This window comes from Ranitomeya variabilis, chromosome 4 (genome assembly GCF_051348905.1).
Source record: "Ranitomeya variabilis isolate aRanVar5 chromosome 4, aRanVar5.hap1, whole genome shotgun sequence".
NCBI classification, from domain to species: Eukaryota; Metazoa; Chordata; class Amphibia; order Anura; family Dendrobatidae; genus Ranitomeya; species Ranitomeya variabilis.
Genome location: NC_135235.1, coordinates 626,557,094 through 626,701,272, shown reverse-complemented (window position 1 = coordinate 626,701,272; position 144,179 = coordinate 626,557,094).

Below are 144,179 nucleotides of genomic sequence, written 5' to 3'. Positions count from 1 at the left end.
CAACTCGATTAGATGATGTTCTGCGAATCCGTCCCTCCCGGTGTTATGGTTGGGACGCACCCGTATGACGGGTAGGCTCGGAGCTCTTCCGGGACCCTAGAGTCGCCCCTCTCCACAGGTTGACCCCTATGTCTGCGTAGGTGATTTAGGTGAGACAGCCCGCCTGTGACTGACTGTCCTGCCGTTGGTTTGAAGTATTGCTTGGAGCTAAATATATAAATACTTCCTCGGCGTTCCGGCCGCCGGCTGTGCGCCTCAGTAGGATGTTGCCTCGGTCTTACAGCACGACTCCTACTGGTATTCTCCTTGTTGCTTTGATCTCGTTTCTCACTTAGCACAATATATCTCGCTTCTGATCCTTTCTTTGGGCACCGCCGCTATGCTGAGCAGGCACGGTCCCGTGACGTTCTTTCTGGTAGCCAGGCCACTGTCAGGGTCCCAAACCTGACAGGGACCCTACCGAATCTTCCCCCACAACACCCTCTGCCACAAGGTGTTGCCTGGTTCCAACCCAGTCAGCTTTCTCTCTAACTTCCTGCCTGACCCCCAGTTTTACCAGTATGTGAGGAGTGGCCTAATGAATAGTACCCTTAGCTCCCCCTGGAGGCCCGACTGTGAAATGTATTGGTGTCTGTGATACCTGGTCAGATGAACTCCTTCAGTGCCTGACGTACCATAGCCCCCCTTAGCGGCGGAGCCACAGTACTGCAACGACCAGGACTCTGGGGCGCTGCACTCCCCCCCGGTTAAATCCAGTACTCCTGGACTGGGAAGAAAACAACAATACATGTCAGCAAAAAGACATACAATTTTGGAAATGCAAGTACAAGTAAACTTTTTAACAGAGCTTCCCTTTATGGGAGGTGAGGACTCTTGAACGTTACAAACATGGTTAAATACTTTCAATAACAGACTATAAATAACTTCTCTTACCCAACCGGGTATTCTACTGAGTGCAAAATTTGTGAACAATAATTTAACTTTGCCTTTAAGGACGTACTCGCTAAATCCACTAAAGACCTTCTTATAATCACATTATAAGGCTAATCAACTCTTATACATTCTCCTTCTTTACATCGGCAGGACCGCCTGTCCTAACTGCTCCAGACCTACTGCCTCTCCTTTCTGTTACAGGACCGCCCCTTTCTGCCCGGGCCTACTGTCTTTCCACTACTATACACGGTATAGAACATATCATTTTTCTTTCAGTTCAAGATCACTGAGCCATCTCTGTGCGGCTCCAAGAGGACTCACTAACTAACCCCGTACGGGCTCACTCTCTGTCCTCATTCTTCTATCAACATCATTAAACATTCCTTACAATCAACCAATTAGCTATATATAACTTTCACATGTCAACATTATCAATACTTTCTTTCAAAACATCATCATTCTTTAAGGGCTTTTGATGAACATCCCCTTTAAGAGGGGACCAAGTCTCTATGAGGTAGTGCAACTTCTCAAGCTGCAAGTCTGTTTGCAGTAAGGACTCCGATGCTGGTTCTGCGACCAGTGTCTTCGCAAAGAGTCCTTTCGCTTATCAAACCAGTAGAGAGCACCTTTAAGAAGGTGCAAACTATATACAAGGAGTTTGTATCATGCATTGTTCATGATTCAGCAGTTCTTTGATAACTTGTGCAAATGTAGAAAACAAACAAAAACAATAGGGATCCCGGGTCAACAAAGGGATCCCTTTAAGAGTTAACCCTGAATGGGTTTTAGCAGCAACATAGCAGAGAAAAACAATGAACTATTTACATTGGCAAAGTGCTCAGCAGATTAGAGCATTTGGAGCTTCATAGTGAGTTGCAAGACACCAGCCGATAGTGGGCACCTCTGGACGGTTCAGGTGTCGGCCCCTGGTCTGCGACTGATGTAGTGTCAGTGTCAATGTGTTGGTCTCTCGGGTGCAGTCAGATCACCCGGTGTCTGGACTCGAAGGCTAACCCTGGCTGCAAGCTCAGTAGCCGCAACAAGGTGTACAGTGGCGATATTAACAAGCTCCGTCAAGTCCGGATCGGTCATGATCGGGGCGACAGGTGACACTCGGGCCCGCATCGTTGGACGTTCCGAGCGCACCATCCTTGCGCACTCCGGTGGAGGGTGTAGGTCACCTGATCCCCCCTTTGCAATGGGTCACCATATCTGTTGCAGCAGGGAGTTTTCACGTTGTAACTAGTAACGAAGACGTCAGTCGGTAGCCCCGGTTCCTGTATAGAGCCCCAGCCCCGCTTTGGGTGAAAGGCCAGCACAGTACCCCGCTTTACCACGTCTTTCCTGCCGTATGCAGGTTTTGGGCGTCGTACTATTAGCGGATCAGTCTGCCCAGTCCCTTTTCGGTTTTTCCAATGTAGGATCAGGCATTGTCTATATTGTTCCCAAGTGAGCACAGCAAGGGTGAGGCCGTCCCTCCGAGCTCCATCCGGCTCGATCCAGGGGGTGTCCCACCGGAGGATCACCCCGTCTGGGCCCACGTCTACGGGTTCTCCCATCTTGGTCGGTAGCGGGGGCACCAGCTTCCCCATCATGTCGGGGGTAAGCACCGCCAACCCCGCCGAGAGGAAACAGTTATTGTTGGGGTGAGGCGCGGTCGCGGGAGCGGGATCTGTCAGGGGAGCAGGATCGGTCAGGGGAGCAGGGGCGTCTTCCATACCTGCGCCTGATGTGGTTCCACCGATGTCGATCCGTCCCGCTGACAAGGACGCTGGAATCGGCTGCAGCCCGGACTGCGGTTCCTCCGAGGTGGTCTCTTGATGTGGTTCCGCCCTCCATGGCTCCGTGGTCGGGATAGGTAGGCTCAGCTCCTCCGTCGGCGGCTCCAGGGAGTTCAGATCCTTCACCAGCGGTGGACGCGAGTCCGCTTCTGATGGATGAGGGCAAGCCGGGATCGCCTCGCCGCTGCTTGGGCACTTGCTGTTCATCATCGTTGTCCGGCATTCGACGGCAACGCATGCACCTGGCTCCGCCATTTCTCCAGGGTCGAGCTCCTTCTTCGCCTCGTTCCTGCCGTTGCAAATCAGGGGGTGACTCTCCTCTGCTGCTCGGCAAGTCGTCATCTCGCAGCCGAAGCCAGAGGGGGCGGTCGCTACTTCTGGCGCCGCTCTGGTAGTCTCCTCCCATGGCACGCCCTCCTTCCCCCTCTGCGCTCCCTGTGGCGCTGCAATGGCGGCGGGTTTTGGCGGGAACTTTTGGCGGCAAGTAGCAATACACAGTCTTTGTGATAAGTCACAGTCCAAGTATAATAAATCACAGTTCCAAGGCACACATGACCCGATTCTTCAGGCTTAAGTAGATCCTGTTCGTGATGCCAAGTTGTAGCGCCCCCACTGCCGCAGGGCCGAGGGGTACCCGGTACCGGGCCTCTGAGTCTCTGCTCTGGGGTTGTCATGGTGGCTAGACCCGGTCCATGACCCTGCTGAGGGGCGTACAGTAATAGATGTGGATAGTGGTGGTGGTGCGGTGCAGTAAATAACGAGGACACCAGGTTGCAGTCTCTTTACCTCTTTACTGAAGGTCTCTGGGTCCTCAGTCCGGAATACGGTTCACCAGCCTGCGCAAGTCCGGCCGGTCCGGTGGCACCTCCAGAGTTCTCTTTGCAGGTGGAAATCTGTGCCTTCCTGCTAGCGGTATGTGTTGTGGTCCTCCCCTGCTGTGCTTACGGAAAGTCCCCACAACTGTTGTGTCTGTTTCTCGTGTTCCCTCACAACTCGATTAGATGATGTTCTGCTAATCCGTCCCTCCCGGTGTTATGGTTGGGACGCACCCGTATGACGGGTAGGCTCGGAGCTCTTCCGGGACCCTAGAGTCGCCCCTCTCCACAGGTTGACCCCTATGTCTGCGTAGGTGATTTAGGTGAGACAGCCCACCTGTGACTGACTGTCCTGCCGTTGGTTTGAAGTATTGCTTGGAGCTAGATATATAAATACTTCCTCGGCGTTCCGGCCGCCGGCTGTGCGCCTCAGTAGGATGTTGCCTCGGTCTTACAGCACGACTCCTACTGGTATTATCCTTGTTGCTTTGATCTCGTTTCTCACTCCGCACAATATATCTCGCTTCCGATCCTTTCTTTGGGCACCGCCGCTATGCTGAGCAGGCACGGTCCCGTGACGTTCTTTCTGGTAGCCAGGCCACTGTCAGGGTCCCAAACCTGACAGGGACCCTACCGAATCTTCCCCCACAACACCCTCTGCCACAAGGTGTTGCCTGGTTCCAACCCAGTCAGCTTTCTCTCTAACTTCCTGCCTGACCCCCAGTTTTACCAGTATGTGAGGAGTGGCCTAATGAATAGTACCCTTAGCTCCCCCTGGAGGCCCGACTGTGAAATGTATTGGTGTCTGTGATACCTGGTCAGATGAACTCCTTCAGTGCCATCAGACATACCATAGCCCCCCTTAGCGGCGGAGCCACAGTACTGCAACGACCAGGACTCTGGGGCGCTGCACTTACAGCAGATGAAAGGTTAGCTGCAGGTCTGAGCCAGGAGGTAAATGCAGATTTCTAGAAACAAACAGGAGTTTGCTTGGATGACTGTCAACTGAGTGAACTGGTTGATGGGGCAATCTCCAAGACACAAGGTTACTGAATACACAGCTTACTGAGACATGGGTGTCTGAGTCAGCTTTAAAGGGAACCTGTCACCCCCAAAATCGAATGTTAGCTAAGCCCACCAGCATCAGGGGCTTATCTACAGCATTCTGTAATGCTGTAGATAAGCCCCCGATGTATCCTGAAAGATGAGAAAAAGAGGTTAGATTATACTCACCCAGGGGCGGTCCCGGTGCGGTCCTGTCCGATGGGCGTCGCAGTCCGGAGCCTCCCAACTTCTTACGATGACGTCCTCTTCTTGTCTTCATGCTGCGGCTCCGGCGCAGACGTACTTTGTCTGTCCTGTTGAGGGCAGAGCAAAGTACTGCAGTGTGTAGGCGCTGGGCCTCTCTGACCTTTCCCGGCGCCTGCGCACTGCAGTACTTTGCTCTGCCCTCAACAGGGCAGACAAAGTACGCCTGCGCCGGAGCCGCAGCGTGAAGACAAGAAGAGGACGTCATCCTATGAAGATGGGAGGCCCCGGACCGGACCGCGACACCCATTGGATCGGACCGCCCCTGGGTGAGTATAATCTAACCTCTTTTTCTCATCTTTCAGAATACATCGGGGGCTTATCTACAGCATTACAGAATGATGTAGATAAGCCCCTGATGCCGGTGGGCTAAGCTCACCTTTGATTTTAGGGGTGACAGGTTCTCTTTAAGTGGCCTTGGTTGATGATGTCACTGAAGATCACAGGTCAACTTGTGAAACCCGATATGGACCATAGCAATGAGGAAGGGATCAGGTCCCGGCCCTGGAACTGAGATAGATAAGTAACAAAAATGGTCTATTAAAGTCAGAAATTTATAGCTAGTCCTTCAATTATATGTCCATAGGCCAACAGACATTATGAGACACACAAACAAACTGGACAGGCTACCTCAATTAACCCTATATGGGGTACAAAAAGTGAGCATGTCCAAGAAGAATCAACTTATAAGACACAGAAATGCGGTGTGGTCCATTGGGTTCAGTGGAGGACAATGCCACTTACACATGTTCTGGACATCTGATGGGTGAGTCTTCAAGGCCACAGGCTTCAGTTGGACCACTGTATCACTGCTTGACATTGGGAAGTGGCAATCTGCTATGATAAAAATGCCAACAATTCTATACAAAGACTGATGAAAAATATGACCATTATAATGTTTAAATTATGGTGAACCAATAGGATAATAGAAGACCTGGCTTTGAGGTAGATCTTTAATACAGAGCTGCGAGGTGGCCCAGCTGCAAGACAGCCATCCGCAGATAACAGAACATGAGACGTTTATTTTCATAACAGATTTACTTACTCAGAAAATAAACCGTCCCATCCAAGAATAACCAGTATCCCGCGAGTAAATCTACAGAAAGTCCAACGTTAAGGGTTTTCTTATCTCTCCAGGGAGGCCTTCCTGAAAGTGGCAGTAGATTCATAAAAAGACATCCCCGCTGAGAAAGTAGAAAATAACCATGTCAAGTGCAATACAAACACTAGCCTAATGCAAACAAACCAAGCGGAATATGTGAAGTGCCGTCCTCAGTCTGCTCCTCATAACATGTTTATTATCATTTACGTCTCTAACTCGCAAAAGATAAAACATAATGAAAATTTATAAACTCGGAATCTTCCTCAAGGAAGGCCAAAAAGAATGCTCACTTTTTAGATATATATAGGCTGAAATTTTATTGAACGCATGTAGAGATTCAGCACTGCACAGTAGTATGATAGCAGTTATATTCTTGCACATTAGTGGCAGTATTATAGTAGTTATATTCTTGTATATAGAAGCAGTATTATAATAGTTATATTCTTGTACATAGGGGGCAGTATTATAGTAGTTATATTCTTGTACATAGGGGGCAGTATTATAGTAGTTATATTCTTGTATATAGGGGGCAGTATTATAGTAGTTATATTCTTGTACATAGAGGCAGTATTATAGTAGTTATATTCTTGTACATAGGGAGCAGTATTATAGTAGTTATATTCTTGTACATAGGGAGCAGTATTTTAGTAGTTATAGTATTGTACATAGAGGCAGTATTATAGTAGTTATATTCTTGTACATAGAAGCAGTATTATAATAGTTATATTCTTGTACATAGGGGGCAGTATTATAGTAGTTATATTCTTGTACATAGGGGGCAGTATTATAGTAGTTATATTCTTGTATATAGGGGGCAGTATTATAGTAGTTATATTCTTGTACATAGAGGCAGTATTATAGTAGTTATATTCTTGTACATAGGGAGCAGTATTATAGTAGTTATATTCTTGTACATAGGGAGCAGTATTTTAGTAGTTATAGTATTGTACATAGAGGCAGTATTATAGTAGTTATATTCTTGTACATAGGAGCAGTATTATAGTAGTTATATTCTTGTATATAGGGGGCAGTATTATAGTAGTTATATTCTTGTACATAGAGGCAGTATTATAGTAGTTATATTCTTGTACATAGGGAGCAGTATTATAGTAGTTATATTCTTGTACATAGGGAGAAGTATTTTAGTAGTTATATTATTGTACATAGGAGCAGTATTATAGTAGTTATATTCTTGTATATAGGGGGCAGTATTATAGTAGTTATATTCTTGTATATAGGGGGCAGTATTATAGTAGTTATATTCTTGTACATAGAGGCAGTATTATAGTAGTTATATTCTTGTACATAGGGAGCAGTATTATAGTAGTTATATTCTTGTACATAGGGAGCAGTATTTTAGTAGTTATATTATTGTACATAGGGGCAGTATTATAGTAGTTACAGTTAGGTCCATATATATTTGGACAGAGACATCATTTTTCTAATTTTGGTCATAGACATTACCACAATGAATTTTAAACAAAACAATTCAGATGCAGTTGAAGTTCAGACTTTCAGCTTTCATTTGAGGGTATCCACATTAAAATTGGATGAAGGGTTTAGGAGTTTCAGCTCCTTAACATGTGCCACCCTGTTTTTAAAGGGACCAGAAGTAATTGGACAGATTCAATAATTTTAAATAAAATGTTCATTTCTAGTACTTAGTTGAAAACCCTTTGTTGGCATTGACTGCCTCATGTCTAGAACTCATGGACATCACCAGACGCTGTGTTTCCTCCTTTTTGATGCTCTGCCAGGCCTTCACTGCGGTGGTTTTCAGTTGCTGTTTGTTTGTGGGCCTTTCTGTCTGAAGTTTAGTCTTTAACAAGTGAAATGCTGCTCAATTGGGTTGAGATCGGGTGACTGACTTGGCCATTCAAGAATATTCCACTTCTTTGCTTTAATAGACTCCTGGGTTGCTTTGGCTTCATGTTTTGGGTCATTGTCCATCTGTAGTATGAAACAACGACCAATCAGTTTGGCTGCATTTGGCTGGATCTGAGCACACAGTATGTCTCTGAATACTTCAGAATTAATTTGGCTGCTTCTGTCCTGTGTCACATCATCAATAAACACTAGTGACCCAGTGCCATTGGCAGCCATGCATGCCCAAGCCATCACACCGCCTCCGCCGTGTTTTACAGATGATGTGGTATGCTTTGGATCATGAGTTGTACCAAGCCTTCGCCATACTTTTCTCTTTCCATCATTCTGGTAGAGGTTGATCTTGGTTTCATCTGTCCAAAGAATGTTCTTCCAGAACTGTTCTGGCTTTTTTAGATGTTTTTTAGCAAAGTCCAGTCTAGCCATTTTATTCTTGATGCTTATGAGTGGCTTGCACCGTGCAGTGAACCCTCTGTATTTACTTTCATGCAGTCTTCTCTTTATGATAGATTTGGATATTGATACGCCGACCTCCTGGAGAGTGTTGGTCACTTGGTTGGCTGTTGTGAAGGGGTTTATCTTCACCATGGAGATTATTCTGCGATCATCCACCACTGTTGTCTTCCGTGGGCACCCAGGTCTTTTTGCATTGATGAGTTCACCAGTGCTTTCTTTCTTTCTCAGGATGTACCAAACTGTAGGTTTTGCCACTCCTAATATTGTAGCAATTTCTCGGATGGGTTTTTTCTGTTTTCGCAGCTTAAGGATGGCTTGTTTCACCTGCATGGAGAGTGCCTTTGACCGCATGTTTACTTCACAGCAAAACCTTCCAAATGCAAGCACCACACCTCACATCAACTCCAGGCCTTTTATCTGCTTAATTGAGAATGACATAACAAAGGGATTGCCCACACCTGTCCATGAAATAGCCTTGGAGTCAATTGTCCAATTACTTTTGGTCCCTTTAAAAACAGGGTGGCATATGTTAAGGAGCTGAAACTCCTAAACCCTTCATCCAATTTTAATGCGGATACCCTCAAATGAAAGCTGAAAGTCTGAACTTCAACTGCATCTGAATGGTTTTGGATAAAATTCATTGTGGTAATGTCTATAACCAAAATTAGAAAAATGTTGTGTCTGTCCAAATATATATGGACCTAACTGTATATTCTTGTACATAGGAGCAGTACTATAGTAGTTATATTCTTGTACATGGGGCAGTATTATAGTAGTTATATTCTTGTACATAGGGGCAGTATTATAGTAGTTATATTCTTGTACATAGGGGGCAGTATTATAGTAGTTATATTCTTGCACACAGAGGCAGTATTATAGTAGTTATATTCTTGTACATAGGGGACAGTATTATAGTAGTTATAATCTAGTACATAGGGGGCAGTATTATAGTAGTTATATTCTTGTACACAGAGGCAGTATTATAGTAGTTATATTCTTGGACATAGGGGGCAGTATTATAGTAGTTATATTTTTGTACATTGGGGACAGTATTATAGTAGTTATATTCTTGTACATAGTGGCAGTATTATAGTAGTTATATTCTTGTACATAGGGGATAGTATTATAGTAGTTATATTCTTGTATATAGGAGCAGTATTATAGCAGTTATATTCTTGTACATAGGAGCAGTATTATTGCAGTTATATTTATGTACACAGGAGCAGTATCATAGGTATAAAAATCAGTTAGTTACATACAACACCAAGTAGCCTTAAAGGGAACCTATAAATCAGCTCCTATACAGACACTTGTATTGTCTAAATTTCCATGGGTAGAGTACGAAGCTTATTACATACAAATCATCAATGTCTCATGTCACCAATTGAATTTCACTTTTGATTTTCTTTTTTTACTTTTCCACAATGCGCTCCACAACCGTTGTAAAATATTTACGAAGCTGGGTGCGTGACATCTGTTAGCTATTTTGCTGTCGATGTCCTTTATTGGTTTTCTGTCACACCGCCAGGAGAGCTTGGCAGGATACGATACAATAAGCCTAGAGATGGTACAATATGCCCGACCTGCTCACATTACTTAATCATGGTGATAGCCAGCACATTCTGAAAGCTAATCAGTGGCACGCTTCATGGGTACCTTGAAATATGAGCTTTCAATTACTCTGCACCAGGAATTGTGGAAAAATAGAGTCTGAGTGCGCCAATAAACTCTTGTGCCCCGTTTTTTCAGGAGCACTACCCAACACCGGATCAATGGGACTCAGCATATGCCACCTTCCCTCTGACATCACCTCCAAACTCTCAGCCACCCCACATAGGATATAACCTAGCTAAGCAGAACAGGCTACCAGAAATCTTCAATCACGGCATATTTTAGGCTAGCTCTGCCAATAGGTAATCCATTTGATCTATGCCAACTAGTAATAGGGTTGGGCAAGTGCTAGGAGGCTACTTGTGCTCCACATGGGGCATCAACAGGCTGGGCTCGCCCACCAAAGACCAAGAGGACAATCTGGTCAGTCCTGGCCTTGATAAAGGCTTCAGACACGACAGGGCCTATGAGACCTGTGAGGTTAGAAGGCTCAATAAAGTTTTGAAATGCAATTAAAGGGAGCTTACACCTCTCCTATGGAGCTGAATTTTAGGTCTGATCTTGGGCTTAACCAGTACTCATGTAGATTATGTTGTTAAGGTGTTTTGCACAGTGATTGCGCATGCACAGCTTTCTCTTTTTGTTTGTTTAGAAAATTGTAATGTTATAACTCCAATTCTAATTAATGGAAAGAACCACACATGCACCGCCACCTCTCCAGTAGACAAAATGCTCAACGGGGTCTCTTAGTCAAGCACGGTCCTGCATCTCTCAGATGTTTAATGCATATCCAGTGCTCCAGATGGGACAGCCCCTTTAAGGCTCCCATAGGGATAAGATAAAAGTTGACCATTATGTAAGAAAGTCTCTTGACTTCTAAATCTTTTCGCTCTCCAAGGAGATTACGCCACCGTAAAAGGCATCTAACAGCAGCTCACGCCACTTTTCATGCTGAAAACACATGCACGCTTATCAGATCTGAGTGTACATATTTATGTGGTGGGGCCGGGGAGATAGCTGTCAGCAGACAGTTGCAGTATGTAAAGTGTATAAGCATCTCCGGTTGCAAGGTTGGTTAGGGGTTTAGCCGTTAACTTATCAGCTAACGTCAACAGGTGATGAAAACAAGATAGTTTTCCTTCCTTCCTAATTTGTATTGTACTTTTCTTTTACATGGGTTGTCCCATGAGCAAAGTACATTTTAATCAATAGATCTTGGAATACTAATAAGTTCCACTATTGGATGTATTAAAAAAATGTTCCTGAGTTGAGATAATCTTTTAAATGTGCCCCTGCCATATATTGTTACCTGCTGTGTCCAACCATGCATAGTTGCTCCAGTTTATATTCGGCACATACTACAGCTGCTGGGGAGAGGAAGAAGCACAGGTAACATAAGGTAAGTAAATACACTCACCGGCCACTTTATTAGGTACACCTGTCCAACTTCTTGTTAACACTTAATTTCTAATCAGCCAATCACATGGCGGCAACTCAGTGCATTTAGGCATGTAGACATGGTCAAGACAATCTCCTGCAGTTCAAACCGAGCATCAGTATGGGGAAGAAAGGTGATTTGAGTGCCTTTGAACGTGGCATGGTTGTTGGTGCCAGAAGGGCTGGTCTGAGTATTTCAGAAACTGCTGATCTACTGGGATTTTCACGCACAACCATCTCTAGGGTTTACAGAGAATGGTCCGAAAAAGAAAAAAAATCCAGTGAGTGGCAGTTCTGTGGGCGGAAATGCCTTGTTGATGCCAGAGGTCAGAGGAGAATGGGCAGACTGGTTCGAGCTGATAGAAAGGCAACAGTGACTCAAATCGCCACCCGTTACAACCAAGGTAGGCCTAAGAGCATCTCTGAACGCACAGTGCGTCGAACTTTGAGGCAGATGGGCTACAGCAGCAGAAGACCACACTGGGTACCACTCCTTTCAGCTAAGAACAGGAAACTGAGGCTACAATTTGTACAAGCTCATCGAAATTGGACAGTAGAAGATTGGAAAAACGTTGCTTGGTCTGATGAGTCTCGATTTCTGCTGCGACATTCGGATGGTAGGGTCAGAATTTGGCGTAAACAACATGAAAGCATGGATCCATCCTGCCTTGTATGGAGCATCTTTGGGATGTGCAGCCGACAAATCTGTGGCAACTGTGTGATGCCATCATGTCAATATGGACCAAAATCTCTGAGGAATGCTTCCAGCACCTTGTTGAATCTATGCCACGAAGAATTGAGGCAGTTCTGAAGGCAAAAGGGGGTCCAACCCATTACTAGCGTGGTGTACCTAATAAAGTGGCCGGTGAGTGTATATTGATGTCACAGCAGAGACTTGCAGCAGCTGCTTTCTGAGGTAACACATTTCACTGCCTGTTTTATCACAGGAGTGAGTGTTTCTGCAGCACCTCCAGCCCTCTGAGCTCATCATAAATCAAGTCAGTGAAGTAGTAGCTCCAGTGACCACTGAGCTTATAAGTCACTGACTTGATTTATGATGAGCTCAGAGTGGTGGAGAGTGGAGACGTGTCAGAAACACTCACTCCTGTGATAAAATAGGTAGGGAAATATGTTACTTTAGAAAGTAGCAGCTGCAAGCCCCTGCTTTTTCATCTGCATACTCACCATAAGTGATTCATGATCACTCCCTTGGCAAGGAGTTGCGGTATGCACTGGGTGTGAACTGGAGCAGCTCTGCAGGGTCGGACACAGCCATTACACAGTACATTGCTGGGGCACATTTAGAAGATTAGCTCAGCACAGGAACATTTTTTTATAACACATCAAATTGTGGAACTTATTATTATTCCAAGATCTATTAATTAAAATATGATTTGCTCGTGATATAACCCCTTTAAGGCCATATATGTGTGCCAGAAATCCACATGAAAAAGCACTAAAAAAAGGCAAAAGGAATACGACTTGCTGTGCACATGTTCCTTCACTTCAAACTTCTGTTAACGACTAAGCTGGAAATCAGTTAAAAGAAGTGACCCGACCATTCTTGGGGTTTGCAAGCCGTTCGCTATCAATACAAAATTAAAACAGCCGGCGACAAGACTGCTGCAAAAGATGTCATAAAAACTTAAAAAAAGATGCTGTATGCACATACCCTAAGAATGTTTTCTGGAATTCTCCATGAAACCACAGATTTATCTTTTTAACCCTAACATAGTTGATGTGAAATAGATCAAGCCGTGAGATTACACAACGTATTTACTAATCACGGTTATTGAACATCTGCCAAAAGCTCTGGACACAATGAGACAGTAATTTACTAACCTGTGGAGGGAAGGTCTCCTGGGAACCATTGATGATCATTGATTGGGGCTGTTCCTCCCTGGATTTCTGTTTAAAGGGCAACCGTCACTAGGAATTAATAGATCTGGGGACAATATGGTGGCAAAATCATATATCTGCTTGGTCCTGTGATGAGGGCAGTCAATGCCATCTGGGGTTGGACAGGGGACACACTATATTTAGCTTTCACAAGAGTTTTCCTCCTACTCAAGGCAATAAATCTCTCAGCCGATGTTTGGCCTCATCATGAAAGAGATGGGTTGGATAGATGTGTAGGTGGGAATCTAGACAGTGGTAACATGGAGGAATGTTTCAGGTGGCTGTGATGGGTACTGAAGGCTGGCATCAATTTCTGTTGTGGGTACAAACCTTGGGAGGGAAAGCCAAGACCATATCCTTCTCCCGGTGTGTGGTCATGTGGTGGGAGGAGGAATTCCTGGAGAAACTCCGCAGTCAGCTCACTGTGGTTTAGATCCCACCACGAGCTCCGTATGGTCCAAACTTCTTATTATAATATTATAGAATATAATATACAGTACAAGTAGCAATCATATTCCCACACACAGGTAAAGCACGGCCGGGTGATACTGTATATTAAGCTGTGTATCTAAGCCTTTCATGTGTGATAGGGTCTGCTGAACTGTGTATCTAATCCTCTCATGAGTGATACTATACACTGAGCAGCGTATCTAAAGTCCATCATGGTAGATATTGATCACATAGTTGTGTATTACTGTCTGTCGGTATGGTGTATCTATGCATATCATGAGTGATACCATCAGCATCGCAAGTGTACCTAAGCCTATCTCATGTGCAACAGTTTTGAAGAAATTGTTAGGTGCCCAAGCAGGGTTCCAATCCGGACCAGTAAGTAAGTAACAGCTGAAAACTTGGCATTCAGGTAGATGAAATGAAAAAGGAATGCTTATTTATGCAATCCAGTCAATCCAAACTAATATTAACGTTTCGGTCCTACGTCTGGGCCTTCATCAGAAGTGGGGTGGAATGGATGAAGGATGTTGGCAACGCTGTGGAGAGCGCAATGTATGTTGCTGGCTGTGCGGCGCCGTGCAGCGTGTACTGTCACAAGTCACGAGCATACATCACACTCTCCATAGCTCTGCCAACATCCTTCCTCCATTCCACCCCACGCAGTCTGCATCATTCTGATGAAGGCCCAGACGTAAGGCTGAAACATTAATATTTTCTATTTATTGGATCAAATATATAAATATCCTATCTTCATTTCATCTACCCGAGTGCAGAATTTTCATCTACTATCATGTGATATACCATTTACTGAGCCGGTGTATCTAATCTCATCATTTGTTATACTTTCTCCTGAGCTTTGTTATCTAAGCTTATCATGTGTGATACAGTGAGTAGAACCAGAGTGTCTAAGCCTATCATGTGTAATATCATCTTCTGATATATTCTAAGTCTAACCTTAGTGATACTTTCCACAAAGCTTTGTATCTAAGCTTACTGTGTATGTTTCCCTCAACTTAGCCGAGCTTGTGTATCTAAGCTTATCCTGTGAGATGTCTGCGGAGTTGGTGTATCTAAGCTTATCATGTGAGATGTCTGCTGAGTTGGTGTACCTTAGCCTGACATGTGTGATGCCATCAGCTGAGCCAAGCTTATCACACCATCTAATGAACAGGTTTTATCTAATCCTGTCATGTGTGACACTGCCAGCTGAGCGGCGTATCTAAGCCTACCATGTGTGATGCCATATATTAAAGGGAAGCTGTCACCAGATTTTTGCCAACTAATCTGAGAGCAGCATAATGTTGAGACCGGGGCCATGATCCCAGCAATGTATCACTTACTGGACTGCTTGCTGTAGTTTTGATAAAATCACAGTTTTATCAGCAGGAGATTATCATTAGAGGACTAGTAATGCTGCCAGGTAGTCCTCCTTATTTATGAGCTTAGTATAGCCGCGCCCCCACCACTGATTGGCAGCTTTCTATCTATACACAGTACACACAGAAGGCTGCCAATCAGTGTCATGGGTGGGATTATACAGAGCTCAGCTTTCTGAGCTTTGCTAGATCTGCCATAGAGAAAACAGCGATTTTATCAAAACTGCAGCAAACAGCCCAGTAAGTGACACATCACTGGAATCAGAGTCCCTGGCCCTACATCATGCTGCTTTCAGGTAGGATATCAAAAAAATGTTGACAGATTTCCTTTAAGCCTACGTTCTTGAAATGAAATGCTACTAAATGACTGATGTATCTGAATCCCGTACACGACACCAGGATAAAAGACACATATCTGAGCTGGCGATTACTTTGCGACACAGTTTTATTTTCTTGTTATCCTAGTAAATAATACATGATGGTTTCTGTGTTCTGTCCTAGAGATTCTGCCTCCGGACATGAAGAGAAAATCCATTTTCCTGCTATCGCTCGTACAGCCTGTGATGTTCTGTAATTGAGCGAACAAGATGCAAAGTGAAATATCAGTCACTTATCACAGACGTTTTGTACCCGTTCATCTGACAACAAAGATATTTTGATGTATAAAACTTCTAAATGACTAATCCCGAGAAAGAACCGTATACGTCTCACATATTGGCCTTCATGCAGAGCAAAGTATTTGAGGCTTTGTTAATATCTGCATCCCATCCGCTGTGGATTCGATCATTTCTCATAGGAAAAGAGTGTTATACAATATCTCTATGTACTGACAAACACTGAGGAGCATCAGGGTCTCTGCCCCTACATTTAGGCTGCTCTCAGATTAAATAGCAAAACCTTGCTGACAGATTCCCTTTCATATTAAGCAGAATTAAATATCCCATCTTGCTGCTACTGCTCATACATGTGCAGCGCCCCAGAGTCCTGGTCGTTGCAGTACTGATGCTCCGCCGCTAAGGGGAGTGTTGGTACGTCTGATGGCACTGAAGGAGTTCACCTGACCAGGTATCACAGACACCAATACACTTCACAATCTGGCCTCCAGGGGGAGCTAAGGTTGCTATGTATTAAGCCACTCCTCACAATCTGGTAAAACTGGGGGTTAGATAGGAAGTTAGGAAGAAGCTGACTGGGTTGGAACCAGGCAACATCCTGTGGCAGAGGGTATTGCAGGGGAAGATTCAGGGGTGGGATCCTGACAGAGGCCTAACGAACAGAAAGAACGTTACGGGACCGCGCCTGCACTTCATCGCGGCGGTACCCCAAGAAAGGACAAGAAGCGAGGTTTATTGTGAAGAGTGAGAAATGAGATCAACGCAACAAGGAGAAACACCAGTAGGAGTCGTGCTGTAAGATCGAGGCAACATCCTACTGAGGCGCGTAGCCGGTGGCCGGAACGCCGAGGAAGTACTGGCTCCAAGCCTTACTTCAAACCTACGGCAGGACAGTCAGTTATAGGCGGGCTGTCTCACCTAAATCACCTAAGCAGACATAGGGGGCAACAGTGGGAGAGGGGCGACTCTAGGGTCCCGGAAGAACTCCAGGCCTACCAGTCATACGGGTGCGTCCTAGCCATATCATCTGGGGGACGGAGAAGAACATCAGAATCAGTTGTGAGGGACCATCAGAAACAGACACAACAGTTGTGAGGACTATCCCGTGGTGCTCAGCAGGGAGGTACTACAACACACAAGCGCTAGAAGGAAGGCACAGATTTCCACCTGCAAAGGGAACTCTGGAGGTGCCATCGGACCGGCCGGTCTCAGACAGCCCTGTTAACCATACTCTGGATTGAGGATCCTGAAGCCTTCAGTAAAGAGGTAAAGAGACTGCAACCCTGTGTCCTCGTTATTCATCGCACCCTGCACCACACATCATCACTCTCAACTTTTACTGGACGCAGTATGATGTCCCCACAGTCCTCCCATACACAGTATGATGTGCCCACAGTCCTCCCATACACAGTATGATGTCCCCACAGGCCTCCCACCTGCATTATACTTTAAGGTAGCTGCTTTATACTATGGGAACTGCATTATACTGTGTGTGTGAGGGTTACATTATACTGTGTGTGTGAAGGGGGCTGCATTATACTGTGTGTGGGGGCTGCAGTATACTGTGTGTGTTTGTGGGGGGCTGAATTATACTGTATGGGGTGGGGCCTGCATTATACTGTGTGTGGGGGCTGCATTATACTCTGGGGGCTGCATTATACTGTGTGTCGGGGGCTGCATTACATTGTGTGTGAAGGGGGCTGCAGTATACTATGTGTGTTTGTCGGGGTGGGGCCTGCATTATACTGTGTGTGTGGGGCTCCATTATAATCTGAGGGGGCTGCATTATACTGTGTGGGGGCTGCATTAAACTGTGGGGGCTGCATTATACTCTGAGGGGGTTGCAGTATACTCTATGAGGGGGCTGAAGTATACTCTATGATGGGGGCTGAAGTATACGCTATGATGGGCACTGCAGTATACTCTGAGGGGGGCTGCAGTATACTCTATGAGGGGGGCTGCAGTATACTCTATGATGGGGGCTGAAGTATACTCTGAGGGGGCCTGCAGTATACTCTGTGAGGGGGCTGCAGTATACTCTGTGAGGGGGGCTGTAGTATACTCTATGAGGGGGCTGCAGTATACTCTGAGGGGGGCTGCAGTATACTCTGAGGGGGCTGCATTATCCTCTACGAAGGACCATGGGGAGTGCATTTTACTATATGTACTATATGGGACCTGCATTATGTTGTATCAAGGACTATCTGTACCAATCATTCTTCCTCAGCCAGAGTAAGAATAGGTGCACATGGTCAGTAAACAATGTGGAATTGGACATTGTGTACTTGTGCAGATGACCAGATGTTACAGCATAGTGGATGGGATTTCAAGAATCCCATGCCCACTATGTGTGCACAGACACCCGCAGCTCACCCGCAGAGATAGACATGTGGCGCGTCTTTCCAGACTGCAGCATGTCACTTTATTTGTCTCCATAAAATAAATTTCACTCGTACAATGTATTGGATGCAGTGAATCTGCACGGTTTAATGAACACATGCGGATTCACTTGCTTTCAATAGCCGGCAGCAGACGTGTGCTGCGTCCAAAGCGCTGCCATTTACTGAACGCGTACACCTACCCTAAAGTGGCCGGGAAACAAGCGTCGAACGAATTCAATATTGTCGATCACGGTCGTTTAGCGTCCTGAACTTAGCGCTTGTAAATACAACAGAAATGTTTGTGTGATGCCGCGATATGTTAGCATTTGGGGCCCCACTTTAAACTTTTGCCCAGGGCCCCACTTTGTCTAAAACTGGCCCTGCCTCCACCAAATAGTATGATTCCCCACACAGCCCCCTTATGTACAATATTATCCAACACAGAGCACCCATATACATTATACATTCATTCATACAGTGGGGGAAATAAGTATTTGATCCCTTGCTGATTTTGTAAGTTTGCCCACTGAAAAAGACATGAACAGTCTATAATGTTAAGGGTAGGTTAATTTTAACAAGGAGAGATAGAATATCAAAAATAAAATCCAGAAAATCACATTGTATAAATTATATAAATTTATTTGCATTTTGCAGTGAGAAATAAGTATTTGATCCCTTACCAACCATTAACCCCTTCACCCCAAAGCCTGTTTTCACCTAAGTGACACGGCCAATTTTTACAATTCTGACCACTGTCACTTTATGAGGTCATAACTCTGAAACGCTTCAACGGATCCTGGTGATTCTGAGATTGTTTTCTCGTGACATATTGTACTTTATGATAGTGGTAAAACTTCTTCGATATGACTTGCATTTATTTGTGAAAAAAACAGAAATTTGTCGAAAATTATGAAAATTTAGCAATTTTCAAATTTTTCGTTTTTATGCCCTTAAATTAGAGAGTTATATCACATAATATAGTTAATAAACAACATTTTCCACATGTCTGCTTTACATCAGCACAATTTTGGAAACATAATTTTTTTTTGTTAGGGAGTTATAAGGGTTAAAAGTTGACCAGCGATTTCTCATTTTTGCAACAAAATTTGCAAAACCATTTTTTTTACGGACCCCCTCACACTTGAAGTGACTTTGAGGGGTCTATATGACAGAAAATGTCCAAAAGTGACACCATTCTAATAACTGCACCCCTCAAGGTACTCTAAACCACATTCAAAAAGTTTATTAACCCTTCAGGTGCTTCACAGGAATTTTTGGAATGTTTAAAAAAAATTGAACATTTAACTTTTTTTTCACAAAATTTTTACTTCAGATCCAATTTGTTTTATTTTACCAAGGGTAACAGGAGAAATTGGACCAAAAAAGTTGTTGTACAATTTGTCCTGAGTACGCCGATACCCCACATGTTGGGGTAAACCATTGATTGGGCACATGGCAGAGCTCGGAAGGGAAGGAGCGCCATTTGACTTTTCAATGCAAAATTGGCTGGAATTGAGATCGGAACCCATGTCGTGTTTGGAGAGCCCCTGACGTGCCTAAACAGTGGAAACCCCCACAAGTGACACCATTTTGGAAAGTAGACCCTCTAAGGAACTAATCTAGATGTGTGGTGAGCACTTTGAACCTCCAAGTGCTTCACAGAAGTTTATAATGTGGAGCCGTAAAAAAAATTAATATTAATTTTCACAAAAAATGATCTTTTTGCCCCAAATTTTTTATTTTCCCAAGGGTTGCAGGATAAATTGGACCCCAAAAGTTGTTGTGCAATTTGTCCTGAGTACGCTGATACTTCATATATGGGGATAAACCACTGTTTGGGCGCATGGCAGAGCTCGGAAGGGAAGGAGTGCCATTTGACTTTTCAATGCAAAATTGGCTGGAATTGAGATCGGAACCCATGTCGTGTTTGGAGAGCCCCTGACGTGCCTAAACAGTGGAAACCCCCACAAGTGACACCATTTTGGAAAGTAGACCCTCTAAGGAACTAATCTAGATGTGTGGTGAGCACTTTGAACCTCCAAGTGCTTCACAGAAGTTTATAATGTGGAGCCGTAAAAAAAATTAATATTAATTTTCACAAAAAATGATCTTTTTGCCCCAAATTTTTTATTTTCCCAAGGGTAGCAGGATAAATTGGACCCCAAAAGTTGTTGTGCAATTTGTCCTGAGTACGCTGATACTTCATATATGGGGATAAACCACTGTTTGGGCGCATGGCAGAGCTCGGAAGGGAAGGAGCGCCATTTGACTTTTCAATGCAAAATTGGCTGGAATTGAGATCGGAACCCATGTCGTGTTTGGAGAGCCCCTGACGTGCCTAAACAGTGGAAACCCCCACAAGTGACACCATTTTGGAAAGTAGACCCTCTAAGGAACTAATCTAGATGTGTGGTGAGCACTTTGAACCTCCAAGTGCTTCACAGAAGTTTATAATGTGGAGCCGTAAAAAAAATTAATATTAATTTTCACAAAAAATGATCTTTTTGCCCCAAATTTTTTATTTTCCCAAGGGTAGCAGGATAAATTGGACCCCAAATGTTGTTGTGCAATTTGTCCTGAGTACGCTGATACTTCATATATGGGGATAAACCACTGTTTGGGCGCATGGCAGAGCTCGGAAGGGAAGGAGCGCCATTTGACTTTTCAATGCAAAATTGGCTGGAATTGAGATCGGAACCCATGTCGTGTTTGGAGAGCCCCTGACGTGCCTAAACAGTGGAAACCCCCACAAGTGACACCATTTTAGAAAGAAGACCCCCTAAGGAACTTATTTAGATGTGTGGTGAGCACTTTTAACCCCCAGTTGTTTCACTAAAGTTTAGAATGTAGCGCTGTGAAAATCAAAAAATCATTTTTTCTTTCCACAAAATGATGTTTTAGCCCGCAATTTTTTTCCCCCCAAGGGTAACAGGAGAAATTGGACCACAAAAGTTATTGTCCAATTTGTCCTGAGTACGCTGATACCCCATACATTGGGGGGAACCACTGTTTGGGCGCACGGCAGAGCTCGGAAGGGAAGGAGCGCCGTTTGAAATGCAGACTTAGATGGATTGGTCTGCAGGTGTCATGTTGCATTTGCAGAGCCCCTGACAGGGGCGTAACTACCGCGGTCGCAGCGGTCGCCATTGCGACCGGGCCCCGCAGGTCAGGGGCCCCGGGCCGGCAGGTCTGAGCAGGGCCAGGCTGGCCATCGGGCACTTCTGGCAAATGCCAGAAGAGCCGATGCCAGTAGTGGGCCGCTGCACTGTTCCTCCCCCGGAACCCCCCCCAGTGCCGCCGCCGCATTTAACTATACCGGCGTCTATGACACCGGTATAGTTCAATGCAATGATGGGAGGAGAGAGCGTCACCTGACGCTTCCTCTCCCATCATTCCCCGCTCTGCCTCTGACAGTACACTGCGGGTGCGCGATGACGTCATATCATCGCGCACCTGCAGTGTCCTGGGCAGACTTCAGCCGCCAGGAGCAGCGCGGGCAAAAGGAAAGGTGAGGAGAGTTTTTTTTTTTTTTTTCTTTTTAACCGGACTGTGGGGCCATTATCGGGGGGGGGGGATGAGATGAGATGTGGGCTGTGCTCTATATATCCCTGTGCGGGCTCTGCTGTATATACCCCTGTGGGGACTCTGCTGTATATATCCCTGTGCGGGCTCTGCTGTATATATCCCTGTGCGGGCTCTGCTGTATATACCACTGTGCGGGCTCTGCTGTATATACCACTGTGCGGGCTCTGCTGTATATACCACTGTGCGGGCTCTGCTGTATATAACACTGTGCGGGCTCTGCTGTATATATCCCTGTGCGGGCTGTGCTCTATATACCACTGTGCGGGCTCTGCTGTATATACCACTGTGCGGGCTCTGCTCTATATACCACTGTGCAGGCTCTGCTGTATATATCCCTGTGCGGGCTCTGCTGTATATACCACTGTGCGGGCTGTGCTCTATATACCACTGTGCGGGCTGTGCTCTATATACCACTGTGCGGGCTGTGCTCTATATACCACTGTGCGGGCTGTGCTCTATATACCACTGCGGGCTGTGCTCTATATACCACTGTGCGGTCTGTGCTGTATATACCACTGTGCGGGCTCTGCTGTATATACCACTGTGCGGGCTGTGCTGTATATACCACTGTGCGGGCTGTGCTGTATATACCACTGTGCGGGCTGTGCTGTATATACCACTGTGCGGGCTCTGCTGGATATACCACTGTGCGGGCTGTGCTCTATATATCCCTGTGCGGGCTCTGCTGTATATACCACTGTGCGGGCTGTGCTCTATATACCACTGTGCAGGCTCTGCTGTATATATCCCTGTGCGGGCTCTGCTGTATATACCACTGTGCGGGCTGTGCTCTATATACCACTGTGCGGGCTGTGCTCTATATACCACTGCGGGCTGTGCTCTATATACCACTGTGCGGGCTCTGCTGTATATACCACTGTGCGGGCTCTGCTGTATATACCACTGTGCGGGCTCTGCTGTATATACCACTGTGCGGGCTGTGCTGTATATACCACTGTGCGGGCTGTGCTGTATATACCACTGTGCGGGCTGTGCTGGATATACCACTGTGAGGGCTGTGCTGTATATACCCCCTGTGCTGGCTGTGCTGTATATACCCCTGTGCGGGCTGTGCTGTATATACCCCTGTGCGGGCTGTGCTGTATATACCCCTGTGCGGGCTGTGCTGTATATACCACTGTGCGGGCTGTGCTGGATATACCACTGTGCGGTCTGTGCTGGATATACCACTGTGCGGTCTGTGCTGGATATACCACTGTGAGGGCTGTGCTGGATATACCACTGTGCGGTCTGTGCTGGATATACCACTGTGCGGTCTGTGCTGGATATACCACTGTGCGGTCTGTGCTGGATATACCACTGTGAGGGCTGTGCTCTATATACCCCCTGTGCTGGCTGTGCTGTATATACCCCTGTGCGGGCTGTGCTGTATATACCCCTGTGCGGGCTGTGCTGTATATACCCCTGTGCGGGCTGTGCTGGATATACCACTGTGAGGGCTGTGCTGGATATACCACTGTGCGGTCTGTGCTGGATATACCACTGTGCGGTCTGTGCTGGATATACCACTGTGCGGTCTGTGCTGGATATACCACTGTGCGGTCTGTGCTGGATATACCACTGTGCGGGCTGTGCTGGATATACCACTGTGCGGGCTGTGCTGGATATACCACTGTGTGGGCTGTGCTGGCACCCAACACCATGTTGCAGTGCAGGAGATTCCTGCAACAGTCCGAGGCGTATCTAGGTGAAGCGGGGCGGGGGAAGGTGGGGGGGTTGTGGGGGCGGGGGAAGGTGGGGGGGTAGGGGGGGGGTAGGGGGTGGGGTAGGGGGGGCCCCATTTGGAAGTTCGCACCGGGGCCCATAACTTTGTAGTTACGCCACTGGCCCCTGATGTACCTAAACAGTAGAAACCCCCCACAAGTGACCCCATATTGGAAACTAGACCCCCCACGGAACTTATCTAGATGTGTTGTGAGAACTTTGAACCCCCAAGTGCTTCAGTACAGTTTATAACGCAGAGCCGCGAAAATAAAAAATATATTTTTTTCCACGAAAATTATATTTTAGCCCCCATGTTTTTATTTTCCCAAGGGTAAGGCTGGTTTCACACTTGCGTTTTTTAAAAAAACGCATGTGTGAAAAAACGCATGTAATCGCGGTAAAACGCATGCGTTTTTTTAGACGCATGCGTTTTTATAGACAAACACAAGAAAACAAGAAAAACCCAAAAAACCCTAACCCTACCCCTAACCCTACCCCTACCCCTAACCTGAAATACGTGGCACTGAAATACGTGGCACTGAAATACGTTTATATACGTATATAAGTGCCACGATATTTCAGTGGCCACGTATATAAGTGCCACGTATATAAGTGCCACGTATATAAGTGCCACGTATATAAGTGCCACGTATATAAGTGCCACGTATATAAGTGCCACGTATTTCATGTACATGCCACGATATTTAAGTGCCACGTATTTAAGTGCCACGTATTTAAGTGCCACGTATTTAAGTGCCACGTATTTAAGTGCCACGTATTTCACGTAAATGCCACGATATTTCAGTGCCACGTATTTCACTGAAATACCGTGGCACTTAAATACGTGGCACTGAAATATCGTGGCACTGAAATATCGTGGCACTGAAATATCGTGGCACTGAAATACGTGGCACTGAAATACGTGGCACTGAAATACGTGGCACTGAAATACGTGGCACTATGACTGTCAGAAAATGTTCATTAAACGGTTAGGGATGAGTTTAGGGGTAGGGTTAGGGTTAGGGTTTGGATCCCTTTATCACCTTGATGGTGGTGGGTGACTTTTCAGTGTGTGTTCTGTTTTTTTTCTATAAAAACGCATGCGTTTTTAACGCAAACAAACGCGTTGAGATCGGACGCCATGTCGCGTTTGGAGAGCCCCTGATGTGCCTAAACAGTGAAAACTCCCCAATTCTAACTGAAACCCTAACCCCAACCCTAACCCTAGTCCTAACCCTAGCGCTACTTTCACACTAGCGTTTTTTTGCATACGTCGCAATGCGTCGTTTTGGCGAAAAAACGCATCCTGCAAAGTCATCTGCAGGATGCGTTTTTTCCCCATAGACTAACATTAGCGACGTATTGACACACGTCGCAAGCGTCGTGCGACGGTTGCGTCATGTTGTGGCGGACCGCCGGCAGCAAAAAACGTTACATGTAACTTTTTTTGTGCTGACGGTCCACCATTTCCGACCGCGCATGCGCGGCTGGAACTCCGCCCCCACCTCCCCGCACCTCACAATGGGGCAGCGGATGCGTGGAAAAACAGCATCCGCTGCCCCCGTTGTGCGGCGCTTGCACAGTATGCGTCGGTATGTCGGGCCGACGCAGCGCGACGGCCCCGTACCGACGCTAGTGTGAAAGTAGCCTAACGGGAAAATGGAAATAAATATATTTTTTAAAATTTCATTATTTTTCCTAACTAAGGGGGTGATGAAGGGGGATTTGATTTACTTATATAGCGTTTTTTGGGTGGATTTTTATGGTTGGCAGCCGTCACACACTAAAAGACGCTTTTTATTGCAAACAATAGTTTTTGCATCACCACATTTTGAGAGCTATAATTTTTCCATATTTTGGTCCACAGAGTCATGTGAGATCTTGTTTTTTGCGGGACGAGTTGACGTTTTTGCTGGTACCATTTTTGGGTACATGACATTTTTTGATCGCTTTTTATTCCGATTTTTGGGAGGCGGAATGAACAAAAACCAGCAATTCCTGAAATTCTTTTAGGGGGTGCGTTTATACCGTTCCGCGTTTGGTAAAAAGGATAAAGCAGTGTTATTCTTCGGGTCAGTACGATTACAGCGATAACTCATTTATATAATTTTTTTATGTTTTGGCGCTTTTACACAATAAAAACTATTTTATATAAAAAATAATTGTTTTTGCATCGCTTTATTCTGAGAGCTATAACTTTTTTATTTTTCTGCTGATGATGCTGTATGGCGGCTTTTTTTTTGCGGGACAAGATGACGTTTTCAGCGGTACCATGGTTATTTATATCCGTCTTTTTGATCGCGTGTTATTCCACTTTTTGTTTGGCGGTATGAGAATAAAGCGTTGTCTTTTGCCTCGTTTTTTTTTTTTTTTTTTTTACGGTGTTCACTGAAGGGGTTAACTAGTGATATAGTTTTATAGGTCGGGTTGTTACGGACGCGGCGATACTAAATATGTGTACTTTTATTGTGTGGTGTTTTTTTTATTTAGATAAAGAAATGTATTTATGGGAATATATATATTTTTTTTTTCTTTATTTAGGAATTTTTTTTTTTTTTTTTTTTACACATGTGGAAAATTTTTTTTTAAACTTTTTTACTTTGTCCCAGGAGGGGACATCACAGATCGGTGATCAGACCGTGTGCATAGCACTCGGTCTGATCACCGATGTGACAGGCACGTAACAGAGGCTTGCCGGCGCCTGCTATGAGGATTCTCAGCAGACGCCGGCAAGCAGGGTCATCTTATGACCCGGAAGGAGTCCCGCGGCCATCTTGGATCCGGGGACTCCTTCCAGGTCACCGGAGCAGCGCGATCTCATCGCGCTGCTCCGGTGGGAGAGCGCAGGGAGCCCCCGTCCCTGCGCGATCCCCCTCTATGCCGCTGTCACTATTGACAGCGGCATCAGAGGGGTTAAATGCCCGCGATCGGCGACAGCGCCGATCGTGGGCATTGCTGCGGGGTGTCAGCACCCGATCACCGCGGCGCTCAGCGTGAGACCGCGGTGATCGGGGCGCCGTACTAGTACTGCGGCTGTCAGTAATGCAGTGCCGGCAGCGCAGTACTAGTACGGCGCATGTCGGGAAGGGGTTAAGAGTTCTGGCTTCTACAGACCAGTTAGACGCTCCTAATCAACTCGTTACCTGCATTAAAGCCAGCTGTATTACATAGTCACTTTTATAAAGACTCCTGTCCACAGACTCAATTAATCAGTCAGACTCTAACCTCTACAACATGGGCAAGACCAAAGAGCTTTATAAGGACGTCAGGGACAAGATCATACACCTGCACAAAGCTGGAAAGGGCTACAAAACCATAAGTAAGACGCTGGGTGAGAAGGAGACAACTGTTGGTGCAATAGTAAGAAAATGGAAGAAATACAAAATGACTGTCAATCAACTTCGATCTGGGGCACCATGCAAAATCTCACCTCGTGGGGTATCCTTGATCATGAGAGATCAGCTTAAAACTACATGGGGGGAACTGTTGTGAACTCTGTGTTCAGGCTCCCTCTTGTGGTCACTGGTGGTATGGTGTGACTTTTGCTTTGGGCTCCCCCTGGTGGCTTTGCCTGTTATCCTGCTGGTCTCTGGCTATCAGCTGGTTCGTTATCCTCTGGGAGGTTCCTATATAGCTCTGTTTTACTTCCACTTGTTGCCGGCTGTCGATGTAATCAGTGCTACTCAGATTCCTTCTGACTACCTTGCTCCCAGTCCATCCAGGATAAGCTAAGTTTTGTTTGCTCATTTTTTGATCAGCAGTGTTTATTATGTTTTCTGTTCCAGCTTGCTAAAATGTAATTCCCTCGCTTGCTGGTTGCTCTAGTGGGCTGAGTTTCTCCCCACACACCGTTAGTTGGTGTGTGGGTTCTTGAAATCTCAGGATGGATATTTTGTAAGGGTTTTTTATTGATCGCATAGACCCCTGCTCTATTTTCTGCTTTCTAGTACTAGTGGGCCTCTTTTGCTGAATCTGATTTCATCCCTATGTATGTGCCTTCTTCTTACTTCACCGTTAATATTTGTTGGGGGCTTCTATATCTTTGGGGATTATTTCTCTGGAGGCAAGCGAGGTCTTTCTTTCTCTTTAGGGGTAGCTAGTTCCTCAGGCTGGCTCGAGACGTCTAGGAATTTTTTAGGCATGTTCACCGGCTACCTCTAGTTGTTTTGGATAGGTTCAGATTTGCGATCAGTCCAGTTACCATCTCCCTAGAGCTTGTCCTTAGTTTAATCACTTGCTGATCTATTTGTGATCCTCAGCCACTAGGGATCATAACAGTACAGCCGGCCTGCAAAGTGTTAATTGCATGGCAGAAGCAGGAGAAAAGAAGCCTTGAGAATTTTTTTTTTTTTTCTTGTTGTTGCCGTGTGTCTAGCTGCTGTGCTAGCTTCTCTCCTCCTCTTAATCTTGATGTGGCTCTGAGTTCAGCTGCTGACATGGATGTCCAGAGCTTGGCTTCCAGTCTGGATCATCTTGCTGCTAGAGTTCAGAGTATTCAGGATTTTGTTGTTCACAGTCCTATGTCTGAGCCTAGGATACCTATTCCGGAGTTGTTTTCTGGAGATAGATCTAGGTTCCTAAATTTTAAGAACAATTGTAAGTTGTTTCTTTCTTTGAAACCTCGTTCCTCTGGTGATGCCGTTCAGCAAGTTAGGATTATTATTTCCTTTTTGCCTGGTGACTAGTGTTGAGCATTCCGATACCGCAAGTATCGGGTATCGGCCGATACTTGCGGGTATCGGAATTCCGATACCGAGATCCGATACTTTTGTGGTATCGGGTATCGGTATCAAAACAACATTAATGTAAAAATGTGTAAAAGAGAGAATTAAAATAAAAAAATATTGCTATACTCACCTCTCCGACGCAGCCTGGACCTCAGCGAGGGAACCGGCAGCGTTGTTTGCTTAAAATTCGCGCTTTTCCTTCCTTACGTGAAGTCCCGGCTTATGATTGGTCGCGTGCCGCCCATGTGGCCGCGACGCTACCAATCACAGCAAGCCGTGACGTAATTTTAGGTCCTTCAGGATTTTAAAATTACGTTCTGGCTTGTGATTGGTCGTGTCGCGGTCACATGGGCGACGCGACCAATCACAAGCCGTGACGTCACGGGAGGCTGGACACGCGCGCATTTTAAAATGCGCGCTTGTCCTGCCTCCCGTGACGTCACGGCTTATGATTGGTAGCGCGTCGCCCATGTGGCCGCGACGCGACCAATCACAGCAAGCCGTGACGTAATTTTAGGTCCTTCAGGATTTTAAAATTACGTTCCGGCTTTGTGATTGGTCGCGTCGCGGTCACATGGGCGACGCGACCAATCACAAGCCGTGACGTCACGGGAGGCAGGACAAGTGCGCATTTTAAAATGCGCGCGTGTCCAGCCTCCCGTGACGTCACGGCTTGTGATTGGTCGCGTCGCCCATGTGACCGCGACGCGACCAATCACAAAGCCGGAACGTAATTTTAAAATCCTGAAGGACCTGAAATTACGTCACGGCTTGCTGTGATTGGTCGCGTCGCGGCCACATGGGCGGCACGCGACCAATCACAAGCCGGGACTTCACGTAAGGAAGGAAACGCGGGAATTTTAAGCAAACAACACTGCCGGTTCCCTCGGTAAGCTCCAGGCTGCGTCAGAGAGGTGAGTATAGCAATATTTTTTATTTTAATTCTTTCTTTTACACATTAATATGGTTCCCAGGGCCTGAAGGAGAGTTTCCTCTCCTTCAGACCCTGGGAACCATCAAGGATACCGTCCGATACTTGAGTCCCATTGACTTGTATTGGTATCGGGTATCGGTATCGGATTGGATCCGATACTTTGCCGGTATCGGCCGATACTTTCCGATACCGATACTTTCAAGTATCGGACGGTATCGCTCAACACTAGTGGTGACCCTCAAGATTGGGCCTTCGCATTGGCGCCAGGGGATCCTGCATTGCTCAGTGTGGATGCGTTTTTTCTGGCCCTTGGATTGCTCTATGAGGAACCTAATCTATAGAACCAGGCTGAAAAAGCGTTATTGGCCCTCTCGCAGGGGCAAGATGAAGCAGAGGTGTACTGCCAGAAATTTCGGAAATAGTCGGTGCTTACTCAGTGGAATGAGTGTGCCCTGGCTGCAAATTTCAGAGAAGGTCTTTCTGAAGCCATTAAGAATGTCATGGTGGGGTTCCCTACGCCTGCAGGTCTGAATGAGTCAATGACTCTGGCCATTCAGATTGATCGGCGGTTGTGGGAGCGCAAACCTGTGCACCATTTGGCGGTGTCTTCTGAACAGACACCTGAATCTATGCAATGTGACAGAATTCTGACCAGAAGTGAACGGCAAAATTATAGACGGCAAAATGGGTTGTGCTTTTACTGTGGTGACTCAGCTCATGTTATCTCAGCATGCTCTAAGCGCAAAAAAAAGGTTGATAAATCTGTCACCATTGGTACTTTATAGCCTAAGTTCATTTTGTCTGTTACCCTGATTTGTTCCCTGTCATCTTACCCGGTTAATGCCTTTGTAGATTCAGGTGCTGCCCTGAGTCTGATGGATTGGTCATTTGCCAGGCGCTGTGGTTTTGATTTGGAGCCTTTAAAATTCCCTATTCCACTAAGGGGAATTGATTCTACACCATTGGCTACGAATAGACCTCAGTACTGGACACAAGTGACCATGTGCATGACTCCTGTTCATCGGGAGGTGATTCGCTTTCTTGTACTGCATAATTTGCATGATGTTGTCGTGTTGGGTCTACCATGGTTGCAGACTCATAATCCAGTCCTGGATTGGAAAGCTATGTCTGTGTCAAGTTGGGGTTGTCAGGGAATTCATGGTGACACTCCTGTGGTGTCAATTGCTTCGTCCACTCCTTCTGAAGTCCCTACGTTTTTGTCAGACTACCAGGATGTATTTGAGGAGCCCAAACTCAATTCTCTACCTCCTCATAGGGACTGTGATTGTGCTATAAATTTGATTCCTGGTAGTAAGTTTCCTAAGGGACGACTTTTCAATTTATCTGTGCCGGAGCATGCTGCCATGCAGAGTTATATAAAGGAGTCTTTGGAGAAGGGACATATTCGCCCGTCCTCTTCCCCTCTTGGTGCGGGATTCTTTTTTGTGGCTAAGAAGGATGGTTCCCTGAGACCTTGTATTGATTATCGCCTTTTGAATAAAATCACGGTCAAATTTCAGTATCCTTTGCTGTTGTTAACTGATTTGTTTGCTCGCATTAGGGGGTCTAGTTGGTTCACCAAGATAGATCTTCGTGGTGCGTATAACCTCGTGCGTATAAAACAGGGTGATGAATGGAAAACTGCATTTAATACGCCTGAAGGCCATTTTGAGTACCTGGTGATGCCTTTTGGACTTTCTAATGCTCCTTCAGTCTTTCAGTCCTTTATGCACGACATCTTCCGTGAATATCTGGATAAGTTTATGATTGTGTATCTGGATGATATTCTGTTTTTTTCGGATGATTGGGAGTCTCATGTTAAGCAGGTCAGGATGGTCTTTCAGGTCCTGCGTGACAATGCTTTATTTGTGAAGGGCTCAAAATGTCTTTTTGGAGTCCAGAAGATTTCTTTTTTGGGTTTCATTTTTTCTCCTTCTACTATTGAGATGGACCCAGTCAAGGTTCAGGCTATTCATGACTGGACGCAGCCTACATCGGTTAAGAGTCTTCAGAAGTTCTTGGGTTTTGCTAATTTTTACCGTCGCTTCATAGCTAATTTTTCTGGTGTTGTTAAGCCTTTGACGGATTTGACCAAGAAAGGTTCTGATGTGACTAATTGGTCTTCTGCGGCTGTGGAGGCCTTTCGGGAGCTGAAGCGCCGGTTTTCTTCGGCTCCGGACTTATGTCAGCCAGATGTCTCACTTCCCTTCCAGGTGGAGGTTGATGCTTCCGAGATTGGAGCGGGGGCTGTTTTGTCGCAGAGAAGCTCCGATGACTCTGTGATGAAGCCATGTGCTTTCTTTTCAAGAAAGTTTTCGCCTGCCGAGCGGAATTATGATGTCGGTAATCGGGAGTTGTTGGCTATGAAGTGGGCATTTGAGGAGTGGCGACATTGGCTCGAGGGAGCTAAGCATCGTGTGGTGGTCTTGACTGATCACAAGAATTTGATTTATCTCGAGTCGGCCAAGCAGCTGAATCCCAGACAGGCTCGTTGGTCGTTGTTTTTCTCTCGTTTTGATTTCGTGGTTTCGTACCTGCCTGGTTCGAAGAATGTGAAGGCTGATGCTCTTTCTAGGAGTTTTGTGCCTGACTCTCCTGGAGATTCAGAGCCGGCTGGTATTCTTAGAGAAGGGGTGATTTTGTCTGCCATCTCCCCAGATTTGCGACGTGTGCTGCAAGAGTTTCAGGCGGATAGACCTGATCGCTGTCCACCGGAGAGACTGTTTGTCCCGGATAGATGGACCAACAGAGTCATCTCCGAGGTTCATTCTTCGGTGTTGGCGGGCCATCCTGGAATATTTGGTACCAGAGACTTGGTGGCTAGGTCTTTTTGGTGGCCTTCCTTGTCGCGGGATGTGCGTTCCTTTGTGCAGTCTTGTGGAATTTGTGCTCGGGCTAAGCCTTGCTGTTCTCGAGCCAGTGGTTTGCTGTTACCTTTGCCTGTCCCGAAGAGGCCTTGGACGCACATTTCCATGGATTTTATTTCAGATCTCCCTGTCTCTCAGAGAATGTCTGTCATCTGGGTGGTGTGTGATCGTTTTTCTAAGATGGTCCATTTGGTGCCCTTGCCTAAGTTGCCTTCCTCCTCCGAGTTGGTTCCACTGTTTTTTCAAAATGTGGTTCGTTTGCACGGGATTCCTGAGAACATTGTTTCTGACAGAGGATCCCAGTTTGTGTCTAGATTTTGGCGGACCTTTTGTGCTAAATTGGGCATTGATTTGTCTTTTTCGTCGGCCTTCCATCCTCAGACGAATGGCCAAACCGAGCAAACTAATCAGACCTTGGAGACTTATTTAAGATGTTTTGTTTCTGCTGATCAGGACGACTGGGTTACTTTTTTGCCGTTGGCCGAGTTTGCCCTTAATAATCGGGCTAGTTCTGCTACTTTGGTTTCTCCTTTCTTTTGTAATTCGGGGTTTCATCCTCGTTTTTCCTCGGGTCAGGTGGAGCCTTCTGACTGTCCTGGAGTGGATGTTGTGGTTGATAGGTTGTATCAGATTTGGAATCATGTGGTGGACAATTTGAAGCTGTCTCAAGAGAAGGCTCAGCTCTTTGCCAACCGCCGTCGCTGTGTGGGTCCCCGACTTTGCGTTGGGGACTTGGTGTGGTTGTCTTCTCGCTTCGTTCCTATGAAGGTCTCCTCTCCTAAGTTCAAGCCTCGGTTTATCGGTCCTTATAAGATTCTGGAAGTCCTTGGCCCTGTGTCATTTCGTCTGGACCTCCCAGCATCATTTGCTATTCATAATGTGTTCCATCGCTCGTTGTTGCGGAGGTATGTGGTGCCTGTGGTTCCTCCGGTTGAGCCTCCTGCCCCGGTGCTGGTTGAGGGAGAATTGGAATACGTCGTGGAGAAGATCTTGGATTCTCGTATTTCTAGACGGAGGCTCCAGTATTTGGTTAAATGGAAGGGCTATGGTCAGGAGGATAATTCTTGGGTTGTCGCCTCTGATGTTCATGCAGCCGATTTGGTTTGTGCCTTCCATGTGGCTCATCCTGATCGCCCTGGTGGTTTTCATGAGGGTTCGGTGACCCCTCCTCAGGGGGGGGTACTGTTGTGAACTCTGTGTTCAGGCTCCCTCTTGTGGTCACTGGTGGTATGGTGTGACTTTTGCTTTGGGCTCCCCCTGGTGGCTTTGCCTGTTATCCTGCTGGTCTCTGGCTATCAGCTGGTTCGTTATCCTCTGGGAGGTTCCTATATAGCTCTGTTTTACTTCCACTTGTTGCCGGCTGTCGATGTAATCAGTGCTACTCAGATTCCTTCTGACTACCTTGCTCCCAGTCCATCCAGGATAAGCTAAGTTTTGTTTGCTCATTTTTTGATCAGCAGTGTTTATTATGTTTTCTGTTCCAGCTTGCTAAAATGTAATTGCCTCGCTTGCTGGTTGCTCTAGTGGGCTGAGTTTCTCCCCACACACCGTTAGTTGGTGTGTGGGTTCTTGAAATCTCAGGATGGATATTTTGTAAGGGTTTTTTATTGATCGCATAGACCCCTGCTCTATTTTCTGCTTTCTAGTACTAGTGGGCCTCTTTTGCTGAATCTGATTTCATCCCTATGTATGTGCCTTCTTCTTACTTCACCGTTAATATTTGTTGGGGGCTTCTATATCTTTGGGGATTATTTCTCTGGAGGCAAGCGAGGTCTTTCTTTCTCTTTAGGGGTAGCTAGTTCCTCAGGCTGGCTTGAGACGTCTAGGAATTTTTTAAGCACGTTCACCGGCTACCTCTAGTTGTTTTGGATAGGTTCAGATTTGCGATCAGTCCAGTTACCATTTCCCTAGAGCTCGTCCTTAGTTTAATCACTTGCTGATCTATTTGTGATCCTCAGCCACTAGGGATCATAACAGGGAACTTGTTAATGATCTCAAGACAGCTGGGCCCACAGTCACCAAGAAAACCATTGGTGACACATTACGCCATAAAGGTTTAAAATCCTGCAGTGCCCGCAAGGTCCCCCTGCTTAAGAAGGCACATGTGCAGGCCAGTCTGAAGTTTGCCAGTGAACACCTGGATGATTCTGTGAGTGATTGGGAGAAGATGTTGTGGTCAGATGAGACAAAAACTGAGGTCTTTGGCCTTAACTCAACTCGCTGTGTTTGGAAGAAGAGAAAGGCTACCTATGACCCAAAAAACACCGTCCCCACTGTCAAGCATGGAGGTGGAAACATGATGTTTTGGGGGTGTTTCTCTGCCAAGGGCCCAGAACTACTTCACCACATCATGGGAGTCATGTACCGCAAAATCAAGAGTGACAACCTCCTTCCCTCCGCCAGGACATTAAAAATGGGTTGTGGCTGGGTCTTTCAGCAAGACAGTGACCCAAAACATACAAACAAGGCAACAAAGGAGTGGCTCAAAAAGAAGCACATTAAGGTCATGGAGTGGCCTAGCCAGTCTCCAGACCTTAATCCCATAGAAAACTTATGGAAAGAGTTGAAGCTCCGAGTTGCCAAGTGACAGCCTCAAAATCTTAATGATTTAAAGATGATCTGCAAAGAGGAGTGGACCAAAATTCCTCCTGACATGTACGCAAACCTCATCATCAACTACAAAAAACGTCTGACTGCTGTGCTTGCCAACAAGGGTTTTGCCACCAAGTATTAAGTCTTGTTCACCCGAGGGATCAAATACTTATTTCTCAAAGCAAAATGCAAATGTATAGAATTTCTACAATGTGATTTTCTGGATTTTATTTTTGATATTCTATCTATCAATGTTAAAATTAACCTACCCTTAAAATTATAGACTGTTCATGCCTTTGTCAGTGGGCAAACTTACAAAATCAGCAAGGGATGAAATACTTATTTCCTTCACTGTCTAAAAAAAAAAAATACTCAACTTGCTCCCATTCCTCCCAGCACTCTAATCTTTGCTGGGTGCACTGAAGCTCTACACAGCAGATGTAACGTAGTGGCGGAAGAAGGAGATGGTGGCTCCCTCCTTCACCATTAAATTCATCCTGAGGATGCAGATAGTGGTAAAATCAAGACGCCGGAATAAGGAGGGCAGCTGCATGGTGTGGCCACTGTTTTCAGCGATTTGGCTGTCTTGGTCCATGGGCCAGACAGGAAAAGCCAGAGGGCCAGACATGGCCAAGGGCTGCACTTTGCCTATGTCTACTCTACACTGATACACAGCTCATGTACCCCTACACTTTTACACCCTCCTCCTTCTAATTGTTCAATACCATACTTTCTTCCCTATCTACAGCAAATATGATCTGCGATTCTTCCAGACCTGGATGTTTTCCTCTTATAGAAATATAACTTCTATAATACTGCCCCTATGTACAAGAATATTACTACTACAATACTTCCCCTATGTAGAAGAATATAAGTGATATAATACTGTAAAAAAGCTAAGAAATCCAGCAAAGGGTCCAATAAAATAATTATTCTTTATTTGAAGTTCATTAAAATCCATTTTCATTAATAATCGCAATATTACCTACTATAATACTGCCCTCATGTACAAACATATAACTATTAGAATACTGCTCCCTGCAAATACTGTGTTTCAAACTCTGCTGTCTATCGTCTATCTAAATTCATAAAGAGCCCATATCACTTCCCTCCTTATGTGTAAACTGCACTATATGCCCTTTCTGAACACTTGGATGCTTTCTCCCTTTCTTCACACTGATCTGCTGTGTACACACTTCTCCACCTAAAACTGAATGATTAAGAAGATATTTATTTAGGTTTAAAAATCTATCAATTTGGAAAAGTTGAACTCAGGACCACAAAAATGGCACAGGCCTTTTCACATAATCAGTCTTAAGGTACCTTCACATTAAGCGACGCTGCAGCGATACAGACAACGATGCCGATCGCTGCAGCGTCGCTGTTTGGTCGCTGGAGAGCTGTCACACAGACCGCTCTCCAGCGACCAACGATGCCGAGGTCCCTGGGTAACCAGGGTAAACATCGGGTTGCTAAGCGCAGGGCCGCGCTTAGTAACCCGATGTTTACCCTGGTTACCAGTGTAAAATGTAAAAAAACAAACAGTACATACTCACCTTCGCATCCCCCGGCGTCTGCTTCCTGCACTGACTGAGTGCCGGCCCTAACAGCAGAGCGGTGACGTCACCGCTGTGCTGTACTTTCACTTTACGCCGGCGCTCAGTCAGTGCAGGAAGCGGACAGCGGGGGACGCGAAGGTGAGTATGTACTGTTTGTTTTTTTATATTTTACACTGGTAACCAGGGTAAACATCAGGTTACTAAGCGCGGCCTTGCGCTTAGTAACCCGATATTTACCCTGGTTACCAGTGTAAAACATCGCTGGTATCGTTGCTTTTGCTGTCAAACACAACGATACACGGCGATCTGACGACCAAATAAAGTTCTGAACTTTAATCAACGACCAGCGATATCACAGCAGGATCCTGATCGCTGCTGCGTGTCAAACACAACGATATCGCTATCCAGGACGCTGCAATGTCACGGATCGCTAGCGATATCATTTAGTGTGACGGTACCTTTACTGAAAGTTATTTTGTCTTTTGGATAAAGTATGGAGATTAGTAGGGATTGATAGCTCCTCAACCTTAACCCCTTAAAGAAGAAATGAATGTTCCTAAGGTGTAAGTCAAGAACGGTAGTTGGAAAAGCATGGTTCAGGGCAAATAAAGTTCCTTTGGAAAAGTAAGGCAAGCAGAGATCAGGCTGGGCAGCAAACAAAAAGACAAGGTCAAACAAATCAACTTGGACTAGCAAACCTATTGTTTAGGGACTGAGTTATGGGGCAAGGTCCTTATAAAGCCTGGGAGACTGAACATTAATGATACCAAGGAGCCATTGCAAACATGAAACCTTCTGGTAGAGCAGTGCAGCTGGGAGCAGAATGGTGGGCACTGGGTCAGGTAAGCCGGTGGATTATTAACCTGTAGATCTATGGTAGGATGGACAAATAGCACTCTCTGCTGCCAATCATGGAGGTCACTTTGTCCTGTTTTGGTATGTGTGTGCTTCAAGCGTCTACCCTTATGGCACTCCTAATGAATCCATGTTGGCTGGAACTGAACCATTTTAATTCATTTTTTGTTTAGAAAACTCAAATTCCAGATGATCGGTTTGTCACAGACTTGAGTAGCCGGCCAAGACAATGCCTTCTTCTTATCCTAGCATGACCCTTCCATGTTCTTCCTGGAGACTTTGGAATACGTTTGTTTGATGGGAACGCACCTCTAACTCTCCGCTCTGTTAGTCATTATCCTACTCTTGGAACATCTGAGAGTGATTTCATGGTTAGAAAAGGCCCAAACAAAGAAGGTACCAATCTCGCAGAGTGCCGGAAAGTGGATGAGAGAGAGCCAGGCTGAGCTGAATCCAATAAGACTTCTACAAATTTGTTTACAAACCCAAGGGACAAGTCCCACGAGTCAATCACTTCCAAGGTTTTCTCTAGAGATGCAGAAAATTCCTGTCAGACTTTACGGTCGTTGCCTTCAACTGCCTTTGGATCTGTCACCGTGTATTAAAATGAACATGCTTCTTATAGAGTAGGGCTGGAATACTCACAGAGAAAATTATGTAGAGTCTATTGTAGAAACGAAAGAATGCCAAATTTGTGCATCACACCTCAAAATGCAGAAAATGTATGTAGAATTCAAATTCTTAATGACCGCCGATACGCCTTTTAACGGTGGCAGTTAAGGATACTTAAGCCTCAGTGCCACTTTTTAACCACTCTGAAAAATAAGGTTATAACATCCCCCAGCGTCGGAACCTCCAGCACCTCCAGCATCCCACGGTCCTGTCCCCTGGCCCTCGGCGTCTTCTCCCGGGAAGAAAATGGCGTGCGCATGTGCACTGCCCCTATGTGCAAGAATATAACTACTATAATACTGCCCCTATGTACAAGAATATAACTACTATAATACTGCTCCTATGTACAAGAATATAACTAGTATAATACTGCCCCTATGTACAAGAATATAACTACTATAATACTGTCCCTATGTACAAGAATATAACTACTATAATACTGCCCCTATGTACAAGAATATAACTACTATAATACTGCCCCTATGTGCAAGAATATAACTACTATAATACTGCCCCTATGTACAAGAATATAACTACTATAATACTGCTTCTATATATAAGAATATAACTACTATAATACTGCTCCTATATATAGGAATATAACTACTATAATACTGCCCCTATGTCATGTCGGACGCTGTTCACACTAGGGCGTCCGACAGACAGCGGTAATTCCTCATTCGTCCACTATATGCTCAGTGGCGCCGGCTAGATTGATCCAGATTGTCCGGGGTTAATCTGGCTGGTACTCGGGTTGGAGGCTTAGTCACGCCCATTGCCTTTAAATAGTTTTGCTGGGCTTTGGGCGTCGCCGATTATAGCTTGTGTCTTGTGCCTGGCTATCTCGGTCTGGAGTGGTGGTCTAGGAGAGGAAATATCGTATCTGGTGGTGTATTATCCTTCGTTATATTTCTCCTTCCTGTATTTGTATTGTTTTGCCCTGTGCACATTATAGTGTTTTCCTGTGTGTCTGCGGCGTGGTGCGTTTTTTAGTTTTCCCTGTCTGTGCTTTCTGTAGGGGTTGGTGTGAGGTCTATTCACTGGGTGGCGGGTGGAGGTTTCAGCTTTGTACTGAAACAGGACTCAGGGTCAGGCCTGGCGGCCCAGACATGCACACCTTCAGTGTAAACTCTGGGAGAGGGACAGACAGGGTTTCCCTAGTTTGAGGGATATTGCAGGGGCCCGGTACCCCCGTGACACCCTATGTACAAGAATATATCTACTATAATACTGCTCCTATATATAAGAATATAACTACTATAATACTGCCCCTATGTACAAGAATATACTATAATACTGCCTCATATGTACAAGAATATAACTACTATGATACTGTTCCAATGTATAAAAACATAACTACCATAATACTGCTCCCTATATCCAAGAATATAACTAGTATAATACTGCTCTTATGTAAAAGAATCTAACTAGTATAATTCTGCCCCATGTACAAGAATATAGCTACTATAATACTGATCCTATGTTAAAGAAAATAACTACTATAATACTGCTCCTACATTTAAGAATATAACTACTATAATACCGCCCCTATGTACAAGAATATATCTACTATAATGCTGTCTCCTTTGTACAAGAATATAACTACTATAATACTGCCCCCTATGTACAAGAATATAACTACTATAATACTGCTCCTATGTACAAGAATATAACTACTATAATACTGCCCCTATGTACAAGAATATAACTACTATAACACAGCTCCTATATATAAGAATATAACTACTATAATACTGCCCCTATGTACAAGAATATAACTACTATAATACTGTCTCCTATGTACAAGAATATATCTACCATAATACTGCCCCCTATGTACAAGAATATAACTACTATAATATCGCTCCAATGTACAAGAATATAATTACTATAATACTGCCCCCTATGTACAAGAATATAACTACTATAACACTGCTCCTATATACAAAAATATAACTACTATAATACTGTCTCCTATGTACAAGAATATAACTACTATAATACATCTCCTATATACAAGAATATAACTACTATAATACTGCCTCTATGTACAAGAATATAACTACTATAATACTGCCCCTATGTACAAGAATATAACTACTATAATACTGCCCCCTATGTACAAGGATATGTGCATTTTATAATCCCTCCTATGTATAAATATATACCTTCTGTATTAGTAAATAACAAGCAGAATTTAGGTCTATACATAGCTGAATCTATAAGCGACATATAGGTCCAGTGGGAGGTCCTAGTAATAATTGACAGCTATGTCTGAATACACATTCATAACGAGAGGATTGTCAATCACTGATAGGACCGTTCAATGAAGAAAATGTATATTAATCTAATTATCTCCTCCTGTTCTGTAACATCCTGCACAGATTTGGTTTTCCTTACACCAGAAAACAAAATCTTTACCGTGTTTGCTACAATTGGTGTCAATTTCAAACAGCGATAATAATGTGTGATAGTCATGGAGGCCATGCCCTCTCCCACCTCCTGCCACTGTAGTGCCACCATCATTGAATGCTTATGTAGCGCCCCCACTGCCGCAGGGCCGAGGGGTACCCGGTACCGGGCCTCTGAGTCTCTGCTCTGGGGTGGTCACGGTGGCTAGACCCGGTCCGTGACCCTGCTGAGGGGCGCACAATGATAGATGCGATGGTAATGTTGCGGTGCAGTGTAGGTCGTAGTAAATAACGAGGACACCAGGTTGCAGTCTCTTTACCTCTTTACTGAAGGTTTTAGAGTCCTCAGTCCAGAGTGCTGTCAACAGGGCTGTCAGAGACCGTCCGGTCCAAAGGCACATCAGGAGTTCCCTTTTCAGGTGGGAATCAGTGTCTACCTTCTAGCGCTGGGTGTTGTAGTTCTTCCCTGCTGAGCTCCCGGGATAGTCCTCACAACTGATTCTGCCTTTCTCTGATGTTCGTTCTCTCCGTCCCCCAGGTGATATGGTAGGACGCACCCGTATGACGGGGTAGGCCTAGAGTTCTTCCGGGACCCTAGAGTCGCCCCTCTCCCACAGCTGCCTCCGTTGTCTGCTTAGGTGATTTGTGTGAGACAGCCAACCTATAATTGGCTGCCCTGCCGTGGTTTGCAGTAGTACTTAGAGTCTCTTACTTGCTCGGCGTTCCGGCCACCGACTGTTTGCGCCTCAGAAGGATGTTGCCTCGGTCTAACAGCACGACTCCTTCTGGTCCTAATTCCTCTTTACTGTATTCCCGTTGTTCACTGGTTAGTTCTGCTCTTAGGAGTCTGCCAGGATCCCATCCCTGACAGGTCCTCTCACTAGCTCTTCCCAGTTACTTCTCTCCCTGTCTTCCTGTCCAACCCCCAGTTTTACCAGAGTGTGAGGAGTGGCCTACTAGATAGAACCACCCCCCCTGGTGGCCGGAGTGTGAAGTGTAGTGTGAGTGTTACCTGGTCAGAGAAACTCCTTTAGTGCAATCAGACGTACCATAGCTCCCCTTAGTGGCGGAGCCACAGTACTGCAACGACCAGGACTCTGGGGCGCTGCACTCCCCCCCGGTTAAATCCAGTACTCCCGGACTGGGAAAACAAGAACAATAATACATGTTAACAGAAAACACACAAAATTTTGAAATAGCATAAACAAGTAAACATAACAGTGCTTCCCTTTATGGGAGGTGAGGACTCTTGAACGTTGCGAAAGTTAGGTCATGCACAGTTTATGACTCTCAGTTCAGTGGTTGAAACGGTGGGGACCCCGGGTAAACAAAGGGGTCCCACCTTTGGAAAGTTTTTGAGCAATTCACCATCCATTACTCTATTGTCCATTTTACAACCTGTAACAAAAGATATGTACACAAACATTTTCAACTAGATAGCAGCCCTTATCAATACCTCCAAGTTTTGTAGCGGAGGGGAGTTTGATTTTGAGTGCTGCGTGTGGAACTTCGCAGCGCAGGGGTTGCTATTGGCCTAACAGGGCCCACTATGCTTGCTACCACTGGTGTAGTGCACTGTCTTTTAGCTACACTTCTAGTGAGTCTGGGTAGCACTGGCAGGCTGGAGTTTTCAGAGCTGCTGCTATCAACAGTGGGTACAGCAGATTCACCGCTAGCAGAGGGAGGATTTGCCGGTTCAACGGTTGGCATGGCATCTTCAGGTAAGGCTTGTTGAGGTTGCGGGGCCGGATTATCTGGTACCACCATTGTTTCTGGTGGGTCCGGCTGTTGAAACATTAGAACGGGTACCACGATGGCCTGATTTATCTGAGTCCAGGACTGGGGAAAGTCACCAAGGACGGTATGGATCATCTTCTCCTTTTCCACCGGCGGGGAGATTCCTGGGGCCGTGTCCCTCTCTCTCAACTTATCGGGGCAGACCTTAAGGTGATCCCTGGATACCGCTGTCGAGGTCTCCCCTCTGTCCTTGCTGATGAGACAGACCTTTGTGTTGTCGAAATCGGATGGCAGGATGGTATACGGTTCCGCTTCCCATTGGTCATCGAGCTTGTGTAGTCTCCTCTTTCGTTTCAGTACTTGCTCACCAGGTGACAGGGGAATCGCAGGAGCGTGCTGGTTGTAGTCCCTTTCTTGTTTTTGCCTAGCCTGAGCGAGACTTCTTTCCACGCACTCCTGTACTTTGCGGTACCTTCGCTGCCTTTCTGCATCCCAATCCGCATCTGGTGAGGTATCTTCGGGGACTAGGACCCCCATGTCCAGATCAACGGGTAACTGGCTAGGCCTTCCCCTCATTAGGTACGCTGGAGTACAGTTGGTGGAATTTACTGGGATGTGATTGTAGATATCCACCAAATCAGGCAACTTCGTCGGCCACAGGTTCCGTTCCTCTAAGGGCAAGGTCTTCAATAAGTCGATCACCACCTGGTTCATCTTTTCGCACATCCCATTGGTTTGAGGATGGTACGGCGTGGTTCGGATCTTCTTACACCCGTACAGTTGGCAGAACTCTTGGAACACTTCGGCTTCGAATGCTGGTCCCTGATCGGTCAGTACCTTCTCCGGGTAGCCATGGGGCCTATAAAAGTACTGCTGGAAGGCCTTGGCGGCAGTCCTGGCCGTTAGATCCTTGACAGGTACAACCACCAAAAATCTGGAGTAGTGATCTACGATGGTAAGAGCGTAGATATAGCCTGACCGGCTAGGTGTCAACTTCACATGATCCAGCGCGACCAGTTCGAGCGGCCGTTTGGTGATGATAGGCTGCAGGGGAGCCCGTTGGCTGCCACGGTCCTTCCTGCGTAGGCTACATGGACCGCACTCCCGGCACCACTTCTCAATGGCTCTCTTCATGCCAATCCAATAGAACCTCCCTCGGAGTAGCCTCTCTAGCTTCCCCCATCCGAAGTGTCCGGCTCCATCATGGTAGGCTCCCAGAACCATGGGCGCATCTCGCCTTGGCACCACTATCTGCCACACCAATTCATGAGTACGTGGGTCGATGCTCCTCCTGCACAGCTTGCCATCATGGATAAACAGTTTGCTTCTCCCCTTCCACAGCTGTTGGGTTTCCTGTGGATCATCTGGGCCGGGATGCAACCCTGCCTGCGTCAAGAGCTCTTTCACCCGACGGACCGCGGGGTCACCATCCTGGGTCTCCGCCCACCCGTGATGGGGCAGGGGATTCAGCGTGGCATCCGGTTGGTTCCTGTGCCTGTTCTTCACATGATGAGAGTTCTGAGTGGCTTTGGGGCGATGGAACGCAGGCAGCTCCACCTCTTCAAGTGCCTCCGGGTCTTCTCCCGTGTCTGGCAAATTGGGCATTCGGGACAAGGCATCGGCATTGGCATTATTGTGTCCTGCCCGGTACTTGATGGTGAAATCGTAGTTGGACAGCCGGGCCATCCACCGCTGTTCCAAGGCCCCGAGTTTGGCAGTATCCAGATGCGTTAGCGGATTGTTATCCGTGAAGACGGTGAATTTCGCGGAGGCCAGGTAGTGTTTGAACCTCTCTGTCACTGCCCAGACGAAGGCAAGGAATTCCAGCTTAAAGGAACTGTAGTTGTCAGGGTTCCTTTCCGTGGGACGGAGTTTCCTGCTGGCGTAAGCGATCACCCTTTCTTTGCCTTTCTGGACCTGGGACAGCACGGCTCCTAATCCCACATTGCTGGCATCTGTGTACAGCACAAACGGTTGGTCGTATTCGGGGTAAGCCAGTACCTCTTCTCCCGTCAGTGCCGACTTCAAACAAGTGAAGGATCCCTCCAGCTCCTCGTTCCAATCAAAGGGGGTGTTCTTCCCCTTGGTCTTCTTTGGTTGGCCTACCAACAGGTTTTGCAAGGGTGCGGCCTTCCTGGTGAAGTCCTTAATGAACCTCCGGTAATAGCCTACCAGCCCGAGGAACTGCCGGACTTCGTGGAGGTCACTGGGCTTTGGCCAGTCCTTGATCACCGTGACCTTGTCGGGGTCTGGGGCCACTCCTTCAGCGCTCACCACATGGCCCAGGTATTGCACTTTAGGTTTCAGCAGATGACACTTGGACGGTTTCACCTTTAAGCCAAAGTTGGACAGGGCTTCAAACACCTCGGCCAGGTGCTTCAGATGGTCTTCGTAGGTCTTAGAGAAGACAATGACATCATCCAAATACAGCAGCACGGTTTCGAAGTTCATGTGCCCCAGGCAGCACTCCATCATCCTCTGGAACGTCCCGGGAGCATTGCACAATCCGAATGGCATGTAATTGAATTCGCAGAGACCCATTGGCGTCGTGAAGGCCGTCTTCTCTTTGTCCGCCTCCACTACAGGAACCTGCCAGTACCCACTGGTGAGATCTAAGGTAGAGAAGTAGTTAGCAGATTTTAAGGCAGCCAGAGACTCCTCTATCCTGGGCAGTGGGTATGCGTCCTTATGTGTAATGCGATTCAACTGCCTGTAATCAACACACATCCTCATTGTACCATCTTTCTTTTTAACAAGGACTAACGGAGCTGCCCAGGGGCTACAGCTGTCTCTCACCACCCCAGCCTCCTTCATTTCCCGCAACATGTCCTTGGCACACTGGTAATGAGCTGGGGGTACAGGGCGATATCTCTCTTTTATGGGTCGGTGATCTCCCGTGGGGATATGATGTTGGATCCCTTTCACCTGCCCAAAATCTAAGGGGTGTTTGCTGAATACCTGCTCGTACTCGTGTACCACCCTGTAGGCCCCCTGTTTTTGATGGGATGGGGTAGAGTCAGTGCCCACATGCAATTCCCGACACCAGTCTTTCGAGTGCTCTGCAGAACCGTTGTCCTCCGCCACGTTTGACGGGACCAAGGGTTCAGGTGTCTGTATCACACTATTATTAACAGTGAACAATTTGGCGAGCGTGGCATACTTGGTGAGGTGAACCTCTTCCTCCCCACAATTGAGGACACGTACGGGCACTCTCCCCTGGCGAACGTCGACCACCCCCCGGACTGTCAGAATAGTAGGCCTATTGTCTGAATATACGGGTTCTACCAAGGCCTGGTAGTCCTTTCCCCTGAGGCCTATGGCTGCCCGACACCATATTAACATTTCACTCCAGGGGGGTATCGCGATGGGGTTTGAATCACTCACAGTGACACGACCAATCTCACCACCAGTCAGCTCTACCTGCTGTCTGCATCAGAGCTCTGATTTCCTTCTGCAGGGCACGTTGCTCACTGTGGCCAGCGGTTTCTGCCACCTGTTGCAACAAAACAATAACTTCTGCAAGACAATTTTCTATAACATTAGTACCAAGAGTCATCATGGGATTACATTCTCGACGATCAATATCAACAATCACAATCCCTTGGGCTTTCAATTCCACCCGCCCCACCTTGATGGTGACCTCCTTATACCCCACTTGTGGCAACGGCTGACCATTACTGGCTATTATGGTGAAATCATCGTCAGGGCCACGAGTAATATCAGTGTCCTCCCAATACCGTTTATAAAGCACGTAAGGTATAGTCGTCACCTGAGAACCGGTGTCCAGCAAAGCGTTCAAGGGGATTCCATCAACCACTACAGGGAGAACTGGTCATCCTCCAATATACTTGGTTCTCCAATGCTGCGGGCCTGACCGTCCTACTCCTGGGGGTAGGCCCTTTGCCCCAGGGGTTGCTCGTTTAAAGGACAGTACCTTGCAAGGTGGCCCACCTGGTGACAGCAGCGGCAGATGGGTCGTCCGTCCTGATGGAAGCGATCGCTGTCCCGGCCTCTGGTCGGTGGGGTCCTCTTCTGTCGCGTCCAGGGGACATCTTCTGGTCTGGAGGCTAGCTGGATCTTTTCCTTGGGGGCCTCCTGTAGGGACTGCACCGTCCGGGCTAGGGCAGCAACGCTCTTGGTCAGCTCCTGCATCTGAAGTCGGAGTCCTGCAGGGGAGTCGTCCTCGAAGCTCTGGGCGTCGGCCTCCGCGGCAACTGGCGTATCCGATGCCACCTCCTGGTGGTATGTGAGAGCGGGGCGCCTGGGTGGTATTGCGCGGCTGGGCTGTCGCTCCTGCAATGCCTGGATAGCTTTATCTTTGAATTGCGCAAAAGTCAAGTCTGGATTTTGCATGGCCAGGAAGTGCAATTGGCCCCGCTGGTGACTGCACAGGAGCCCCTCAATGAACCGCTCCTTCAGGAGTTTATCCTCATCCTGCATGCTGCCGGGGTCACTCTGCTTAATGGCCCGCATCGCCTCCTGGAGATTAAGGGCATAGTCCCGTAAGCTATCCTGCGGTCTCTGTTTGCATCCATAGAAAGTCAGTTTAATTTCTGTAGCAGTGCGAGTATCGAAGGTGGCTTTAAGCTTTGCAAAAATCTGCTGTGCAGTTCCCTTATCCTCGGCGGGCCAGGACTTCAATTCTCTCAGAGCCGCCCCAAAGAGTTGGCCGGTTATCATATGAACCTTCTGAGGCTCTGTCAGGGGATAGAACTCGAGCAGGCTGCAGAGCCCTTCCTTAAAGTCAGTGAATGTATGCGACTCCCCAGAGTATCGTGGGAGCCAGGCCGCTCCGGGCAGGTACGGCATAGAGAAGGGCATTATGGCTTTTGTGTTAGCGGCAGTGTCCGAGTGGCTGAGGGGAACAGCGGGTTCTGCGGCAACCGGTGGTGGTATTAGGGCCGCGGCTTCGCCCGTTGCGGGGACCGGAGCTGCCCCTGCGTCCGCGGCTGCGGCCGCCACCTCCTCTTCTCCCGACTCGGACATGGCTGTCCCTTCCTCCCACTAACCTGCTGGAGGTCGGAGTTCCTCTTCCGGGATTGGCGCCTTACCGCGCTTTCCGTTCCGCGCTTCTTTTGGCCGGTTCCGCCCACGAAGCTAAGGCTCCTCCCTCCGTGCGCGGCAATGGCGAATTTTGGCGGTAAATGGCAATACACAGTCCAAGCACAATAAATCACAGTTCCAAGGCACACATGACCTGATTCTTCAGGCTTAAGTACATCCTGTTCGTGACGCCAAATTGTAGCGCCCCCACTGCCGCAGGGCCGAGGGGTACCCGGTACCGGGCCTCTGAGTCTCTGCTCTGGGGTGGTCACGGTGGCTAGACCCGGTCCGTGACCCTGCTGAGGGGCGCACAATGATAGATGCGATGGTAATGTTGCGGTGCAGTGTAGGTCGTAGTAAATAATGAGGACACCAGGTTGCAGTCTCTTTACCTCTTTACTGAAGGTTTTAGAGTCCTCAGTCCAGAGTGCTGTCAACAGGGCTGTCAGAGACCGGCCGGTCCAAAGGCACATCAGGAGTTCCCTTTTCAGGTGGGAATCAGTGTCTACCTTCTAGCGCTGGGTGTTGTAGTTCTTCCCTGCTGAGCTCCCGGGATAGTCCTCACAACTGATTCTGCCTGTCTCTGATGTTCGTTCTCTCCGTCCCCCAGGTGATATGGTAGGACGCACCCGTATGACGGGGTAGCCTGGAGTTCTTCCGGGACCCTAGAGTCGCCCCTCTCCCGCAGCTGCCTCCGTTGTCTGCTTAGGTGATTTGTGTGAGACAGCCAACCTATAATTGGCTGCCCTGCCGTGGTTTGCAGTAGTACTTAGAGTCTCTTACTTGCTCGGCGTTCCGGCCACCGACTGTTTGCGCCTCAGAAGGATGTTGCCTCGGTCTAACAGCACGACTCCTTCTGGTCCTAATTCCTCTTTACTGTATTCCCGTTGTTCACTGGTTAGTTCTGCTCTTAGGAGTCTGCCAGGATCCCATCCCTGACAGGTCCTCTCACTAGCTCTTCCCAGTTACTTCTCTCCCTGTCTTCCTGTCCAACCCCCAGTTTTACCAGAGTGTGAGGAGTGGCCTACTAGATAGAACCAGCCCCCCTGGTGGCCGGAGTGTGAAGTGTAGTGTGAGTGTTACCTGGTCAGAGAAACTCCTTTAGTGCAATCAGACGTACCATAGCTCCCCTTAGTGGCGGAGCCACAGTACTGCAACGACCAGGACTCTGGGGCGCTGCACTTATCTCCTCAGTCCTCAGCCATTAGGGATGCCGACTCACTCACCGCCTCGGGCCCCGTCCCACACTTCCTCCTCTTACTTCTGTGGATGCTGCCTGAGGTTTGCACATGACACGCAGATCCCAGAGTATTGTGGATAGGGAGCAAGCGCTCCCTCCTTCTTAAAGGGGCCGTGCGCGACTTCAAAAGTGTTCCCAGCCAATGGCTGGGAGGTACATATTATTTAAGGCAACTCCACTAGAATGGAGGTGCCTGAGCAATGTGTATAGCTAATCAATTGAATGCTGGTTTGTTGTCAGGTCCCAAATACCCGACAGTCAGTCTGCCTGTCCAGTACCTGTCGGCCTGTATTTGATGTCACGGGGGTGTCACATCGGGTAATGAATCGCAGTCCTGTTTAGAGATGTTGCGATTCATGTCCTAATTTAAATAGATTTCCCTTTCCTTCAGTGATGAGCGCTACAACTGCTTATCATTTGCTCTCTCTATATGTACAGTGTTGTGGATTCTGTTTTTGGGCTCCCTCTGGTGGTTACAACTGGTACTGGGTGACTTTGGTGGGTGGCGGTCTCTGGTTTCCACCTGTCCATCAGAGGCTGAGTGTTTCCTATTTAACCTGGCTTTCCTGTCATTCCCTTGCCGGCTATCAATGTATCATTGTGTCTCTGTTACCTGCTCCTAAAGCCTTCAAGACAAGCTAAGTTCTGATTTCCCTGTTTCATGTTTGCTTTCATGTTTTTAGTCCAGATTGCAGATATGTAATTCTCTGCTACTGGTTGCTCTGGTGGGCTGAAATTACCACTCATGTACCATGAGTTGGCACATGAGTTCAAGTAATTTCAGGATGGTATTTTGAAGGGTTTTTAAGCTGACCGCGCAGTGCACCTTTTGTATCCTCTGCTATCTAGCTTAAAGCGGGCCTCATTTTGCTGAATCTATTTTCATAACTACGTTTGTGCCTTCCTCTCATTTCACCGTCATTATATGTGGGGGGCTGCTATTTCTGTGGGAATATTTCTCTGGAGGCAAGATAGGTCTGTGATTCTTCTGATAGGGGAAGCTAGATCTCCGGCTGGCGCGAGGCGTCTAGAGTCCCCCCAGGAACGCTCCCCGGCTACTGTTAGTTGAGTGTTGAGGTTCAGGATCGCGGTCAACTCAGGTTCCATCACCCTAGAGCTCGTCCTGTTTTTGCCCATGTTATTTGTTAGATTCCCTGCCATTGGGAACATGACAGTATAGCCGGCCCACAGAGTGTTAATTGTTTGGGCTGAAGCAGGAGGAAAAGAAGTGTTGAAGGGTAATTTTTTTTTTTTTTCCCCTCAGAGTTTTGCTGCCTAGCCCTTAATTGCTGTCTAGCTGCTTCTTACCTCCTCTTAACCCTTGAATGGCTCTGACCTTAGCTGTTTAACATGGATGTCCAGAGTTTGGCTTCCAGCCTGAATAATCTTGCTGCAAAAGTTCAAAACATACAGGATTTTGTTGTTCACACTCCTATGTCTGAACCTAGAATTCCTATTCCAGAGTTTTTTTCTGGAGATAGATCTACCTTCCTGAATTTCAGGAACAATTGCAAATTGTTTCTTTCTTTGAAATCTCGCTCCTCTGGAGACCCTGCTCAGCAGGTCAAGATTGTAATATCTTTCCTGTGGGGCGACCCTCAGAATTGGGCATTTGCATTGGCACCAGGGGATCCTGCATTGCTCAGTGTGGATGCGTTTTTTCTGGCACTGGGATTGCTCTATGAGGAACCTAATCTGGAGATTCAGGCTGAAAAGGCTTTATTAGCCCTCTCTCAGGGGCAAGATGAAGCGGAAGTATATTGTCAAAAATTTCGGAAATGGTCGGTGCTTACTCAGTGGAATGAGTGCGCCCTGGCTGCAAACTTCAGAGATGGTCTTTCTGAGGCCATTAAGGATATTATGGTGGGGTTCCCTGCGCCTACAGGTCTGAATGAGTCTATGGCTATGGCCATTCAGATTGATCGGCGTTTACGGGAGCGCAAACCTGTGCACCAGTTGGCGGTGTCTTCTGAACGGGCACCTGAGACTATGCAATGTGATAGAATTCAGTCCAGAAGTGAACGGCAAAATTATAGGCGGAAAAATGGATTGTGTTTTTATTGTGGTGATTCAGCTCATGTTATATCAGCATGCTCTAAACGCACAAAAAAGGTTGATAAATCTTTTGCCATTAGTACTCTGCAGTCTAAGTTCATTTTGTCTGTAACTCTGATTTGTTCACTGTCATCCATTTCCGTCGATGCCTATGTGGATTCGGGCGCTGCCCTGAGTCTTATGGATTGTTCATTTGCCAAACGCTGCGGTTTTAGTCTGGAGCCTCTGGAAGTTCCTATTCCTTTGAAGGGAATTGACTCTACACCATTGGCTATGAATAAACCGCAGTACTGGACACAAGTGACCATGCGCATGACTCCCGTTCATCAGGAGGTGATTCGCTTCCTTGTACTGTATAATTTACATGATGTACTAGTGCTTGGTCTGCCATGGTTAGAAACTCATAATCCAGTCCTGGATTGGAAAACAATGTCTGTGTTAAGCTGGGGATGTCAGGGGGTTCATGATGATGCACCTCTGATTTCAATCGCTTCATCTACTCCTTCTGAGGTCCCTGCGTTTTTGTCTGACTATCGGGATGTTTTTGAGGAGCCTAAGCTCAATTCGCTCCCTCCTCATAGGGATTGTGACTGTGCTATAGAATTAATTCCTGGCAGTAAGTTCCCTAAGGGTCGTTTATTTAATCTGTCAGTGCCAGAGCATACTGCTATGCGGAATTATATTAAGGAGTCCTTGGAAAAGGGACATATTCGTCCATCTTCGTCCCCTCTGGGAGCAGGTTTTTTTTTCGTGGCTAAAAAAGATGGTTCCCTGAGGCCTTGTATAGATTATCGCCTTCTGAATAAGATTACAGTCAAATATCAGTATCCATTGCCATTATTGACTGATTTGTTTGCTCGCATTAAGGGGGCTAGGTGGTTCACTAAGATAGATCTTCGCGGTGCGTATAATCTTGTGCGGATAAAGCAGGGTGATGAGTGGAAAACCGCATTTAATACGCCTGAGGGCCATTTTGAGTATTTGGTAATGCCTTTTGGACTTTCTAATGCTCCTTCAGTCTTTCAGTCCTTTATGCACAATATTTTCCGTGAATATCTGGATAAGTTTTTGATTGTGTATTTGGATGATATTTTGGTGTTTTCTGATGACTGGGAGTCTCATGTTCTACAGGTCAGGAGGGTGTTTCAAGTCCTGCGGGCCAATTCTCTGTTTGTGAAGGGCTCAAAATGTCTCTTCGGAGTCCAGAAGATTTCTTTTTTGGGGTACATTTTTTCTCCTTCTACTATTGAGATGGATCCCGTCAAGGTTCAGGCTATTTGTGACTGGACACAACCTACATCTGTTAAGAGTCTTCAGAAGTTTTTGGGTTTTGCTAATTTTTATCGTCGGTTCATTACTAATTTTTCCAGTGTTGTTAAACCTTTGACTGATTTGACTAAAAAGGGTGCTGATGTTGCTAATTGGTCTCCTACGGCTGTGGAGGCCTTTCAGGAACTTAAGCGCCGGTTTTCTTCTGCTCCTGTGTTATGTCAACCAGATGTTTCACTTCCCTTTCAGGTTGAGGTTGATGCTTCCGAGATTGGAGTGGGGGCGGTTTTGTCACAGAGAAGTTCTGATGGCTCGGTGATGAAGCCATGTGCGTTCTTTTCTAGAAAATTCTCGCCCGCCGAGCGCAATTATGATGTGGGTAATCGGGAGCTTTTGGCCATGAAGTGGGCATTTGAGGAGTGGCGTCATTGGCTTGAGGGTGCTAGACATCGTGTGGTGGTCTTGACTGACCACAAAAATCTGATTTACCTTGAGTCTGCCAGGCGTCTGAATCCTAGACAGGCTCGTTGGTCGTTATTCTTTTCTCGTTTCAATTTTGTGGTTTCATACCTGCCACGTTCAAAGAATTTGAAGGCGGATGCTCTTTCCAGGAGTTTTGTGCCTGACTCTCCTGGAGACTCTGGGCCTACTGGTATCCTTAGGGATGGGGTAATATTGTCCGCCGTCTCCCCAGACTTGCGACGTGCATTGCAGGAGTTTCAGGCGGATAAACCTGATCGTTGTCCACCAGAAAGACTGTTTGTTCCGGATGATTGGACCAGTAGAGTCATCTCCGAGGTCCATTCTTCTGTGTTAGCTGGTCATCCTGGAATATTTGGTACTAGAGATTTGGTGGCCAGGTCTTTTTGGTGGCCTTCCTTGTCAAGGGATGTGCGCACCTTTGTGCAGTCTTGTGAAGTGTGTGCTCGGGCTAAGCCTTGCTGTTCTCGGGCCAGTGGGTTGTTGTTACCCTTGCCTATCCCGAAGAGGCCTTGGACGCACATTTCCATGGATTTTATTTCAGATCTCCCTGTCTCACAGAAAATGTCCGTTATCTGGGTTGTGTGTGACCGCTTTTCTAAGATGGTTCATTTGGTACCCTTGCCTAAGTTGCCTTCCTCCTCTGAGTTGGTTCCTTTGTTTTTTCAGAACGTGGTTCGTTTGCATGGGATTCCGGAGAATATCGTTTCTGACAGGGGATCCCAGTTTGTGTCTAGATTTTGGCGGACGTTTTGTGCTAAGATGGGCATTAATTTGTCTTTCTCATCTGCATTCCATCCTCAGACGAATGGCCAGACGGAGCGAACTAATCAGACCTTGGAAACTTATTTAAGGTGTTTTGTTTCTGCTGATCAAGATGACTGGGTTGCCTTTTTGCCACTGGCCGAATTTGCCCTTAATAATCGGGCTAGTTCTGCTACTTTGGTTTCTCCTTTCTTTTGTAATTCGGCGTTTCATCCTCGTTTTTCCTCTGGTCAGGTGGAGCCTTCAGATTGTCCTGGAGTGGACGTGGTGGTGGACAGGCTACATCAGATTTGGAATCAGGTGGTGGACAATTTGAAGTTGTCTCAGGAGAAGGCTCAGCAGTTTGCTAATCGCCGTCGCCGCGTGGGTCCCCGACTTCGTGTTGGGGACTTGGTGTGGTTGTCTTCTCGTTTTGTCCCTATGAAGGTCTCTTCTCCTAAGTTCAAGCCTCGGTTCATCGGTCCTTATAAGATCTTGGAGATTCTTAACCCTGTATCTTTTCGTTTGGATCTCCCAGCATCGTTTGCTATTCATAATGTGTTCCATCGGTCGTTATTGCGGAGGTATGAGGTGCCCGTTGTTCCTTCGGTTGAGCCTCCTGCTCCGGTGCTGGTGGAGGGAGAATTGGAGTATGTTGTTGAGAAGATCTTGGATTCTCGTGTTTCCAGACGTAAACTCCAGTATTTGGTTAAGTGGAAGGGTTATGGTCAGGAGGATAATTCCTGGGTGGTCGCCTCTGATGTTCATGCGACTGATTTGGTCCGCGCCTTCCATAGAGCTCATCCTGATCGCCCTGGGGGTTCTCGTGAGGGTTCGGTGACCCCTCCTCAAGGGGGGGGTACTGTTGTGGATTCTGTTTTTGGGCTCCCTCTGGTGGTTACAACTGGTACTGGGTGACTTTGGTGGGTGGCGGTCTCTGGTTTCCACCTGTCTATCAGAGGCTGGGTGTTTCCTATTTAACCTGGCTTTCCTGTCATTCCCTTGCCGGCTATCAATGTATCAGTGTGTCTCTGTTACCTGCTCCTAAAGCCTTCAAGACAAGCTAAGTTCTGATTTCCCTGTTTCATGTTTGCTTTCATGTTTTTAGTCCAGATTGCAGATATGTAATTCTCTGCTACTGGTTGCTCTGGTGGGCTGAAATTATCACTCATGTACCATGAGTTGGCACATGAGTTCAAGTAATTTCAGGATGGTATTTTGAAGGGTTTTTAAGCTGACCGCGCAGTGCACCTTTTGTATCCTCTGCTATCTAGCTTAAAGCGGGCCTCATTTTGCTGAATCTATTTTCATAACTACGTTTGTGCCTTCCTCTCATTTCACCGTCATTATATGTGGGGGGCTGCTATTTCTGTGGGAATATTTCTCTGGAGGCAAGATAGGTCTGTGATTCTTCTGATAGGGGAAGCTAGATCTCCGGCTGGCGCGAGGCGTCTAGAGTCCCCCCAGGAACGCTCCCCGGCTACTGTTAGTTGAGTGTTGAGGTTCAGGATCGCGGTCAGCTCAGGTTCCATCACCCTAGAGCTCGTCCTGTTTTTGCCCATGTTATTTGTTAGATTCCCTGCCATTGGGAACATGACAGTACAGGCTCTGGGCGTTTAGTCCCAGCTAGTGAAAGATTTGTCTTCCTGTGCTGTGTGCTAAAGCTAAGCAGCTGAAGTTTAGAGTTGGAGCTCTAGTGTTCTGTAGTTTGCTGTTGTACATGTGTGTTTCTCCTGGTCCCTTTTCCCATTTAGTTTATTCCTCCCAGTCTCTATCCTCCACCCTATTGTTGGTTAGTGCTTTGGTATGATAGAGGTTTTCTATTATCCCTATTTTGTCTGTGTCTTGGTTACCTTTCTTTTCTTTCCCATGCCTCATGTCGTGGGGGAGGAGACAGATTAGGGTTTTTACAAGGGCATAGTAAGGTCAGAGACTCAGGCCTTCAAGAGCACCCCCTGGACAGGGACAGTTTGAGGTCCCTCTTAATTACTTTAGTCCATCACAACATGACACTTGCCTTGTCTCCCTGTATTTCAGCCGTACCAGCCTGCACCTACTAGTGCTCATCTGTATACCAGCCAGTCCACCCTGCACCTGCCAGTGCTTATCTGTATACCAGCTGGACCAGCCCACACCTGCCACTGCTTATCAGTATACCAGCCGTACCCACCAGAATCTGTGGTTCCTGTGTTTCTGCCGTGCCTGCCAGTATCAGATGTACTCTCCTGCAGGGCTGTTCCAGCTACCAGTCCTTTAGGGGTCAACTGCTCTGCGTCCATGGTCTGTCCTGGAATAGCACCTAGTGTCCATCTGAAACCAAGCCTAACCACAGCGGCTCTTGTGAATAGTCAGGTGCTCATCATTATAGCCGCCATCTACTCTCAGTGTCCACAAGAGTAGAAAGTCTCAAATGTTAGTATAAATATGAGGAGCATTTCCTTTTTTCCATACAGCAGGAGGTTGGTTTCTTTGGCTACAGGTTTTCTTTGTTTCTGCCATAATGTACAACATGTTAAATATTTAAATTAATTTCAAGAATGGGACATTTTATGCAAACCTCATCTTCTCTCCTCTTGGCTGACTCCCATCTTTCACTGGGCAAAAAAAAACCCAAAATGATTAAAACAGAATTACCGGAAATTCCCTTCATGGACGACGCCGACCGGCGGACCTGGTCACTCGGAAAATGACTAATGAATGTCGTTTGTTGTGTCAGTGACAAGTAATGCATTTCTCGTCTCTTCACGGTTGGCACTCTTGGAATATTGGCCTTTTATTTTTTTCCTCTCCCTCTGTCATTGTTTCTGTGTTGTACTCAGATCTGTTAATTTAATTAAATCTTCACCATCGAAAGGTCCATTAAAGCCGGTCATGTGTGAAGATGTCTTGCTTCTCTAATGCATAAATGGCATACACAAGTCTCGCTGTGTCTAAACCTCTGTTTTTTTTAAAAAAAGAAGTCCTTAACAGAGTTTCTCGCACTTGTTTGTCCTTTAAGGAAATGCTTCTTGTCAATTGGGGTCTCGTTCCACTCTCCAATCTCACTAATCAGCAAAAAACAGAGGCAAACCTAAAAATCTATTATTTGACCAACTGGCAAACTTAGGCACCAACATTTATCTTGAGAACAGGACGTCTTCTCCCTCTGCCATGAACGGAGAGGTGGCCGCACATTCACTTCCTCTACATTCACTTCCGAAAATAGCGGTGCGTGCTTGTTCAGCTTTTTTCGCAAACTTCTATAGAATTCTATAGTGGAAGCTGCACATGTGCAACCACTTCATTCACATCAGTGTAAAAGAGGGCATATCCTTGAGTAAAGTGGACCTGCTACAAGTGTCGATATCTCGAAATATCTGAGATGGAAATACCTCTTTTGTTAACTAGTTGGCATTGTTTTTCTCGAAAGTGTTAGCGACCAACTTATTCGGATGGGTTTAGTTTTTGAAGCCCTGATCAATTCGTATTCATTGGCTGGAAAGTGGGGGCAATAGTATTAGATAGCGCCTATGTGTAGATTACCTCTCTCCAGAACGGAAAGAAAATTATTTCTCTAGTGCCACCTTTTGAAGGTAACATCAGTGTAAATCAATGTCCCAAATTGTAACGAGCCTTGCAACATGACTTTCAGCCACATTCCGACTAGACGTGTCCAGCCTCATTCGATTAACTTGCATTGAGGGAGGCCACGTCTAGTCAGCACATGACCTCATGTACGAGGGGCGATCCAAAAGTAATGATAATCAATACTAAACACAATGAATATAGTCAAAAAATTTTTTAATTTTTCTACATAGTCTCCTAACAAGTCTATACATTTAGTTCATCTCTTTTCTAAACTTAGAATTCCCTTCGAAAAAAATTCTTGATCTTGACCCTCAAAAAAATCCCCAACAGCGGTTATCACGTCGCTATTGTCATCAAATTTCTTGCCCCGGAGGTGTTCCTTGAGCCGAGGAAAGAGAAAGAAGTCACTGGGGGCTAGATCTGGCGAATAGGGGGGGTGTTCCACCAGTTCAAAGCCCGCTTCTTGAATGGTAGCCATGGCAACTGCAGCTTTGTGAGCCGGCGCGTTATCTTGGTGAAACAGCACTCCAGCCCGCAGTTTGCCGCGCCTTTTCTCCATGATAGCCTCCCGCAATCTTCTTATTTGTTCTGCGTAGTAGGAGCCCGTAATAGTGGCTCCCTTCTCCAAATAGTCCACCATAATAATTCCTTCAGCGTCCCAAAAAACGGACGCCATAACCTTCCCTGCTGAGCTTGACACTTTGAATTTCTTCGGCGTCGGTTCGTCGGCTCGTTTCCATGTCATCGATTGTAGTTTAGTTTCGGAATCAAAGTGGTGGATCCAGGTCTCGTCCATGGTCAAAAAACGTGACAAAAAATTTTCCTTGTCTGCTTGGAACTTTTCGAGATTTGCTATTGAAATGTCAACTCGTTTCTTCTTTTGCTCGTCGGTTAACATTTTTGGCACCCAACGCGCGGAGACCTTTCTCATATGCAATTCTTTTGCAAGGATTCTTTGAATACTGCCATATGAGATCCCTGTGACCTCAGCTACATGCCTGATAGTCACTCTTCGATCTGCCAATACAACTTCTTCAACTTTTTTCACGTTTTCTTCATTGAGGGACGTGGATGGGCGTCCTTCACGATGTTCATCTTCCGTCGATGTTAATCCCAGCTTAAATTCCTTGGCCCAGCGTGCAACTGTGGAATATGGAGGAAAAGAGTCCCCCAATGTTTCCACCAAGTCGCTGAGTATGTCTTTGGTAGTCATTTTTTTCAAGCAGAGGTATTTGATGACAGCTCTGAGCTCGTTTTTTTCCATTTTGATGTTCACTCCTCAGCAGTTCATATTCAAATGAATGTAGCTCCCGGGAATCGTGGTCTATTTAAGTGATTTTTTTTTCCTGGACTAATGGGTACCTAAGAGAGAATAAAACATTTTATTTTAATTTCTGTGTGCAATAGAAATAACCGATTATCATTACTTTTGGATCGCCCCTCGTACAGTAAGCAAATCTAATACCCTTTCCGAAGAGACTCAGAACTTTATTAAAACTCATATCCGTCATAGCGTATGCTGGGAACCTCGTAGAGTGACCACGAAAGTATTACATGTCTTCTCACGAGGTTAGCTTCAATTTAAGTCTACACATGGGGTAGCTGTGTGACCTGGATAAGTAGTAATCCGTTTCTCTGTTTCTGCTAGGCGCTGAGCTTAGAAAAACACTGTACGTGTCGCTCTACCCTGAGACCTCCCAAATATGTAACTTTCACACCTATCTCACTACCTGGGGTCGAATTGTTCCCTCTTGAATAACTCTCATACACAACAGAAGGCACATGGCTGGAAAAAAGGACTTGTTTTCTGCTAACCCCTGCATTCTTGACAGAGGGGGAACGGAGTCACACACTGGAGCTGGGAGGAAGGGGGGTCAAAAGCCCATAGCGTGTGTCTGTACCCAGACCTAATGGATGTAGCAGAGCTCAGCGTGCGTGATAATAGAGAATCAAATACATCATATTCCTGACAATCTGCATCTACCATAAAAGTCGGCCAATCTCCTGGGTGCTACAGATGCCTCCTCGAACCACGAAGAAAGCAGCGCTTCCTTGAGCTTTTACATTACTATGACACTAAGACGAACATCCAGAATTGTGTTCTAGGGGCAGAAATGTGGCTTCAATGTGTCTTGTCCTGTTTCAAAAGGCTCAGTTGCCTGCAGTCCCAACTTTGCCAGGAACATTTCGGAAAAATCAAGATAGTACTAGCACCTAGCATATAGGGTCTATGCTTGATCAAAAAATGAGGTGCAATGTTGTTCAGATTTGAGTCTTTTGCTGGCCAAGAGTGAGACCTAAATGTTCCCCCATTGCCAACACCAATAATATTAAAAATGAATGGGGTATGGTGATAAGATCTCAGAAAATAATTTTATTGGAAAGTATTTAACATTTTTTTAGACAAACCAACCATGCATTATTGAAGTTTGATGGGTTGGCTTAATCCATTTTTTCACAATATGAAGCCCAACAATAAATATCATCGCTTAAGTCTTTTGTGACATCTGACTATAAAGTGTCTTGAAGATGAACTCTAAGCAGTTAATGGAATGAGAAATAAGATTGCGATCCACAATACATGCAAGAGTATGAACAAAGGATTCTTTATCGAAACTGATTGCATCCAGACAAGCGTTACCTGCCGTCTCCACTGCATAACACGAGACATGTTATCTCTCCTTCCATCATCTTCTCAACTGGAGCTGTTCTGATTTATTCAGTCCCAGATGCCTAGAAAGAAGTAAACATATTGGTCAAGTCCTGGCGCGGAGCCTTTAATTGGCAAAACTATGGCTTACGAGTTACTCAAAGGTGCCCCAAGGCTACTGCATCTGTTTAGGATCATTTCTGAAGCGGTAATCACCATGCAACACACGGCTAAAAATTTAATTTCAATTTGTTGTTTTTTTTCTGAAGTCCCTTCGTATTCCAAGGAGGACAGGGCCAAATTTGTTTGGCTTCACGTCTCTTCTCTTCGGGTTCCTTGAGCGGTGACATTTTAATGATAAGGCAAAAGTTTGATTAGAAGATTTTACCACTGGCCGCGAAACGCGTCCTGGGCAAGGCGAGGAAGATGAAGGTGAATGACCCCTTTCATTTCTAATTAAAACTTTTTAATTGCCTCTGAGGCTGGTTTAACAAACTTAAATATAATCTCTTTTTGCTTATGCTTTATAGAAAAGAAGTGACGTGAGGGGTTTCAGCAATTATAGTTTCCAGGCTTGGAATGCACAATGTGTATTAGTGAGCTAAATAATATATAGTCACTATTATTTTTAGAGGTGGGTGTCCATCTTTTGAAAGTATTTTACAGTAGTGAATTAAAAACTTAGTAAATTTGTAAATATATTATATTATGTATCTTGTAATATTTCTCTATTATTCTCCAGAGCTGTACTCACTATTCAACTGGCAGTGTTATTGTATCTAATACATTAATCTACTTATCCTGTACTGATCCTGAGTTACATCCTGCGTTATACTCCAGAGCTGCACTCACTATCCTGCTGGTGCAGTTACTGTGTACATACATTACATTACTTATCCTGTACTGATCCTGAGTTACATCCTGTATTATACTCCAGAGCTGCACTCACTATTCTGCTGGTGCAATCACTGTGTACATACATTACATTACTTATCCTGTACTGATCCTGTGTTACATCCTGTATTATACTCCAGAGCTGCACTTACTGTTCTGCTGGTGCAGTCACTGTGTACATACATTACATTACTTATCCTGTACTGATCTTGATTTACCTCCTGTATTATACTCCAGAGCTGCACTCACTATCCTGCTGGTGCAGTTACTGTGAACATACATTACATTACTTATCCTGTACTGATCCTGAGTTTCATCCTGTATTATACCTTAGAGCTGCACTCACTATTCTGCTGGTGCAGTCAGTGTGTACATACATTACATTATTTATCCTGTACTGATCCTGAGTTACATCCTGTATTATACTCCAGAGCTACACTCACTATTCTGCTGGTGCAGTCACTGTGTACATACATTACATTACTTATCCTGTACTGATGCGGCGTTACATCCTGTATTATACTCCAGAGCTGCACTCACTATTCTGCTGGTGCAGTCACTGTGTACATACATTACATTACTTATCCTGTACTGCTTCTGAGTTTCATCCAGTATTATACTCCAGAGCTGCACTCACTATTCTGCTGGTGCAGTCACTGTGTACATACATTACATTACTTATCCTGTACTGATCCTGAGTTACCTCCTGTATTATACTCCAGAACTGCACTCACTATTCTGCTGGTGCAGTCACTGTGTACATACATTACATTACTTATCCTGTACTGATCCTGAGTTACATCCTGTATTATACTCCAGAGCTGCACTCACTATTCTGCTGGTGCAGTCACTGTGTACATACATTACATTACTTATCCTGTACTGCTTCTGAGTTTCATCCAGCATTATACTCCAGAGCTGCACTCACTATTCTGCTGGTGCAGTCACTGTGTACATACATTACATTACTTATCCTGTACTGATCCTGAGTTACCTCCTGTATTATACTCCAGAGCTGCACTCACTATTCTGCTGGTGCAGTCACTGTGTACATACATTACATTACTTATCCTGTACTGATCCTGAGTTACATCCTGTATTATACTCCAGAGCTGCACTCACTATTCTGCTGGTGCAGTCACTGTGTACATACATTACATTACTTATCCTGTACTGCTCCTGAGTTTCATCCAGTATTATACTCCAGAGCTGCACTCACTATTCTGCTGGTGCAGTCACTGTGTACATACATTACATTACTTATCCTGTACTGATCCTGAGTTACATCCTGTATTATACCTCAGAGCTACACTCACTATTCTGCTGGCGCAGTCACTGTGTACACACATTACTTATCCTGTACTGATCCTGAGTTGCGTCCTGTATTATACTCCAGAGATGCACTCACTATTCTGTTGGTACAGTCACTGTGTACGTACATTACTTTTCCTGCGCAGATCCCGAGTTACATCCTGTATTATACCTCAGGGCTGCACTCACTATTGCTGGTGCAGTCACTGTGTATATAGATTATACCTTACTTATCCTGAGATACCTCCTGTATTATACTCCAGAGCTGCACTCAGTGTTCTGCTGGTAAAGTCACTGTGTTGTGAGGCATTCACATGCTTAGCTGCTTCTTCAGGTATACACGGAACACTTGGAGTCAGCATACACCAAGGCAGGGTTTCACAAAACCAAAACCGAGCCTTTCTGGCTTAAGGAAAAAAAACACAAAAACAAATCAAGGGTAACAGAGTCCTTTCTTCTGCAGGTCTCAACCTGCAGACACCAGACCATGCCCCTCTGAGATGGTTAAGAGAGAAGGGTAAGAAGAACGCCAGGGTGACTAGGTGGTTCTTAGTCCTTCAAGACTTCACTTTCCATGTAGAGCGTAGTGACTTTGGTCCGTGGGTTCCTTGTTGCTGGGGACAACCCCAAAGGACGGAAAGTGAATGGTGTTTTGGACACAGAACACGAAGATCCCTAATCAGGGATACCCGCCATAGGGGTCGCCAACCTAGGGACAGAGTGTAACCCAGATAGGTTCTCCCTAGAGGTTGTGGCAGGAGAGGTCGAGAAGACCCCACCCAGCTGAAAATATCCTCTGATAAGTTTGGGACAGTTCAGTTCCAGGGTCCCACGCAGAGACGCCCATGTAAAAATAGAGTCTGGAGGAATCGGGAATGTGTGGTCACGGAGGCGACTAGGGTTGTACCCATGACGAATCCTCTGGCACCGGCCAAGGATGTGGCCAGGGGTCAGGGAAAAGTAGATAGAGCTCTCACTAATCAGCAGCCATGGGAGGCTCAGGTTCGGGTGTGAAGTGGTACGGATGGGGGCCCGAAATTTCCAGGACAGACCTCGGTGTTCCAGCGTGACATACAGTAGACACCAAGTCAACGATGGTAAAATGGACTCCTGACACAGAGATGGGGTTTCAAGAGCTCAAGCGGTTTCTGTGCAAGCATCCGGTTCTGGTCGCACCAGACTTTAGCAAGGAATTTGTGATCCAGACCGATGCTTCAGAGGTTGGGTTGGGAGCCGTGTTGTCTCAAGAGATAAATGGAGAAGAGCATCCCATTCTATACCTGAGCCGGAAACTCTCTTCTTGCGAGAAGAATTATGCCATAGTGGAGAAGGAGTTTTTGGCTATAGAATGGGCCATAGACACTCTGAAGTACTACCTGTTAGGCCGCAGGTTTAAGATAGTGTCAGTATCAGAGTGGAATTTGCAGCAAGCAAAGCAGACGGCTCTGCAAAAGCTTAGATCTGTGTGAGAGTAACACAGAGCCCGGCAGAGCGAACTCCTGGCACCCGCAGCGTACACAGCGTTGAAGTCGCCCACGGGAACAGGTCAGAGGTGGACCAGCGTATTTAGGGGCTGTAATCTGGAGGATATGGTTTCTGGCTGCATTCCAGAGGATATTGTTTACTATGTAGAGCTGTGAGTTGGACATTAATGCTGTGTTTTTGTGAGTTGGACATTTAATGCTGTGAAGTAAACACATTAAAGAGACTTTATATTTGGAACTGTGCTGGGTCACTGCCCCATCATTGCATGAGTGTGCTACCCAGGGCCGGCGTCAGCACCCGGCGTACCCGGGCAAGTGCCGGGGCCCTGGCGAGACGGGGGGCCCATTTATGGTAGTACACACTGTCACTGTCTACATCGCTGCTGTGCGTGTACAGTGATCAAATGAAATCCCTCATCATCCCCGGCGCCCGGCGGCGCCTCGGCAGCAAGGGGCAGACAACAGAGCTGTCTGAGCCGTTTCGCTGGCGCCTGGCGCTGCGCAGCTGCAATAGCAGCAATACTCACCTCCGCCGGCCCGTCACCATGGATACACAATACAGAGAGAGTCACTTCCGGGCGGCGCAGGGTCATCTGTCCTGCTACTTCTGGTCGGCTCGTCTTCCTAAGAGCAAGAAGACAGAGCCACCATCCAGGACATGAGGACAGCCTGTTCTAGCAGCGCCAAGCAGGAGAAGTCGGGCAGCAGCTGCAGTGACTGAGGAGGTGCATGGTCGGTGCCCTCTCCTGTGTGTCCACAACGAGGGCGACGGGCCGGTGAAGGCTAGCAGCAGTGACTGTGAGTGAGTGACTCGTCTTCGGTGACGGTCCCCGACTCCAACGCTGCGCATTGCGGGGGCTGGGGGATGAATCGGAATGGGATGCAGGCAGCCTGCTGCTGACTGACTCTGAGCCTGGGTCTGCAGTGCTGCGTGACTGACCCTTTTACCAAATCTGATCTCAGCCAGTGTCACCCATTTTAGGTGTTGCCGCGGTTATATACTACGTCACGGGGCTGTGCTGTGTTGTGTTATATACTGCGTGCGTGGGCTGTGTGTTATTATGACACACAGCCCACGCACGCAGTATATAACACACAGCCCACGCACGCAGTATATAACACACAGCCCACGCACGCAGTATATAACACACAGCCCACACAGTATATAACACACAGCCCACACAGTATATAACACACAGCCCACGCAGTATATAACACACAGCCCACGCAGTATATAACACACAGCCCACGCACGCAGTATATAACACACAGCCCACGCACGCAGTATATAACAGTGTTATAACCTGCATGCGTGGGCTCGCTGTGTGTTATATACTGCTTGCATGGGCTGTGTGTTATATACTGCGTGCGTGGGCTGTGTGTTATATACTGCGTGCGTGGGCTGTGTGTTATATACTGCGTGCGTGGGCTGTGTGTTATATACTGCGTGCGTGGGCTGTGTGTTATATACTGCGTGGGCTGTGTGTTATATACTGCGTGCGTGGGCTGTGTGTTATATACTGCGTGGGCTGTGTGTTATATACTGTGTGGGCTGTGTGTTATATACTGCGTGGGCTGTGTGTTATATACTGTGTGGGCTGTGTGTTATATACTGCGTGGGCTGTGTGTTATATACTGCGTGGGCTGTGTGTTATATACTGCGTGCGTGGGCTGTGTGTTATATACTGCGTGCGTGGCTGTGTGTTATATACTGCGTGCGTGGGCTGTGTGTTATATACTGCGTGGGCTGTGTGTTATATACTGCGTGGGCTGTGGGTTATATACTGCGTGGGCTGTGTGGGTTATATACTGCGTGCGTGGGCTGTGTGGGTTATATACTGCGTGCGTGGGCTGTGTGGGTTATATACTGCGTGCGTGGGCTGTGTGGGTTATATACTGCGTGCGTGGGCTGTGTAGGTTATATACTGCGTGCTTGGGCTGTGTGGGTTATATACTGCGTGCGTGGGCTGTGTGTGTTAAAGGGGGGGAGCCCACTGAGACTCGTTCGCCCGGGGCCCTCAAAAACCTGGAGCCGGCCCTGGTGCTACCGCTGCACTACAGTGTACATACATTACATTACTTATTCTATATTGATCCTGAGTTACTTCCTGTATTATACTCCAGAGCTGCACTCACTATTCTTCCTATTGTTATCGGAAACAGTCACAAGCACACCCACTCCATTACAAGAATTATGAGTACAAGCAGGGGTGGATTAAGGGTAGCCAGGGCCCCAGGCTGTTCAGACACTGTGGGCCCCCCGGTCATGTGACATGGTCATGCGACGGGGTGATGATATACCTGAACCAGATTATTCCAGCAAAATAGTTGCTGTGTGAAACTATAACCTGTCAAACATCCATTGATCTAGTCAATTTACCCTTCAGTTAGGAAGAAAAAAAAACACAATACTATCACCATAAGTGCCAGTATTCACAGGAGATCTGTACTTAGTATGCAGTGTCTGAGTAGAGGTTATACAGCGATCACTGGTGACATTATACACAGGAGCTCTGTATATAGTATACAGTGTATAGTGTCAGTGTATAGGTAACACTGACTCACCAGTGACGTCTCTAGGCGAAGTCCTTCATCTTTCATCCAGCACAGACCGCCATTACTTCATCCAGCCAGGACATCTCCAATCCTGCCCCATGTCTTTCATTCTGCACTGTGTCTCCAATCATGCCCCGTATCTACATTCTGCCCATGTCTCCAATCCTGCGCCATCTGTCTCCAGTCCTGCCCCCAGTGTGTCCAGCATCTCTGCCCCCAATGTCCAGCATCTCTGCCCCCAGTGTCCAGCATCTCTGCCCCCAGTGTCCAGCATCTCTGCCCCCAGTGTCCAGCATCTCTGCCCCCAGTGTCCAGCATCTCTGCCCCCAGTGTCCAGCATCTCTGCCCCCAATGTGTCCAGCATCCTGCCCCCAATGTCCAGCATCTCTGCCCCCAATGTGTCCATCATCCTGCCCCCAATGTCCAGCATCTCTGCCCCCAGTGTCCAGCATCTTGTCCCCAGTGTGTCCAGCATCCTGCCCCCAGTGTGTCCAGCATCCTGCCCCCAGTGTGTCCAGCTTCCTGCCCCAGTGTGTCCAGCATATTGCCCCCAGTGTGTCCAGCAATCTGCCCCAGTGTCTCCAGCATTCTGCCCCAGTGTGTCCAGCATATTGCCCCCAGTTTGTCCAGCATTCTGCCCCCAGTGTGTCCAGCATCCTGCCCCCAGTGTGTCCAGCATCCTGCCCCCAGTGTGTCCAGCATCATGCCCCCAGTATGTCCAGCATATTGCCCCCAGTGTGTCCAGCATATTGCCCCAGTGTGTCCAGCATTCTGGCCCAGTGTGTCCAGCATTCTGGCCCAGTGTGTCCAGCATATTGCCCCCAGTTTGTCCAGCATTCTGCCCCCAGTGTTTCCAGCATCCTGCCCCCAGTGTGTCCAGCATCCTGCCCCCAGTGTGTCCAGCATCCTGCCCCCAGTGTGTCCAGCATCCTGCACCCAGTGTGTCCAGCATATTGCCCCCAGTGTGTCCAGCATCCTGCACCAAGTGTGTCCAGCATATTGCCCCCAGTGTGTCCAGCATATTGCCCCCAGTGTGTCCAGCATATTGCCCCCAGTGTGTCCAGCTTCTCTGCCCCCAGTGTCCAGCATTCTGGCCGGGGCCCCCGGATTGCTGTTCGCAATAAAAAAAACAACCTAGTTCTCCTCACCAGTCCGCGCTCCTTCGGCGATGCTCCCTCCAGCAGCGTGCACTCGCCGGCGACTGACAATGACATCAGAGCCTGCGATGTGCGCGCTGCGCCTGACTTCAGGTGCCAGCCTCCAATTGGCTGGCGGCTGTAAACTATTGACGTGCGGGCGCGTGCCTGCATGTCAATAGCGTGAAACTGCCGCAGCGCCGGTAGGGGCCCGGTGAGCAGATGAGACGGGGCCCGATGCGGGCCCCCTCTGCCCACCGGGCCAATACGCCAGTCAGGGCAGTAATGCCCTAATGGCGGCAGGTAATCTGAGCGGTTGCCCAGGGCCCCCCCACACCACTGGGCCCTGGGCTACCGCCCAGATTGACCTCATTATAATCCGCCACTGAGTACAAGTAAGAGGGGGAGATGGGGCCATAGGATGAAGATTGTGGTAAAGGGTCCTCACAACCCTTTGACAGTGGCTGCTCTGATAGTCCAAGACATGAGCTGTAAATCTGCCAATAGACCAGTTGCAGGCATTAATTAGCAGAGAAAAATCTGAATATTTTGGAGATTTGCAACATTAAAATAAAAAACGAATTATGGAATAATAATAAAATATAAGAGACCACTGTATGGTTCCTGGCTTCCAGAACTTGATAGGTTAATGCCCTGTAAACACTCAGTGACATATCGTGCAGCTCAGATGCCGTCGTCGATCCCCGGGGAAACTTAGAATTCTTCAGTCTGACAGTTTTTTTCGCACATAAATGTATCTGGGCTCATTAGCGACAACCCAGCCCACATCTGTAATCAAACTACAGCACCGGCCATAATTGTGCCATCTGAAAGCCAGATGGGTGACACAAGTAATGAGTGCAGCTGCTCTAGTGCTTGTATATGCCCTGTCATCCTTTGTAAGTATTGCTGTATATTTAAGGTGCCCCGCAGACACCCTCAAGGCTGAGATACACAGAATTGCTGAGGTGACAACACTGGTGAGGTGCTGCTGTGACTGCTGGGGGGATAAAGGGAAGATCCAGCTGTGACTGTTAGGATAGTAGGTGGGGCTTTGTGTCTGCTGTGTCTAATGTGCCACTGGGGAGGGCCTATACTTGTGTCTACTGGGGGAATGATGAGGGCTGGCTGTTATATTCTTTATTTCATATTGGACTTTACAGTACTTCGGAGCTGAACTTATAATGCAGCTGTTTTTTATTGAGATACGTATTCAGGTCCCTCCTAAAAAAGTGGCATAAAACCTGGTATAAGACGACACTTCCCTGAACAAGAATGGCTGTGATTACCGATCAAGCAGGGGATGCGGAGAGATTTCAAATTTCAACATTGCAGAATCGAGAGTGCAGATGAGACATTAATAGTATGCATTATAAGTGCTGCTGTGACTACTGGGGAGTCCGGGACAGGCTGCTGTGACTACTAGGGTATTAGGATGGGGCTTTCCTAGGCTAGTGAAGAGGACCTGCACTTCTGCCCACTGGGGAAATGAGGGCTGGCTGTTATATCACTTATCTCATAATAGACTTTACAGTACTTCAGAGCTGAACTCACTATTCAGCTGGTTGTTATTGAGAAGAGTTTTCAGACCCCTCCTAAAAGTGGTAGAAAACTTCCATGAACAAGAATGGCTATGATTACTGAACAAGCAGGGGATGCGGGGAGAGTTCATATCTGAGCATTGCAGAATCGAGTATACATTTTAAATGCTGCTGTGACTATTAGGGAGTTGGGAACAGACTGCTTTGACTACTAGGCTACCAGGGTGGGGCTTTTCTCTGCTTATTGGGGTAGTAAGGAGGGTCTGGTCCTCTACAGGGCCATAATGGGAAGAGCGCTGCTGTGACTAGTGGGAACCTGCTCTGCCTATTAGGGAATCCGAGGCTCCACTTGGATGACTAGGGGTTCTTTAATAAATACTGGAGGAGCACCGCTCAACGGAACTCAGAAATCTTGCATTTCCTCTGGAATCCCAGAGTTTTACTATTAAGTGCCGACTACTGCTTTTCAATGATCCTATGGATGTTTTTCATGTTGCTACTGCTCCCACACTGCAGGGGCAGCACGGATTGAGGGTCCCAGCGCATTCCCAGCAGCAGCTGTAATAACCCAACACATACATGTGCCACAGCAATGCGCACACTCATGTTTATTGTTTTTGAGTTTGAGAGAAGTGGAATAACACGGGGTCAGGATCTCCCGCTGGACAGTGGCAATCTCAAGAGACCCTCAGAGGAAACCCTGATTTGGAGGAAGAAGTAAGAACAAGACCTGGACTGCACTGAGCAAATCCCATTAACACCAGAGGGCAACTACAGAGAAGAACAAGAGACTCCTGTGGGGAGAAAGTAACAGGAGAAGACAGGAAAAACAACACTGTGTCTATGGGTCCCGTGTGGTCTCAGAGAATAGACGAGTCCTACTCCATAGTCACATAATATAACAGTACCAGAAATACTGCATAGTCACATAATATAACAGTACCAATCCTACTCCATAGTCACATAATATAATAGTACTTAATCTACATAATATAATCTACAATATAATTGTCTAAGGGGTACTTCTGTCTGTCTGTCCTTCTGTCTGTCATGGATATTCATTGGTCGCGGCCTCTGTCTGTCATGGAATCCAAGTCGCTAATTGGTCTCACCAGCTGCCTGTCATGGCTGCCGCGACCAATCAGCGACGGCCACAGTCTGATTAGTCCCTCCCTACTCCCCTGCTGTCAGTGCCCGGCGCCCGCTCCACACTCCCCGCAGTCACCGCTCACACAGGGTTAATGCCAGCGGTAATGGACCGCGTTATGCCGTGGGTAACAAGGGGCCCTCGGAAGGTGAGTATATGTTTATTTTTTAACCTGTGACATACGTGGCAGGGCAATATACTACGTAGCTGGGCAATATACTACGTGATTGGCCAATATACTACTTCGCTGTGCAATATACTATGTGGCTCTGTCCTGTATACTACGTCACTGGGCAATATACTACGTAACTGGGCAATATACTACGTGGCTGGGCAATATATTATGTCACTGGGCAATATACTACGTAACTGGGCAATATACTACGTGGCTGGCCAATATACTACGTGGGCTGTGCAATATACTACGTGGGCTGTGCAATATACTACGTGGACATGCATATTCTAGAATACCCGATGCGTTAGAATCTAGTTACTAGATATGCTCCATACTCTCATTATATGACCAGTCATGCTCCATACTCTCATAACATCATCAGTTATACTCCATACTCTCATAACACTACCAGTCACACTCCATACTCTCATAACATGACCAGTCATGCTCCATACTCTCATAACATTACCAGTCATGCTCCATACTCTCTTAACATGACCAGTCGTGATCCATACTCTCATAACCTGTCCAGTCATGCTCCATACTCTCATAACATTACCAGTCATGCTCCATACTCTCTTAACATGACCAGTCATACTCCATACTCTCATAACATTACCAGTTGTCATGACTCTGGATGAGCTGGTTCTTAATCCTTCCTGGTCAGGTCTGGGTTAAATTAGTCTGCCTCTCTTTGGTTCTGGGGCGGCTATTTAATGCTAGTAGTTCCTGGGTTCTGAGTCAGTTATACTTCCTGTCACGGGTTCCTTTCAAGACCTTTATTTAGGCAAAACACGAAAGGTCCATATATACGATCCATCACACAAAGGATTAAATATTCCAGCACACGAATGCAGTTCAGTTACAGAATAAAAGTCCAACAATCCAGCACAGAGGATAACAGTCCATATTCCCTTCTTTCTCTCTCTGATATGCTCTTCACATCCAGGTTCCACACCAGACTGATCTCTGTGTCTCACCTCCCTGATATTTACAAGTCTCCCCCCTCATTCACAGGCCAGGAGGGGGAAGGTCTCAGGGGCTCATTGTTTCAACAAGCTAGGTCAACATGTCATTAGCATATTAGCAAACAACATTATTCACTGACACTGTGGAGAGATAACCATACAGAACTGTGGGGAGAATATCAGATTGCAAATAACAACTCATCCTACAAGATACAGTAACACCATGATAATCAGTAAAATAGAAATATACACAAAAATGATACCCACATAGCATATCACACCATCATACTTCCGTCTACCCGGTTTGAGATAGCTGACCCAGGTTATTCGTCTGTAATCGTGGTTCTTCTGTGCATGTGTGCCTTGCTGTGTATGACCCGGTTTGCCCCCTGAGTACTGCCCCTGTTTTCTGCTTTGCACTTCTCTGTGTGTCCTGGCTTTCTGACCCCTTGGCTTGTCTCTGACTAATCTGCTGTTTTGCCCCTTGGTATCTCGTTTCCGTCTGGCTCCCGACCCTCGGCTTGTCCTTTGACTACATTTCTGTCTTAGTACTCTGTGTCCTGCGTTTTTTGTAGACCCTCCGTTCTCGCGTGGTAGCTCTGCCCCTATCGTCCCTGCAGTGATCACATGACCTGCCTAGCTCAGGTCCTGTGTGCACTGCGTGCCTCATTTCTCCCTCTCCCTGCGCTCCCGCTAGCGCCCCATTAAGCTGCCTCTCTACTTCACCAGGCAGCATCATTACACCAGTCATGCTCCATACTCTCATACTATGACCAGTCATGCTCCATACCAGAGGTGTCAAACTGCATTCCTCGAGGGCCGCCAACAGGTCATGTTTTCAGGATTTCCTTAGTATTCCACAAGGTGCTGGAATCATTCTGTGCAGGTGATTAGATTATCACCTGTGCAATACAAGGAAATCCTGAAAACATGACCTGTTGACACCTCTGCTCCATACTCAAATATTCCACCATTCACAAGAGGGCTTTGATGCAAGTTCTGGCAGTGAACTTGTAACATTGGCCAATGTCGACAACCCTTATAGGATCCCATCCAAGAACATTGGAGATTTATGGTCTCACAGCTGTAGAGGCCATTACTGATATTGATCAGATCTGGTATATGTAGACATCATCAAAGGACCCCAACCATACACTGCAAACGTGACCAATAAACGAATTATACCTCTCTGCACCTGCAGCCCCTGCGACTCATAGCAAGGGTCCCTTTATTATTTTTAGTGGGGTAGGACAACCCCTTTAACACCTTTATTACTATGCTGCACAGTCTTCTGCTTGTGATGCCATTTCAGACTCAGTTTCTATAAAGCTCAAACAAAAATTACCGATCGAACTGAAGCAACAACGTCTTTTTCTTTGTTAATTTCATGCAAGGATAATTAAAGCAATGGAATACCCATCCGCGTCTATGACAGGCAGTGCTGGCTTCTCCCTTTTTTTTTGTCTTTACATTGGTAAGTGGCTGACCACCACTGTTGCCGCGCACGCTGGGTTAGGTACGCCTTTCTTTCTGTGTTCATTGTGATTGATAGGCTGCTGTTCACACACACACAGCAGCCCTGCCCTGCCTCAGGCTCTAGTTAATTGTGCACCTGTGTCTCAGCCTGTTTCACCCTTTAACTTTGGTGCTGGTTTGGCAGTGTGGAGGCCAGATCTGAAATGTCCGCACAGGACCTGATCGGCTCTTACCTGCGCTTGCCTTTCGCGGCACCAAGGGAGTGATTCTGATATGCTCCAGGTACAGCTTGCATGTTATGGTAATGTTATTTAATGTGGTCTTTCCTTTTTTTTTTCTTCTCACTCTTAATACATGCAGGAGGCCGTATATTGGCACAATGTAAATAAAATACGTAGAGTAGGACTGCCCCATTATGAGAATGCCGTGAAGTGGCGGGGTAGCTCAAAGAATTGATCAATTGTTTGCTAAATGTCTCATATTTGACATACAGATAGAATTTAGTATGTGCATGTGCACCTTATGTATTGTGTCCTGACCTAAGCAGTGCTGGCTTCTCCCTTTTTTTTGTTATGACAGGAGGGTGTCCACTTTCTGCATCTCAACGGGCTAAATGTATTTTACAGCAACTGCTCTTCTTTAAATTAACTCTATACATTCCATAAACACACCATTTGTAAAAGAAAATCGGATACGCCAGTCTTATCTAAAGGTGCAATAATATTTTTTTTTTCCAGCTTAGCTCTCAGTACATTCATTTTATAGAACTAGAACTGATTCAGATTTGGTTTTACCATTTATCTCTGAAGGAAAGCAGTTCTGGGGATTGGTTGGGTCTCAGTACACAGACCCCAGCAATCATACATTTATCAGCTATTCTGTGGATAGGTGATAAATACTGTTTATGGGACAACCATAAAATATGTGAAAGAAGGATGGCTCCATATTATTTAAGGAAGGGTTCTTTACAGTAAAAGATGTATAACTTTCTAATGACCAATCCTAAGGCCCCCTTCAAACGTCCGTTTTTCATGTCCGTATGCGATCCGTTTTTTAAGGCACCCAAATATTTTCTTATAAGTTTACGGGGTACCAGTGAAAATAAATTACGTAAAGTCCCCCTATAAAATTCTAACCAGCAAAGCTGTGGGCTGATATTAACATCCTGGGAAGGGGCCAGGGATATTGCCCCTCCCCCACCCAAACTACCAACATCAGCCCTCAGCTATCTCATATCTACCTATCTATCTCTCTATTATCTATATCGTATTTAGCATCTATTTATCTATGTTCCTCATCAGGGCCGGACTGGCCATTTGGCAATTCTGGCAAATGCCAGAAGGGCCAGTCTGGTTGTGGGCTGCCGTGTGTGCTATGTTGTTAACAGAATCAATGTTCTCAAGACACCCATACAGTTAACAATTGTGACGGAGCACAAAGACGGTCACTCCGTCACTTACCTCAGCATGCCGTGGGTATAATTAGAAATATTGGTCTTATAGTAAATCTTCCTTTCCTCCATCCAGGGTAATATTAGCAATATATCCCATCTGGTTATTGGGGACGGGGACAACATGGGCCTGTGCGATTTCAAATGCCAGGGCTGAATTTCTTCCCCAGTCCGTACCTGTTCCTCATCAATATCTATCTCTATCTTTGAACATCTTTAATACATAACACTCTTTAATTTCTATGCTGCATTTCATTCCATACGTGTCACATTGACAGCACACTGACACGCGGATACATGGATATCACACAGATGTCACACGGACGTATGGATGCAGCATACGGCAGCATAGATCACACTGTACTGCTTTTTCCTGTACAAGAATCACCAGGACCTGTGAAGGAGGCCAAAGAGATACTTTTGGCTAATAGAATTTAAGTTCTTAATTGGTCTTACATTACCCCATGTGAATGGAGCGGTTGTGAATATGCACGACCGCGCTGACCCATTCACTGCCTATAAGAGTGGTCGCACGTGCTCACTACTTCTCATTCACACAGAGACTTCAGGCGCCTCTTTTCTCTTGAGGTTGTTGCGGTTGAATCGCCATCGATAATAAATTTATTATCACCTTTTCTTTTCATAGTTGATAAATGAGGCAAACTCTTCACACTTCATCACTGTTTTGGGCGCTAGTGCCCGCTCTTACTGTAACGAACCTTGTCATATAAGGATGATGAGACAACTCCTTCAAAGAAGTGATGATATTGAGATATATCATGTATATCTGCCGCCTCAACACCACCCGAGCTGCTCCTCACTATCACCCGAGCTGCCGCCTCACTATCACCCGAGCTGCCACGTCACCACCAGAGCTGCCGCCTCACCACCACCAGAGCTGCCGCCTCACCACCACCAGAGCTGCCGCCTCACCACCACCAGAGCTGCCAACTCACCACCACCAGAGCTGCCGCCTCACCACCACCAGAGCTGCTGCCTCACCATCACTCGAGCTGCCACCTCACCATCACCCGAGCTGCCACCTCACCATCACCCGAGCTGCCACCTCACCACCACCAGAACTGCCGCACCCCCGACCTTCTGTCTCTTCCCCATTATCCAGTAGAATGTAAGTCCGCAAGGACAGGGTCCTCTCCCCTCTGTACCAGTCTGTCACTGTAAATTTCTTTACTGTAAACGATATCTATAACTATGTATGTAACTCCTTTCTCATGTACAGCACCATGGAATTAATAATGCTATATAAATAATAATAATAATAATAATAATGTATAGAGGGTAGATGATGATGGTAAATCAACCCGGGAAAGTTATCAGACAGTATACCATATGCTGCCCACCTGCCCACCACACTGGTACATGAATGTAATTGAGACCCCTGAGTAATGCAGGAATGTGTCAGAGATTCATAAAGAAACCAGGTCTATGCTCCTGGACTCTGTAATGTTAGTGTTGGATCCCGACACTCCGCCCTTGTGTTTTTCACCTGTCACTTTTACTGATGTGTTAAAGAACAGCGCTTTCTCCTGCTATCCGACAGACTCCATTTCTGCAACTTAATATGATGGAAATGTGAACAGAGCAAAATATATAAAAACACATAAGGCAATAAATATAAAGCCAGACTATGTATATGCAGAGCAGCACTGGATCTATAGCCCGGGAGAAGGAGAACCACGCTGTATACATGAATATACACAAGTATAATACTTATACAAAAGTCCAAGCAATCCGTTACAGTGCTGCCACTACCAAACCCTGCAAAATAAAGTACTGTGCTAAATAGTAGTTCCACACAAAATCACACAAATAATTACAGCCGTACAGAGCAGTGCTAAAGTAATGCCGCCATACAGTGCACCAATTATACTACCATGCAGATTCCATAGGATACCAGCATACATTACTCTATGTATACCACTACACAGTGACTTATTTATACCGCCATACAAATAATACCGCCAAATAATACCACCAAGCAATGCATAAATAATACCTCTACATAGTGCCTAAACAGCGCCATACAGTGCCTAATTCCAAAAGTGACAAGGTCAAGTTCAAGGTGCAGTTGGGAGGACAAAGAAAGGGAGTAGATATTGGTCTGGGCGGTATCGGTCCTACCAAATTCCTTGCGGACATTCCTGCAATTTCCAGAGCTCAAGGTTCAATACAGGTGCTATGTAGAGCACCTTTAACCCCTTCCATACAGTTTGACATGGAACCGAGTGTAGGAGAGGTAACGGATCTCAGGTGTACTGCGGAACTGGACTAGGAATCCCTGGGTCTGACAGGATCAGCGAATGTAGGGATAGTCCAGGTGGAATGGAAAGAGATGATAGAAATGTACTGTACTATGTAGAGTGTTGTGCCCGAAACTGCGTGTTACAATCTGCTGAACTTGAAGTGTCGAGTAAACGTCTGTGTATTGAAATGAACAGTGTGTCCCGTGATTCATGTGTTGCACTTCCCAGAACAAAAGACTTGGAGACGGCTGAGGCCTGCGGTCTACAGGTGAGTGTAACGCACCCTACACGCAATAGCACAATTGAACTGGGACAAGATCTATACTCATTTCCCACAGTAGCGCCAATCCAGTGGGTGACATGACATTGTTGTGTCACATGACTGCTGCAGGCAATCAGGAGATCAACCACAGAATTTACTATGTCTTCATGATTGGCTGCAGACAATCAGCAACATGACTTTTAATACATTACTATATAGCCCCCAATATATTCTTAGATAGCGATTGTGCAGCTGGCAGCTATCTCGCCCGACTCTCTCATACACAGGAGTGCCCACCTGTGTTATCTATAAGAGAGCAGCTGCCAGACAAAAGGGACTGCGGATCAGCTGTGCGAAATCTCCCCCGACACCATCAGTGAGAGGCCCCCGCAAACTTTAGACTCCCAGGTACCGATATCGGCAGGTTTAGACGATGTTATTCTGATTTGTATGGGGACCCTAATAATTGCAATTGTAGTATCAAGTCTCGGGTGCCAACCTATTAGTGGGCCCTCTTGAGGCCCCTAAGATAGTATCACATAGGAGATTAGATACATGGCCAGCTGCAGATGAGAAGGGTTAAGTACACCCAGTACAGTACATAGCTGTGTGTTCATGCATCCGCTAATCAGATGTACAATCCTCAGAAGCAGATGATGGCCACGGTTCATTAGCTACACACACATCCCCACCACATGGACACCAGATCCAAATCATTCTAAATTTGTATATGTATTTATATCCGGCGCAGGCTTCGTAGCACGCAATCCTTCACCTCACAAGCCTGCAGCATCCTAGATTCCCTAATTTACCATATTTTCAGAGACTGACCCTAGCTATCCTCCCTCAGCATAGCACCAGCATATACTGTAGCGATGTACAGTGATGTCATTCTGTCAAAAGAAATCAATTATAGTTGAACACCCGCTTAGCCACTGCTCGGTGATGTCAGTGGTTATGTCAAATGTGACGTTTGCCATAATGTTTGCCTTAGTTTTGTGATTCCTATAATACAGTATGTCATTTACTGGATATGTGATGAGTATTGATGTCATAATTGTGGATTCTGATGTTCATTATAGAGCAGTGATGTCACATGAGGTTCATACACCTGATATGTGGAGAGCAGTGATGTCACATTACCTGATATATAGAAGTGATGTCATAATACCTGATATATAGAGCAGTGATGTCACATGAGGTAAATATACCTGATATATAGAGCAGTGATGTCACATGAGGTAAATATACCTGATATAAACAGCAGTGATGTCATATTACCTGATATATAGAGCAGCGATGTCACATGAGGTAAATATACCTGATATAAACAGCAGTGATGTCATATTACCTGATATATAGAGCAGTGGTGTCGCATGAGGTAAATATACCTGATATATAGAGAAGTGATGTCATATTACCTGATATATAGAGCAGTGATGTCACATTTGGTAATAAAAATTTGTATCCACATTTTTTACGATTCACTTTGTCTTGAGGCCTAGTTAACTATGGCGGCCAAATAATTGAGGTGGCTGAAAACGTAACAGGAAATGTGAGCAGGGCTGCTACCAGGAATTTCAGGGCCCCATACTGGCAAAATTTTCAGGCCCCCTTGAGACTCAAGGCTCCACCCCAGCTCTGCCTACAACCCCCAAACCTTCCACAGTCCCATCACCCACTTTGGAAAAACTCCACTTCTGCACCACGCCTCACTAATCACACATTACAGTTCTCATCTAACACCACATCACATACATTGCCATCTACTATTGTATTGGCCAAAAGATTTTTTAAGCCGACACCACGACAAGGTAGATTCTTTTGGCAGCAACCTACTCTACTCTAACCTATTAAACATTTGTTAAAATATCCTTTACTCTTTTCGGGTATATTTTTGTTTCTTTAAGGGAATGTGTCACATACATTTTAAAAAATGAACAATAACACCATATACAAGGGACAAATACCTTCACGCCATGACCAGACAACATATTACCACCACATAGTGACCGAATTCTACAATACTGATCATTAATAAAAAAAAACAAAAAAACACATTACTAATATTACCATAAGTGCCATTATACACAGGAGCCTTGTACATAATCAGTAGTGGGCTGGGTCGGGTGGCAGGAATGCATATGCCCCCCAGGCTGGTGCCTAAGCAGTTGCACAGGGCCGCTGGAGGACCGGCAGTGATTTTAATACATAGCGCACCTGTAGTGCGCGGTCCCGTCATCCCGCCAGCTGCCCCAACATGCAGTATGTGATGAGCAGGCCCAGGGGGGCGGGACGTTCAGCGTGCACCTGTGCCTGGAGCCATGGCCGGCTTCCGCAATGTGCACGCAGAGGTGAAGGGGGCAGCTCCTGGCACACAACTAAGAGGAGGAGGGTGCCTTACTTACATAGTGATCGCTCACAGTATCCTCCTATTCTATGTGCAGATCTATCTCTGATGTCCGATCAGCCAGGACCTGGAGGGGCAGGAGCAGCAGCATGCAGAGCAGCAGCACAGGACAGCAAGACAGCAGGACAAGATGAGAGGTAGGCTGCCCTGTGTGCCTACTATCCAGCACATTCCAGGTAACCTCTCCGCTGCCCATCTCAACTTTTACTGTGCTAAGTAGCAGGGGGGAGGGGGCATTTGACAAACTAACAAACTAAACATGGCAGGTTAGAGTATGTTTTTTTATGGGTATGTGCGTTTTCCTATGTGTGTTTCCTATGTGTGTGTATGTGTGTGTTTTCCTATGTGTGTATGTGTGTGTGTGTGTATGTGTGTTTTCCCGTGTGTATTTTCCTGTGTGCTTTCCTATGTGTGTGCGCGTTTTCCTATATGTGTGTGTGTGTGTGTGTTTTCCTATGTGTGTGTGTGTGTGTTTTCCTATGTGTGTGTGTTTTCCTATGTGTGTGTGTTTTTCTGTGTGTGTTTTCCTGTGTATGTATGTGTGTTTTCCTGTGTGTATGTGTGTTTTTCTGTGTGTGCTTTCCTATGTGTGTGTATGTTTTCTTATGTGTGTGTGTGTTCCTGAGTGTGTTTTCCTGTGTATGTATGTGTGTTTTCCTGTGTGTGTGTATGTGTATTTTCCCGTGAGTGTTTTCTTGTGTGTGCTCTCCTATGTGTGTGTATGTATGTGTGTTTTACTGTGTGTGTGTTTTCCTCTGTGTGTGTTTTCCTGGGTGTGTGTGTGTTTTCCTGGGTGTGTGTGTGTTTGTCTCCTTGGGGAGTGTGTGTGTGTGCCTTCCTGTGTATGTTTTCCTGGGTGTGTTTTCCTGGATGTGTGTGTATGTGTTTTCCTATGTGTGTGTGCTTTTCTGTGTGTGTGTGTGTGTGTGTTTTCCTGTCTATGTGTGTTTTCCTGTATGTTTTCCTGTGTGCTTGTGTATGTGTTTCCTGTGTGTGTGTGTTTTCCTGTGTGTATCTTATTATACAGTGGCTCTGTGTGTGTGTCATTATACAGTGGGGCTGTGCATGTGTGTGTGTCATTATGCAGTGGGGTTGTGCGCATGTGTCATTATACAGTGGGGTTGTGCGTATGTGTCATTATGCAGTGGGGCTGTGCGTGTGTGTGTGTGACTATACAGTGGGGCTGTGCGTATGTGTGTGTGTCATTGGTGCATTCACTCTGTGTCATTCTATGTGACTACAGACTTGTGAATCCGCACATTGCTTGCAGTGCTGTGGTTATTCGGTGGGTGTGTGACTGCAAGTTTGTGATTTGCATACATGCGGGTCACATGCCGACTAGCATGGCCTAATGCAACTGTATTGAACAAGGCCAGAAACAGTCTAGTCGGAATGTGGCTGGGAATATATATATCGCATGCTTGTGGTCACAAGACCACCTGTTCCCAGCGCCGGCACCAGAGAATCTTCACAGCGCACAGTGCGCACGATATGAGGATTCACACATAGTGACTGAAGACATGTAGCTTAAGATCCGACAAACCCTTTAAGGATGGGCCGCTATTCATGGGCCACTGCTGTGTGCTTGCCCCCTAGGCTAAAATTTGCCAGCCAGCCCCTGTACATAGTACATAGCGTATAGTGTCAGTGTACACGTAATACAGTGATTACCGGTAACATACACAGGAGCTCTGTATATAGTGTCAGTGTACGAGTAATACAGGGATCACCAGTGACAATGTACACAGGATTTCTGTATATAACATATAGTGTACATGTAATACAGTGATCACAAGTGAAATCATACAGTGTATATTGTCAGTGCACAGGTAATACAGGGATCACCACTGAATTTATACACAGGAGCTCTGTATATAGTGTCAGTGTACAGATAATACAGTGATCGCAGTTGACATTATACACAGGAGCTCAGTATATAGTTTACAGTGTATACTGTTAATGTGCAGGTAACACACTGACTCACTGGTGACATTTCTATTTGAAGTCCTTCATCTTCATGCAGCACAGACCACCGTCACTTCTTCCAGCCAGGACTCATCTCTGCAGAAAATAACAGTTATCTAGATCACATTCCCAAATTTTTCTTCAACTTCTACACTACGCCAGATGAAGAAAAAAAGCGACAGTGCCGCCCTGCACAGTAACCGGACACCCCCCCCCCCCCCCACTGAAAACAGTACCTTCACAAATTAAATAAATTACGCAGTAATAATATCCCTTAATTAGCCACTACAGTAATAATGTCCTACATCCTGCTCCTATATGTACTCCATTCTAGACCCCATGTGTCTCATTCCTGGCCAAATGAATCTCATTTCTGGCCCCATGTGTCTCATTCATGGCCCCCATATGTTCACCCATTCTGCCCCATGCAACTTCATCCTGCCCCCATGTCTCTCCATCTTTCTCCTATGTCTCTGAATTCTGCCCCATGTCTCTCCATTCTGCTCCATTCTGCCGCCATGTCTCTCCATTCTGCCGCCATGTCTCTCCATTCTGCCCCATGTCTCTCCATTCTGTCCCCATGTCTCCATACTGCCCCATGTCTCTTCATACTGCCCCCATGTCTTTCCATTCTGCCCCCTGTCTCTCCATACTGCCTCATATTTCTCCATTCTGCCCCCATGTCTCTCCATACTGCCTCCATGCCCCCAAAAAGAAAAAAAAAACCCTATTCAGCATGGGTTTATGAGGAATCGCTCCTGTCAAACCAATCTAATCAGTTTTTATGAAGAGGTAAGCTATAGACTGGACAAAGGTAAGTCATTGGACATGGTAAATCTGAATTTTTCCAAAGCGTTTGATACCGTGCCACACAAGAGGTTGGTACACAAAATGAGAATACTGGGTCTGGGGGAAAATGTGTGTAAATGGGTAAGTAACTGGCTTAGTGATAGAAAGCAGAGGGTGGTTATAAATGGTATATTCTCTAATTTGGTCGCTTTGACCAGTGGGGTACCGCAGGGGTCGGTGTTGGGACCTATTTTCTTCAACATATTTATTAACGATCTGGTAGAAAGTTTACACAGTAAAATATCGATATTTGCAGATGATACAAAAATATGTAAAGCAGTCAATACAAGAGAAGATAGTATTCTGCTACAGATGGATCTGGATGAGTTGGAAACTTGGGCCGAGAGGTGGCAGATGCAGATTAACAATGATAAATGTAAGGTTATACACATGAGAAGAAGGAATCAATATCATCATTACACACTGAACGGGAAACCACTGGGTAAATCTGACATGGAGAAGGACTTGGGGATCCCAGTTAATGATAAACTTACCTGGAGCAGCCAGTACCAGGCAGCGGCTGCCAAGGTAAACAGGATCATGGGATGCAATAAAAGAGGTCTGGATACACATGAGGAGAGCATTATACTGCCTCTGTACAAATCCTTGGTTAGACCGCACATAGAGTACTGTGTACAGTTCTGGGCACCGATGCTCAGGAAGGATATAATGGAACTAGAGCGAGTACAAAGGAGGGCAACACAATTAATTAAGGGGATGAGGGAACTACAATATCCAGAGAGATTACCAAAATTAGGATTAATTAGTCTAGAAAAAAGACGACTGAGGGGCGATCTAATAGCCATGAATAAGTATATAAGGGGACGATACAAATATCTCTCCGAGGATCTGTTTATACCAAGGAAGGTGACGGTCACAAGGGGGCATTCTCTGCGTCTGGAGGAGAGAAGGTTTTTCCACCAACATAGATGAGGATTCTTTACTGTTAGGGCAATGAGAATCTAGAATTCCTTGCCTGAGGAGGGGGTGATGGCGAACTCAGTCGAGGGGTTCAAGAGAGGCCTGGATGTCTTCCTGGAGCGTAACAATATAGTATCTTACAGTTATTAGGTTCTTTAGAAGGACGTAGATCTGGGGATTTATTCTGGCAGAATATAGGCTGAACTGGATGGACATGTATTTTTTCGGCCTTACTATGTTACTATGTTACTATCCGTACCTGGCCGAGGTCCCACAGCGTCCTCTTCCCAATTCATCTGAGGCACGGATGCATCGGCGTATGGCAGTGACATCGTACGCCAGCGCCGTGCACGCTGACATCAGCTGCTGACCTGTAATTGGCTGGCTGTTGTTAACCGTTGCCGTGCGGGAATCCTTCCAGTCTTCCCCTCTGATCACTGAGCCCCATTTGCCAATGATTGCAGTAATGCCCTGATGGCCGCCCTGACTGTGAGGACCAGGTGGAGAGCAACTTGGGCAAAGTGAGTATCATTTAAAAAAAAAAAGTATTCTTCTCCGCTCTTGTGAGGTGCGCTGTCAGCACTCAGGCTGAATATATATATATACTCATGTAGTGTAATTAACAAGTTTTTACAGCTGTAAATGAAGAGAACAGATCTATAATGTAAGTGTCAGAGAACTGTGCCGTGAGGTAATATGACAAGTCATTGTATATAATGCAGAATTGTCATCCCCAAAAGTCAAATCATTTATTTTTAGAATTTAAAAAAATTGTAACTACATTAAGAACATAGAAATCCTGAAAATAAAGTCTCACTCTAAAGGGTGTCATAAAATCCTGTGAAACTGAGCCTTCATAGGAAATGAATAGGACCTCATATCACTGGAGACTAAAAAATACAGATAACTTAGAATTGCTAAGTTAGAATTGCTAAGTTGCCAGTTATATTTTTGTACCAAGAAGCAGTATTATAGTAGTTATATTCTTGTACATAGGGGCAGTATTATAGTAGTTATATTCTTGTACATAGGGCCAGTATTATAGTAGTTATATTCTTGTACATAGGGTCAGTATTATAGTAGTTATATTCTTGTACATAGGGCAGTATTATAGTAGTTATATTCTTGTACATGGGGCAGTATTATAGTAGTTATATTCTTGTACATAGGGGGCAGTATTATAGTAGCTATGTTCTTGTACATTGGGGAAGTATTATAGTAGTTATATTCTTGTACATAGGGCCAGTATTATAGTAGTTATATTTTTGTACATAGGGGCAGTATTATAGTAGTTATATTCTTGTACATAGGGCCAGTATTATAGTAGCTATGTTCTTGTACATTGGGGAAGTATTATAGTAGTTTTATTCTTGTACATAGGGGACAGTATTATAGTATTCATATTCTTGTACATAGGGGCAGTATTATAGTAGTTATATTCTTATATATAGGAGCAGTATTATAGTAGTTATGTTCTTGTACATTGGGGACAGTATTATAGCAGTTATATTCTTGTACATAGGGGCCATATTATAGGAGTTATATTCTTGTACATAGGGGCAGCATTATAGTAGCTATATTCTTGTACATAGGGGCAGTATTATAGTAGTTATATTCTTGTACATAGGAGCAGCATTATAGTAGTTATGTTCTTGTACATTGGGGAAGTATTATAGTAATTATATTCTTGTACATAGGGGACAGTATTATAGTAGCTATATTCTCATATATAGGAGCAGTATTATAGTAGTTATGTTCTTGTACATAGGGGCAGTATTATAGTAGTTATGTTCCTGTACATTGGGGGGCAGTATTATAGTAGTTATATTCTTGTAAATAGGGGGCAGTATTATAGTAGTTATATTCTTGTACATAGGGGACAGTATTATAGTAGTTATATTCTTATATATAGGAGCAGTATTATAGTAGTTATGTTCTTGCACATTGGGGAAGTATTATAGTAGTTATACTCTTGTACATAGGAAACAGTATTATAGTAGTTATATTCTTGTACATAGGAGCAGTATTATAGTAGTTATATTCTTGTACATAGAGGCAGTATTATAGTAGTTATATTATTGTACATAGGGGCAGTATTATAGTAGTTATATTCATGTACATAGGAGCAGTATTATAGTAGTTATATTCTTGTACATAGAGGCAGTATTATAGTAGTTATATTCTTGTACATAGGGGCAGTATTATAGTAGTTATATTCTTGTACATAGGGGCAGTATTATAGTAGTTATATTCTTGTCCATAGAGGCAGTATTATAGTAGGTATATTCTTGTACATAGGGGCAGTATTATAGTAGTTATATTATTGTACATAGGGGCAGTATTATAGTAGTAATATTCTTGTACAAAGGGGCAGTAGTATATTTTTTATATCTTGTATACAGGGGCATATCCTATACAAAAGTATAGCATTCATAGCCGCTCTCAGAATAAAAAAATATCTGTTCTTCATCTTCAAGCACGAGGAGAGTGACATTCAGAAGAAAATCAGGTCAATTTCTTTACAAAGTAGCACAGGAATGTTTACTGCACCATTAATGTTGATGTCAGTGGTCATTGGAATTGCTCTGTAAAGAACCTTTAATGAGTCGATCATGCCTTCACTGCACAGCAGCAAAATATGGCAATTAACAGCCATCAAACGCCGCCCAAGTACAATCAATGTTGTATTTAGTTATTTTACTGCGGTGTTAGTAAATTCCTATAAAACGTTTTCACAATTATAGGAGGTTTTGTTTCATCTACATTTGCGGGGACCCAATGGCTACCTGGGGAATTTCCAAGCCCCCATATAAGAAAATCGTAAAAACCTTTTACAAACAATTTCAGCCAGTGAAATCCAGTAAGAAAAGCCTGCTCTGGCTTACATGGCTCTCAGTTCTGGTCCCAAAGTGAATTGTGACACCTCTCTCTATCCAGATCACTGACACCCAGAGAATAAGCCTTTTATAGCAGAGCAGAATTCTGGAGCAAGGAAGGTGGGGAGAGGGGTGCCATAAAGGTAGGAGGATTTTTTTAAGTTTACAATCTAGGGCTTAATGCTTCTTTTTAGGGAATGCATAATATACAGATGAAGACCATATATGCTGGGGAAAATATAGATATCAACGATATACATATGACCTGATAGATAAGAGACACTAATAGGCATGAGAGGCTTCAAACCCCAAAACAGGACCTAAAAAAATGGCCCCTAGAAAACTAAAATAAATTATGACTTTAAGCTAGAACGTTTTTGCGTTTTTTATAATTATAAGAAAGGCTAAAATATAGACCTTAAGAACAAAAAGTAGACTGCATGGGCAGACATATCCATATGCGCATCCAGGTCTGCCTAGTCACAATGCAGGTTTCTCATACACCTACCTGATATTTCCGCTGCGTAAATCCTCCTTTTCCACTCTGAAAGTCCTGCTGCTCTCTTTACTTGATTGCTTTTTTTGTTTTCTGTCCCGGGATTCAAACTCAGAATAACTAGCATGGCATGCATGAGTTTTTGGAGTGAACCACATACTTCACTGCTAAGTATTGGAGGATTTTCTCTGCCTAATGAACGATCTTCTTCTTTACAGGCATATTGTACTGCTACATAGAGAAACATCTCTATACACTGGTACCACTCTACTTACCTGCGTACCTGAGATAAAACAAAAGTAAAAAAAGAAAAATCCTGTAAAATTACTACAAAATTATGAAACACAATTGCTATAATGCCATTGTTTAATACACTTTATAAAAATAAATATCACAAACCAGTAAATAAAATGAACATACTGTATTTGTAGAACATAGTGAACAGCTTATTTATGGTGACTGGTAAATGGCATAAAAAATGACTTGGTTTTTTTTTCTCCATTAAATCCATTAAAAATGTTTACGCAAAAGTGTTTTTGGAAAATGCCATTTCAATATATTGCAGCTTATCTGGTGGCAAAAAAGTCCTCGTATAGAGAAGTCTAGGTAAAGATAAAAACGGTACGGCTGTTGCAACTATGAATGAAATGACAGACAACATTTTCTTGTCATCTGAATACGTGCGAAACTAAAATGTGATTGTGTATATGCAACTGTTCTGTGTATGTGCGCGTTTTATAGGTGTCTCTGTGCACCTTTATACTATGTATATGTAAGGAGATAGATTTATTGCCCTGTCCCCCCTTAAAGAAATCAGTGCTGTGTATAATGCCATGCTTTATGGTGATGCGTAGTCTGGATTGTGATGTAGTGTATTGTAATGTCTTACATTGTACTATTAAGAAGCTGACATCTGCCAGCAACAGACAGTGAGTAAGGTAAGAGCTAGTTAAGTGTTGGGACTAGCCCAGAGAGGGAGGGGGTATGTAGCGGAGTCAGACTGGACAGGGCCTAGCTTGCAGCTAGAGCAGACGTTTGGTCTAAGGTGCTCAGCAAGCCCGCATGCAGTGGATGTTTTGTGGCAAGTGAGAAAGGATACCGGGACAGAGATAGCGTAATCCCGAGGAACAGACCGAGACAGAGAGAGTTACAGAGATGCAGAGAGCACAGTGCCAGCTCAGAGTACTGACCAGAGAGCAGAGTGACCAAGTGAGAATGGTCTATCTAAAGAAGGTACGCATAGCAGCAATGCCCCGAGTAGCTTACAGCTCTTACAGGTAACGAGCCAGGATGGACTAGAACGTGAGACGAAATGAGTGTCCTTGGCGGAAGCTCTCTAGGCATCAGAGAATTTAAAGCCATATTGGTAAACCCTCTCCTCTACAAGAAGATTCATACGTGGAACCGTGGGAAGAGGAAATGACTTATAAGTTGTAAAGCGCTGCGGAATATGTTGGCGCTATATAAATAAAAATTATTATTATTATTATTATTATTATATGACTTTCACGGACTGTACTGTGGTGTTAAGCAGGGTGGTCGTGAAGGAAATGAGACCAGCGGAGGGGGAAAAGTGTGAAGTTGAGGAAGTTATGAGACTGTGTATTGAGATGTTCTGTAGTAATGAAGAAACGTGCGAGCAGTTGTGTACCTGCTATCCTGCGTATATAGCTGCCATGCAATGGCTGTTTAGAAAAGCTTAGTTTGTTAAGAAGTGGTGGTCTGTTTTCATGAACTGGTTAACATCTGGTTCAAGCAAACCAGCATCATCAGTTACATGCGGCTTGCACGGGTGTAGCGCACGAGTCCACACACCCAGCCAGGACCCCCACCTTCATATAACATACCAGGGTGTAACAGACAAGTACCTCACCCACGGCTAGTGCCCCGTGCCGTGTTACGTATATACACAAGTAATGTGCATATGTGCTTGTGTTATGTATTGGTGTGTGCATTTCATTTTGCTGTGCCTGGTGTGAACATGTATGTAATAATGGGTGTTTGATTGCGAGTCCTCAAGACTTCACTTTTATCTCTAGGTGTATGAAATGTGGATGTTGTGCGGAGAATCCACCATAACTTGTATATCTATGAGTTCAACGGTTGTGGTAGGTCAGGGTTGTGATTGCCGCTCACATGCTTCATCACGATCGCTGCGACCTCACCTAATGAAACGAAGGTGCACATATGCTCATCAGCTGCAGCCAACGCATTTCAGGGCCCTATTCTTAGTATTGTTTGGTGTCTTTGGATAGTTAGTACACCTTTTAATGTTGTGATAATACCCTTTAATTACTTGCCTTCGTTTCCCAGAACTCCCATAGTTGTATGGAAGCCAATACTTTCGTCTACAACCCAGCTGACTGTTACCGGCAGGCGGAGGACCCTTTCCCCTTACGTCGCCATGAAAGTTTACAAGAGTCCAATCTCTTTAATTCCTTCCATCTGTAAATGAGTAAAGTGATTACATAGGAACGCTTTACGCTGCCAACTATCTCACTGAGCAACGTTTGTTTTGTGTGAGTCTCCCTGCGAGCTGCCCCCCCAGATCTCCGCTCTATAAAGCTCCCCTTGTTTAAGGCAGCGTGATGTCATATGTGTACTGATACGGCTGCAAGGCTTCCCTTAATGGAGACCATTACATGATGATTGACTTCAGCGTGTAACCCGGGCACAAGAAGGAAAATAAGCATGTCGCTCATTTAATAAAAGGCTCCAATTAAAAGAAGAAAGCTTTAACACAAAGGGAGGCATGACCCAAGCTAAGGCTACGGCTTGTGCACGAACACAGGGGTGCAGCTTAACAGAGCGCAGAGGGGGCATTTGCAAAAAAAGGAGACACTGGTATTATAAATGGCACATGGTAAGTGAAGGCTCAGATAAAGATTGTGTATTTTAACCCAGCAAAGAAGTGTATCTATATATATAATTGTCTAAGGGTTTTTCTGTCTGTCTGTCTGTCCTGGAAATCCCGCGACGCATGGCGACGATGATGTCATAAAGGTTGCCTTGACCAATCAGCGACGGGCACAGTCTGCCGCGAATTCGCCTCGACCAATCAGCGACGGGCACAGTATCGACGTAGATGTCATAATGGTTGCCATGGTGACGATGATGTCATAAAGGTTACCTTGACCAATCAGCGACGGGCACAGTCTGCCGCGAATTCTGGAATCATCATTATCCATATACTACGGGGACATGCATATTCTAGAATACCCGATGTGTTAGAATCGGGCCACAATCTAGTACCATTATATTACTGGTTGCTGGTGTAATAAGTTAGTCTCTGAGATCACTGTGAGGTCACAGAGTCGATGGTTAATGTCAATCTGTGATTGGGTGGATGATGATGTCATAGTTAAGTCACTCACTCTACATAGCGGGTCAGTCTGTAACTGGATGTTGATGGTGATGTCATACAGTGAGGACAGACATGTCACAGGTCAGTCTATGATGGTATAGTGATGTCACTCAGTCTACGTGTAAGGACGGTGGACTGTGCTGCCACGTTCCTAACCCTGAAGACACCAATCTCATTGTGTATGAATAGAGTCCTGCGTCTTTGTGTAAATTGTGTCATGTGAATTGTGTTGTAATGTATAATTTAAGATAAGTAATGTTAGTAATGAACAGTATAGGGTGTACAGTGTAGGACACAGTGTATAAGATAGGCAGTATAGGGATAGATAGTTGATGGAAGTTTAGGTAATGACAGTAGGGTAAGATAGAGTTAATGTTTGGGCAAGTGACTGCTTCCCATAGTTGGTTTGAGTCCAGAGTGTCAGGTGAGCAGTGCTGTCAAAAAGGAGTGATCCATAGAATAAGGAGACTTATGGCCAGGGATAGCAAGATCCTAAAGAAGAAGTGACTGTCTAGTCGTAGTGAGTGACCTTCTAGAGGAGAATCCGTGGATTCTATGCCGAGTCACGAACCCTTGAGCTTGCAACTCCGCAGGTACCAAGCCTAACCAGGACTGAATTTGTGGGAATGGTTGGGTCCTGAGCAGTAGATCCAGGGTGCTATTAGTGGAAGAAATAGGACACGGAACGCTGAGTGAGTAGAGAGACTTGCTGATCAGGACTCTGGCGTTTAGGCTGAGTTTTGGCAACCTAGGGCAAAACAGTGTGTCTGCAGAGCCCAGGAGTAGACTGCAGAGGAAAGATATGGTATTAGGGGAAAATGCTTTATACCATAGGGGAAATGACCATAAGACTTTGTAGCCACTTTGTACATAACCTTTGCCAAGTTTTCATTCAGTAAATACTGTCTTTGAACTATTATAGAACTGTGGAACCTATGGTCCTGGCCAACTCATACCACAGGCTACATGCTGTGTAGCAGGTTACTCTCTGATTGGATGGTGAAGTCACAGTAAGTGAGGCCGCACAGTCTGTGTAGCAGGTCAGTCTCTGATTGGATGGTGATGTCACAGTAAGTGAGGTCACACAGTCTGTGCAGCAGGTCAGTCTCTGATTGGATGGTGAAGTCACAGTAAGTGAGGCCACAGTCTGTGCAGCAGGTCAGTCTCTGATTGGATGGTGAAGTCACAGTAAGTGAGGCCACACAGTCTGTGCAGCAGGTCAGTCTCTGATTGGATGGTGATGTCACAGTAAGTGAGGTCACACAGTCTGTGCAGCAGGTTAGTCTCTGATTGGATGGTGAAGTCACAGTAAGTGAGGCCACACAGTCTGTGCAGCAGGTCAGTCTCTGATTGGATGGTGATGTCACAGTAAGTGAGGTCACACAGTCTGTGCAGCAGGTTAGTCTCTGATTGGATGGTGAAGTCACAGTAAGTGAGGCCACACAGTCTGTGCAGAAGTTCAGTCCCTGATTGGATGGTGAAGTCACAGTAAGTGAAATCACACAGTCTGTGCAGCAGGTCAGTCTCTGATTGGATGGTGAAGTCACAGTAAGTGAGGCCACACAGTCAGTGCAGCAGGTCAGTCTCTGATTGGATGGTGAAATCACAGTAAGTGAGGTCACACAGTCTGTGCAGCAGGTCAGTCTCTGATTGGATGGTGAAGTCACAGTAAGTGAGGCCACACAGTCTGTGCAGCAGGTTAGTCTCTGATTGGATGGTGAAATCACAGTAAGTGAGGTCACACAGTCTGTGCAGCAGGTCAGTCTCTGATTGGATGGTGAAGTCACAGTAAGTGAGGCCACACAGTCTGTGCAGCAGGTCAGTCCCTGATTGGATGGTGAAATCACAGTAAGTGAGGTCACACAGTCTGTGCAGCAGGTCAGTCTCTGATTGGATGGTGAAATCACAGTAAGTGAGGTCACACAGTCTGTGCAGCAGGTTAGTCTCTGATTGGATGGTGAAGTCACAGTAAGTGAGGCCACAGTCTGTGCAGCAGGTTAGTCTCTGATTGGATGGTGAAGTCACAGTAAGTGAGGCCACACAGTCTGTGCAGCAGGTCAGTCCCTGATTGGATGGTGAAATCACAGTAAGTGAGGTCACACAGTCTGTGCAGCAGGTCAGTCTCTGATTGGATGGTGAAATCACAGTAAGTGAGGTCACACAGTCTGTGCAGCAGGTTAGTCTCTGATTGGATGGTGAAGTCACAGTAAGTGAGGCCACACAGTCTGTGCAGCAGTTCAGTCCCTGATTGGATGGTGAAGTCACAGTAAGTGAGGTCACACAGTCTGTGCAGCAGTTCAGTCCCTGATTGGATGGTGAAGTCACAGTAAGTGAGGTCACACAGTCTGTGCAGCAGGTCAGTCTCTGATTGGATGGTGAAGTCACAGTAAGTGAGGCCACACAGTCTGTGCAGCAGGTCAGTCCCTGATTGGATGGTGAAATCACAGTAAGTGAGGTCACACAGTCTGTGCAGCAGGTCAGTCTCTGATTGGATGGTGAAGTCACAGTAAGTGAGGTCACACAGTCTGTGCAGCAGGTTAGTCTCTGATTGGATGGTGAAGTCACAGTAAGTGAGGCCACACAGTCTGTGCAGCAGGTCAGTCCCTGATTGGATGGTGAAATCACAGTAAGTGAGGTCACACAGTCTGTGCAGCAGGTCAGTCTCTGATTGGATGGTGAAATCACAGTAAGTGAGGTCACACAGTCTGTGCAGCAGGTTAGTCTCTGATTGGATGGTGAAGTCACAGTAAGTGAGGCCACACAGTCTGTGCAGCAGTTCAGTCCCTGATTGGATGGTGAAGTCACAGTAAGTGAGGTCACACAGTCTGTGCAGCAGTTCAGTCCCTGATTGGATGGTGAAGTCACAGTAAGTGAGGTCACACAGTCTGTGCAGCAGGTCAGTCTCTGATTGGATGGTGATGTCACAGTAAGTGAGGCCACACAGTCTGTGCAGCAGTTCAGTCCCTGATTGGATGGTGAAGTCACAGTAAGTGAGGTCACACAGTCTGTGCAGCAGGTCAGTCTCTGATTGGATGGTGAAGTCACAGTAAGTGAGGCCACACAGTCAGTGCAGCAGGTCAGTCTCTGATTGGATGGTGAAATCACAGTAAGTGAGGTCACACAGTCTGTGCAGCAGGTCAGTCTCTGATTGGATGGTGAAGTCACAGTAAGTGAGGCCACACAGTCAGTGCAGCAGGTCAGTCTCTGATTGGATGGTGAAATCACAGTAAGTGAGGTCACACAGTCTGTGCAGCAGGTCAGTCTCTGATTGGATGGTGATGTCACAGTAAGTGAGGCCACACAGTCTGCAGCAGGTCAGTCTCTGATTGGATGGTGAAGTCACAGTAAGTGAGGTCACACAGTCTGTGCAGCAGGTCAGTCTCTGATTGGATGGTGAAGTCACAGTAAGTGAGGTCACACAGTCTGTGCAGCAGGTCAGTCTCTGATTGGATGGTGATGTCGCAGTAAGTGAGGCCACACAGTCTGCAGCAGGTCAGTCTCTGATTGGATGGTGAAGTCACAGTAAGTGAGGTCACACAGTCTGTGTAGCAGGTCAGTCTCTGGATGGTGATGTCGCAGTAAGTGAGGTCACACAGTCTGTGTAGCAGGTCAGTCTCTGATTGGAGGGTGAAGTCACAGTAAGTGAGGTCACACAGTCTGTGTAGCAGGTCAGTCTCTGGATGGTGATGTCGCAGTAAGTGAGGTCACACAGTCTGTGTAGCAGGTCAGTCTCTAATTGGATGGTGATGTCACAGTGAGGTCACACAGTCTGTGTAGCTTGTCAGTCTCTGATTGGAGGGTGAAGTCACAGTAAGTGAGGTCACACAGTCTGTGCAGCAGGTCAGTCTCTGATTGGTGGGTGAAGTCACAGTAAGTGAGGTCACACAGTCTGTGTAGCAGGTCAGTCTCTGATTGGTGGGTGAAGTCACAGTAAGTGAGGTCACACAGTCTGTGTAGCAGGTCAGTCTCTGGATGGTGATGTCGCAGTAAGTGAGGTCACACAGTCTGTGTAGCAGGTCAGTCTCTGATTGGATGGTGATGTCACAGTGAGGTCACACAGTCTGTGTAGCTTGTCAGTCTCTGATTAAATGAAGCCACATGGCAATGTGGTCATGTTGACAATTGAGAAGATCAGACAGTGACTGGATGATGTCACAGAATTCATCAGAAGTGTAGTGTGGTAGTACAGCTCAGTCTATATGGCTAATGATTTAAGAGAGTGGATGATGTCATAAAGTGATCGCCATGAAATCCCACCATTACACAGCAAGTAGCCAACATATTATTTCTAACAAATGTATTTCCCCCTGTATCTGTAATTCTTTCCAGAAGATAGCACTTTGGTAATATATTTACTCCAGAGGACACATGTGTAAACTGGAAGGAGTGATTACAGCTAAAACTTACATGATGGGTGTTTATTTTGGCTGTCTCATCAGTTAATGCTGCGTTAATTCAGGGTCATTTGTGCTCAGATTGGAGTGGTCCCCTCCCAGCTTAATAATCCTCCACAGTAGCCGATTGGGCACCGTACCCCCAGTTGTTTTTACAGGGCCGTTATTTTATGTAAGCAGCTGGCACATTACTCTACCGCGTCAATTTCAGAGACAGTTTGGACACGTGTCTTATCCCAGATCGGGCCGAAACTACTGTTCATTTATAGAAAGCATACCCACCTCCTCTGTAAGTGGCGAAGGTAATGGGTTGAGTGTTGATTTTAACCCTCGATGAGGTAAATTATTACCAGAAGACCCTCTGTAAGATGGTACAGAGGGACTGTTGTGAGATTGGATGATAGCTTTGGCTCCAGGGTATGTCTGTTCATGCATTCTATACCTAGCGAGAGGACAAAGTTGAGAGGTCACCACACATCTATGAAACAGTAGGCATACTCAGCCATGGTCCATACCACCATGATTACGTCACGTAGATCCAATATCTGAATGGCATGTAAATTACACTTTTCACTCAAGCATTACCTAACTAGGAAAACATACAGATTTTATAATCAGAGTGAAAAGCTAAGAAAAAGAACTAATCTGGGACACACAATTCACTTGCGTCTCTTATAAACATCATTTGGTTCTCAATATTTTTTGGCCCTGGGACTAAAGAAGATGGTGGTTTTTCAGGAGTTAGTACTATGGAAAAATTGGGTATAATCAAATGAAAGCAAAGCGAGGCTCTGTTCACACCTGCGCTGGGGTTTCTGGTTATCACTGAACTGAAAGCATTAATTTGGTGGGATTACTTAACCAGTACTGATTCTTAGTTATGTCCTGTATTATACTCTAGAGCTGCACTCACTATTCTGCTGGTGCAGTCACTGTGTACATACATTACATTACTGATCCTGTACTGATCCTGAGTTACCTCCTGTATTATACTCCAGAGCTGCACTCACTATTCTGCTGATGCGCTCACTGTGTACATACATTAAATTACTTATCCTGTACTGATCCTGAGTTACATCCTGTACTATACTCCAGAGCTGCACTCACTATTCTGCTGGTGCAGTCACTGTGTACATACATTAAATTACTTATCCTGTACTGATCCTGAGTTACATCCTGTACTATACTCCAGAGCTGCACTCACTATTCTGCTGGTGCAGAGTCACTGTGTACATATGCAGCGCCCCAGAGTCCTGGTCGTTGCAGTACTGTGGCTCCGCCACTATGGGGAGCCATGGTGCGTCCGATGGCACTGAAGGAGTTCATCTGATCAGGTATCACAGACACCAATACATTTCACAGCCGGGCCTCCGGGGGGAGCTAAGGGTTCTATTCATTAGGCCACTCCCCACCATAGTGGGTAAACTGGGGTCAGGCAGGAAGTTAGATCAGAAAGCTGACTGGATTGGACGAAGCAACACCTAGTGGCAGAGGGTGTTGTGGAGGAAGAGACAGTAGGGTCTCTGTCAGGGGTGGGATCCTGACAGAGGCTTGGCATTGAAAAGAACGTAACGGGTCCGCACCAGCTCCGGGAAGCGGCGGGACCCAAGAAAGGACTAGAAGCGAGATAGATTGTGCTGAGTGAGAAACGAGATCAAGCAATAGGAGAATTCCAGTAGGGGTCGTGCTGTAAGACCGGAGCAACACCCTACTGAGGCGCACTACCGGTGGCCGGAACGCCGAGGGAGTATTATAACATTCAGCTTCAAGCAATACTCTAAACAGCGGCAGGACAGTCAGTTTAAGGCGGGCTGTCTAACACATATCACCTATGAAGTCTTGGGAGGCAATTGCGGGAGAGGGGCGTCTCTAGGGTCCCGGAAGAACTCCAGGCCTATCCGACAAACGGGTGCCGTTCTAACTGTAACATCAGGAAGGGACGGAAGATTAGAAGAACATCATTTAATCGAGTTGTGAGGGAACTTAAGAAACAGACACAACGGTTGTGGGGTACTTTCCATAAGCACAGCAGGGAAGGACTACAACACATAGCGCTAAGAAGGAAGGCACCGATTTCCACCTGTGAAGTGAACTCTGGAGGTGCCATTGGACCGGCCGGACTTGCGCAGCCTGGTGAACCGTATTCTGGACTGAGGACTCAGAGATCTCCAGTAAAGAGGTAAAGAGACTGCAACCTGGTGTCCTCGTTATTTACCGCGACCTGCACCCCACAACTGCACCGTTACAACACCACTTATTGCACTGGACGTCCCCCACTGACAGACAGGGCCACGGACCGGGTCTAGCCACCGTGACAACTCCAGAGCCGAGACCCAGAGGCCCGGCTCCGGGTACCCCTCGGCCCTGCGGCGGTGTGGGGGCGCTCCAAACTTGGCATCACGAACAGGATCTACTTAAGCCTGAAGAATCAGGTCATGTGTGCCTTGGAACTGTGATTTACTGTGCTTGGACTGTACTTTATTGCAAAGACTGTGGATTGTCACTTGCCGCCAAAAGTTTGCGCCAAAACCGCCGCCATTACAGCGCTAAGGAGAGCGCAGGAGAAGAAGAAGGGCGTGGAAGTGGGCGTGAACAAGCTGAAGAGCGCGAAAGACAATGGCCACCCAGTCTAAATATCTCGGCCCCTTGAGGACGTGTCCGTCAGCAGCCGAGATCCGCCTCCTGATCCTCAATGGTGGGCAGAGACAGAGAAAACGAAACCGCCCACGGAGAGAGCGGGAAAAGGACCAGGAAGAAGGAGTGAGCGACATGGAGGACGCCATGGCGAGCCGCCCGGAGCCGGAGCGTGGGGTCGGAGCAGAGGACTCCCCCAGCCACCCAGAGGGGCACCGCAACCAGGCCTCCACCGCTGATGCTGAATTCCTGCAGGCCGGAGTGGACGAGCTCAGCGACCGACCCCGGCGGGCGCAGCTGAGCACTGAGGCCGGGTGGAAGAAGGCCATCATCAGGAGCCTCGCCAGACATCTGTCGGCAGCCTCATCTGGTCCGGAGCAGGAAAGAAGTTCCAGCGCTCCGAAGTCAGAAGGCAAGGCCCTGCCGGAAAACGAGATGCTGCAAACGGAGATGACAACGCCGCAGCGCAAGGCCCAGCATTCCAGACCCCCGCGGAGGCAGAGCAGACCGGCACCGGAGGGACCGCATCTGAAGCAGGTATGAAGGACGACCCTGCCCTGATGACTGACACCACTCCCGCGACTGCTAGTGCCACAGCTGCTGACTCCGTTCCAGTGACTGATCTGGCAGCAGCCGCTACCTCTGCTGCAGCAAATGCCCCTACTCAAGCTGCGCAGACCTCCATCGCTGTGTATGACCTAACCGTACATGAAAGACGGATTAACGGCGTTTGTCCAGCACTGGGTGCAACCCTGGACCTCACCTTTCCCAGGCCAGGAAGGGTTAAGTGCCAGGTGCCGCCCTGGAAGCCGTTCAACTAAACCTCGGAAACCTGAAACTGTACATAGTTAACTGTTTGTTTCCCTGCTTTTTGCTACTAATACCCGACCTGGGTTATTCTTAAAGGGATCCCTTCGTTTACCCGGGATCCCTATTGCTTTTATTTTTGTTTTTATTTTCCTTTTGCTCCCTGTTTACCCAAGTTTACAAAGAACTGCTGGAATCATGAACAGTGCATGATACAAACTGCTTGTAAATAGTTTGCACCTTATTAAAGGCGCTCCCTACTGGTTTTACTTAAAGAAGGACTCTTTGCGAAGATACCGCACTGGAACCTTTGCTGAGTATGGACTGGTAGCTTGAGAAAATACGCTACCTCACAGAGACTTGGTCCTCTCTTAAAGGGGATGTTCATTTGCCGCATTTCGATAGAAATATTGCTTAAGACAAGTAGCAATAATGTTGATGAGAGAAAAGTGATGATAATGTTGTACGAGAAAGTTATATGTGTTTAATTAGTTAAATGTGAAGAAATACTGATGATGTGCTCTGAGAAGTAAAAAGGTGAAAGGTAGAAGAAGGATGCAGTGGACCCGTAGGGATAGACGTGGAGTCCAGCATGCATGATAGAAAGATAATGAGAAGGCTTAATGTTCAGAAGAAAATGCTTGATAATGTTGATAGATAGTTAGGATAGAAGGTAAACCCTGAGTCCTCATAGGAGTCATGTAGAGATGGCTCAGTGCTCTTAAACTGAAAGTAATGTTATGTTCTATACTGTGTATAGTAGTTGAAAAGGCAGTAGGCCCTGGCTGAACGGGGCGGTCCTGTAACAGAAAGGAGAGGCAGTAGGTCTGGTGCCGATAGGACAGGCGGTCCTGCAGATCCAAAGTAGGAGAATGAAAAAGTTAAAGTGCCTTATAATGTGATTATAGGAAGGTCTTTAGTGGATTTAGAGTGTGAGTCCTTAAAGGCAATGTTAAATTATTGTTCAACAATTTTGCACTTAAGTAGAATGCCCGGTTGGGTAACAGAAGTAAATTATAGCATGTAGCTATGATATTTTTGCCATGTTTGTAACGTTCAAGTGTCCTTACCTCCCATAAAGGGAAGCCTGTTCAAGTATACTTATTGTCATTGCACTCAACAAAATTGTATGTCTTTTTGCTAACTTGTATTGTTGTTTTCTTCCCAGTCCCGGAGTACTGTGTTTAACCAGGGGGGAGTGCAGCGCCCCAGAGTCCTGGTCGTTGCAGTACTGTGGCTCCGCCACTATGGGGAGCCATGGTGCGTCCGATGGCACTGAAGGAGTTCATCTGATCAGGTATCACAGACACCAATACATTTCACAGCCGGGCCTCCGGGGGGAGCTAAGGGTTCTATTCATTAGGCCACTCCCCACCATAGTGGGTAAACTGGGGGTCAGGCAGGAAGTTAGATCAGAAAGCTGACTGGATTGGACGAAGCAACACCTAGTGGCAGAGGGTGTTGTGGAGGAAGAGACAGTAGGGTCTCTGTCAGGGGTGGGATCCTGACAGAGGCTTGGCATTGAAAAGAACGTAATGGGTCCGCGCCAGCTCCGGGAAGCGGCGGGACCCAAGAAAGGACTAGAAGCGAGATAGATTGTGCTGAGTGAGAAACGAGATCAAGCAATAGGAGAATTCCAGTAGGGGTCGTGCTGTAAGACCGGAGCAACACCCTACTGAGGCGCACTACCGGTGGCCGGAACGCCGAGGGAGTATTATAACATTCAGCTTCAAGCAATACTCTAAACAGCGGCAGGACAGTCAGTTTAAGGCGGGCTGTCTAACACATATCACCTATGAAGTCTTGGGAGGCAATTGCGGGAGAGGGGCGTCTCTAGGGTCCCGGAAGAACTCCAGGCCTATCCGACAAACGGGTGCCGTTCTAACTGTAACATCAGGAAGGGACGGAAGATTAGAAGAACATCATTTAATCGAGTTGTGAGGGAACTTAAGAAACAGACACAACGGTTGTGGGGTACTTTCCGTAAGCACAGCAGGGAAGGACTACAACACATAGCGCTAAGAAGGAAGGCACCGATTTCCACCTGTGAAGTGAACTCTGGAGGTGCCATTGGACCGGCCGGACTTGCGCAGCCTGGTGAACCGTATTCTGGACTGAGGACTCAGAGATCTCCAGTAAAGAGGTAAAGAGACTGCAACCTGGTGTCCTCGTTATTTACCGCGACCTGCACCCCACAACTGCACCGTTACAACACCACTTATTGCACTGGACGTCCCCCACTGACAGACAGGGCCACGGACCGGGTCTAGCCACCGTGACAACTCCAGAGCCGAGACCCAGAGGCCCGGCTCCGGGTACCCCTCGGCCCTGCGGCGGTGTGGGGGCGCTCCACATACATTACCTAACTTATCCTGTACTGATCCTGAGTTACTTCCTGTATTATATTCCAGAGCTGTACTCACTATTCTGCTGGTGCAGTCACTGTGTACATACTGTACATTACTTATCCTGTACTGATCCTGAGTTACCTCCTGTATTATACTCCAGAGCTGCACTCTCTGTTCTGCTAGTGCGCTCACTGTGTACATACATTAAATTACTTATCCTGTACTGATCCTGAGTTACATCCTGTATTATACTCCAGAGCTTCACTCACTATTCTGCTGGTGGAGTCATTGTGTACATACATTACATTACTTATCCTGTACTGATCCTGAGTTACATCCTGTATTATACTCCAGAGCTGCACTCACTATTCTGCTGGTGCACTCACTATGTACATACATTACATTACTTATCCTGTACAGTTACTGAGTTACATTATGTATTATACCCCAGAGCTGCACTCACTATTCTGCTGGTGGAGTCACTGTGTACATACATTACATTACTTGTCCTGTACTGATCCTGAGTTAAATCCTGTATTATACCCCAGAGTTGCACACTCACTATTCTGCTGGTGCAGTCACTGTGTGCATACATTACATTACTTATCCTGTACTGATCCTGAGTTACATCCTGTATTATACCCAGAGCTGCACTCACTATAATGCTGGGGGAGTCACTGTGTACATACATTACATTACTGATCCTGTACTGATCCTGAGTTACATCCTGTATTATACCCCAGAGCTGCACTCACTATACTGCTGGTGCAGTCACTGTGTACATACATTACATTACTGATCCTGTACTGATCCTGAGTTACATCCTGTATTATACCCCAGAGCTGCACTCACTATTCTGCTGGTTCAGTCACTGTGTACATACACTACATTACTTATCCTGTACTGATCCTGAGTTACATCCTGTATTATACCCCAGAGCTGCACTCACTATACTGCTGGGGGAGTCACTGTGTACATACATTACTTATCCTGTACTGATCCTGAGTTACCTCCTGTATTATACCCCAGAGCTGCACTCACTATTCTGCTGGTGCAGGCACCGTGTACGTACATTACATTACTTATCCTGTACTGATCCTGAGTTACCTCCTCTATTATACTCCAGAGCTGCACTCACTATTCTGCTGGTGCAGTCACTGTGTACATATATTACATTACTTATCCTGTACTGATCCTGAGTTACATCCTGTATTATACCCCAGAGCTGCACTCACTATTCTGCTGGTGGAGTCACTGTGTACATACATTACATTACTTATCCTGTAGTGATCCTGAGTTATATCCTGTATTATACCCTAGAGCTGCACTCACTATTCTGCTGGTGTAGTCACTGTGTACATATGGAGCGCCCCCATGGGGCCGTGGGGTACTCGGCACCGGGTCCTGCGGTTCACAGGGGGATGTCACGGTGGCTGACCCGGCCCGTGGCCCTGGGACGTCCGTGTAAAAGGCAAAGGTCTTTAAGGGGAATTTTCGTGACGCCACCTGTGGTATTCAGTCAGGGTGACCAACACTGCTTTAAGGGGTCCGCTGGGGTGATGTTGTGGCAGCTAGATGGTATACCTTCCCACAAGTGAAGTATGCCCCCAGGGCTTCCCTTTATGTAGATGGTGAATGATGAATGGCGCAGTGAAGAACGAGGACAAAGGGACACAGATGTTTGTGATACCTGGATGCAGTTATCCTTCTTTGCCTCCAAACGTAGCATCACTCACCAGAGAGGAAATCAATACCACTGCGAAGACCAGGACCCTGGGGCGCTGCACATACATTACATTACTTATCCTGTACTGATCCTGAGTTACATCCTGTATTATACCCCAGAGCTGCACTCACTATTCTGCTGGTGCAGTCACTGTGTACATACATTACATTACTTATCCTGTACTGATCCTGAGTTACAACCTGTATTATACTCCAGAGCTGCACTCACTACTCTGCTGGTGCACTCACTGTGTACATACATTACATTACTTATCCTGTACTGATCCTGAGTTACAACCTGTATTATACTCCAGAGCTGCACTCACTACTCTGCTGGTGAACTCACTGTGTACATACATTACATTACTTATCCTGTACTGATCCTGAGTTACAACCTGTATTATACTCCAGAGCTGCACTCACTATTCTGCTGGTGCAGTCACTGTGTACATTCATTACTTATCCTGTACTAAACTCAAGAGCTGCACTCACTATTGGTATTGCTTATATGTGCCATATTACGAATGTGTCTGTCATCAAGCTGTCGGCTATTTCCAGTGGTGAGCAGCAGCATCGTAGACCACAAGACGATATATATGTTGCATAATTTTCATACACAAGGCAGTTGTGTTTTATGGCTTTTCTATCAATACCTGCCGAGCTGATAATTAATAGCGCATGTTATACTTAGTGTCCTATCTGCCATATGGTGCTGATATGTCAGTGCACTCCCATGCCTTGCAATATTATAGGAACTGTCTAGACTCGCCGTTAAGTGTTATAACACATGTTCTCCGCCGCCTCAAAATTGGTTGCAGAAACCTTTATTATTACTAGTAATTACTAGGCCCTTATTCTCTTAACATGTTTTCCACCGCCTCGAAACAGAGGCCAAGAAGACCAGAGGGAGGCTAATATTTATTTTCAATGCGGCATCCCGGCGGACATGCTAAAAGTCACAGGTCATTACTGGAGACGCTGAGTCCTAGGTTCTCTTTGCACAGGATTGTGAGGCATTATTCAGATTGGGAAATTATTTAGCTTCCAAGACATCCATTAATATCTCTGCTTGGCTCAGGTTTTACTAGGGTTTGGCTTGTGGTACCTCTTTGGTGGAAATTTTCCCTTTAATTAGTACACCTATAATTTGCTGGTGATTGGTTTTCGAGAGGTCTGCAGAACATGACCTCCATCCATCTACGACTTGACAGATACTTCTAGATAGAAGTATTTTGCTGTAATAAATAACACAGTCATTGTGAACTATACATTAACCCCTTAGGAATTACATGTACAGTACAGACCAAAAGTTTGGACGCACCTTCTCATTTAAAGATGTTTCAGTATTTTCATGACTGTGAAAATTGTACATTCACACTAAAAGCACCAAAACTATGAATTAACACATATGGAATTATATACTTAACAAAAAAGTGTGAAACAACTGAAAATATGTCTTATATTCTAGGTTCTTCAAAGTAGCCACCTTTTGCTTTGATGACTGCTTTGCACGCTCTTGACATTCCCTTGATGAGCCTCAAGAGGTAGTCACCGGGAATGGTCTTCCAACAATCCTGAAGGAGTTCCCAGAGATGCTTAGCACTTGTTGGCCCTTTTGCCTTCACTCTGCGGTCCAGCTCACCCCAAACCATCTCGATTGGGTCCAGGTCTGGTGACTGTGGAGGTCAGGTCATCTGGCATAGCACCCCATCACTCTCTTTCTTGGTCAAATAGCCTTTACAGAGCCTGGAGGTGTGTTTGGGGTCATTGTCCTGTTGAAAAATAAATGATGGCCCAACTAAACGCAAACCGGATGGAATAGCATGCAAGATGCTGTGGTAGCCATGCTGGTTCAGTATGCCTTCAATTTTGAACAAATCCCCAACAGTGTCACCAGCAAAGCACCCCCACACCATCACACCTCCTCCTCCATGCTTCACGGTGGAAACCAGGCATGTAGAGTCCAACCGTTCACCTTTTCTGCTTCGACACGATGGTTGGAACCAAAAATCTCAAATTTGGACTCATCAGACCAAAGCACAGATTTCCACTAGTCTAATGTCCATTCCTTGTGTTCTTTAGCCCAAACAAGTCTCTTCTGCTTGTTGCCTGTCCTTAGCAGTGGTTTCCTAGCAGCTATTTTACCATGAAGGCCTGCTGCACAAAGTCTCCTCTTAAGGCTGCCATCACACTAGCAGTATTTGTTCAGTATTTTACATCAGTATTTGTAAGCCAAAATCAGAAGTGGGTGATAAATGCAGAAGTGGTGCATATGTTTCTATTATACTTTTTCTATAATTGTTCCACTCCTGGTTTTGGCTTAAAAATACTGATGTAAAATACTGACCAAATACTGCTAGTGTGACGGCAGACTAACAGTTATTGTAGAGATGTGTCTGCTGCTAGAACTCTGTGTGGCATTGACCTGGTCTCTAATCTGAGCTGCTGTTCACCTGCGATTTCTGAGGCTGGTGACTCGGATAAACTTATTGTCAGAAGCAGAGGTGACTCTTGGTCTTCCTTTCTTGGGGCGGTCCTCATGTGAACCAGGTTCTTTGTAGCGCTTGATGGTTTTTGCCATTGCACTTGGGGACACTTTAAAAGTTTTCCCATTTTTTCAGACTGACTGACATTAATTTCTTAAAGTAATGATGGCCACTCATTTTTCTTTACATAGCTGCTTTCTTCTTGCCATAATACAAATTCTAACAGTCTATTCAGTAGGATTATCAGCTGTGTATCCACCAGACTTCTGCACAACACAACTGATGGTCCCAACCCCATTTATAAGGCAAGAAATCCCACTTATTAAACCTGACAGGGCACACCTGGGAAGTGAAAACCATTCCCGGTGACTACCTCTTGAAGCTCATCAAGAGAATGCCAAGAGTGCGCAAAGCAGTCATCAAAGCAAAAGATGGCTACTTGGAAGAACCTAGAATATAAGATGTATTTTCAATTGTTTCACACTTTTTTGTTAAGTATATAATTCCACATATGTTAATTCATAGTTTTGGTGCCTTCAGTGTGAATGTACAATTTTCATAGTCATGAAAATTCTGAAAAATCTTTAAATGAGAAGGTGTGTCCAAACTTTTGGTCTGTACTGTATGTCCTGGGTCGGCTGAGGGTGCATGGAGCGAGCTCAGAAGCTGAGCCTGATCTATACATAGTGAATGCCAGCTGTATTATACATTCAGCATCAGCAGAGACCGGAGAGAGTTCAGGACCTGAGGCTGATCCATACACGGTGGATGTCAGCTGTATTATACACCCAGCACCTGCAGCTAAGAGCAGAGACCGGAGCAAGTTCAGGGGCTGAGCTTGATCCATACATGGTGACGGCTGGTGATGGCTATAATATACACCCAGCTCCTGCAGCTAAGTCTACGTTCACATTTGCGGTCTGCGCCGCAGCGTCGGGCGTCGCAGCGTCGCCGCATGCGTCATGCGCCCCTATATTTAACATGGGGGCGCATGGACATGCGTCGCACTTGCCTTTTGCGCCGCATGCGTCACTGCGGCGCACGCGTCCGGGCGCAGAGGACGCAGCAAGTTGCATTTTTGCTGCGTACAAAATCAATCAAAAAAAGGACGCATGCGGCGCAAAACGCAGCGCTGTGCATGCATTTTGCTGCGTTTTTGTTTGCGTTGTGCGTTGCAGCGCCGACGCTGCGGCGCACAACGCAAATGTGAACGTAGCCTAAGAGCAGAGACTGGAGTAAGCTCAGAAGCTGAGCCTGATCCATACATGGTGATGGCTATGTTATACACCCAGCACCTGTAGCTAACAGCAGAGACCGGAGCGAGCTCTGATCACTGCTAGAGATGAGGGAACTTGTTCGGAAAAGGTTCACCAATCTCAAGGTTGGCACGAACCTTACACATTCATGTTCGGATTCTCAAGCATTTTCCTCAAAATCAGCCAAAGTTCAGTAAGTGATCGAGTTTCCACTAATTCTTTTGTTAGGACTTTGGCTAGGATAGTGGTGCTGTATGATATGTGTGGGGAGGTGTGTTTGATGAGGGTGGGTGTGGGGAGAGATCAGAGAAGCAGCGGAGTGTTATTTTTTTTTAAATTAAGTTAATGTGTAGGGACTCCGGCAGCCAATCAGGATGCAGAAACCATCCACAACATCCAGACACAAAGGCTTGTGTCATTGGCTGCCGAAGTCACATGTCCTTCTCCATTTAGAAAGTGGACATGTGGCTTCGGCACCATTTTGTGAGAGTTAGGCTGTGTGCACACAGTGCATTTTTGTGGACTTCCTATTATGTTTCCCTTGCTGTTATCTATGTGACAGTGCATGAAACACCGGCGGTTCTGTTCGGCGGTAATGTTACCATTGGTAAGGTAGTTACTGTCGATCAGAGTGCTGCAGGGTCACGCTGTCAGATGTCAGTGTGCCCTAGCAGTTGTGACTGTGACCTGCAGTAAAAAGCGTACCACAGGTCACAGGCGTTGGCTAATGCGAGACTACTACTCCCATCAGCCTATGACAGGCATAGTCATCAGCCTGCGTTTGTGCTCAAAGTAAATAAAAAATAAAAGTTAAAATAAAGCAATAAATATTGAAATAAAAATAAAAAATGCAATATATACTCACCTTACACCTAATCTCTGAAGCCTTTCTCTTCTGTAAAAAGTAAAACAAAAAAAACACCATATCCCTCCCCGTAATCTATACTGTCACACAACGATTCAGAGCACGTGTAGAGCAGTCACATCAGCTGATACGATTGCTCTACCTGGAAGCTGGCAACAAACAATATCACTAAGGAGTTAGTAATGGAGGTGTCTTATAGACCCCTCTCCATTACTAAACTCTGGGCTTGATGTCACCTGACAATGTAAAGGTTACATCAATCCCTCCAACTATCACTCCACTTGCCACCACACCAGGGCAAGTGGGAAGAACTAGGCTAAGTGTTAGATTTGGAGCATCTTATGGATGCGGCATTTCTGAGGTGACTGCAAGCTAATGTCTTTAGTCTGGGAAGGTGCCAATCTCCATGGCCCCTTCCTAGGCTATTAACATCAGCCCGCTACTGTCTGCCTAGGTTTTGCTGGTTTTTAATTTTAGGATGACCCTACGTCATTTTTTGGGGGGGTCCCCCATTTTAATAACTAGGAAGGGCTAAATATATAAGTGTGAGCTGATATTAATAGCCTGAGAAGCTCCTTGGGTATTACCCCCTTCCCAGGCTATAAACATCTGCCCCCAGCTGTCTGCTTTCCTTCTGCTGGTTAATAAAATTTTGAGGGATCCCACACCATTTTTTCAGAAAATAATTGATTTAGTAATAAAACACATGTACAGTACACTGTCCAAGACCTTGTCCCATGCATCCATGCTGCGCAATTATACTATTTGTAGTCTGGGTCAATTGATGTCACTTTTCCTGGTGTCTGCCCCTAATTAGGGCTGTTTTGGCAGCTTTTAGACTGTCCTGAAGGTGTCATTTATGTGTTTGGTTTTGCCTCCCATTGAATTCAAAGGTGTTAGGTTATGTTCGCCAAACTGTTCGCTCATCTCTAATCACTGATGCTCAACTATTTCAAACCTGCTGTCAATCCACTTGTCAAAATCATTCTAGTATCTATCTCTTTCCATTGCAATGAGAACAAAGGAGCTTCTGTCTCTGCTATCTTGGTGCTCCTATGAAGCCCATCAAGTGGGTGGAGTTCATAAGAAATCAGTAATTGTTCTATATACTGCAAAAACAAATATAACGATTGAAGGTTCAAGTCACCTAGGGGGATCAAAGAATCGGAAATTAATAAAACATTTAAAAAATATATAAAAGTTTAAATCGTACCTTTTTCTCAATTTAAAAAATAAAAAAGTTTGAAAAATGTATAAAAAAATTTCTTAAAAAAATAAGTTATTGGCCGATCAACAAAATATAAAGTGATTTAACACACATGTTAAAAGGCAAAACAAATACAAAACTGACAGTATTACCATTTTCTTGGGTTGCCGCAATCCACCCCCCCCCCCAAAAAAAAAAAATGCAACAAAGATCAATGTATCTTCCCCAACTCAATATGTACTCCAAAAGTGTACCAATAAAAAGGTCACCTTATATTTCCACAAAGTTCTGACATTTTTTAAATCACTAAAATAATACAATCTTATATGTTTGGTATCACAGTGTAAAGTGAATAGTGTCATTCAAAACTACAACTCGTCCAGCATAAAATCAAGCCCTCAAATGGGTGTGTAGATGGAAAAACGAAAAAGTTATGGCTCTTGGAAGAAGGAATAAAATAACAAAAGCACAAAGAGAGAAAAAAAAAATGACTGTCCAGAAAGGGGTTAAATTTTAATATATCCCAATATTTAGAGGTAATCTAAAACCTAATGTATAAAAGTAACTAATTCTATGATCATCATCAATCAGGGACAAGCCATGGTGATGTACAATGTAGATACAATGTAGACACATAGAGGATATCCATACAGCAGCCTAAATGCTAAGAACACCACTATGTAGTAGATGATAGATAGATAGACAGACAGACAGACAGATAAATAATAGATAGATTGATTTGAGGTAGATATAGATATAGATAGATTAATTGATATGGGATAGATAGATAGATAGATAGATAGATAGATAGATAGATAGATAGATAGACAGATAGAAATGGGATAGATAATATATAGATAGATTAGATAGATAATAGATGGTATATAGATAATATATGGATGGATAGATAGATATGAGATATATAATAGATGATTGATAGATAGATAGATAGATAGATAGATAGATAGATAGATAGATAGATAGATAGATAGATAGATAGATATGGGATAGATAGATGACAGATAGATGATAGATAGATAGATAGATAGATAGATAGATAGATAGATAGATAGATAGATAGATAGGAGATAGACAATATAGGTAGATATGAAATAGATGATAGATAGATAATAGATAGAAATATATGAGATAGATAGATAATATATAGATGGATATGAGATAGATAGATAGAAAGATAGATAGAAAGAAATTCAGAAAAAAAGAGGCAGCACTCCAGTATTTTCAAAAATACAAAATGGACTTTAATAGCCCTGGTGGCGTGGCGACGTTTCGAAGACAATGAGCCTTTCTCAAGTCCCTTAAAGTCCCTTTTGTATTTTTGAAAATACTGGAGTGCTGCCTCTTTTTTCTGAATTTATATCCTTTTGCACAGAGGGGACTCCTTGCTTTTACTTTTTACTTTTATATGTGTGCTGTTCCAATTTTTTGGCTCTAGATAGATAGTTAATAGATAGATGCATATGAGATAGAAAGATAATAGATTGATATGGGATAGATAGAAAATAGATAATAGATAATATATAGATAGATATGAGATATAGCAAAAAAGTGAGAGCAGCACAGAAAAAAACTAATTCTGGGTGCAAAGCCCCTCAGTCATGTACCAAACCTTATAATGAGAGTCCAAAAAGTCAGAGGCAGCACACCATTGCAAATGAGTTCAAAAAGTGTTCAAGTTTAATAGCCCATCATGGCGACGTTTCAGCTCATGGAGAGCCTTTCTCAAGCAGATATGAGATAGATATACAGTATATTAGATAGATACATAGACAATAGATACATAGATAATAGATATACTGTATATAGATATGAGATAGATAATAGAGAGATAGATAATAGATGGATAGATAGATAGATAGATAGATAATAGATAGCTATGAGATAGATAATAAATAGATAGATAGATAATAGATATAAAGTTTTGAGATAGATAATAGATGATAGATAGAAAAGATAGATAAATATGTGATAGATACATATGAGATGGATAGATAATAGAAAGATAGATAGATAGATAATGGATAGGTGGATAGATAGTGCATGGATAATAGATCAGACAATTTGTCTTAATATATACTTACCTTGTAATGTCTTCACATCCTGTTCCGTCCAGATGTGTTCGGATCCCAGAATTCCAAACAGCGGAAGTTCACCGACCGCCATATTGGGACACCCAAGTGATGGGTGTCTCAATATAGAAACTGCTGGTGAGACCAGCCTCTTGCGCAGTACCACCAGTGGAACACCGTCGCCCCACAAATACAAACACACACACGCACAAACACACACTGTATACGCCGTACGCACTACACACACACACAAACACACATTGTATATGCCGTACACACCACACACACACTGTATACGCAGCCTCTTGCGTGGTACCAGCGGAACACCATCGCGAATACGCTGCCACCCGGATCAGCCGAATGATTCTCTGACCGCTGCCATCTTTGTACAGGATACGCATTTTTAATGTGACCGCCGCTATCTGTCTGCACAAAGATGTCGTTGGTCTGATTTACTGCACCTGCGCGAATTCTGCGCAGGTGCAGTGAATCATTCGGCTGATCCCGGCAGCAGATGCGTGACGTGTCTACAGGCAGAGGAAGCCGGTCACATTAAAGGTGTTTTCCCACGAACGAAAGTTAATTTTAAAAAATGTCTGACCGTGTACGAAGCATACCACATCTCCTGGGCAGGGGAGGAAGCAAAAGACAATACTGACATTACATTACATTACATTTGGGGGTCACTTGGGGAATAGTGATCACAAAATAATAAGTTTTCATGTATCCTTTAATAAGATGTGTAATAGAGGGGTTACAAGGACACTAAACTTCAGGAGGGCAAATTTCCAACGGATGAGAGATGATCTTGGAGCAATTAACTGGGACGATATCCTGAGACACAAAAATACACAAAGAAAATGGGAGACGTTTATTAGCATCCTGGATAGGACCTGTGCACAGTATATACCGTATGGGAATAGACATACTAGAAATAGGAGGAAACCAACATGGCTAAATAGAGCTGTAAGGGGCGCAATAAGTGACAAAAAGAAAGCATTTAGAGAATTTTAAAGGAAGTAGGTAGTGATGAGGCATTAAATAAATACAAAAAAATTAATAAATTCTGTAAAAAGCAAATCAAGGCAGCAAAGATTGAGACAGAGAGACTCATTGCCAGAGAGAGTAAAAATAATCCCAAAATATTCTTTAACTATGTAAATAGTAAGAAACTAAAAAATGAGAGTGTGGGCCCCCTTAAAAATAGTCTGGGGGAAATGGTGGATGAGGATGAGGAAAAAGCCAATATGCTAAATGACTTTTTTTCATCAGTATTTACACAAGAAAATCCCATGGCAGACAATATGATCAGTGATAACAAAAATTCCCCATTAAATGTCACCTGCTTAACCCAGCAGGAAGTATGGCGGTGTCTAAAAATCACTAAAACTGACAAATCTCCGGGCCCGGATGGGATACATCCCCGAGTACTGCAGGAATTAAGTACAGTCATTGACAGACCATTATTTTTAATCTTTAAAGACTCCATAATAACAGGGTCTGTACCACAGGACTGGCGTATAGCAAATGTGGTGCCAACATTCAAAAAGGGGAAAAAAACTGAACTCGGAAATTATAGGCCAGTAAACTTAACCTCTACTGTGGGTAAAATCCTGGAGGGCATTCTAAGGGATGCTATACTGGAGTATCTGAAGAGGAATAACCTCATGACCCAGTATCAGCACGGGTTTACTAGGGACCGTTCATGTCAGACTAATTTGATCAGCTTCTATGAAGAGGTAAGTTCCGGACTGGACAAAGGGAACCCAGTAGATGTAGTGTATATGGACTTTTCAAAAGCTTTTGATACGATGCCACACAAAAGGTTGTTACATAAAATGAGAATAATGGGGATAGGGGAAAATATGTGTAAGTGGGTTGAGACCTGGCTTAGGGATAGGAAACAAAGGGTGGTTAATTTTTATTAATGGAGCACACTCGGACTGGGTCGCGGTTAGTAGTGGGGTACCACAGGGGTCAGTATTGGGCCCTCTTCTTTTTAACATATTTATTAATGACCTTGTAGGGGGCATTCAGAGTAGAATTTCAATATTTGCAGATGACACTAAACTCTGCAGGGCAATCAATACAGAGGAGGACAATTTTATATTACAGGATGATTTATGTAAACTAAAAGCTTGGGCTGATAAATGGCAAATGAGCTTTAATGGGGATAAATGTAAGGTCATGCACTTGGGTAGAAGTAATAAGATGAATAACTATGTGCTTAATTCTAAAACTCTGGGCAAAACCGTCAATGAAAAAGACCTGGGTGTATGGGTGGATGACAAACTCATATTCAGTGGCCAGTGTCAGGCAGCTGCTACAAAGGCAAATAAAATAATGGGATGCATTAAAAGAGGCATAGATGCTCATGAGGAGAACATAATTTTACCTCTATACAAGTCACTAGTTCGACCACACTTAGAATACTGTGCACAGTTCTGGTCTCCGGTGTATAAGAAAGACATAGCTGAAATAGAGCGGGTGCAGAGAACAGCGACCAAGGTTATTAGACGACTGGGGGGTCTGCAATACCAAGATAGGTTATTACACTTGGGGCTATTTAGTTTGGAAAAACGATGGCTAAGGGGTGATCTTACGTTAATGTATAAATATATGAGGGGACAGTGTCAAGGTGAAAATATATTTCTTATATATCTTTTTGTACTTTTATACTCTTATACTGTGAAACAATAAGTTTTTTCCTATCTGCTAGCTAATGCATATGTAATTGTATTTAAAGATGGTTGCCAGTGTTCAGTTTCGTTTCAGGTTAGTGACCGAAGGGTTAAGTCATTTCTTTGGAAATCGAAACTTAAGGAATGTGAAGAAAAGGAGGAATCCACCAGAAGACGTCAGAACAAATCAGAAAGACTGAATGCTAGCTTAAACCCCGCCTAATGCACGCCTTCCCCTAACACTCAATATAGTATTGTGTATTTTAGAATAAAGCCAGTTGTTGTGACCGTTGCAGACATGAGTAGATGCACGGGCATTCAATTGAGATTGAATCAGCACCTTGTCTGAGTCATTCTTACCCGGTACCAAATGCTCGGCTCATACTTTAATTTGGAATGACTGGTGAAGGAAGGGTAATTGTCGTTTTACGACCCCGACAACAGTACAAAGACCTTTCTGATGATCTTTTTAATGATAGACCTGAGACAGGGACAAGGGGGCTGTTGTGAACTCTATTTTTGGGCTCCCTCTAGTGGTCACAAGCGGTACTGTGTAGTGTTGTCTTTCTGCAGGTTGGCTTCATCAGCTGGTTCGTTATCCTTGGTTGGTTTCCTATTTAGCTCACCTGGATACTCAGTTCCTTGCCTGCTATCAATGTATTCAGTGCTCTTCAGATTCCTGGTGACTACCTTGCTCCCAGTCTCTCCAAGACAAGCTAAGTTTTTGTTTGTTCAGTTTCTGATTATCAGCGTTCATCATGTTTTTTGTCCAGCTTGTTAAAATGTGATTTCTTACTTGCTGGTTGCTCTAGGGGACTGAGTTTCTCCCCTCACACCGTTAGTTGGTGTGGGGGTTCTTGAAATCTCAGTGTGGATATTTTGTAAGGGTTTTTTACTGACCGCATAGACCCCTTTTCTATTTTCTGCTATCTAGAATTAGTGGGCCTCTTTTGCTGAATCTGCTTTCACCCCTGTGTATGTGCCTTCCTCTTACCTCACCGTTATTATCTGTTGGGGGCTTCTATATCTTTGGGGATTATTTCTCTGGAGGCAAGAGAGGTCTTTCTTTCTCTCTAGGGGTAGTTAGTTCCTCAGGCTGGCTCGAGACGTCTAGGATTTTAGACACGTTCACCGGCTGCCTCTAGTGTGTTTGGTGTCATGATCTCAATGGCAAGAGAACATAGCATCAGCATATATAGGAACTAGCTCTTGGAAGATGGGAACTGAGCTGACCATGAACTAAACCTAACGCACAACTAGCAGTGGCCGGGTAGCATGCCTACGTTGATTCTAGATGCCCAGCACCAGCCGGAGGACTAAATAAAGCTAGCAGAGGAAAATATTAGTCCTAGCTCACCTCTAGAGAAATACCCCGAAAGGAGACAGAGGCCCCCCACATGTATTGGCGGTGAGTTAAGAAGAAATAACAAACGTAGTATGAAAATAGGTTTAGCAAATTTGAGGTCCACTTACTACATAGCAGAAGACAGAAAGGATACTTTCATGGTCAGCTGAAAACCCTAACAAAACACCATCCAGAAATTACTTTAAAACTCTGGCATTAACTCATAACACCAGAGTGGAAATTCCTGTTCACAAGAGCTTTCCAGACACAGTAACGAAACTACAGCTGTGAACTGGAACAAAAATGCAAAAACAAACATGGACAAGAGTCCAACTTATCTAGTAGTTGTCTAGGAGCAGGAACAAGCACAGAGAGGCTTCTGATAACATTGTTGACCGGCAAGCAACTAACAGAGCAGCAAGGTTATATAGCGACTCCCACATCTTGATGGGAACAGGTGAACAGAGAAGATGAAGACACCAGTTCAATTCCACCAGTAGCCACCGGGGGAGCCCAGAATCCAAATTCACCACAGTACCCCCCCCTCAAGGAGGGGGCACCGAACCCTCACCAGAACCACCAGGGCGATCAGGATGGGCCCTATGAAAGGCACGAACCAGATCAGAGGCATGAACATCAGATGCATTCACCCAAGAATTATCCTCCTGGCCGTATCCCTTCCACTTGACCAGATACTGGAGTCTCCGTCTGGAAACACGAGAGTCTAAGATTTTCTCCACAACGTACTCCAACTCACCCTCAACCAACACCGGAGCAGGAGGCTCAACGGAAGGCACAACCGGTACCTCATACCTGCGCAATAATGACCGATGAAAAACGTTATGAATAGAAAAGGATGCAGGGAGGTCCAAACGGAAGGAAACAGGGTTAAGAATCTCCAATATCTTATACGGGCCGATGAACCGAGGCTTAAACTTAGGAGAAGAAACCCTCATAGGGACAAAACGAGAAGACAACCACACCAAATCCCCAACACAAAGCCGAGGACCAACACGACGGTGGCGGTTGGCAAAAAGCTGAGTCTTCTCCTGGGACAACTTCAAATTGTCCACCACCTGCCCCCAGATCTGATGCAATCTCTCCACCACAGCATCCACTCCAGGACAATCCGAAGATTCCACCTGACCAGAGGAAAATCGAGGATGAAACCCCGAATTACAGAAAAACGGGGACACTAAAGTGGCAGAGCTGGCCCGATTATTGAGAGCGAACTCCGCCAATGGCAAAAAAGCAACCCAATCATCCTGGTCAGCAGACACAAAACACCTCAGATATGTCTCCAGGGTCTGATTAATCCGCTCGGTCTGGCCATTCGTCTGAGGATGGAAAGCGGACGAAAAAGACAAATCTATGCCCATCCTAGCACAGAATGCCCGCCAAAATCTAGACACGAATTGGGTCCCTCTGTCAGAAACGATATTCTCAGGAATACCATGCAAACGAACAACATTTTGAAAAAACAGAGGAACCAACTCGGAAGAAGAAGGCAACTTGGGCAGAGGAACCAAATGGACCATCTTAGAAAAACGGTCACACACCACCCAGATGACAGACATCTTCTGAGCAACAGGCAGATCTGAAATAAAATCCATCGAGATGTGCGTCCAAGGCCTCTTAGGAATAGGCAAGGGCAACAATAATCCACTAGCCCGAGAACAACAAGGCTTGGCCCGAGCACAAACGTCACAAGACTGCACAAAGCCTCGCACATCTCGTGACAGGGAAGGCCACCAGAAGGACCTTGCCACCAAATCCCTGGTACCAAAAATGCCAGGATGACCTGCCAACGCAGAAGAATGAACCTCAGAGATGACTCTACTGGTCCAATCATCAGGAACAAACAGTTTATCAGGTGGGCAACGATCAGGTCTATCCGCCTGAAACTCCTGCAAGGCCCGCCGCAGGTCTGGAGAAACGGCTGACAATACCACTCCATCCTTAAGGATACCTGTGGGCTCAGAGTTACCAGGCGAGTCAGGCTCAAAACTCCTAGAAAGGGCATCCGCCTTAACATTCTTAGAACCCGGTAGGTATGACACCACAAAATTAAACCGAGAGAAAAATAATGACCAGCGCGCCTGTCTAGGATTCAGGCGCCTGGCGGTCTCAAGATAAATCAAATTTTTGTGGTCAGTCAATACCACCACCTGATGTCTGGCCCCCTCAAGCCAATGGCGCCACTCCTCAAAAGCCCACTTCATGGCCAAAAGCTCCCGATTCCCAACATCATAATTCCGCTCAGCGGGCGAAAATTTACGGGAAAAGAAGGCACAAGCCCTCATCACGGAGCAGTCAGAACTTTTCTGCGACAACACTGCCCCAGCTCCGATCTCAGAAGCGTCGACCTCAACCTGAAAAGGTAGAGCAACATCAGGCTGACGCAAAACAGGGGCAGAGGAAAAACGGCGCTTAAGCTCCCGAAAGGCCTCCACAGCATCAGGGGACCAATCAGCAACATCAGCACCCTTCTTAGTCAAATCGGTCAATGGCTTAGCAATATCCGAAAAACCAGCAATAAATCGACGATAAAAGTTAGCAAAGCCCAAAAATTTCTGAAGACTCTTAAGAGAAGAGGGCTGCGTCCAATCACAAATAGCTTGAACCTTGACAGGATCCATTTCAATGGAAGAGGGGGAAAAAATATATCCCAAAAAGGAAATCCTCTGTACCCCAAAAACACACTTAGAACCCTTCACACACAAAGAATTAGACCGCAAAACCTGAAAAACCCTCCTGACTTGCTGGACATGAGAGTCCCAGTCATCCGAAAAAATCAGAATATCATCCAGATACACAATCATAAATTTATCCAAATAATCGCGAAAAATATCATGCATAAAGGACTGGAAAACTGACGGAGCATTTGAAAGACCAAAAGGCATCACTAAATACTCAAAGTGACCCTCGGGCGTATTAAATGCGGTTTTCCACTCGTCCCCCTGCCTGATTCGCACCAAATTATACGCCCCACGAAGGTCAATCTTAGAGAACCACTTGGCCCCCTTTATGCGAGCAAACAAATCAGTCAGCAACGGCAATGGGTATTGATATTTAACAGTGATTTTATTCAAAAGCCGATAATCAATACATGGTCTCAAAGAGCCGTCTTTTTTTGACACAAAGAAAAAACCGGCTCCTAAGGGAGATGACGATGGACGAATATGTCCCTTTTCCAAGGACTCCTTTATATATTCTCGCATAGCAGCATGTTCAGGCACAGACAGATTAAATAAACGACCCTTTGGGTATTTACTACCCGGGATTAAATCTATGGCACAATCGCACTCTCGGTGCGGAGGTAACGAACCAAGCTTGGATTCTTCAAAGACGTCACGATAGTCAGACAGGAACTCAGGAATTTCAGAGGGAATAGATGATGAAATGGAAACCACAGGTACATCCCCATGAGCCCCCTTACATCCCCAGCTCAACACAGACATAGCTCTCCAGTCGAGGACTGGGTTGTGAGATTGCAGCCAAGGCAATCCTAGCACCAAATCATCATGTAGATTATACAGCACCAGAAAGCGAATAATCTCCTGATGATCCGGATTAATACGCATAGTTACTTGTGTCCAGTATTGTGGTTTATTATTAGCCAATGGGGTGGAGTCAATCCCCTTCAGAGGAATAGGAGTCTCCAAAGGCTCTAAATCATACCCACAGCGTTTGGCAAAGGACCAATCCATAAGACTCAAAGCGGCGCCAGAGTCGACATAGGCGTCCGTGGTAATAGATGACAAAGAGCAAATCAGGGTCACAGATAGAATAAACTTAGACGGTAAGGTGCAAATGGAAACAGATTTACCAAGCTTTTTAGTGCGCTTAGAGCATGCTGATATAACATGAGTAGAATCACCACAATAGAAACACAACCCATTTTTCCGTCTAAAATTCTGCCGCTCGCTTCGGGACAGAATTCTATCACACTGCATACTCTCTGGCGACTTCTCAGTGGACACCGCCAGATGGTGCACTGGTTTGCGCTCCCGCAAACGCCTATCGATCTGAATAGCCATTGTCATGGACTCATCCAGACCCGCAGGCACAGGGAACCCCACCATAACATCCTTAATGGCATCAGAGAGACCCTCTCTGAAAGTCGCCGCCAGGGCGCACTCATTCCACTGAGTAAGCACAGACCATTTACGGAATCTTTGGCAGTAAACTTCCGCTTCATCTTGCCCCTGAGATAGGGACATCAAAGTCTTTTCTGCCTGAAGCTCCAAATGAGGCTCGTCATAAAGCAACCCCAAGGCCAGAAAAAACGCATCCACATTGAGCAACGCAGGATCCCCTGGTGTCAATGAAAAAGCCCAGTCTTGAGGGTCGCCCCGGAGCAAGGAAATCACAATCCTGACCTGCTGTGCAGGGTCTCCGGCAGAGCGAGACTTCAGGGACAAAAATAATTTGCAATTATTTCGAAAATTCTGAAACCCGGATCTATTCCCCGAGAAAAATTCCGGCCAAGGAATTCTCGGCTCAGATACAGGTGCATGACAAACAAAATCTTGCAAATTTTGTACCTTCGTGGCGAGATTATTCAAACCTGCAGTTACACTCTGAAGATCCATTGCAAACAGGTGGACACAGAGCCAATCAAAGATTAGAAGGAGAGAGAAAAAAAAAAAAAAAAATTTCAGCAGACTACTTATTTCTCTCCTTTCTCAGCCAAGGATTTTAACCCTTTAGTGGGCCGGTCAAACTGTCATGATCTCAATGGCAAGAGAACATAGCATCAGCATATATAGGAACTAGCTCTTGGAAGATGGGAACTGAGCTGACCATGAACTAAACCTAACGCACAACTAGCAGTGGCCGGGTAGCATGCCTACGTTGATTCTAGATGCCCAGCACCAGCCGGAGGACTAAATAAAGCTAGCAGAGGAAAATATTAGTCCTGCCCAGCACCAGCCGGAGGACTAAATAAAGCTAGCAGAGGAAAATATTAGTCCTAGCTCACCTCTAGAGAAATACCCCGAAAGGAGACAGAGGCCCCCCACATGTATTGGCGGTGAGTTAAGAAGAAATAACAAACGTAGTATGAAAATAGGTTTAGCAAATTTGAGGTCCACTTACTACATAGCAGAAGACAGAAAGGATACTTTCATGGTCAGCTGAAAACCCTAACAAAACACCATCCAGAAATTACTTTAAAACTCTGGCATTAACTCATAACACCAGAGTGGAAATTCCTGTTCACAAGAGCTTTCCAGACACAGTAACGAAACTACAGCTGTGAACTGGAACAAAAATGCAAAAACAAACATGGACAAGAGTCCAACTTATCTAGTAGTTGTCTAGGAGCAGGAACAAGCACAGAGAGGCTTCTGATAACATTGTTGACCGGCAAGCAACTAACAGAGCAGCAAGGTTATATAGCAACTCCCACATCTTGATGGGAACAGGTGAACAGAGAAGATGAAGACACCAGTTCAATTCCACCAGTAGCCACCGGGGGAGCCCAGAATCCAAATTCACAACAGTTTGGATGGGTTCAGTTTTGCGGTCAGTCCAGTTTTCCACCTCCCTAGAGCTTGTCCTATGTTTAGTCACCTTGCTGGAGTAATTTGTGATCCTCAACCACTAAGGATCATAACAGGGGGCATCCTCTACGTCTGGAGGAAAAAAGGTTTAAGCATAATAACAGACGCCGATTCTTTACTGTAAGAGCAGTGAGACTATGGAACTCTCTACCGTATGATGTTGTAATGAGTGATTCATTACTTAAATTTAAGAGGGGACTGGATACCTTTCTGGAAAAGTATAATGTTACAGGGTACATATATTAGATTCCTTGATAGGGCGTTGATCCAGGGAACTAGTCTGATTGTCGTATGTGGAGTCGGGAAGGAGTTTTTTTCCCCATGGTGGAGCTTACTCTTTGCCACATTGGGCTTTTTTTTGCCTTCCTCTGGATCAACATGTTAGGGCATGTTAGGTTAGGCTATGGGCTGAACTAGATGGACTTAAAGTCTTCCTTCAACCTTAATAACTATGTAACTATGTTATAGCAGGGGATCACAGAGGATTCATTTTGTCAGGTAAAATATATCACTGACTGTTTTTAAACAATGAAAAAGATGCCCCAATAATTAAACACGGAGGACCGTGATTTAGACAAATATGAAAGAACAAAAGTCCTCCAGACATGAATCATAGAATTTAAATTCACAATTTAAAAACACTTCATAAAAAAGTTATTGGAGATGAAGACAAGCCATACAGAAATGGAAAAAGGAAAACACTGGACAAATGATTGACACCTATGTCTGGAGAGAATAAATATTATCTGAAACGAATTGTAAGATAATATGTTTATGTGCCTTTAAAATGAGTATGCAAGGAGTATTACCAAGATAGCACCAATTAATAAATAAAGTGCAAAGTGCAAGAATAATTGTGCTCTATGAGGGGTGCACCCCTTCTGAGGAAGATTATTATTGAAACGTGCGTCAAGGGGTACGTGAACTATTTTTGAACTTCAGCTAGGACTGCCCCTAGCTTTCACCCGTTTACATTTTACAGTCAGATTATTTGGTCTTAAAGCTATGGTGTGCACTATTTGTTCCTGATTCCCTCTTTGGCTTGTTTATTTACTTTCTATAACCACACTTGTGTGTTATTATGCTTTAAAGGAGTTAATCAGGAATGAATTCTAACAGTGTCTGAAGTTTTCTAATTTACTAATTTATTAATTTATTTATTTTTGTGTCTCACGTCATTTCATATAGCACAATTATTCTTGCACTTTATTTATTAATTGGGCTATCTTAGTAATACTCCTTGTATACTCATTTTAAAGGCACATACACATATTATCTTGTAATTCATTTTAGATAATATTTATTATCTCCAGAGATAGGTGTCAATCATTTGTCCAGTGTTTTGCTTTTTCCATTTCTGTATGGCTTGGTTTCATCTGCAATCATTTTTTTATGAAGTGTTTTTAATTGTGAATTTAAATAAAGATTATGTCATTTTATGATTCATCTCTGGAGGACTTTTGTTATTTCGTATTTGTTTTTAAACAATATTTTACCTCACAAAATTAATTCTCTGCGATCTCCTGCTGTAATGTCAGTATTGTCTTTTGCTTCCTCCCCTGCCCAGAAGATGTGGTATGCTCTGTACACGGTCAGACACAGACAATTTTTAAAATTAACTTTAATTTGTGGGAAACCCCTTTTGAAAAGCAAATATCAACGCCAACATGGCTCCTCCTAAAAAGTACACCAATGACAATGACAGGAAAGCAGCAAAGGCACAACGTCAAAGACAACAACGGGCAAATGAAACTTTTGAAGAGCAACAGCATCGCTGGGACAAAAAAAAATGCATATAGCACATGGGGTAAACAGGTCAAAGAAAAGAGCACAGACGGGAGAAGTCAGCACATGGGGAAAGAGAGAGTGGATAGGTGGGTGAGCACATGGGGGGGAGAGATTCTCAATGCTGCAAAGCCTGCCCCCACATTACCGCCCTCCCAATGCGATAGCATCGGGCCTCCATCTAGTCCTTTATATATTATTTCTCAACACTCTTTTTCGGTGATTACTTTGCATCTCTGTTCATACTGCACCCACACACACAAATGATAGACCATTTCAAAGGTAAACGTGCCCCCTTCAGCAAGGAAATAGCCAAACAAACCACACATCCACGATGTGATCACAAAATACAGTTTAAACATTAATTTTCATAAACTTGCAGTCAGGAAAAATGACCTGCAGGTGGCACCACACTACCCCAAAGCACACAGAAAGATATTACCTTCGTGTACTACTATTACACGTTAAGGGGCCCCAGTCCTTCACACACCTACGCACTGTTGATGGAATTTTGTGCCATACTTTCCACCAGGCTGCAGAAAAATTACATTTGGTGATTAATGATGCAGAATGGAAGGAATGCTTGCAAGAGGCTGCTCAACACCAAATGCCATCCCAGTTGAGATGCCTTTTTGCAATTATTCCCAAATGATACCTGGCGAGTCTAAAGTTTATCTAAGTTGCGATACTGTACTATGTGAGGATCCACAACATCAACAGTTGTACCCCTTAGAGTTTCTGAATTCCTTAAACCCTTCTGGCTTACTCCATCATGTTGCTAAGAAATCTTTACGTTAAACAAGGACTCATCAATGGAGCGAGATTAGTCATTACTAATGTAGGCAACTGCACAATCACTGCAAAAGTCATTAATTCCGCTCAAACAGTTATCATACCTCGAATTAACCTCACACCTTCCGATCCAACTATGCCATTCCACCTGAGCAGAAAGCAATTCTCAGTCAAAGTGGCATTTGCAATGACCATTAATAAAGCACAGGGACAAATGCTTCTAACAGCTGGCCTGTTCCTACCAAAACCCGAATTCTCGCATGGCCAGTTGTACGTGGCATTTTCAAAAGTGCGAAGCTTCAAAAATATACATGTTTGCGTAAGCGATACTTACAATCAAAAAGTCACTCAGACTGACATTATCACCCCCAATGTTGTGTTTAAGGAGGTTTTGTAACAGCGATATTTTATTTTGGCAAGACATTTTTTGGCCTCTACTTGTCAAACCAATTTTTTGCATTAACAATCTACATATTTAAATACCTGTCTGTGTTCATCATGTCATTAAATACATTTACATTTGACCAGCTTGCTTTTTTGGAAATTGCCTGCGCCCCCGACGACCAATGTTCGGCACGGGCCAACTGGTATATATATATTTGTAATTTGTCTGATGAAGGAACAGATCCTGCTCTGTAACGCGTAGCAATAAAATTTTAAATATATTTTTTTTAAATATTTTTTGCCTCATGATTGGACACTGATGACTCTGGGCAGCGCTATATGCACCACCTGAAAACCCAATTTTGCTGCTATTTGAGTCATTTAAGGAAGAGGTAAAACCATTCATCAGCTGATCGTCAATGTGGTATGTTAACAAGAATGAATGAAGAAATAAAAAGAAGCGGAACACCTTACTCCTTGTCCGGCTGTTGAACCATGAGAAAGGGCACGTGCCCACGATCAGGAATTGCTGCGGGTTTATGCAGCATCAAACCCACAGCGGCCAGATGTTACAGCATAGTGGATGGATAGGATTTCTAGAAATCCCATGTTCACTATGCTCATACTGACATGTGGCGCGTCTTTCAAGACTGCAGCATATCAACTTCTCTTGCAGAGATGCAAGTCTTTGCAACAAAAATGTAATCAATACAAATGTATTGAATGCAGTAAATCCGCACGATTCAGTGAACACTAGAAGATCAATAGAAGGCAGCGCTTTGGACGAATATCCGCTGCGTCCATAGCGCTGCTACTTCCAGATCATGGGCACATAGTCTAAATCATTCACATGCTGATTTAAAAAATATTGTATTCATTTTTTTATTTTAATTATTGTATGTTTTTATGTAGCTTATTTAAGTTTTATTTGTTTTTTTCTTTTCTTTTTACTATGGACTATATTAGTTCATCACTTTAAAAAAATAAAAAATAAAGCAAATCTAAAAAGGTGTAACTCTAAATTAAACCTAAGAGCTGTAAAAAAAAAAAAGAAGTATGTAACAATCCATGTAGCAAATTAACACCGTGGAGGACAGGATGTGACATATGTGCTATAACTGTGCTTTTGCCTTTCACAGTTCACAGGTTTTGTAAGTTTATTCAAATTGCAAAAACGTAGGAAAAAAAATGGCTTTTCTTTTCCTTGTTCTGAGACACCTTGAAGGAAACCCAATTGACTCCATTGTAGTCAATGTAAGCCATTCGGTTGCCATAGCATGAAGCAGATGAGACCAGATGAGGCAGCTCCTATGGAATGACTGAAGCCTAGACAGGGGGCAACCGAGGTCCGCCACCATGCTATACTCCAGTAGATCTACCAGAGTTGGTCTATGCATCTATGGGAGGACATTTTCTGCCACACTCTGCCTTGCCTAGATGCCACCCACAGGGTTGCAACATTCAGCACATGGAAAAGTTGTCTCCAAGGTTTTTTGCGGCATGGATTGCCCCAAAGCTGCACAAAAAATAAGGTCCCAATACACCAATTAGTCCAATAGTCCAAGTCCTTGTAAGTAAAGGCTCCCTTCAGTAACTTCATGGAGGTCAACTGGCAATACCCTTTACTTTACTCAAGAAAATGGATGACTTTCTTGGCTCAATTTCTCTTCTTTTCCTAAAATGTACTGTCCATAGTACCACTGCTCTCAACTCTACCAGTCTACTCACTGCTCCAGACTGGGGCACTCACTAGGCCTCAGGGCAGTAAGTCTATCATTGTTAACTGAAACTCAGACATGAGCAGTATTTTGCTTACTATTTATTGCTTTTTGAGCATTTAAGCTTACCTGAGCAGCCCCCTCAGGCAACCTAAAACTTCTAATCTCTCCCTCTGGACTACTGTTGCTTTGCTAGATCATTTAGGTTCCTTGTCACTCTGCCTACAGCTCCCCAACGCACTCCACGGAATTATATCTGGCCTCAGTCAACTAATAGCTCCAAGCTCTGTAATTTTATAACTTCACCTAGTCCCTACTCATGCCTCAGTGCTCACCCCCATATCAGCATGGGTTGATTGTGGGCTGGCACTAATGCTCAGCACACCCTCCTGCTTAATGGAAACTCTTACGTAGATGGGGCAGTTCGCCATGACATGATGCAGTCCTGTTGGTGTTGATCAAACTGTGCTGATTTGAGCTAAGAACCATACACTACTCCACTAGGTGCACCAGAGGTATTTGGCACCCCAGGAGTCCGGTTGCCACAGTGGCATTGCCTCCCTCACAGGGAGTAATGTCATGCCTGGAAGCGAGGGGTCCCCTTACCAGGTGTCAGAAGGAGAGAAGTAGAGCAGAACCTGGGGAGTGGAGCTATGATTAAACTCGCCCCAGAGCTGAGCACTAGGAACTGGATATCTGAGTCCGTGGTTGCGTGGGTACTGAAGTCCCGGCACCTAAATCCGGAGGGCAGAGGACTGCAGGTCTCCTAGCCCGATCTAATACCCGGTGGCACAGCAGCATACCAGAGCCTGGAGCCGACACAAAGGAGTGGCACCTGTGATAGGCTCGAGCTGCCTGCCATGCGGGCAGTGGTTAGTTTTTTAGCGGGAAAATGCATGCCAATTCTGCATGCGTTTTTCCCGTGGCAGGAAGTTCCGGAATTGCCGCGGAAATTTCCGCGGCAATTCCGGACATGTGCACATAGCCTTAGGGTTCCTTCACACGTCAGTGATAAGCAGAAAATGTTCCGAGTTTCATCAGTGTTTTTTTTATTAGAGTTTAGTAAGATTTTACCATCAAAGTTTGGCCAGAGTATCAATTTTTACCATCAGAGTTTGGTCAGTATCAGTTTTTACCATCAGAAATTGGTTAGTGTTTCATCAGTTTTTCTAGGATGATAAAAGAAAACACTCATGGAGGTTTCTCAAGCTTTTTCTATCAGCCAGTGTGTGAAAAACAAGCTATACATGGACGGCATCTGAGCACTGTCCGTTTTTTTTTTCCCGGATCAGTAAACTTGCATGGGTGACTTTAATCTGATACTTGGATCAATATTGGGAAAGTCTCCGTGCTTTTGTCCGGACGATTTGGTCAGAGGAAACAATCGAATGTGACTTTCATAAGTACGTGTACTATCTGTAAAAAAAAAAAACTGGAAAAACTGACATGTGAAGGAGCCCTTAGACTTTGTGAATGACCTAACAGATGCCTCTGCATTTTCAATCTACCTCCACTAATGTTTAATGGGTCTAAGAATGTTTAAATATACAGTATATAGATCTGACACATAAATTAGACATAATGGTGTAAAATGAAACAAAATAAATATCAAATTTGCAAATTTTAAGAAATACTTCTGGCTAAACATAAGATCATAAAATTTAAACACTAACCTAAAAAAATAAATCAAATGCTTGAGCTGTAAAAACACAAGGCCTAATAGAGCTACATAAACAAAATCGTATAACATTATTGTTCACGGAGTTCAAAGAGGAAAAATCTTAACTATTCAATATTTAAAATCAGGATTAAGAGGTAAAACTGGCATTTCTATCTCTACATTAGCATCAATAAAATTGAATCTAGAACATCTAAAAAGCAAAAAACTAAAAAAGACAGAAACAACAAACCTATAAAATATATTCAAAATTAAATGTAAAATGATTTATTTAAACTATGTAAAAAAAACATATAAAGTATATGAAATGTAAAAGATTTGTGTTATTAAAATGCGTCAAATATGTTTAATTAAAGTGATTTATACAATTTTTTTTTATAGTTACAAATCTGATTTTGAGAATCCGACCCATCCTGATAAAGCACCAGTAAGGCATATTAAATAAAGCTTCAGACATACCCAACCTTCAAATGACGGGAGACCCTCTCCGATAGAGATGTCACAAAATTCCCTATCCCCCTCATTTTTAATTGGAATCTACTCGACCACATGAGCTCCAGTACTTGCTCCCCTAATTTTGGATGCAAATGATGTGTGTTAAGAGCTAATTAAGAGGAAAAGTGTTATCTTATTGTGGAAAGTAGAGGGCTGCAGCAGGGGCCACAGCTGTGATTACCATCTTGTACCCTGCCGCCTTCAGTAATCAATGCCCATTATTCATACTCGTTTAGTTTGAGGAATGATACCCTGGTCATCTCATGAGTGGTCCTCACATAGTCGGGGATGACATAATGAGCAGATGACAAATTCATGGGGCGGCCTTGGAGATCTATCCATTCCCTCAAGCGGTCATCTGTTTAAATGACCTGTACACACATGTATCGGGTTATGTGTCAACCGCGGATAGACTGCCATTTGTAACCAAACTGTTATACCGAGAGAAAATCATTTATCTAACGGTAAAGAAAAAAGAAACACTCAGGAAAATTTTTGTATCTTTTGTAAAATCCATATTTTGGTAGTGTGTGGGGCTTGAAATGCAGATGTTTAGATATTATAACATTTTAGGGATAAGTTCAAAAGTTCAAGGGCCCATAGTCAGCAAAGAGACGCTTCCTCTTAGTCAGTTCCAAAGTTATTTCCAACTAGGCAATCTATCATCTATCTGCAGGATAGGTGATAACTTGCTGAGCTCTGGGATTGCCACCAATCCCGAAAACAGGGCTCAAAACTGAGGCTTACAATGGAGGGGTCTGGTAGAATGGTAGCGCATACGTGCCAATGTTCCATTCTTCATCAATATGGCTGCTGAGAACCGCAAGTTCAACACTTGTGCATGCGCACCACTGCTACATTGTTCATCAATGTGGCCACTGAATATGCTAAGTTCAACACTTTTGCATGTGCGGTCACTGCTCCATTTTTCATCTGTGGCTGCTGAGATCAGTAAGTTCAATACTTGTGCATAAGCTCAACTCTGCCCAGTCTTTCAAACCCCACATCCAAGCTCTTATCACCTCCTGCCACCTCCAACTCAAAAATATTTCCAGAATCCATCCTTTACTCTACCCTACATCTACTGTTAGGGTACCGTCACACAGTGCCATTTTCATCGCTACGACGGCACGATTCGTGACGTTGCAGCGTCGTTTAATTATCGCTCCAGCGTCTTAGACTGCGGTCACACGTTGCAATACACGGCGCTGGAGCGATAATTTCATGATGTATTTGCGATGTAGAAGCTGTTGGTTACTGTGTGCACATCGTATACAACCTGTGTCACACGATGCAATCATGCCGCCACAGCGGGACACTAGACGACGAAAGAAAGTTTCAAACGATCTGCTACGACGTACGATTCTCAGCGGGGTTCCGGATCGCAGTAGCGTGTCAGACACTACGATATCGTAACGATATCGCTAGAATGTCACGAATCGTGCCGTCGTAGCGATGAAAATGGCACTGTGTGACGGTACCCTAAGTGCATGCCTTCATCATCTCCCACCTCAACATCTTCAATAGCCTCCTCTGTGGCTTCCCTGCTAACATTCTTGAACCTCTCCAGTTCATGCACAACTAATCCACCTCTTTCTTCACTACTTCTCTGCTTCTCCTCCCTGCAAATCCCTTCATTCCCCAACGTATCGAGTTCAAACTGCAAACACTAACATACAAAGCCATCTATAATCTGTTTCCTTCATATATCTCTAAACTAATCTTTCGATATCTTCCCACACATAATCTCTGGTCCTTCTAAAACCACCTTATCTCCTCCACCATCGTATGTTCCTCACCGATTTGCCTCCAAGAAATCTCCTGTTTCCCATCCTCTGGAATTCTGTGCCCCAACACGTCCAATTATCCACCAAACTTGGAACTTTCAGATGGAAGAAAGGTTACAGCCTGCAATGACCCCCTGTCACCTCACCACAAATGAAGCTGTCACCTCACCACCACCGGAGCTGGTTCAGCCACCCAACCTACTGTCTCCTTTCCCGTTATCCTGTAGACTGTAGGGTAGGGCTCTTTCCCCTCTGTACCAGTCTGTCATTTTTATTTTGTTTTAGATTTGTATTTTGTATGTAACCCCTTCTCATGTACAGCACCATGGAATCAATGATGCTCGAAAAATAAATAATTATAATAATTATGCTCTGCCCATGCTCCATTCTTTGTCTATGCAACTGCTGAGAGTACAACACCTGTGCATCTGTGGCCACTGCTCCATTCTTTGTCTATCTGAAAGCTGTGATCGCTAAGTGTGGCACTTTTACATACATGGCCCATGCTCCACTCTTTGTCTATACACCTGTTGAGATCGGTAAGTACAACACCTGTGCATGTGCGGCCACTGCTCCAGTCTCAAGCCTTGAGAAAGGCTCATTCAGAGCCGAAACATCGCCCAGACATGTGGGTTGAATAAATCCTGCACGTTTTTCACCAAGGATATGGAGTGCTGCCTTCTTTTTTGAATTTGTATATCATTTTATATATATAAGGAAACTGAGTCTCTCAGACGTAACCATGTAGACATTGGTCAGGGAGGAGAACCCGATTGTTAGAATCCAGATCTTGTCCTGCTAATCCCTTCTGGGGACCTTTATAAATAAGAAAGCTTTGAGGTTGTAACACCACCCTATAGTGTTTTTGTTTGTTTTTGTTTTTTACCTGATGAAGGCTGCCCTGTAAAAATAGCAGCCGAAACGTGCTGTATTATATTTTAACATTTTTTCTTTGAGAAATTAATTTTTTGGAATAGATTTTCATTGGAATTGAAAGTATTCACGAAATCCTAAGGTGACGAGCGCCACATTTGTTTGGAGTTTCTCTTTACTTTGAATTCACTATGTATGTAGATCTGAAGCAGGATCTGTACATTGTTCTCCAAAGTGAGCTGCACACCTTATTGGATTATACAAGATATGGAGGAGAGGTACACAAAGAAGTGACTTCTTGAAAATCTCAATGTGCATTTCCTATTGATTAAAGGGGAGCATAATCATAACTAAAGAATTGTTCATTATTGATAAAACGTATTCCACTCAGAGGAAGCGCCGCACCTGTCTCTTTTTCCCTCTCCCCCTAAAGGTACCTTCACACTGAACAACTTAACAACGATAACGATAGCGATCCGTGACGTTGCAGCATCCTGGATAGCGATCTCGTTGTGTTTGACACGCAGCAGCGATCAGGATCCTGCTGTGAAATCGCTGGTCGGAGCTAGAAGGCCAGCACCTTATTTCGTCGCTGGATCACCCACTGACATCGCTGGATCGGTGTGTGTGACGTGGATTCAGCTATGTCTTCACTGGTAACCAGGGTAAACATCGGGTTACTAAGCGCAGGGCCGCGCTTAGTAACCCGATATTTACCCTGGTTACCAGTGTAAATGTAAAACAAAACAAACACTACATACTTACATTCCGGTATCTGTCGCGTCCCCCGGCGTCCGCTTCCCTGCACTGTGTCAGCGACGTCACCGCTCTGCTTTAGGGCCAGCGCTTACACAGTGCAGGGAAGCGGACGCCGGGGGACGCGACAGACACCGGAATGTAAGTATGTAGTGTTTTTTTTTTTTTTACATTTACACTGGTAACCAGGGTAAACATCGGGTTACTAAGCGCGGCCCTGCGCTTAGTAACCCGATGTTTACCCTGGTTACCCGGGGACTTTGGCATCGTTGGTCGCTGGAGAGCTGTCTGTGTGTCAGCTCTCCAGCGACCACACAATGACGAAACAGCGACGCTGCAGCGATCGGCATCGTTGTCTATATCGCTGCAGCGTCGCTTAATGTGACGGTACCTTTAGTCAGGGTTTTTCTAAATGTTCCTTTTCTGGATAGCTGCGGGCTGCTATTTTTAGCTTGGGGGGCAATATCCAGGGCCCTTTACCAGCCTGAGAATACCAGCCCCCAGCTGTCTGCTTTAGCAAGGCTGGTTGTCAAAAATGTGGGGGACCCCACGTAGTTTATTTATTATTTATTTAAATAATTAAAAAAACAGCATGGGGACCTCTCTATTCCTGATAACCAGCCTTGTTGAAGCTGACAGAAGAGGGTTGCTGCCCCCAGCTGTGAGTTTTGCCTGGCTGGTTATAAAAAATACAAGGGAACCCACATTGTTTTTTTTTTAATTATTTATTTACAGCGCAGGAGCCATCTAATGAATAATCCCATCAGCCGTTCCTGCTCTTGCTGTTATTAGCAGCAGCAGACGTCGGATGATGGGAGCAGTAGTCCCATCCACTGACACCAGTGACTGGAGGTAAACTTTATTCCTCCTATCACAGCTGCTCACTGTCAAAAGACAGCGTGGGATCCGTGTCTCTCTGACCGGCGGGGATTATTTCACCGCCGAGCAAAAGCGGTGTTTTATTATTAATATTTATTTATAGAGCACCATTGATTCCATGGTGCTGTACATAAGACATGTGCTGTTATGCACATAATAGCGTGGCAAACACTGGATGCTCGGGCCCCACATTCATGTAAATGGGGTTCGGGTTCTGGTCCAGGTACTGTTCTGGTACCCGAACCTGAACTTTTTGTAACTGTTCGGCCGAACCTGTCGGACCCGAACATCCAGGTGTCTGCCCATCTCTACTCCTCTTCTGTTCTGCGACACATTCATTCTGGACTACCCCAAACCCACTGACTCCATCAGCCTCAGAGATTTGTTGTCCACTCTGGCCGTGCACCTGGGTCCGGCCATTTGCCCCTCATGTAACACCATGTCCACCAACCTTGTCATGTCGGAATACCAACAGTTATTCAACACCTTCAACTCTCTCCTCCATCCCCCCAGCACCTCCTCCCTCCTCACTCATCTCAGCTGAAGACTTTGCCTCATTTTTCAAACAGAAGATTGAGAACATCAGAGACAGTTTTAGGCGACAACCCCCAGAGCCCTTCCTCCCAACTACCCAGCCCTCCAACTCAAAAAACAACTTCTCCACCATTACAGAAGATCGACTCTCCACTCTACTCTCAAGATCACATCTCACCACCTGTGCACTTGACCCGATCCCTTCCCACTTCATCCCAAACCTCACCACAGTCTTCATCCCAATTCTAACCCATCTCTTCAACCTATCACTAACAACTGGTGTTTTCCCCTCAAGCTTTAAACATGCCTCAATCACACCTATCCTCAAAAAACACTCTCTTGACCAATCCTCTGTATCTAGCTATTGCCCTATATCACTTCTCCCCTATGCCTCAAAACTACTGGAACAACACGTCCATCTTGAACTGTCCTCCCATCTATCTTCCTGCTCCCTTTTTGACCGCTTACAAACAGGCTTCCGGTCACACCACTCCACTGAAACTGCCCTACCTAAGGTCACCAATGACCTATTAACCGCCAAGAGCAAGCGAAACTACTCTATCCTCCTCCTCCTGGACCTGTCCTCTGCCTTTGACACAGTGGACCATTCCCTAATTACTACAGACCCTCTCATCCCTTGGCATCACAGACTTGGCCATATCCTGGATCTCGTCATACCTATCTGACCGAACATTCAGCGTTTCCCATTCACACACCACCTCCTCACCTCGACGCCTATCTGTCGGAGTCCCGAAAGGTTCAGTTCTAGGGCCCCTGCTCTTCTCCATTTTCACTTTTGGCCTGGGACAGCTCATAGAATCTCACAGTTTTCAGTATCATCTCTATGCTGATGACACACAGATCTACATCTCTGGACCAGATATCACCACCCTACTAACCAGAATCCCTCAATGTCTATCCGCTATTTCATCCTTCTTCTCCGCTAGATTTCTAAAACTTAACATGGACAAAACAGAATTCATTGTCTTTCCTCCATCTCACGCGACCCCCACAACGAACCTATCCATTACAGTAAACGGCTGCCCACTCTCCCCAGTCCCACAAGCTCGCTGTCTCGGGGTAATCCTTGACACTGATCTCTCCTTCAAACCGCATATCCAAGTCCTTTCCACTTCCTGCCACCTTCAACTCAAAAAAATTTCACGGATACGTACATTCCTAAACCAAGAATCTGCAAAAACCCTAGTCCATGCCCTCACCATCTCCCGCCTCGACTACTGTAACCTCCTGCTCTGTGGCCTCCCCTCTAACACTCTCGCACCCCTCCAATCTATTCTAAACTCTGCTGCCCGACTAATCCACCTGTCCCCCCGCTATTCCCCGGCCTCTCCCCTCTGTCAATCCCTTCACTGGCTCCCCATTACCCAGAGACTCCAGTACAAAAGCCTCACCATGACATACAAAGCCATCCACAACCTGTCTCCTCCATACATCTGTGACCTCATCTCCCGGTACTTTCCTGCACGCAACCTCCGATCCTCACAAGATCTCCTTCTCTACTCCCCTCTTATCTCCTCTTCCCACAATCGCATACAAGATTTCTCTCGCGCATCACCCCTACTCTGGAACTCTCTACCACAACATATCAGACTCTCACCTACCATCGAAACCTTCAAAAAGAACCTTTAGGATATGTGCACATGCTGCGGATTTTGCTGCGGATCCGCAGCGGATTTGACGCTGCGGATCCGCAGCAGTTTTCCCAAAGTTTACAGTACCATGTAAACCTATGGGAAAAAAAACCCGCTGTGCACATGCTGCAGAAAATTCCACGCAGAAACGCAGCGGATTATTTTCTGTAGCATGTCAATTCTTTCTGCGGATTCCGCAGCGGTTTTCAACAAGCACCAATAGGAAAGTGCAGTTGAAAACCCACAGAGGAATCCGCAGAAGAAACCGCGAGAAAATCCGCAGTGAAAACCGCAGTGGTTTTGCACTGCGGATTTTCCAAATCCGCTGCGGAAAAATCCGCAGCAGAATCCGCAGCAGAATCCGCAACGTGTGCACATACCCGAAGACCTACCTCTTCCGGCAAGCCTAGAACCTGCAGTAACCACCGATTGACCAAACCACTGCACGACCAGCTCTATCCTCACCTACTGTATCCTCACCCGTCCCTTGTAGATTGTGAGCCCTCGTGGGCAGGGTCCTCTCTCCTCCTGTACCAGTTGTGACTTGTATTGTTCAAGATTATTGTACCTGTTTTTATTGTGTATACCCCTCCTCACATGTAAAGCGCCATGGAATAAATGGCGCTATAATAATAAATAATAATAATAATACCAGGCCCACTCTATGGTACCTGGTCTGAGCCCCAGGCTACAGGCACTTCTAGAATGTCCATCAGGGATCTCCATTTAACTGCCTTGAACGTTTGGCCCACACTGTCTCTAGCAACCCACCCCACCTGAACCTGAACCCTCCTCAACACTTCACTGACTGAACTCCCTCTAACCAGGAAGGGCCCTGTTGTGAATTCTGTTTGTGGGCTCCCTCTGGTGGCTACTGGTGGTACTGGCTGACTTCTGTCCCTTATTTCCAGTTCACCTGTTCCCATCAGGAAATGGGAGTTTCCTATATAGTCTGGCTTTTCAGTCATTCTAGCGCCGGCTATCAATGTTACCAGATTTCCTCTGTTGCTTGCTACCTGCTCCAAGTCTGCTAATTCAGCTAAGTTGGATCATTTGTATTTTTGTATGTTTTTGTCCAGCGTGCATTTATATGAACCTTGCTGCTGGAAGCTCTAGTGAACTGAAATGACCACTCCGGTATCATGAGTTGATATCGGAGTTAAAGTAATTTCAGGGTGGTATTTTGCAGGGTTTTGAGTTGACCGCGAAGTCCTCTTTTGTATTTTCTGCTATCTAGTTAGTGGGCCTCTCTTTGCTGAACCTGTATTCATACTACGTACGTGCTTTCCTCTCAACTAACCGTCATTATATGTTGGGGGCTGCTATCACTTTTGGGTTTCCCTGGAGGCAAGCCAGGTCTGTGTTTTCCTCTATTAGGGGTAGCTAGATCTCCGGCTGGTGCGAGACATCTAGGGATAAAACGTAGGCATGTTCCCCGGCTATTGTTAGTTGTGCGTTAGGTTTAGCATCGCGGTCAGCTTAGATTCCATCTTCCTAGAGCTAGTCCTGTTTTTGACTATGTCCCTGCCATTGGGAATCATGACAGTATAGCCGGCCACATATATTGGCTGAAGAAAGAGAGAAAAGAAGTTTCTGATACTTTTTTTTTTTTTACTCTGAAGTCTGTCTAGCCATAATTGCAGTCTGCTGCTTTTCCCTCCTCTTAATCCCTGAATGGCTCAGGTCTCAGCTGTTGAAAGATGGATATCCAGAGTTTAGCTTCAAATCTGGATAATCTTGCTTCTAAGGTGCAAAATATACAAGACTTTGTCATACATGCTTCTATGTCTGAACCTAAGATTCCTATGCCAGAGTTTTTTTCTGGAGATAGATCTCGTTTTTTGAATTTCAAGTACAATTGTAAATTGTATCTGTCTCTAAGACCTCACTCCGCTGGAAACCCTGCTCAGCAGGTTAAGATTGTTATTTCCTTGTTGCGGGGTGACCCCCAGAATTGGGCATTTGCATTGGCGCCAGGGAATCCTGCGCTGCTCAGTGTTGATGCGTTTTTTCTGGCACTGGGGTTGCTCTATGAGGAACCTAATTTGGAGATTCAGGCAGAGAAAGCCTTGATTGCCCTCTCTCAGGGGCATGATGAAGCTGAAATATATTGTCAAAAACTTCGAAAATGGTCTGTGCTTACTCAGTGGAATGAGTGCGCCCTGGCGGCGAATTTCAGAGAGGGACTCTCGGACGCCGTTAAGGATGTCATGGTGGGGTTTCCTACGCCCACAGGTCTGAATGAGTCCATGACAATGGCTATTCAGATTGACCGGCGTTTGCGGGAGCACAAACCTGTGCACCATTTGGCGGTGTCCTCTGAGCGGGCTCTGGAGAATATGCAATGTGATAGAATTCTGTCCAGAAGCGAACGGCAGAATTACAGGCGTAAAAATGGGTTGTGCTTCTATTGTGGCGATTCTGCTCATGTTATATCAGCATGCTCTAAACGCACAAAAAAGGTTGATAAATCTTTTGCAATTGGCACTTTGCAGTCTAAGTTTATTTTGTCTGTGACTTTGATTTGTTCGTTATCTTCTATTACCGTGGATGCCTATGTGGATTCAGGCGCCTCCCTGAGTCTTATGGATTGGTCCTTTGCCAGGCGCTGTGGGTTTAGTCTAGAACCTTTGGAAGTCCCTATTCCTTTAAAGGGTATCGACTCTACACCACTGGCTAGGAATAAACCACAATACTGGACACAAGTGACTATGTGTATGACTCGAGTCCTGACCATCGGGAGGTGATTCGCTTTCTTGTATTGTATAACTTGCATGATGTCTTAGTGCTTGGATTGCCATGGTTACAAACTCATAACCCAGTCCTTGACTGGAAAACAGTGTCTGTGGTAAGCTGGGGATGTCAGGGGGCTCATGGGGAGGTACCTTTGGTTTCCATTGCCTCATCTACTCCCTCTGAGGTTCCGGCATTTTTGTCTGACTACTGTGATGTTTTTGAGGAGCCTAAAATTAGTTCTCTTCCTCCTCACAGGGATTGCGATTGTGCTATAGATTTGATTCCTGGCAGCAAATTTCCTAAAGGTCGTTTGTTCAATCTGTCAGTGCCGGAACATGCTGCTATGCGAAAGTATATTAAAGAGTCCTTGGAAAAGGGACATATTCGTCCTTCCTCATCCCCTTTAGGAGCAGGGTTTTTTTTCGTGGGTAAAAAGGATGGCTCCCTGAGGCCTTGTATTGATTATCAGCTGTTGAATAAGATCACAGTTAAATACCAGTATCCTTTGCCACTATTGACTGATTTGTTTGCCCGTATTAAGGGGGCAAGGTGGTTCTCTAAGATTGATCTTCGGGGTGCGTATAATTTGGTGCGAATTAAACAGGGAGATGAGTGGAAGACTGCATTTAATACGCCCGAGGGCCATTTTGAGTATTTGGTAATGCCTTTTGGTCTTTCTAATGCCCCTTCAGTCTTTCAGTCCTTTATGCACAATATTTTCCGTGAATATCTGGATAAATTTATGATTGTGTATTTGGATGATATTTTGATTTTTTCGGATGACTGGGAGTCGCATGTTCAACAGGTTAGGAAGGTTTTTCAGGTTTTACGGGCCAATTCTTTGTAAAGGGTTCAAAGTGTATTTTTGGGGTTCAGAAGATCTCTTTTTTGGGGTATATTTTTTCCCCTTCTTCTATTGAGATGGATCCTGTCAAGGTTCGGGCTATTTGTGATTGGACGCAGCCTACTTCTCTGAAGAGTCTTCAGAAATTCTTGGGCTTTGCTAATTTCTATCGTCGATTCATAACTGGTTTTTCAAGTGTTGTTAAGCCTCTGACTGATTTGACTAAGAAGGGTGCCGATGTTGCCAATTGGTCCTCTGCGGCTGTGGAGGCCTTTCGGGAGCTTAAGCGCCGCTTTTCTTCTGCCCCTGTGTTGCGCCAGCCTGATGCTTCACTCCCTTTTCAGGTCGAGGTTGATGCTTCCGAGATTGGAGCTGGGGCGGTTTTGTCGCAGAGAAGTTCCGATTGCTCAGTGATGAGACCATGTGCGTTCTTCTCTCGAAAATTTTCGCCCGCCGAGCGAAATTATGATGTTGGTAATCGGGAGCTCTTGGCTATGAAGTGGGCATTTGAGGAGTGGCGTCATTGGCTTGAGGGTGCCAGACATCAGGTGGTGGTCTTGACTGACCACAAGAATCTGATTTACCTTGAGTCTGCCAGGCGTCTGAATCCTAGACAAGCGCGCTGGTCGTTGTTTTTCTCTCGGTTTAATTTTGTAGTCTCGTATCTGCCAGGTTCAAAGAATGTGAAGGCAGATGCCCTTTCTAGGAGTTTTGAGCCTGACTCTCCTGGTGATTCTGAGCCTACGGGGATCCTTAAGGATGGAGTAATATTGTCTGCTGTCTCTCCAGACTTGCGACGTGCTTTGCAGGAGTTTCAGGTGGATAGGCCTGACCATTGTCCGCCTGGGAGACTGTTTATTCCAGAGGAGTGGACCAGTCGAGTCATTTCGGAGGTGCATTCTTCTGCATTGGCAGGTCACCCTGGAATCTTTGGTACCAGGGATTTGGTGGCCAGGTCCTTCTGGTGGCCTTCCCTGTCTCGGGATGTGCGTACTTTTGTGCAGTCTTGTGATGTTTGTGCTCGGGCCAAGCCTTGCTGTTCTCGGGCCAGTGGATTGTTGTTGTCTTTGCCTATTCCGAAGAGGCCTTGGACGCACATCTCTATGGACTTTATTTCGGATCTCCCGGTTTCTCAGAAAATGTCCGTCATTTGGGTGGTGTGTGACCGTTTTTCTAAGATGGTTCATTTGGTACCCTTGCCCAAGTTGCCGTCTTCATCGGAGTTGGTTCCTTTATTTTTTCAGAATGTGGTCCGTCTACATGGTATCCCGGAAAACATCGTTTCCGATAGGGGATCCCAATTTGTGTCTAGATTCTGGCGGGCGTTCTGTGCCAGGATGGGCATTGATTTGTCTTTTTCGTCTGCATTCCATCCTCAGACGAATGGCCAGACGGAGCGAACTAATCAGACCTTGGAGACTTATTTGAGGTGTTTTGTGTCTGCTGATCAGGATGATTGGGTCGCCTTTTTGCCATTGGCAGAGTTTGCCCTCAATAATCGGGCCAGTTCTGCCACTTTGGTTTCTCCGATCTTTTGCAATTCAGGGTTTCACCCTCGTTTTTCATCTGGCCAGGTGGAATCTTCGGATTGTCCTGGAGTGGACACTATGGTGGATAGATTGCATCGGATTTGGAGTCATGTGGTGGACAATTTGAAGTTGTCTCAGGAGAAGACTCAGCAGTTTGCTAATCGTCGTCATCGTTTGGGTCATCGTCTTCGTGTTGGGGACTTGGTGTGGTTATCTTCTCACTTCGTCCCTATGAAGGTCTCTTCTCCTAAGTTTAAACCTCAGTTTATAGGTCCTTATAAGATTTTGGAGATTCTTAATCCTGTATCTTTTCGTTTGGACCTACCAGCTTCTTTCACTATTCATAATGTCTTCCATCGGTCGTTGTTGCGGAGGTACGAAGTACCGGTTGTTCCTTCTGTTGAGCCTCCTGCTCCTGTGCTCGTGGAGGGGGAATTGGAGTATGTTCTGGAGAAGATTTTGGACTCTCGCGTTTCCAGACGGCGACTTCAATATTTGGTTAAATGGAAGGGATACGGTCAGGAAGATAATTCTTGGGTGACTGCCTCTGATGTTCATGCCTCTGATTTGGTTCGCGCCTTTCATAGGGCTCATCCAGATCGCCCTGGTGGTTCTCATGAGAGTTCGGTGCCCCCTCCTCAAGGGGGGGGTACTGTTGTGAATTCTGTTTGTGGGCTCCCTCTGGTGGCTACTGGTGGTACTGGCTGACTTCTGTCCCTTATTTCCAGTTCACCTGTTCCCATCAGGAAATGGGAGTTTCCTATATAGTCTGGCTTTTCAGTCATTCTAGCGCCGGCTATCAATGTTACCAGAGTTCCTCTGTTGCTTGCTACCTGCTCCAAGTCTGCTAATTCAGCTAAGTTGGATCATTTGTATTTTTGTATGTTTTTGTCCAGCGTGCATTTATATGAACCTTGCTGCTGGAAGCTCTAGTGAACTGAAATGACCACTCCGATATCATGAGTTGATATCGGAGTTAAAGTAATTTCAGGGTGGTATTTTGCAGGGTTTTGAGTTGACCGCGAAGTCCTCTTTTGTATTTTCTGCTATCTAGTTAGTGGGCCTCTCTTTGCTGAACCTGTATTCATACTACGTACGTGCTTTCCTCTCAACTAACCGTCATTATATGTTGGGGGCTGCTATCACTTTGGGGTTTCCCTGGAGGCAAGCCAGGTCTGTGTTTTCCTCTATTAGGGGTAGCTAGATCTCCGGCTGGTGCGAGACATCTAGGGATAAAACGTAGGCATGTTCCCCGGCTATTGTTAGTTGTGCGTTAGGTTTAGCATCGCGGTCAGCTTAGATTCCATCTTCCTAGAGCTAGTCCTGTTTTTGACTATGTCCCTGCCATTGGGAATCATGACAGGGCCCTCCTTCTCATCAGCAGTATATAAGAGTGTGGCTGATCAGAGATGTTTGATGGGTCTTGAATTGTGTGGTTGTCCTCAAGGAACATTAAGTTGAAGGTTCCCTCTTGGAAATTGGGACCCAGGTTCCTCGGTCCTTATAAGATTGTGGCCGTCATCAATCCCGTAGCATTCTGTCTTGCTTTGCCGCCCACTTTTAGGATCCGTAATATGTTTCATCAATCTCTACTCAAGAAATACGCTGCATCCTCTATACCATCACCTCTACCACTATCTCCGGTCATTGTGGATGGAAATTTGTAATTTCAGACAGCTAAAATTGTTGATTCTCGCTTAGTTCATCAGTCGCATCAGTATCTGGTACACTGGAAGGGATATGGTCCAGAACAAAGGATGTGGGTACCAGAATTTGACACCCACGTGGAAAGGCTTATCTCGTATTTTTACGTGGCACCCTGTCATGGTTCCCAATGGCAAGGGAACGTAAGAAACATATAAATAACGAACGAGCTCTCGGGTGATGGAAACTCGAGTTGACCGTGAGCTAAATCTACCACACAACTAACAGTAGCCAGGGAGCATACCTACGGCTTCCTAAATGCCACGCGCCAGCCGGAGGACTAACTACGCCTGGTAGAGGAAGAAACAGACCTGGCTTACCTCTAGGGAAATACCCCAAAAGATGATAGCAGCCCCCCACATGTAATAACGGTGAATTAAGAGGAAAAGACATACACAGTATGAAAGTAGATTTAGCAAAGAGAGGTCCACTTACTAGATAGCAGAAGGATACAAAAGAGGACTTCACGGTCAACTGAAAACCCTTTCAAAAACCATCCTGAAATTACTTTAAGACTCCTGTGTCAACTCATGACACAGGAGTGGCAATTTCAGCCCGCAAGAGCTTCCAGCTACAGAGATTTACAAAAACTGCAAACTGGACAAAAGATACAAAACAAAAGGACAAAGTCCACTTAGCTGATCAGCAGACTAGTAGCAGGAACATGCAACCGAAGGCTCTGGTTACAATGATGACCGGCAAGGAAATGACTGGAGAGCAAGGCTAAATAGGAAACTCCCAAACGCTGATGGAAGCAGGTGAACAGAAGCAGCAAAGTGCAAACAAGTCACCAATACCACCAGCAACCACCAGGGGAGCCCAAAAAGCGGATACACAACAGTACCCTCCCCTTAAGGAGGGGGCACCGAACCCTCACAAGAACCGCCAGGGCGATCTGGATGAGCCCTATGAAAGGCACGAACCAAATCCGAGGCATGAACATCAGAGGCAGTTACCCAAGAATTATCTTCCTGACCATAGCCCTTCCATTTAACCAGATATTGAAGTCTCCGTCTGGAAATACGGGAGTCCAAGATCTTTTCTACCACGTATTCCAATTCACCCTCCACCAGCACAGGAGCAGGAGGTTCAGTAGAAGGAACCACCGGTACCTCATATCTCCGCAACAGCGACCGATGGAACACATTATGGATAGCGAAAGATGCCGGGAGGTCCAAACGAAAGGAGACAGGGTTAAGAATCTCCAAAATCCTATAAGGACCGATGAACCGAGGCTTAAATTTAGGAGAAGAAACCCTCATAGGGACAAAACGGGAAGACAACCACACCAAGTCCCCAACACGAAGGTGGGGGCCAACACGACGACGGCGGTTAGCAAACTGCTGAGTCCTCTCCTGGGACAATTCCAAATTATCCACCACTTGTCCCCAAATCTGATGCAACCGATCCACTACCGCATCCACTCCAGGACAATCCGAAGATTCAACCTGACCAGATGAAAAACGCGGATGAAACCCTGAATTGCAAAAGAAAGGAGAAACCAAAGTGGCAGAACTAGCCCGATTATTAAGAGCAAACTCCGCCAACGGCAGAAAGGCAACCCAATCATCCTGATCCGCAGACACAAAACACCTCAAATAAGTCTCCAAAGTTTGATTAGTTCGTTCCGTCTGGCCATTGGTCTGAGGATGGAATGCAGACGAAAAAGACAAATCAATGCCCAACCTGGCACAGACTGCCCGCCAAAATCTAGACACGAACTGGGTACCCCTGTCAGAAACGATGTTTTCCGGAATACCATGCAAGCGAACCACATTCTGAAAAAACAGAGGGACCAACTCAGATGAGGAAGGCAACTTAGGCAATGGCACCAAATGAACCATTTTAGAAAAACGGTCACACACCACCCAGATGACAGACATCTTCTGAGAAACAGGGAGGTCCGAGATAAAGTCCATAGAGATGTGCGTCCAAGGCCTCTTCGGAATAGGCAAGGGCAACAACAACCCACTAGCCCTAGAACAACAAGGCTTGGCCCGAGCACACACATCACAAGACTGCACAAAAACACGCACATCTCGAGACAGGGAAGGCCACCAGAAGGATCTAGCCACCAAATCTCTGGTGCCAAAAATTCCCGGATGACCTGCCAGAGTAGAAGAATGAACTTCCGAGATGACTCTAGTGGTCCACTCGTCAGGAACAAACAGTCTACCAGACGGACAACGATCAGGTCTATCCGCCTGAAATTCTTGCAAAGCACGTCGCAAATCTGGAGAGACAGCAGACAAAACCACTCCATCCTTAAGGACACCAGCAGGTTCAGAATTCCCAGGAGAGTCAGGCTCAAAACTCCTAGAAAGAGCATCTGCCTTCACATTCCTAGAACCCGGTAAGTACGAGACCACAAAATTAAACCGGGAAAAGAACAACGACCAACGTGCCTGTCTAGGATTCAGGCGCCTGGCAGACTCCAAATAAATTAAATTCTTGTGATCAGTCAAAACTACCACCTGATGTTTGGCACCCTCAAGCCAATGACGCCACTCCTCAAATGCCCACTTCATGGCCAAAAGCTCCCGATTACCAACATCATAGTTTCGCTCGGCGGCCGAAAATTTTCGCGAAAAGAACGCACAAGGTCTCATCACTGAGCAGTCGGAACTTTTCTGCGACAAAACCGCCCCCGCTCCGATCTCGGAAGCATCGACCTCAACCTGAAAGGGAAGAGAAACATCAGGCTGGCGCAACACAGGGGCAGACAAAAAGCGGCGCTTAAGCTCCCGAAAGGCCTCCACAGCAGCAGGGGACCAATTGGCAACATCAGCACCCTTTTTAGTCAAATCCGTCAGAGGTTTAGCAACGCCAGAAAAACCAGCTATAAATCGACGATAAAAATTAGCAAAGCCCAAGAATTTCTGGAGACTCTTCAGAGAAGTAGGCTGCGTCCAGTCGTAAATAGCCCGAACCTTGACAGGGTCCATCTCAATAGAAGAAGGGGAAAAAATGTACCCCAAAAAGGAAATTTTTTGAACCCCAAAAACACACTTTGAACCCTTTACACACAAAGAATTCTCCCGCAAAACCTGAAAAACCCTCCTGACCTGCTGTACATGAGACTCCCAGTCATCAGAAAAAATCAAAATATCATCCAAGTACACTATCATAAATTTATCCAAATATTCACGGAAAATATCATGCATTAAGGACTGAAAGACAGAAGGTGCATTAGAAAGGCCGAAAGGCATTACCAAATACTCAAAATGGCCCTCAGGCGTATTAAATGCAGTTTTCCACTCATCCCCCTGCTTAATTCGCACCAAATTATACGCCCCACGAAGATCAATCTTAGAGAACCACTTAGCCCCCCTTATGCGAGCAAACAAATCAGTCAGCAAAGGCAACGGATACTGATATTTGACTGTAATTTTATTCAGGAGTCGATAATCAATACAAGGCCTCAGAGAGCCATCCTTTTTAGAGACAAAGAAAAAACCGGCTCCTAAAGGTGATGAAGAAGGTCGAATATGTCCCTTTTCCAGGGACTTCTTAATATACTCGCGCATAGCAGCATGTTCAGGTACAGATAGGTTAAACAAACGACCCTTTGGAAATTTACTGCCAGGAATCAGATCTATGGCGCAATCACAATCCCTGTGAGGAGGGAGTAAACCAATTTTAGGCTCTTCAAAAATATCACGATAATCAGACAAAAATGCCGGAATCTCAGATGGAATAGATGACAAAATGGACACCAAAGGAGTGTCCCCATGAGCCCCCCGACATCCCCAGCTTAACACAGACATAGCTTTCCAGTCAAGGACTGGGTTATGAGACTGTAACCATGGTAATCCAAGCACCAAAACATCATGTAAATTGTACAACACAAGGAAGCGAATCACCTCCTGATGGTCTGGAGTCATACGCATAGTCACTTGCGTCCAGAACTGTGGTTTATTACAAGCCAAAGGTGTAGAATCAATACCCTTCAGAGGTATAGGGACTTCCAGAGGCTCTAAATCAAACCCACAGCGCCTGGCAAAGGACCAGTCCATAAGACTCAGAGCGGCGCCAGAGTCCACATAGGCATCCACGGTAATAACTGATAATGAACAAATCAAGGTTACAGACAAAATAAATTTGGACTGTAAAGTGCCACTTGAAATAGACTTGTCAACCTTCCTAGTACGTTTAGAGCATGCCGATATAACATGAGCAGAATCACCACAATAGAAGCATAACCCATTTTTACGCCTATAATTCTGCCGCTCGCTTCTGGACATAATTCTGTCACATTGCATTTTCTCTGGCGTCTCTTCAGAAGATACCGCCAAATGGTGCACGGGTTTGCGCTCCCGCAAACGCCGATCAATCTGAATTGCCATTCTCATGGACTCATTCAGACCTGTAGGCGCAGGGAACCCGACCATAACATCTTTAACGGCATCAGAAAGGCCCTCTCTGAATTTTGCCGCTAAGGCGCACTCATTCCACTGAGTAAGCACAGACCATTTACGAAATTTTTGGCAGTATATCTCTGTTTCATCTTGCCCTTGAGATAGGGCTATCAAAGCTTTTTCAGCTTGAATCTCCAAATTAGGTTCCTCATAAAGCAACCCTAAAGCCAGGAAAAACGCATCCACATTGAGCAACGCAGGATCCCCTGGTGCCAATGAAAATGCCCAATTTTGAGGGTCACCTCGCAGCAAAGAAATTACAATCTTAACCTGCTGGACAGGATCTCCTGAGGAGTGACGTCTGAGAGAAAGGAACAATTTACAATTATATTTGAAATTCAGAAACCGAGATCTATCTCCGGAAAACACCTCTGGTGTAGGGATTTTAGGTTCAGAAATAGGAGTATGCATAACAAAATCTTGTAAATTTTGAACCTTCGTAGCAAGATTATTTAAACCTGCAGCCAAACTCTGAGGATCCATCATTAAACAGGTGAGCTCAGAGCCATTCAAGGATTATAAGGAGAGAAAGGCAAAGGCAGTAATTAGAGCTGAAATACAACTGATCCAACTATGGAGCAAGCATAGGGAAAAAGAAAAAAAAAAAAATTTTACAGACTTCTTTTTTCTCTCCTTTCTTCTGCCAATAAGTTTAACACTGGCCGGTCATACTGTCATGGTTCCCAATGGCAAGGGAACGTAAGAAACATATAAATAACGAACGAGCTCTCGGGTGATGGAAACTCGAGTTGACCGTGAGCTAAATCTACCACACAACTAACAGTAGCCAGGGAGCATACCTACGGCTTCCTAAATGCCACGCGCCAGCCGGAGGACTAACTACGCCTGGTAGAGGAAGAAACAGACCTGGCTTACCTCTAGGGAAATACCCCAAAACATGATAGCAGCCCCCCACATGTAATAACGGTGAATTAAGAGGAAAAGACATACACAGTATGAAAGTAGATTTAGCAAAGAGAGGTCCACTTACTAGATAGCAGAAGGATACAAAAGAGGACTTCACGGTCAACTGAAAACCCTTTCAAAAACCATCCTGAAATTACTTTAAGACTCCTGTGTCAACTCATGACACAGGAGTGGCAATTTCAGCCCGCAAGAGCTTCCAGCTACAGAGATTTACAAAAACTGCAAACTGGACAAAAGATACAAAACAAAAGGACAAAGTCCACTTAGCTGATCAGCAGACTAGTAGCAGGAACATGCAACCGAAGGCTCTGGTTACAATGATGACCGGCAAGGAAATGACTGGAGAGCAAGGCTAAATAGGAAACTCCCAAACGCTGATGGAAGCAGGTGAACAGAAGCAGCAAAGTGCAAACAAGTCACCAATACCACCAGCAACCACCAGGGGAGCCCAAAAAGCGGATACACAACAGCACCCCCTGATAAACCCAGTTCCGAGGTTCTGGAGGTCTGTCGTAGAAGGGGGTTAACCGCGACAGAGAGGAGCCAGAAGACCGCAGCGTCTGATTTCACCTAATTCTGTACAGACTAAAAGCACTTCACTTCCTTCATATTAAACAGTGCAAGTTTTTGTTTAGCATTGCAGGGATTAATGTTATGACCCCAATGGCGAGGGTCTCAGAGGAACGTGGAAGTCTGCAGAATACAAAAATCCAGCTCATAGGGCAGTGGTAACTGGGTTGACCATATATCTACTCCTAACGCCAACACTAGAAGTAGCCGGGGATCATTCCTACGTTGATTCTAGATGACACGCGCCAGCCGGAGAATCTAGCTACCCCTAGTAGAGGAAAACAAAGACCTTTCTTGCCTCCAGAGAAGGGGACCCCAAAGCTGGATAGAAGCCCCCCACAAATAATGACGGTGAGGTAAGAGGAAATGACAAACACAGAAATGAACCAGGTTTAGCACAGAGAGG